Raw genomic sequence first — 113,108 nt, forward strand, 5'->3', positions numbered from 1 at the left:
GGGCCCACACAAGGACCCACACAGCCCAGGCCTGTGTGAGCAGCTCTGGCCAGGCCGGGCTGAGTCTCTGCACGTGGAGCGGAGAGAGGCAGCCGCTCAGACCACAGCGGGGCCTCCGGGGAGAGGGGGGCAGCGAGCAGCGGGGGCGGGGCCTCCGGGGAGGGGGGGGCAGCGGAGGAGGCGGGGCCTCCGGGGAGAGGGGGGCAGGGAGCGGAGGGGGCGGGGCCTCCGGGGAGGGGGGGGCAGCGAGCGGAGGGGGCGGGGCCTCCGGGGAGAGGGGGGCAGCGAGCGGAGGGGGCGGGGCCTCCGGGGAGCGGGGGGCAGCGAGCGGAGGGGGCGGGGCCTCCGGGGAGAGGGGGGCAGCGAGCGGAGGGGGCGGGGCCTCCGGGGAGAGGGGGGCAGCGAGCGGAGGGGGCGGGGCCTCCGGGGAGAGGGGGGCAGCGAGCAGCGGGGGCGGGGCCTCCGGGGAGAGGGGGGCAGGGAGCAGAGGGGGCGGGGCCTCCGGGGAGAGGGGGCAGCGAGCAGAGGGGGCGGGGGGCAAGGGGTGCTGGTGTTCCTGAGTTCTTCACCGTGAACTGACCACAACCCCGTGCTCCCTCTGGACGGTGCGTGTTCCGGGCACGTTCGTCTGTTCTCTGTTTTACTTAAACTTTTTTAAAGTTTTTTTTTACCAGCTGGTGGGGCTCAGTGGTTGATTATTGACCTAGGAACCCCGTCAGCGCATAGGCCCGGGGTCGCAGCTCAATCGCCTGTGCAGTGTGTGTGTGCAGGAAGCAGCCAGTGCATGATTTTCTCTCGTCGCTGATGTTTCTCTCTCTCTCCCTCTCCCTTCCGCTCTGAAATCAATAAAAAGCATATTTTTTTAAAAAGAGAATGCACGGTTGGCCGGGGGCGCTCCGGTCAGTTCCCGGACGTGGGGGTCAGAAGGCAGAGCGTGGGGCCCTGTTTCGTTGCCATGGAGCTGGTGGGCTTGGGCCCCAAACCCAGGCCCCACCCGCTGAGGACAGAGCGGCTGCAGGGGCGGAGCAGGTGCCTCCGGTGCCCACTCACAGGCAGGAGCGGCAGGAGCAGCGGGAGAACGGTTCTGGGTTCTGGGCGGGGACGCTGGGCCGGGGTTCCTCCTGGTCACCGGGGGGTGGAGGATGAGGAGAGCGACGGGGCAGACGCAGCTGCCGATACGCCGCTCCTGGTTCACAGTTCAACGCCAGGCTCCGCCCCTGAGCCATGCTGGCTGGCGGCTTGCTGGCTATTTTTTAAATTTATCTTTTTTTTTTTTTTTTTTTTTTAACAAACCTGTACTCTTCCACTAGGACTTTTCCCTCCAGCTGAGGTTTGGCCGTTTCTCCTAACGTTCCGACCGCGACGGCAGCAGGAATGCCGACCGCACACGGCGCTGGCGGCCCGGTGAAGGCCACGCGCCTCGCTCGCGGCCACGGAGGCGCCGCACCGACACCCACTCTGAGCTGGAGGCTCCCGCCCGGAGGGTCCAGGCTCCCGCCCGGAGGGTCCAGGCTCCCGCCGCTGGGGGCCCAGGGAGGCGCCGACACCCACTCTGAGCTGGAGGCTCCCACCTGGAGGGTCCAGGCTCCCGCCGCTGGGGGCCCACGGGCTGTCTGCTTCCGTCTGTCAGACCACATTGACGAGCGTCTTCAAAACGGCGCCCGCCTGGGCCAAACGGGCGCCACGGGCGCCGTCAACGCCAAAGGGCAGAGAGCGGCCGGCCGGCTCCTTCTTGTTTCTGGAGAACAGAGCGCTCCTCGGAGACAGGAGCACGGGCGCAGGGAGAGGACAGGGCACTCAGGCTGGGGAGCCGGAGCCCTCTGCCCGCCCAGCCCGGCCGGGTCCAGGCGAGGACCTGTTTCCATGTGAACCCCGTGCCACGGGCCAACCAACACCTCACCGCGGTGGGGGGATACTTTTTAACTCAAACTCTTATGGCTTCAGACAGAGGAGAAAAATGTACCTTTTTAATAACACGCTAGAGACCGGGTGCATGGATTGGTGCACTAGTGTTGTTCCCTCGGCCTGGCCTGGGGGATCGGGCCAAAACCGTTCTCCGACCTCCCCCGCGGTCCTGGGCTGTGAGAGGGACGGGCCAGGTAAAGAGACTCCACCGGTGCACGGTCAGGGCAGAGGGGACAGACGAGGGCTCCCGGGTGTGTCCGGCCCGTCCTGCTCAGTCCCAATTGGCCGGGCCTCTGCAGCAAGCTGTCCTACCAATTGAAGTGTCTGCTCCCTGGTGGTCAGTGTACATCATAGCAAGCGGTTGAGTGGCCTTAACATATCATTAGCATATTAAACTTTTATTACATAGGATTTGTTATTGTGAGAAATGTTTTTTAGAGAAATCAAACAATGTGTTGCCTTATATACAATCCCCCTCTCCCAGTCCAAACAATACATGATGTAGGATGCTCTTCACAGCTCCGCGTCTAAACCCAGTGGGGGCACAGTCTCACGGCTTTCCCGTTCATTATTTTTTAGTAGAAAAGGGGAATTAACGGGACAGTCCTTCAGTGGCCCAAGGAAAGGCAGAAAACCGTGCTTCCATCTCAGTGTAAGTAGGAAGGCATTAGAATAGGACAGAAAAGTGGTTCAGTCTCCATTTTGTTGAAGAGATGGGTACTACGTATGGATCCAAGTTTCAGCTCAAGTCAGATAGGAATCAGGATCTGTGTTTTTAAAAACAAAAAGAGGCTTTTATTGAATTTTTAGAGAGGGAGGGAGTGAGATAGATGGAAGCATCGATGAGAGAAAACCATGCATTGGCTGCCTCCTGCGTGCCCCCCATTGGGGACCGAGCCTGCAAACTGGGCCTGTACCCTGACCGGGAATCAAAGGGTGACCTCCTGGTTCATGGGTCAGCTCAGCCCCTGAGCCCCGCCCGCCGGGCAGGAAATGTGTCCTGACGACGGTCCGGGACAGGCACTCGGACCCCAGGAGGCTCTGTCTGTGCATCTGATGAACCCCTGTGGCTCCTTCCCCAAAACTAAGGCCCCTGCACTCCAGACCCAAACCAGAGAGACCGACCAGCAGAGGAACTCGGCACCTACTCAAGCGTGACCTCTGACCTCCGCACACCTACCATGCTAGCCCCGTGGCCGGCAAACCGTGGCTGGCGAGCCACATGCGGCTCTTTGGCCCCTTGAGTTTTTAGCAAAGGCCAGCTCAGGAGGACCCTACTTAAGTTAATAACAAGGTACCTACCTCTATGGTTTAAGTTTAAGAAATGTGGCTCTCAGAAGAAATGCCTATTGTTGTACTGGTGACACTTGGCTGTGGACTAATGAGTCTGTCGACCACGGCACTAGCCGGTCTCGGTCTCTGATACCAGTGCTCCTGTCGGTGCCTGGTCCCGTGGGGCCCGGCGTGCCTCAGCCAAGGCCGCGCCAGCCTGCCCTGCGAGCTGGAACACTCCCTGCGTGTGGCAACCGCGCAACAGAGCCCGAGGGACTCAGATCTGCAAAGAGCGAGGGCGAGTCCTGAACAAGTTTTCTCTTACAAACTCCAAATGCCACCACGCTGTCCTCTGCCCTGCCTCGGCTGGCTGAGGCCGAGCCTTCGCCTGCAGCCAGGGAGTCGGGTTACCTGGGGAGGGCGGCGAGGAAACGGGGTTTCAGCTCCCGGGACCTGAGCGAGGGGGGGACGTGGGGTCAGGGCAGGGTCCCCTCACTGGGCAGCGTCTGGGGCTGCTCCGAAGTGGACTCGGCAGAAAAAGGGTGCCAGGTACTCGGACCAAACAAGCCACCAGCGCACCGTCCCCCCCTCCCTGCTCCCTCCCCTCCCTCCGGCTGAGGTTTCTGGCCGGCTCTCCCTGAGATCTGATTCCTGTTATCTCCGCTTGCATAACTACAAGTGTTAGCGTTCCTGCTCCACTGATACGGCTCTGTTTTCCCAACACAAAGGAGGGCTGTGTGCACACTTGCCCTCTCCCCAGGGGCCGGGTTAAAGGAGGGAAAAGAGAGAAGAAAAGAGGGGGGCTGGGAACCCAGGGGCAGGCCCTGAATGAGCCTTTCAGAAAGAATTAGGGAGAGGGTGCGTGCGTGTGTGCGTGTGCTTGTGTGTGTTTGTGCATGTGTGTATGATGTGTGCACATGCATGTGCGCGCACACGTGTGTGGTATGTGCATGCATACATGTGTGTGCATGTGCATGTACGTGTGTGTGTGCCCACATGCTTGTTTCACAGGCTGCTGCCAAAGCCCAGGATTGAAACCCATTCGCTGGGCATCAGGTCAGAAGCTCGCTGATTACTTTGCTGGTCCTTTTTCAAGCCAGAGCTCCTCTTGTTCCCGCCATACACCCCCCCCCATACACCCCCCGCCCCACCCCGCCGACGAGTGCAGTCTGTTCAGGACACACAGGGCCTGGCCGGCCTGGGTACCAATAAGGCAGCGGCCTCCAGTGGCTCTGCCCGGACGGAAGGCATTCTCTCCGTCCAAAACGGCTGGCGGGGCCTCCAGCCAGTCTCCACCCCACCCGGCTCCATCCTCGCTGCCCGGCCGGTCCTCGAGGATGGGCTTTGCTCTCCGTGTTACCCCCTTGGACGCGGGCGGCCCCGTGAACCCCCCTCTGGTGGCACCGAGTTCCCAGGCCCTCAGGCCAGGCGGGCAGCGGGCGGAGGGGGACCTGGCCGGGGGTTCCCACCAAGTGTTTCCAGGACGGAGACCTCACGCCCCTCCCGGGGGCTTTGAGGTGCGTTTCTGGGCTTCAGTCTGATTGTCCGGCTCTGCCATCCCACCGCGATTTCACCGATTCCACCGCCTCCCGGACGCCGCTCACCGCGCTCGGAATCCATCCCAGGGTTCTGGTTCCTGAGAAGGTCCACGTCCAGGGAGCCTCAAGCTCCACACAAATTACCCCCCACCCCCGCCCAGGGTTCTGCCCAGAGCCCAGCCTGGGTGGGGGGTCACCTGCGAAGCCGACCCTAACCTGCCCGGTCCCAGGGCCCTATCACTTCATCTGTTTCCCTTTCCAACTCAAAAGGCAAGAATTCGCTTCTTTTGTTGTGAATGGCCTCCCTCCCTGAGGCCGGGAGAGGAGCCGGGAGAGGAAGCATCAAAGTGACAAAACGGAGCAACCCCCAGGCCTCAGGCTTCACACAGGAAGCCACACCTGGGGCTCGGAGCTCGGGGGAGCTCGGGGGATCTCGGGGTCACCCGCCGGGCACCCCGGAGGAGGGGGTGCCAGTGCAATGCCAGGTGACCCCGGGCAGGGACCCCCTGGGGAGCGGTGCTGCCTGTCTGAGCAGGAGGCGGGTTACACCCACCTTCTCCCAGGAGAGGCCCCCGCCTCCGGCCCCCGCACCTCCCTTCACCCCCAGGCCACCGGCGTCGCCAGCCCTTCCGGCTCTGGTCTCCTCCGGGGCTACGACTCTGAGTGGTTTTTATTTGATTTCATCGCATTAAAAACATCCACCCACAGACAGAGACCTGCCAGGGGGCCGAGCCGGGCACGGGCTCCGGGGAGAGCCGTGAGCCAGCGGACCTTTGACCTTCGACCTTCGTCCTGAAATCCCACCGTCAGGAATCTGCCTGCAGGTGACGCCTGGACAGGACGTGTCGCATCGAGGAATTGGCTGTGTGGTTGGTTTTAGTAAAGGATTGGGAGGAACCACGTACCGGACTGAAAAACGGCCAAATACACCCCGGAGCAGAATGCTAAGCAGACACGTGTGCGGGTGCGACAGAACGAGGCTGGGTCGTCACCTCACACTGTCTGCAAGAACGAAACCGACGGGTCCGAGAACGAAATTCAAGAGCAGCAGCAATGAATCTCTTTTTTTAAAATACGTTTCTGTTTATTTCAGAGAGGAAGGGAGAGGGGGAGAGAGAGACAGAAACATCCATGATGGGAGAGAATCATGGACCGGCTGCCTCCTGCACGCCCCACACCCCCACTGGGCACCGAGCCTGCAACCCGGACGTGTGCCCTGACCGGGAATGGAGCCCTGCCCTCCTGGCTCCTCGGTTGATGCTCAGCCCCTGAGCCGCACTGGCCGGGCCACAGTTAATCTCTAAAAAGAAAACACAGGGGCCCATTTTGTTTGCTTGGGTTTGGCAAGAGGCTCTTAGCTAGAGCACCAGAAGCACAGGCACCAAAGGAAAGAAAGTGGACTTCATCAACATCGAAAACTCCTGCATCTCAGTGGACATCCTCAGGAACCTGAGGAGGCACGCTGGGAGGAGGGAGAGAACGTCTCACACCCCGTGCACACGGACGGGAGTGCTGTGCTCAGGCATGTAAAGAACCCGCAAACCAGTTCAACACGCCAAGCAGCCGAACAGGCCTGTCCCAGGGAGACACGGAGAAACGCCCCTCAGCACCACTCGGCCCGCCCGCCCCCGGGGCGGCTCCAGCCGGGACGACACGGAGACGACGCGGCCGGTGGGACGGTGACACGCGTGGGGAGCGCCGTGTGACGTCCTGAGAAACAGACACGGAGCTCCCGTGTGGCCGGCCTCTGCTCGAGGGGCACATCCTGGCGCTTGTTCCGAACGAACCCTGTGGCCCTGGTCGGTCGGTCCCGTGGGTAGAGTGTCGGTTCTGGGTTCGATTCCCGGTCAGGGCACACGCCAGGGTCTGGGGCTCCATCCCCAGTCAGGGACGAGCAGGAGGCAGCTGAGCCCGGATTCTCTCTCATCGTGGAGGTTTCTATCTCTCCCTCTCCCTGCCTCTCTGAAACCCATGAAAACATATTAATTCTTTTTTAAAGACACGCCTGCGCCAGGTAGGAGAAGGGTGAGCTCAGCTAACGCCCGGCGAAGGCACCGCCAGCACCCAGACGGACGGGATCAGCAGAGATCCCCCCGGAGCCAGGGAGAGCTCCGGGCTTAGGGCCAGACGCCGACCGGCGAGCAGCGGGCGGGGCGGCTCCCGCAGAGGCAAACGCCGGGTCTGGTCCGCGGCTCTTCTGCTCCTTTAATGGTTAACCGAGCCCCCGCGCTGGAATCCGGGGAACTGAGCTCCATTGTGCACCTGGAGGCTCCCACCCTAATTACTCCTAATCTGGTTTCAGGGGCGGAGCCCTCCCCCTCCCCCCTTCCGCCCCCTCTGCACCCCCCCCCCACCCCCGCGGCTCCCAGATGCTCCCATCTTATCGGCCACGGAGCCTCTGGTTTATGATCAGAAAGCAAAGCCCCAGAAACGTCTCCAGCTTATCTCCAGCCCAAGTGGTGTCGCCTGCCAGCGAACATTCTCCTCTGATCCCTCCCTCTCCCTCCTCCCCCGGGGCCACCGCTGGGCCTGCCAGGCGGCCAGACTCCAGGGAGATAGCCTACAACTCATTTAGGTCAATGATTAAGTGGAAAGTTATACGATTACCAATTAAGTCTGAGCAGAGAGGGAGCACCACAAAGACGCTGCATTCCTCCGGAGGTCAGGGCCGGCCTGTCCCCACACGCAGCCCCAGCCGCCCCCCCCCCCCCAGGCCGAGTCCCAGGGAAGCCCCCCGAGAAACACCCCCGCCCCCCTCTGGGCTCCGCTTTCAGCTCCGAACAAGGGCGCCCTGTCTCCGGCCGCTGATCTGGGAGCCGCTGCCCACCGGGCTGTGCAGCCCTCGGAGTCCGAGCGTCCTGGGACCGAGCCGGGGCTGGGGAGGAGGCCGGGGCTGGGGAGGAGGCCGGGGCTGGGGAGGAGGCTGGGGCCGGGGAGGAGGCCGGGGGGACAGGGAGGAGGCCGGGGGGACAGGGAGGAGGCCGGGGGGACAGGGAGGAGGCCGGGGGGCTGGGGAGGAGGCTGAGGACAGGGAGGAGGCCGGGGGGACAGGGAGGAGGCCGGGGGGACAGGGAGGAGGCCGGGGGGCTGGGGAGGAGGCTGAGGACAGGGAGGAGGCCAGGGTCATGGAAGAGGTTGGGATGCTGGGGCGGGGGGGGGGGGAGGCTGGGGGACGTGGAGGAGGCCACACGCGTGCGGGTGCGACAGAACGAGGCTGGGTCGTCACCTCACACTGTCCGCAAGAACGAAACCGACGCGTCCGAGAACGAAATTCAAGAGCCACAGCAATGAATCTCTTTTTTTAAAATATGTTTCTGTTGATTTCAGAGAGGAAGGGAGAGGGGGAGAGAGACAGAGACATCCATGATGAGAGAGAATCATGGACCGGCTGCCTCCTGCACGCCCCACACCCCAACTGGGCACCGAGCCTGCAACCCGGACGTGTGCCCTGACCGGGAATGGAGCCCTGCCCTCCTGGCTCCCGGGCGCCTTTCCTCTGCCCTGCCCACCCTGGGCTCCCCTGGTCCCCAGCATCCAAGGACGGCAACCACAGCTCTGCCTCCCGCCTTGCTGTCTAAGAGCAGCTGGGGCCCGGCTGGAGTGGCTCAGTGGTGGAGCATCAGCCTGCCGGCCGAAGGTCCGGGTCCCGCGCCGGCCAAGGGCACGGCCTGGAACTCGGTTGCAGTCTCCTCCCTGCCCAGCCCTGGTCAGGGCATGTGCAGGAGGCAACCCATCAATGTGTCTCTCACATCATGTTTCTCTCCGTCTTTCCCCCTATCTTCCACTCTCTCTGAAAGTTCAATGGGCACACATCCTCGGGTGAGGAGGGGGGGAGGGAGGGAGGGGGAGAGGGAGGGAAGGCCCTTGCCGGCCGGTGTGGCTCAGGGTTGAGCATCGACCTGTGAGCCAGGACAGAGGTCAGGGTTTGATCCCCAGTCAGGGCACAGGCCCAGGTTGCGGGCTTGACCCCCAGTGTGGGGTGTGCAGGAGGCAGTGATCCATGACTCTCCTTCATCATTTATGTTTCTATCTCTCCCCCTCCCTTTCTCTCTGACATTAATAAAAAAGGAATCTAAGAGTAAATACTAAACAAAGAAGATGGGGGGGTGTCATTGCAAACCAGAGCTGCCCGCCCGAGTCGTGAGGGACTGACAGTAGGCACCCTGGGCCCCCTCCCACAGGCACAGCACCCCCTCTGGTCCAGAAAGCCCTCGGCCGGAGGGAGATGGCTCCCAGGACTTCCTGGCCCAGACGGAATTCTCCCTCCTTGTGCCAGGACAGCTAATGGAGGCCATTATCCCGTGAGGATGGGCGGGCGGTTCTCAAGTAATTAAACGCCAGGAGCCTCCCAACAGCCTCTAATGACTGGTCTCAGCCAGAATTACACCCTCCAGATCCTCTGGAAGCCACAGCAGACTCCAGCTGGGAGCGCAGACAATGGGAGAGGATCCAAGAGAAGGCCTGGGGCGGGGCCTGGGGCTGGGGGCGGGGCCTGGGCCTGGGGGCGGGGCCTGGGGCTGGGGCTGGGCAGGGACAGTTCCCAGGCTCCATTGATCATGGCGGTGCTTCAGGCGATTCCAGGGGTCATTCCAGCCCCCAGACCCTGAAGAGCCCAGCGGAGGCCCTGGCGGAGGCCCAGGCGGAGGGCGAGATGGTTTGCTCTGTTGGAGGAGCAGTTTTAGGTTACAAAACTGAGGGGAAAGTACAGACTTCCATGTAACCTCTCCCCTTCCCTTCACTAGTTCCCTCCTATCAACAAGGTTCATTAGTTACAACTGACTGACTGTGCTGATAGGATCCATTGTTATTTAATCCTCACCCCAGGGTATTTTCCCTGGATTTGTTTTTGCGGGAGGGGGAGGGAGGGAGGGAGAGAAGGGGAGCGGGAGAGAGAGAGAAACATCGATGGTGCCTTTTACACTCGCCCCAACAGGGGCCAGGGATGAACCTGCAGCTGAGGAATGTGCCCTTGGCTGGGAATCGAACCCACAACTGCAGGCGCGCAATCAAACTGCTGAGCCAACCTGACCAGGGCTGGGCACATTATTATTTGTTAAATATATATTCTGCATTGATTCAGGGAAGAACAGAGAGGGAGAGATAGAAACATCAGTGATGAGAGAGAATCCTGGACCGGCTGCCCCCTGCCAAACCCAGGCCTGTGCCCTGACCGGAGTGGAACCGTGACCTCCGGGTTCGGAGGTCACGCTGAGCCGCTGAGCCACGCGGCCCGGCTGGATACATCAATATTAACTAAAGTCACGTCCACGCTGTAATTCACTCTCGGCGGTGGACGGTCTGCGGGTCTTAGCAAATGCATAATGACACACGTGTCCACCATCATAGACTCATATGACCTTCTCACTGCCCTAAGCTTCCCCCGTGCCCCCCTCACCCCCTTCCCCACTCCCTCACCCCCGTCCCATGCCGTGCATTTGGATCCCCACTGCACAGGAGAAATGTGCATGTTTCTTCTGGTTTTTTTCCTCCTTGAAAATAAATGGTGATTCCTTCAGACCAGGGGGTCACCGGGAAGCTGAGCGTGGGCCAGAGCAGTCTCTCCGGTGCCCGCAGTGGGGACCACGGCAGCCTCGCCAGGAGCCGGCACAGAGCCGGCCTGCATGCCGCCCGCCCGCGGTCCAGCCCTCGCTCCCCGGGCGTGCAGGGGGCAGGATTCTCTCTCATCACTGCAGCCCTGCAGCCCGGCCTCGCCGGGAGCTCTAATGAGCGTATCGTCCTTTTATTCTTCCAGAGAGCAGTGGTTCTCAAAGTACGGCCCAGGCACCCCGGGTCCCGGAGACCTCTGCCGGGCCTGGCGGGTCCGAAGTGACTCTCGTAACAACACTAAGCAGTGTTTTACTTCTTCAGCGTACTCAGCGGAGGTCTCAGCCCGGGGGGCCTGGGGTGGCACACGTGGACGCACCCCGTCCGCAGGTCAGCAGGCCACCAGGAAGCGTTTTCGCAAAAGGCAAAACGCTCTTCCTGTTTTGGGAAACGGTTGGGTTTTATCTGGAACGGCCCACGTTTCACCCGCGATCGATGGCTTTTTTATTTGATGTGAAAGGAGTCCTTTATGTTTCCCTGGTTTTAATTTCTGACGTGACGGGGAAGGACAGATAGAGCCACGTGAACAGACGCCTTCTGGAACCTCCCTCCTAAGGACGTACAGGAGTCTGAGGCCGGAGATCGGAGAATCGGTGATTTACGGCCCAGATCAGAGTCAGACCGGGATGGGAACCTCATGCAGCCTTTGGGTGAGTTATTTACCGCCCCCCCTCCTCCCCTCCCCTTCCCCGCACACACAGAGCCTCCCGTTATCGGTGACACACGGTGACATGTTTGCTTTACGAGCTGGCTGCGGAGATTAACGAGCTGACGCAGGAGAACGCGCCCGCCTGTCCCCGTGGTTCCCCCTCCCACGGGTCCTGCTGGGGCAGAGCAGTGCCCGCCCGGCCAGGGGGAGGGGGCGTGTTTCCCCATCGGTTTTTTGTTTTATATTAGTTTATTTATTGTTAACCCTTCACCTGGGGATACTTTTCCATTGATTTTTAGAGAGAGAGGGAGAGAGAGGGAAAAACAGAGACACACACCCACTGCCTCCTGCACGCCCCAGACCAGCACCGGGCCGGGGAGGAGCCTGTACCAAGGAGGTGCTTGAGTGGGATGGAACCCGGGACCCTTGGGAATGCAGGCAGGCACTCTATCCACTGAGCAACACAGGCTGGAGCTCCCTATTGATTTTCAGAGAGAGAAAAGGAGGGGGAGAGAGTGCGAGACACACTGATTGACTGCTTCCCACAGGTGCTCTCACTGAGGCCAGGGACCGAGCTTACAACCCAGGTGCGTGCCCTCAACGGGCATTGAACCCAGGCCCTTTGGTGTGCGGGCCGACTCTCAAACCAGTGAGCCAACCGGCGAGGGCAGGACTATTTTCCACATGGACCGTATCCGGGGCCACGGAATCGAAACAGCCAGTGCCTGCTCGGAGTTCTGAGGCTCATCCAGAAACTCTCCTGTTCGTTTCCCAGATCCTCTGAGGGAGATCGACATCAGAATTCTGCCCATTTCACAGATCGGCACACCGAGGCTCAGGGGAGCTCAGTAGCCGGCCCCGGGGGAGAGCTGGGTTGGAACGTCAGGTTCAAACCGAAGTCCTGCCGTGGCTGCCCCACGCCGGCCTCATTCTGCCTCCACGAAGCACAGCTCCCACTTCCCGTGGTCCTGCGACCCCGAGTGGACGCACCCTTTCTGCACAGGTGCTGGTGAGCTGGCCTGGGAACCCGGGCCCACTGTCCCTACCGTGTGCAGGGGTCAGTGCCGGGGTCCCTCCTCTGTCCCTACTGTGTGCAGGGGTCAGTGCCGGGGTCCCTGCAGAGAGGACACGTCCCTCCTCTGTCCCTACTGTGTGCAGGGGTCAGTGCCGGGGTCCCTCCTCTGTCCCTACTGTGTGCAGGGGTCAGTGCCACCCCGACCCTCCACCCCCGCCGGCCCTGGGCAAAGCCTTGGGGAGACGGGAGACTGAGCTCCGTCCTGATGCACCCAGCTGTCACCGTGGCTGACCTGCCTCTCTGACCTCTTTCCTCGTCCCTAAAACAGGAGCAGGTGTGGGCCTGGGGGCCGGGGGGCCGGGGTGGGAAATGCATGGAGAGCCCCCCAGCCTGGGAGCCTGCAGGAGTGGGGGGGGTAAGGAGAGGGGTGAGGGGGCGGGGGTGTCAGTGGGGGGGTAAGGAGAGGGGTGAGGGGGCGGGGGTGTCAGTGGGGGGGTAAGGAGAGGGGTGAGGGGGCGGGGGTGTCAGTGGGGGGGTAAGGAGAGGGGTGAGGGGGCGGGGGGTGTCAGTGGGTGGGGTAAGGAGAGGGGTGAGGGGGCGGGGGTGTCAGTGGGGGGGGTAAGGAGAGGGGTGAGGGGGCGGGGGTGTCAGTGGGAGGGTAAGGGGAGGGGTGAGGGGGCGGGGGTGTCAGTGGGGGGGTAAGGAGAGGGGTGAGGGGGCGGGGCTGATTCTGTGTCTCCAGCGAGGACCTCCCTCCCCTCCTCACTCCATCCAGGCCGCACTGGAACTCTGGTGACTGAGATCACAGAGGTGCTGAGGTTTCGGTCACACAAACACTGGGCCCCTTTCGAAAAGGCGCTCCTCTCTCTGACTTGAAACCAGCAGCCGCTTGCCAAACCCAAACGGCATGTCAGCCTCAGAACCCACAGATCCGAGTGAAACCTAATCTTAGCCCTCGGCAGCGTGTGCCGATGAGTCAGAGATTCCGCCGAGGAGGGGGCGCCTAATATGGCCTCGGGGAGCCGCGAGACAGAGGCATGCCCGCTGCAGACGGAGCCAGGGCGCCGGCCGGCAACCAGCACCCCACCTGCCCCCACACACGGAGCGGGGACTTGGGGTGCAGCCAACACGGGGAGCCGGGTCCGATGGAAGGAGCCTGACCCGGACGTGAGGGCCAGCGCCCTCTCCCGCTGCCCGGGCCTCGGCCTCGGGGGACCCGCCTTCGCGGACCGAGCCTGGTCCCCTCCGACGAGTGGGAGCACGGCCGACACTGCGTCTGACACGGGACGTGCACAGGCCCACAGACTCAGACAGAGCACGTGCGCCCCCTCCCCCTCCCCCCTTCCCCTCCATCCCTTCATCACTTCCATCCCCTCCTCCCTCCTCTCCCCATCCCCTCATTCCCCATCCCTCCATCCCTCCATCCCCTCATCACCTCCTCCCCCTCCTCCCCTCCATCCCCTCATCACCTTCTCCCATCCCTCATCCCCCATCTCTCCATGCCTCCATCCCTCCATCCCCTCATCACCTCCTCCCCCTCCATCCCTCCATCCCCTCATCACCTCCTCCCCCTCCATCCCTCCATCCCCTCATCACCTCCTCCCCCTCCTCCCCTCCATCCCCTCATCACCTCCTTCCCTATCCCTCCTCCCCCATCCCTCCATGCCTCCATCCCTCCATCCTAGGGGTGTCGAACTCAATCAGAGAAGGGGCCAAAATCTAAAATCCAGCCTAAATCGCGGGCCGAATGGTTTACTGAACAGTCATAAACTGTCATTGTGATGGAAACGCAGCGGAGTGCAGTGATGACAGTGCGGTGCGGGCCACATTGCAAGGCCTGGCGGGACGGATTTGGCCCTCGGGCCTTGTGTTTGACACATGTGCTCCATCCCCTCATCACCTCCTCCCCCTCCATTCCTCCATCCCTCATCCCTCCATCCCGTCCTCCCCTCCATCCCTCCACCCCCCCATCCCTCATCCCTCCACCCCCTCCATCCCTCCATCCCCTCCATCCCCTCATCACCTCCTCCCCCTCCATTCCTCCATCCCTCATCCCTTCACCCCCTCCATCCCTCCATCCCTCCATCCCCTCATCACCTCCTCCCCCTCCATTCCTCCATCCCTCATCCCTCCATCCCGTCCTCCCCTCCATCCCTCCACCCCCTCCATCCCTCATCACCTCCTCCCCCTCCATCCCTCCATCCCTCCATCCCCTCCTCCCCTCCATCCCCTCATCACCTCCTCCCCCATCCCTCATCCCCCATCCCTCCATCCCTCCATCCCCTCATCACCTCCTCCCCCTCCATCCCTCATCTCTCCATCCCCTCCATCCCTCCACCCCCTCCATCCCTCATCCCCCATCCCTCCATCCCTCATCCCTTCACCCCCTCCATCCCTAATCCCTCCATCCCCAGAGAAGGACGGTGAGGGAGGGCCTGCCCGCCCAGGTGAGAGCGATCTCCCAGCTGGAAGCCTTTACCATTTAGGGAAACAGCCCGTTGATTGGTTGGTGATGGCGTGGCAGCAGCACCAGCTCTGGCTCCTCACTCGCTGTGGCTTCCGTCTGGTCACCTGGCTTCTTTTTTGTTTGTTTTTAATATATTTTGATTGATTTCAAAGAGAAAAGGTGAATAGAAACATCCATGAGGAGAGAGAACCATGGACCGCTGCCTCCTGCATGCCCCACACTGGGGATCGAGCCCACAAACCAGGCCTGTGCCCCGACCGGGAATCGAACCCTGACCTCCTGGTCCACAGGTCAACGCTCACCCCTGAGCCGCACTGGCCGGGTGAGTCGGGTATTTCCATCGGGACGTGGGTGGGGAGCGCTAACTGGATCCTGGAGGGGGAGGAGTCAGGCCATGAGGTCGAAGGCGTGGATGGAGCAGGTGGATGCCCGGGTGGCGTGAGTTAGAGCTGCCTTTTCTTAGGCCACCTGGTCGCCCCTAAAACACCAACCAGAGCCCTGGCCGGTGTGGCTCAGTGGATAGAGCGTCCGCCTGCGGACTGAAGGGTCCCTTTGCCATCGTGGATGTTTCTCTCTCCCCCTTCCTTCCTCCCTGAAATCAATAAAGATGTATTTTTGAATCGACTAGATCTTGACGAGAAGAACGTGGGTGAGTGATGCCGAGTGAACTTCCAATGTTTTCAAGGGTGAGCGCCTCGAGCCGACCACGACAGCCGTCAGGGTCACACACCGAGTCGTGGAGAATCATCCCGAATCATCGCTGCAGCGGCCGGCGAGGTCGGAAGGCGAGCAGCCTCCTCAGCCACAATTGAACCACATCCGTCCCTCCTTCCCCGAAGTCACACGCTCAGGGCCGCCCCGTGCGCAGCCTCTCCCCCCGAGGAGCCTCTCCCCCCCCGGAGGAGCCTCTCCCCCCCGAGGAGCCTCTCCCCCCCCCGGAGGAGCCCCTCCCCCGGAGGAGCTTCTCCCCCCAGGAGGAGCTTCTCCCCCCCGGAGGAGCCGCTCCCCCCGGAGGAGCCTCTCCCCCCGGAGGAGCCTCTCCCCCAGAGGAGCCTCTCCCCCCGGAGGAGCCTCTCCCCCCCCCGGAGGAGCCTCTCCCCCGGAGGAGCTTCTCCCCCCAGGAGGAGCCGCTCCCCCCGGAGGAGCCTCTCCCTCCAGAGGAGCCTCTCCCCCCCCCCGAGGAGCCTCTCCCCCCGGAGGAGCCTCTCCCCCCCCCCCGGAGGAGCCTCTCCCCCGGAGGAGCTTCTCCCCCCAGGAGGAGCTTCTCCCCCCAGGAGGAGCCGCTCCCCCCGGAGGAGCCTCTCCCCCCGGAGGAGCCTCTCCCCCCAGGAGGAGCCGCTCCCTCCGGAGGAGCCTCTCCCCCCAGGAGGAGCCGCTCCCTCCGGAGGAGCCTCTCCCTCCAGAGGAGCCTACCCCCCCCCCCGGAGGAGCCTACCCCCCCCCCGAGGAGCCTCTCCCCCCGGAGGAGCCTCTCCCCCGGAGGAGCCTCTCCCCCGGAGGAGCCTCTCCCTCCAGAGGAGCCTCTCCCCCCCCCCGAGGAGCCTCTCCCCCCGTGCGCAGCCTCTCCCCCGGAGGAGCCTCTCCCCCGGAGGAGCCTCTCCCCCCGGAGGAGCCGCTCCCCCCGGAGGAGCCTCTCCCCCCCCGGAGGAGCCTCTCACCCCCCGGAGGAGCCGCTCCCCCCAGAGTAGCCTCTCCCTCCCGGAGTAGCCTCTCCCTCCCGGAGGAGCCTCTCCCCCCCCGGAGGAGCCTCTCCCCCCGGAGGAGCCTCTCCCCGCCTGAGGAGCCTCTCCCCCCGGAGGAGCCTCTCCCCCCCCCGGAGGAGCCTCTCCCCCCCGAGGAGCCTCTCCCTCCAGAGGAGCCTCCCCCCCCCCTGAAGGAGCCTCTCCCCCCGAAGGAGCCTCTCCCCCCGAAGGAGCCTCTCCCCCGGAGGAGCCTCTCCCCCCCCGAGGAGCCTCTCCCCCCCCCCCGGAGGAGCCTCTCCCCACTGGAGGAGCCTCTCCCCCCGGAGGAGCCTCTCCCCCCCGGAGGAGCCTCTCCCCCCGGAGGAGCGAGTGCCGCTGGCGTGGCAATGAAGGGGGAGGCGGGTCACACTGTGAGCTCAGGTCACAGGGCGAGGTCAGGTCACAGGGCGAGGAGGAGCAGGAGGCGCCTGGGAAACGGAGGCTGGTCCCCCCTAGGGAAGGCCCCTCCAGGCCATGAGGCCCCATGGCCATGACCAGGTCTCTTCCCACCACCCCCAGGGTTCCCTCCGCCTCCTCCTCTGCCTCCTCCTCCTCCTCCTCTGGCTCTGCCCGGCGTCCCAACGAACCCCAGGGCAGCTTCTAAAAGACCTTCTCAGCCACTCGGCCTCCCACACCCCACTCAGAACCCCACACACCCCACACCCCACTCAGAACCCCACACCCCACTCAGAACCCCACACCCCACACCCCACTCAGAACCCCACACCCCACACCCCACTCAGAACCCCACACACCACACCCCACTCAGAACCCCACACACCACACATCACTCAGAACCCCACACCCCACACCCCACTCAGAACCCCACACCCCACACCCCAACACCCCCCCCTCAGAACCCACCGGATGCCTCACCTGGAGACTGCTTCTCCCTCCCCTGCGAGGAGGAGGAGGAGGAGGAGGAGGAGGAGGAGGGCGAGGAGGGCGAGGAGGGCGAGGAGGGCGAGGAGGGCGAGGAGGGCGAGGAGGGCGAGGAGGGCGAGGAGGGCGAGTTCCTCTGGAGCCGAGGTGGGAAGGGGAGCTGGCAGTGCTGCTGGCCCCGTGGGCGACTGGCCGGCCAGGATGTGGCCCCGGTGCTGGCGGCTCAGCCAGGGCTCTGGGTTGGGGCAGAGGCCGCTGTTCCGTGGCCCAGGCGGGCGGCCTGTTCCCGCTCGGCACTCGGGACCCGCACACCTGTGCCCGGGTCCCTCCTCCCCGGCTTCCCAGCTGGTGGGCTGGCTGGCGAACGGCTCCTGGAGTCCGCGGGGCGGCCGCCCGGCCACGCCGGGGCCCAGGCCTCACCGGAGGGCTGTGCGCCCACGGGAGGCAGCCGGAGGCCCCTCAGCGGCCCGCGGGCCTGGGGGACCCGGGCGGTAGGGCCAGCCCCCGGGGTGGTCCCGGGAGACCCAGTCCTGGGACCCGTCGGTCGGGCAGCGTGGTGGACACACGGCCAGGACAAGGGCTGGGGAGGAAGGGCCGCCAGGACACGCCGTGAGCCTCTGGACTCGGTGGCAGTGCTCCCTGCGGGTCCGCCGGAGACGGGGCCGTGGGGAGGCAGGTCCGGGTCAGCCGGCACCGGGGAGGCCCTGGCCCACAGCACGCGGCCCGGAGAGAGGAGGGCTGGCGGCGTGGCTCAGGGACCGGCACTGACCGGGAGCCGGCGCTCAGGCTCCGGGCCGGTCGGCACAGGCCCGGGGGCGGCGGGAGGGCTGGGGATCTGCTGACCAGGGCCCAGCCACGGAACTGCCCAGGCTCCGTGGGACCCGGCCGTGGGGGCCGTGGGGGCCGTGGGGGTGCGCACGCTCCGGTGCAGCCACGACAGCGAGACGTCCTGCGCAGACGCCGCAGGCCCGTCCCCCTCCCCACGCCCGCCGGGCCCCTCCCCCTCCCCACGCCCGCCAGGCCCCTCCCCCTCCCCACGCCCGCCAGGCCCGTCCCCCTCCCCACGCCCGCCCCCGCCCCCTCCCCCTCCCCACGCCCGCCAGGCCCCTCCCCCTCCCCACGCCCGCCAGGCCCCTCCCCCTCCCCACGCCCGCCCCCGCCCCCTCCCCCTCCCCACGCCCGCCGGGCCCCTCCCCCTCCCCACGCCCGCCCCCGCCCCCTCCCCCTCCCCACGCCCGCCGGGCCCCTCCCCCTCCCCACGCCCGCCCCCGCCCCCTCCCCCTCCCCACGCCCGCCAGGCCCGTCCCCCTCCCCACGCCCGCCAGGCCCGTCCCCCTCCCCACGCCCGCCGGGCCCCTCCCCCTCCCCACGCCCGCCCCCGCCCCCTCCCCCTCCCCACGCCCGCCGGGCCCCTCCCCCTCCCCACGCCCGCCCCCGCCCCCTCCCCCTCCCCACGCCCGCCAGGCCCGTCCCCCTCCCCACGCCCGCCAGGCCCGTCCCCCTCCCCACGCCCGCCAGGCCCCTCCCCTCCCCACGCCCGCCAGGCCCCTCCCCCTCCCCACGCCCGCCAGGCCCCTCCCCCTCCCCACGCCCGCCAGGCCCGTCCCCCTCTCCACGCCCGCCAGGCCCCGTCCCCCTCCCCACGCCCGCCAGGCCCCTCCCCCTCCCCACGCCCGCCAGGCCCCTCCCCCTCCCCACGCCCGCCCCCGCCCCCTCCCCCTCCCCACGCCCGCCAGGCCCGTCCCCTCCCCACGCCCGCCAGGCCCCTCCCCCTCCCCCCGCCCGCCCCCGCCCCCCCCCCCCCCCCCCGCCCGCCAGGCCCGCCCCCTCCCCACGCCCGCCAGGCCCCTCCCCCTCCCCACGCTCGCCAGGCCCCTCCCCCTCCCCGCTGCCGGCTGGGCTCCGCGTCCGCCCCCTCTCCCGCCTCCCTCAGACGGAGCTCACCTGCTTCCCGGTGGGAGTCAGGGCTTCGTGGTGGATGGGCCCGGAGCCCCGCCGGGGAGACGCGGGAGGCGCTGAAACCAGGCCCAGCGTGTTCCGGGCGCCACCCCCTGCGTCACTGCACACGGACTTCCCCCGTCTGCGTGCTGACCTGTCCCTGCGGCCGACCTCCCGGGCGACCCCACCGCAGTCATCGTTGTTACTCCTCCAGGATGTCTCCGGGGAGTTAGAGAGCGGGAGGGAGGGAGAGGAGAGACACACCGACAGGCCACCTCCTGCCGGCGCCCAACCAGGGCCCAGGCCAGTGAGGAGCCTGCAACCGAAGTCCGTGCCCTGGACCGGAATCGAACCCGGGACTCTGCGGTCCGCAGGCTGACGACGCTCCATCCGCGGAGCCACCGGCCGGGGCTGGCTGCAGTCAGGACTTAACCCTGTCACACTGAGCCCCGTGTCCAGACGGCGGCTCCCTCATGACCTGTCCCAGACCACACACCTCGTCCCTCCGGCACCTCTGGCTTGCAAGACCCTGAGCAACGGGAAATGAAACCCGGCCCTCTGCCTTGAGCCGGGCGCCTGCCCACCGGTCCCCAGCTCAGGGTGCCCCACCCGCCCTGACCCTGGGTGCCCGCCTGGCCCCATCTCAGGTGCCCCACCCGCCCTGACCCTGAGTGCCCGCCTGACCCCAGCTCGGGTGCCCCACCCGCCCTGACCCCGGGTGCCCGACTGCCCCCCAGCTCAGGTGCCCCACCCGCCCTGACCCTGGGTGCTCGCCTGGCCCCAGCTCGGGGTGCCCCACCCGCCCTGACCCTGGGTGCCCGCCTGCCCCCAGCTTGGGGTGCCCCACCCGTCCTGACCCCGGGTGCTCGCCAGCCCCCCAGTTCAAGGTGCCCCACCCACCTTGACTCCGGGTGCCTGCCGGCCAGGCGCAGGGGGTGGCAGTGCAAGGCACCCGCCCCGCCCACCGCTGGGAGGTCAGGTTCACTCGGCTCCGACCCCGCCTCGCCCTCCCGGAGAGGAGAGCAGCGTTTGTGGAGCCCTGGCTGGCTGACCTCCATGGCAACCTGGTCCGGAAGCGCCGGGCATGTCGCAGCACGGCGTCCGGCGTCCTGAGGGGAGACGGGCGCCAGGAGGGCCTGTGCAGACACGTCACCCGAGCATTTCCAGAGCATCCACCCCGGGGCCGGCACCCTTCAGTGCCGGGCGGGCACCCTTGCTGACGGCGCCCCTCCCCCTTCAGACCTGTGTCTGCGCCTGGCACGCACCACCCCACCCCACCCCACCCACCGGGGCCCGATCCCCCCAGCACAGGGCCTGACCCCGCGACCTCAGCCGGGGTCGCCGCACGCTGGTGAAGGCACTCGAGTGTGACGTTCTCAGTCGTCGTGGGCCGGGCGGTCTCTGTCGCAGCCACTCAGCACCGTCCCTGGCACACGCCACACGCGTGCACGGCCCCGGCCGGTCCTCGGGGAGCCTGAGGACCCCACCTCCTCCGGCTCCCCTGGGCCCGCCCCCCACCCAGCCTACAGGTCCGTTTGTAACAAACCCAGACCCCACGCCGCCTCCTGCCGCCCCAGCACCCAGCACCGGCCACCCCCACGGCCCCGAAACCACCGGGCGAGACACAGTGTTAAAAAAATAAGCTGCGTGACATTTATTCGTCTTGTTAACATTAATATCCGTAGAAACATTTTTATTGTCAGTATAAAAATTAACAGTTTCATTAAATACTTTCTCCCATGTCCTAGCACGTACAATCAGTGTATTCCGCATTCGTGGTGCGTGGCGGCCGGGCGTGAGCAGACACAATCCTTACCCCCGGGGCCCTGGGCGGGGAAACGCCCTCTGCCGCCGGCACCAGCCGGACCCACCACCAGGCCAGCGAGGCCCGCCCGCCAGGCGCCGGCGGGAGGGGCCCCACTGTCAGCAGAGGCACCGGCATCTCCGTGCCTGAGGGCTGCTCTCACAAACCTGGAAGCCGCTACCCCATCCCGCGAGAACAGGCGGGTCTGAGGGCGCGCAGGGGCGGGGCCGCCCTGGAGAAGCTGGTCCGGCGGCCACGGGGTGGGGCTCAGACCCCGAACCTCGCCTCCCCCGCCCGTCAGCTCTGTCATCAGGGCGCCCCCCTAACTCCCGGACCCAGCGCCGCTCACTCGCCCGCATGGAAATGCCACTTAAATTAAAAACAAAAACTATAAATGATTAATTGTTTTGTATATTACCAATCCATTAATAAATTAATGTTTTATACCATTTTCCCTGAAAGCAAAAGTACCTCCCGCCGCGGCTGGGTGGCGATTAGGAAACTCTGGGTAAGAACAGCATTTAGCAAATAGCCATTAAAAAAAAAAGAGGCCCACTTCCTAGGTGCACTGCGACATCCATTTAAAATCAATACAAAAAATAGTTCCTCGTAAATATATAATATATATTTATACATAATTTGGTCTATGTACACACACCCAGCACCTGCGCCCTCCGTGCCTGTCCGCGCTGCCTCCACCCGTCCCTTCCTCCAGCATCGCGAGGCCAGAGCGTCCCCTGAGCCCACTGGCCCCCAGCCGCCCGGTCCGTTGCCCAGGAAACGCCCCTCTTCCCCCCGCGAAGCCGCAGGTTCCGGACGGTCCCACACGCCCGGAGGACTCTCCAGGGAACCCCTCGGGTCCATATGTACATGGGACGGGGCTCGGAGGCAGCCCTGCGTCAGCCGGTCCGCCCTCGGGGGATGACGCGCCCGCTCAGGTGTTCACGCTGCCGGTGACGTGCGGGAACGGCGGGAGGCACGGCTCGAAGGGCATGGGGTCCGGGGAGAAGACGGAGTCATCCCCCGACGAACAGGAGCTGCGTGTGTCGGGGTAGCTGGGCGAGTACTGCTCGAGGGGCTGGCTGAGGTCCAGGTACTCCTGAGAGGAGAGAGGTCTTTGGTTATTGTTGTTGGTTTTTTAAACGTGTTTTTATCGATGTCGGAGAGGGAGGGTTAGGGAGAGAGAGGGACATCCGTGATGAGAATCATGGATCAGCTGCCTCCTGCACGCCCCCCACTGGGGATCCAGCCTGCAGCCCAGGCCTGTGTCCTGACCGGGAATCGAACCCAGGACCTTTTAGTCCGCAGGCCAATGCTCTGTCCACTGAGCCACACCAGCTGGGACAAGAGACATCGTCTCTCCTCTCGGGCCGGGTGCTCGGTGAGTACTGCTCGAGGGCTGCTGAGGCCCCGGGTTCCTCAGAGAAGAGACAGGCGTTTTATTCCAAACACAGGCTCTGGGGCCGCTGGCCTGGGAGCTGGGACGGGATGGGGCAGCCCTGAAGGGTCAGACCCAGCCGCCAGCCACCCCCCTGGCTGCACAGCGACCTCGTGGGCCACAGCCCCGTTCCTCTGGCTCCCTGCACAACCGTTACAAGCACACGACCGGCCGTGGGGGCGGGAGCCTGGCTGGGCTGGAGGCGCCGGCCCAAGGACGCTCCCCCTCCTCTGCCCCCTCTCGGGCTCACATTCCAGCCCAGCCCAGCCGCGGGCGCTCAGGGGCTGAGCATCGACCTCTGAACCAGGAGGTCAGGGTTCAATTCCCGATCGGGCACAGACCCGGGTTGTGGGCTGGATTCCCAGTGCGGGGCGTGCCGGAGGCAGCGGGTTCATGAGGCTCTCTCGTCACTGACGTTTCTCTCTCTCTCCCTCTCCCTTCCTCTTGGACATAAAGAATTCGAGCCAGCGCAGTGACCAGGCACAGATGTGGGTCCCTCTACGTGGTCTAGGCCATGCATTTCCACTTTACCAATTCTGTTTGCTCTGCCGTTTCTAGGATAATTGAGGGGGACCCAAACTCACAGACGCCGTTCACGCGCGGCGGCCCGGGGCCTGACAGTGGTTTCACCGTTGTTTATATGGTTAGGGGAAAAGTAAACAAAAAGCTCATGGCGTCCTGACCCATTTGGCTCAGCGGAGAGAGCTTGAGCTGCGGTGCTGAAGGGTCCTGGGTTTGATTCTGGTCAAGGACACGTGCCCTGGCTGCAGACTTCTCCCCAGCGTGGGCCCTGGCAGCGTGCCTGCAGGAGGCGACCAATGGATGTGTTTCTCTCACCTCCATGTCTCTCTGCCTCTCCTGCTCCCTCCCACTCTAATAATCCATGGAAAATATCCTCGGGTGAAGATGAACCAGAAAAAGGTTTTTAAAAGTGTCTCGTGGCATTTAAAATTATATAAAACGCGAGGCTCCATCCAGTTTCCCTAGAACGTGGACACGCGTGTTGGTTGACGCAGCGTCTGTGGCCGCCTCCCGGGTCCCAGGCAGAGCGACAGAGACCACGTGGCCCCAGGTGGCATCCTTTCTGCCTGGCCCTTCAGAAAAGGCTTGCCCTCTCCCCTCTCTGCCCCGAAACTAGGGAGAGACTCCTAGACAGGGAGCCCCGGGCCTCCCCGCCTCCCACCGGTGCCCGCTTCCACCCCGGGAGCCAGGGCCCTCGTCCCCGCCCCCACCCCCGTCCTGTGCTGAGCCGCGGGGGGAAGTGCAGACACAGCACGAGCAGCCTCGTCGGCTGTCAGAACGGAGCCCACAGAATGCTGGCGGCTGAGCACTGAAAACCCACCCACCGCAGGGCTGGCGAGAGCGAGGCCCTCGGACGGGCTGCGGCCGCCCAGCAGCTCCGGGAACCACGCGCTGGAAGCGAGCTCGCCGCCCGCCACGTCCAGCCCGCGCTCTGCTGACGACGATGAAATGAAACTCGGGCCTAAATGGAGCCGTTTTCCCGGCGCATCTGGCAATGATTTTCAGCCGGGAAGAGACAGGGGGTTCTGTAGCCGCAGGACGACGTGGCATTCCGGGCTGCACTCGGGGCCTGGGGTGGCCTCGCTCGCACAGCCCCCGTGAAACGTAAGCAGAACCACAGCCGGAGCGGGCCGCCCCTCGCTGAGCCGAGCCTCCCAGAGGAGCCGCAGCGTCCGGGCCTGGCGGGGAGGCGGCCCCCGGCCGCACGTCCAGTTAAGGCGCGGACACTGGAGACGGCGTTCGGGGAGAAGGCGGTCCCACCCGGACGGCTCCCGCTCTCAGCCAGCCTGACTCGCCGATAGGCTGCCTGCTTGTTTTTTAATCACTGTGAAGCGTATCATTCATCAATTTAAGTGCATTCTTTTCTCAGTTCGGACACTGAGGGACTGTGGGCACCAGTTCTACACCTTTTCTAGAAAATAAATATCGTAGCAAAAGGTGCCAGTTTCCTTAAACATCCTACTAGTCGCTCGTTGTAAGACACTGTGTGGACATGGACACGCACACGGATGGAGGCCACGAGCCACACGCCTTGACGGGCAGGGTCTGGGAGAGACTGGCGGGCTCTGGTCTGGAAGCGGGAGGGGCGGGGCCTCCACACATCACGCCAGCAGGACCTGAGCATCAGCAGCTCACACCCCGGTTACCAGAATCCACCAGCTCCTTCCCACCAAACCCAGCAAACACCACAGCTGGACGTTTCTCCCTGCCTCCCTGCACACCTACACACACACACGCACACGTGCGCAATACATACATGTGTGCAAGCACACACACATACATGTGTGCGCACATGCACACAGGCCCCGCACCAGAGCGCCACGGTGGGGCGGCTTGCACAGGGCCCGCAGGCTCTGGTTGCGTGAGTCAGATGCTCACCAGGCAGCTCTGAGAAAAACAGGACCTGGGGGCGCACGGGTCCACCTGCTGACCCCTGGCCTGGCCCCGTGGCCTCATGGTGGACAGCACTGTGGACTCCAACAGGGCAGGCGTGTGCACCACGCGGAGCACCAGGCCAGGAGCCGGCCGCGAGGCGCCCTCACCTCGTTGGTGGTGAGCGTGAGCACCCGGTCCAGGTCCTCCACCAGCTGCTTGAAGGTCGGCCGCTGCGAGGGCACCGCGTGCCAGCAGTCCCTCATCATCATGTACCTGCGGGGACGGCCGCGGGTGAGCCGTGGGCACCAGCCGGGCGCACGGCTTCGCCAGTTTCACAGACGGTGGAATCTGTCTCCCTCTGAGGGGAGCCCGGATGGAGGGGGAGCCCAGACGGAGGGGGAGTCGGGACAGAAGGGGAGCCGGGACGGAGGGGGGAGGAGGAAGCCGGGACGGAGGGGGAGCCGGGACAGAAGGGGAGCCGGGACAGAGGGGGGAGGAGGGAGCCGGGACGGAGGGGGAGCCGGGACGGAGGGGGGAGCCGGGACAGAGGGGGGAGCCGGGACGGAGTGGGGAGCCGGGACAGAGGGGGAGCCGGGACAGAGGGGGGAGCCGGGACGGAGTGGGGAGCCGGGACAGAGGGGAAGCCGGGACAGAGGGGGGAGGAGGGAGCCGGGACAGAAGGGGAGCCGGGACGGAGGGGGAGCCGGGACGGAGGGGGAGCCGGGACAGAGGGGGGAGGAGGGAGCCGGGACAGAAGGGGAGCCGGGACGGAGGGGGAGCCGGGACGGAGGGGGGAGCCGGGACGGAGGGGGGAGCCGGGACAGAGGGGGGAGGAGGGAGCCGGGACAGAGGGGGGAGCCGGGACGGAGGGGAGAGCCAGCTCGGACGGGGGAGCCGGAACAGAGGGGGAGCCGGGACAGAGGGGGGAGCCGGAACAGAGGGGGAGCCGGGACGGAGGGGGGAGCCGGGACGGAGGGGGGAGCCAGCTCAGACGGGGGAGCCGGAACAGAGGGGGAGCCGGGACGGAGGGGGGAGCCGGGACGGAGGGGGGAGCCAGCTCGGACGGGGGAGCCGGAACAGAGGGGGAGCCGGGACGGAGGGGGGAGCCGGGACGGAGGGGGGAGCCAGCTCAGACGGGGGAGCCAGAACAGAGGGGGAGCCGGGACGGAGGGGGGAGCCAGCTCGGACGGGGGAGCCGGAACAGAGGGAGAGCCGGGACGGAGCGGGGAGCCTGGCACAGATGCCCTCTTACAGCTCATTGGTGCAGTTGGCCGGCTTGTCCATCCTGTGCCCCTCCTTCAGCAGTTTGAACAGCTCCTCGACAGGAATCCCTGGGTAGGGCGAGCCCCCGAGGGTGAAGATCTCCCACATCAGCACCCCGAAGGACCAGCTGCAGACACGGAGAGAGCAGAGGTTACTGTCCGCCGGGCCCAGGCTGTCGGCATCAATGCCAGGCGACGGGTTCCATCCAGGCCAATGCCTGTGCCTCCTGCAGCCCCCATGCGCCCTCCGGCCCCGAGCGGCTCCAGACGAGGATGGACCCGCAGACGACAGAAGGGGGACGGCCGAGCGTCCCTTCTCTCTGGGGGGATGGGGACTGCGGGGACTTCCCTGGTCGCTCTGGGCCTTATTCACCTTCAGTGCAGTGTTTGCACACAAAGACCTCGCTCCTGAGCCCGCCCGCCCCTCTGCCGCCACCTGACCGACTGGGGCTGCGGCTGCCAGGCGGGCCCGGCACCAGCAGCGAGCTGCCTCCCAGGCTCAGGGCCGGGCGGCCGTGGAGCACCACAGGCCACAGGCTCCCGGCTCCGCACAAAGGGGCTGCCTTTGTGTGGGGCGGATCTCACAGCAGGATCCCGACGTCTCCCAAGTCACACCTTGGCGAGGGAGCCGGACCAGCCCGCAGCCTGGCCAGTGCGACAGCGGCTCTGAGCTGCCCGTCGTGAATGAAGTCAGGCGGTTGCGGGGGGAGCGGTTTCTGCTCTGACAGGAGGAGGGGGTGGCACTCGGAAGCAGGCCGATCAGCAGCAGCCATTGCTCACTGGCCTGCTGTGTGCGGCCAGCTCCGGCAGCTGCCATGCACACGTGACACGCAGCAGGCACCAGGGGAGGTGTGACGCGTACGCTGGGTTTGCAACTGAACGTGGGGAGCAGCGGGGGAGGGCACCACTCACACGTCACTCTGATGGGTGTACACGCGGTCGAAAAGGGCCTCCGGAGCCATCCACTTGACGGGAAGCCGGCCCTGTGCGTGGGGGAGGGAGGAAGACGCACACGTTGGAACCTGTTTGTGGGAGCACCAGCCATCTCCACGGGCCCCGCGATAGAGCAGAAACAAGCTCCTACAGGACTACACGCAACGGGGACTACACGCAAGAAGAGCTACACGCAATGGGGACCACACGCAACAAGGACCACATGCAACAAGGACCACACGCAAAAAGAGGATGCAGATTCGGAAATGTCATTTGCTGGACCCTCGGGGCTGCCGTCTCCCTGACCAGCTCCCGGAGGGAAGCTGACCAGAGGCTCCGTGCCCTGCCGGCCCCAGGAAAGGGGTGGACCGAGCGCAGGAGGCCCCCGAAGTGCTGACTGCTCCGCACACGGAGCCCTGGCGCACGGACCCTCTGACATGTCACTGTGGCCACGTGTGAGGAGCCAGGCGCAGGCCAGGCATCATCCAGGCCTCGCTGAGCCACCCACCGTTCCTTCTGGAACATTCCGTGCCACGCCCCTTCCCCCAGTCGCTGCCGGACTCACGTTGGTGGTCTTCTTGTAGTAGTCGATGTTGTTGATGTCTCTGGCCAGCCCGAAGTCGGCGATCTTCATCACGTTGTTCTCCGTGACCAGGACGTTTCTGGCGGCCAAGTCCCGGTGGATGCACTGAAACGAGAAACACTTCTGTCAGGCTCCGGCCGAGCAGCGTCCGAAGCCGACACTGCCTCCTGCCCGCCCGCCCTCCCTCCCTCCCGCCCGGTGAAGAGGGAACGGAAAGCCCTTCCCGCGCCCAGGCCCACGGCGGGCGCGCTCTCTCCCGGCAGCCGACCACGTGGCCCTCACTCAGGCTGCGCCGGGTCCCCATCTCCCCGCCCGCACCCTCTCTGCCGCGGCCGCCAGGTCCAGAGCACCGGCAAGGCCAGCGCCAGCGTCTGGGCCTCCACCTCCCGGCCACGCCTCCAGCACCGATCGGTCCCGCCCGCCCCGCCCAATGGTCCTGACCAGCAGCCCCTTAAGAAGAAGCAAGGCGAACTCTGGGATGACTGAATCAGACATTTCTTTCTGCCTCCCCCTCCCTCCTCCCTCCCTCCCCATCTGCTTGCTTCCGTGGCCTGGGATGGGCTCAGCTCAGACCAGGGAGAGCAAGGAGCCCCACACGCCAGGGCCGGCCACAGCGTGTCCTGGGGTTAGGAGGCCTGTCCACGGCGAACGACAAGGCCGGGGCCAGCTCCCTGGGCGGCAAGCTCCCGCCACGCCAGCTCGGAGCGTTGGGCAGGCCTGTGGTCAGTGGGACCTGCTCCCCACGCACTGGACTCTGGCCACACATCAGGGCTTGGAACAGAGACACCAGGACACAACCTCCGGCCTCTGACCTCCACCCTCTGCTCCGAGAGTCAATCCAGAGCCCCCACAACCCCCCACAGTCACTGACCGGGGCTGTCAGAGGCCCTCTGCTTTGGGGGCCGGGGAGCCCCAAGGTGACACCAGGCTCCAGGCAGGTCAGACTCACCTGTGCTCTGGGAGGTCACCGTGCAGGCCCCCCCCCCCCCCCGCCCCCGCTCAGGTGCAGGCTCAATGGCCCAGGACCCCAGGCACCTGGCTGGCTGCTCCCGGAATAACTCGGATGCTTGGAGTTCCACTGCAGGCGGCATTCCTGGAATGCAGGCTCCGGGGGGGCCTGCCTGCTCCCCCCCCGTGGAGGCCCTCTTGCTAGTAAGTCCAAGGAATCACCCCGAGGAAACCCGGGGCTGTGACTGAGCACCCGCCCCACGACCTCCACGTTCAGGCCCTAAACCGTCAACAGGGCACGGAGAGCCACGTCCAAACCTCCCTGCCTCGAAACGAACAAGGCCCCGACCATCGGCTCCGCAGGCGGCGTGTCCGTTCCCGGGCCGGGCTCAGGGGCAGGCGGCTCTGGGCTACCTCTCCTGTCACTAAGGTCAGGGTAGGGGCTGCGCTGGCCGTTGGCCCCAATGTGACGGACGCCCCGGGACTCCCGGCAGCACCGGACAGCCAGGGCCTGCGCCTGCTGCTGCTCCGTGGACCCCCCCACACACACGCACACACACACTGGCACTCACCTTCTGGGAGGCCAGGTACTCCATGCCGCGGGCCAGCTGGTAGGTGCAGGACACCAGGTCCTTGAAGGTCATCTGCTCCTCGGGCACGTGGTTGATGTCGTAGGAGTACTCCATTCCGGGCGGCCGCCGTGCGCGCAGGTACTCCCGCAGGTTGCCCTTGGCGGCGTACTCCACGATGACGTACAGCGGCCCTGCGGGCGGAGGGAGGAGCACCTCAGACCCGCCTCCCGCCCCGGCCCGGTGGCCCAGCAACTGCGCGTCCGCCCTCCCCGGTGCGATGCTGGTCAAGGGCTCGATCCCTGCAGCCGAGGTCGCAGGTCGGGGCGCACGCAGGAGGCAAACCATCACTGTGTCTCTCTCGTCCACGTTTCTCTGTCTCTCCTCCCCGCTTCCACTCTCTCTAGAAATCTCTGGGGAAATATCTTTGGGCAAGGGAAAGAAAACATTTTAAAAAACAAAACCCCCCGCCTCCTCAATCGCCACCTTAACAGGACGTGTCAGCCGAAACAGAGGGCCTGGTTCTGAGACCTTTATCTCGGCACTCACATCCCAAAAGCCCAAGGAGGCAGCCGAGCCCAGGCTCCCTGGGGGGGGGGAAGTCCACACGCCAGGCCCTGCAGGCCCCTCATCCGCGGTGCCCAGCACCCACCTCCCCCCAGGCCCGGCCCCAGGGACCACAGGAGGTGCCCTGTGTGTCCAGGGCGGGGACACCACCCTCAGGGGACTGTAAACAGCCTCATACACACACGTGAGATGCCCCGGAAGCAAATCCACAGTCTCCCCACTCCCCACCCCCGATCGAGGCCGCCACAGCCCACCCACCGTCCTGCGTGCAGGCGCCCAGCAGGTTGATGATGTTCTTGTGTTTGCCGATCATCTTCATCATCTCCATCTCCGACACCAGGTCAGAAAGGTCCTTCTCCGTGGCGTCATCTGCAAACGTCAGGGCGTTACCACCAGCTCCACGTGCCCCGGAGGGCGGAGCCCAGGTCTGCCCAGGCCCCAGGTATGTAAGAACATTGTCGCTTAACACACGTTTCCGTGGCTCTGTCCCAGCCGGCGTGGCTCAGTGGTTGAGCATCCTATGGACCAGGAGGTCGATCAGGGCACATGCCTGGGGTGCAGGCTAGATCCCTGGTATGGGGCAGGGATCTCTCATCATTGATGCCCCTCTCTCTCTGTCTTTCTCTCTCCTTTTCCTGTCTTCTCTGAAATAAATAGATTTTTGTAAAGAAGCTATGAAAAAAAGCCCCTAGATTCATTGCATTTGGGGCCCCGCCTGTGACTGCCTTGGCAGGGCCAGACCCAATGGGGCCGAGGTTCCTCACTCTGCACTCCTCGGCTGCTGCGGGGAGCTGCCCGCACTGGGTTCAAGGTTCAAACAGCATGAAATTGAGTGTTAGCACCAGAGGAGGCTTTCCCAACCATCTCTGCCCTCTGTTGGTTGGGGGCAAAGGCCCAGCGTGAACTGCCTGCCCGTGTCCAAGGGCTAATTTGGGGTCAAAGGGTGAGAAGTCAGAACTGGCATTCAGGCTTCTCAGGCCCAGGCTGATGCTCTGCCAGGCCAGCTCACAGCTCTGCAGCTGCCCGCTGACAAACTGGCTTTCCGCTTTCATTATTATGTTTAAATCCTCACCAGATTTTTACTTTAATACTTTTTTCTGTTGATTTCTAGAAAATGGGATGGGGGGTGCTCGAAGAGAGAGAAACGTCTATGTGAGAGACACATCAATGGGCTGCTTGCAGCAGAGGTACCTGCCCTTGACTGGGAATTGAACCCGGGACCCTTGGGTCTACAGGTTGACGCTCTGACCACTTCGCAACCAGCCAGGGTGAACTGAGCCAAACTGGCTTTTTTTTTTTTTTTTTTTAAGTGCACACAGCTCAAGGTAAGTCATCTGTCCGAGATGCTGATTTACACTGAAAACCCTCAACCCCGAGATCAGCAATGTGCCCTCTGACCCCTGCCAGGTCAGAGTTCACGAGCCACAAAAGGAACTTTCTCATAAGGTGTCCCTCGCCCCCCTTCTTCCCTCCACCCCCGCTTCTTCAGCCCATTCCCCCCTCCTGCCCCTCCCCCTCCTGCCCCGCCCCCTCCTGCCCCTCCCTCTTTTCCCCACCCCCTCCTGCCCCTCCTCTTCCCCATCCCCCTCCTGCCCCGCCCCCTCCTGCCCTGCCCCCACGCCCGCACTCACCCTTCAGCATCTTCACGGCCACGGTGACGGCCTCTGTGGGCTTGTCCTTGTCCACGCCCACGGCCTCGGCCATGACCACTTGCCCGAAGCAGCCTTCCCCCAGGGGCTTGCCCAGCGTCAGCCTGTGTGGGGACGGGAATCAGTGCCGGCACCGGGCGGTGGGCACGGCGCAGGGAAAGCCAGGACCCGACAGAACGAGCTCCCAGCGGCCCGAGTGCTGGTCACACGGAACTAACGTGTCTGCTGAGTGACGCCGAGAGGACGGCGTGGCGGCCGCTATGACGGCTCACATTTGGGCTCTGGGTCTGCTTTCCGGGCGGGAGGGACCCGGCCGAGGGGTGGCCGGCGGCCCTAAGAGCCAGCGAAGGGCTTGTGACCGAGCGTCCGTCTCTCAGGACATCCCCAGAATGCTCCTTCTTGCCCCTGTGAAGTGGTGTCTAAAGCTGCCGTTACTCCAATACCAATGGAGTTCACAGCGCATGCTGGGGCCAGGATACAGGTCCTGAATCTTAAATGCATTTCAAGGAATCTCTCTAATTTTTCACTAAAATGAAAAATGTCTAAAAATTGGGGGGAGGGAGGACTTTTTTTTTTTTTTTACATAATAGCCTGGAAATTCGTGTGACTACTCAAAAGTAATCGTGAAGAAAACCCAGAGACTATGTCTAAGTCTGGAAGTGCTACACCATCCTGTGAACGCCCACATCTGTCCCTGGGCACGGAGCAGCTGCAGGACGAAGCCGCCTCGGAACCAGCGTGTGAACGCGTTGCTCACGCAGGCCAAGTGCGGACTGAGCATGGAGAGCAGTGCTCACAGCGGCACAGCCTGGCCCAGGGCCGCGCATGCTGGGCTGAGGTCACTCTGCTTCTACGCTGAACTGGAATTAAATTTAACGTCTTGGCAGAAAATAAACATTTGCATTGGAAAAAGGGCTAATTTATGTCCCCGTGCCCGGCCACCCCGGGTGTGACAATCCTTCCTTTGTGCAGCCCCGGCCCCCGGCCCAGCAGCGCTCTCAATGCCTTCATTCACGGAACACGCTCCGCCCACGCTCGGCTAAGTCCTGTTTTGAAAGGTTTAGCGCTCAGACTTTCCACACGGGCCCCGGGCGGGAGCTCGCCCCACAGGGACCGGCTCGCACTATCGGCCACGGCGTCACAGGCGGCAAAGCCACGGCTGAGCCCGAGCTGCGGTTCCTTACAGCCTGGTCGCCGCTCCTCAGCTGCCCTTTAAGGTACAGAAAGGTGTGCACAGACCCCCTAACCTACGGGCATCCCCAAACCAGGGAGCAGGGCTCAAGAGGAACCCCCTCCACAACGTTCTCAGGAGACACCATCCTCGTGGTGCCTCACCTGCAACTCGAATGAACAAATGGATGGATGGGTGGGTGGGTGGATGGATGGGTGGATGGATGGCTGGCTGGATAGGTGGATGGGTGGGTGGGTGGGTGGGTGGGTGGATGGATGGGTAAGTGGGTGGATGGCTGGATGGGTGAGTGGGTGGATGGGTGGGTGGGTGGGTGGGTGGATGGATGTATGGTCCTATCACTGCAGGATGCCCATAAACTGGACATCACTTCCATTAACACTAATGGGTCCAGCCGGCATGGCTCGGTGCTTGAGCATTGACATAGGAACCAGAAGGGCATGGTTTGATTCCAGGTCAGGGCACATTCCTGGACTGTGAGCTCGATCCCCATTGTGGGGCATGCAGGAGGCAGCCGATCAGTGATCTCTCTCATCACTGATGTTTCTACCTCTCTCTCTCCTCCCCTTCTGAAGTCAACAATCAATGCCCTGCATGCTCCCCAACCAGGACCCAGGCTGGAATCAAACCCGGGACCCTTCAGTCTGCCAGCTGATGCTCTGTCCATTGAGCCACACTGGCCACGGCTGGGTAACGATTTTTAAGACGACATATTCTACACCCAATTTCTCCAAAGAATGGACCATGGAGTAGCATGGTCTGGTAACCAGGGCAGGACAGAGATCTTTTTCCTAAATGGGAAACTCCCGCCTCTTGCATTTGACTGTGACTGAATTGTCCAGCGAGTTAATAATAATAATAATAATAAGCTCACAAGGAGCATCTTGTCTGGGGACCAGCCGTGGCTTAGTGGTTCCTTAGAAATACAAGCTCACAAGACCCTGCATGGGAGGGTCACATGGAGCACAGGTCCCCCACATCCCACGGACGTGCTCCCAGAGACTCACTTGACTCTGGGGAACTCCCATTTGGGGTCTTCGGGCAGCTCGTACTCCGAGACGCCCGCCAGCATCGGGGTGTCCGCCGCGGACGACAGGCGTGTGGTGATCCGCACCAGGGGCGTGTTGGAGTTCATGGAGGAGCTGGACTCGGCTGACACCTGGATACACAACCCGAAGACACAGGTGTAACCCTGGCCCCCGCAGCCAGAGCCCGGCCAGACGGTCAGCTCTCGGAAGGAAGGCAGGGGGGGGCTGGACACAGTCATTCATCCGAGACCCAAACCACCAACTCAGTGCCCCTGGCCTCCGGCCTACCCGGGACTAAACCTCATCCAAACCACGTGTCCCGAAGGGCAGGGTTCCAAACACTGATACGCATGCCGCTCGAAACATGTCTTGCTTCTGCCCTAACCCCAGGACAGCCACGAGGACAAGAGGCAGCCCCACAGACACTGCTGCTCGGGGTCCTCCTGCCCCGGGACCCAGGACCCCGCTCCCCGCAGACCAGCCAGATCAGGGGTCAACGTGGTGCTTCGGACACGCCACAAAAGCTTTTGGACAATCAGCTCTTTGATGTTTTTTGTGTCTTTGACGTATCATGCCGTGCCCTGGCCAGTGTAGCTCAGTGGCTAGAGCACTGGCCTGCAGACAGAAGGGTCCTGGGCTTGATTCTGGTCAGGGATGTGCCTCAGTTGCAGGCTCTGCCCTGGCCCGGGCCCTGGTCAGGGTGCCTGCGGGAGGCAATTTATCAATGTGTTTCTCTCACATCCATGTTCTCTCCGTCCTTCCCGCTCTTCCGCTCTCTCTAAAACTCAATGGGAAAATATCCTCGGATGAGGATTGAAAAAAAAAAGAAGAAAGAAATGTCAAGTGAACATTCCAGGAACTAGCTCGCGGGAGGATCTGAACCCGGAAGGATTCCCAGCAGCTCCAGGCGCCTCTACTCAAGGTCACCTTGGGCCGGGAGCACCCAGGCCGTCCGGTGAACTCCAGGGCCTCCGTCAGCTTCTGCCTCAGAAACGAGAGCCTTGAAGGCGTGGGACGAAGAGTCCGGAGGAAGAGAAACACACCTTTACCCAGTCACCTGGGACCCGCCCGCCCTTCCCGGAGGCGGCTCGCTGACCCTCCCCCACGTCAGCCGGGGCTGGCAGCTCCCGTGCTGGTCTCCAGGAAAGGCCACCTCTGGGGATCACACACACCTGGCCCCATCAGGGGCTGCCTGGTTTGACCCTGCCGACCGCCAGACACGGCCAAGACTTTGGCCAAGACAGTGGGCATGTGGGGATCAACATGACCCGGCAGAGCGACTCCCCTGCCCACCTGGGCAGGGGCAGGTGAGGGAACTGATGACCAAGTGGCACAGACGGGCCTGGCCCCGCCCACAGGGCCTGGCCCCTCCCACAAGAGGCTGGCCTTCCCTGGAGCTTTAGGGAAGTTGCAGGAGGTCCTGGCCCGCACGGCTCCTTGGACAAAGAGCCAGACTGAGGGCTGCAGAGTCCCGGGTTCAATTCCCATCAAGGGCACACTTGGCTGCAGGTTCCATCCTGGTCGGAGTGCATGCAGGGGCAACCAATCCCTGTGTCTCTCTCACATTGATGTTTCTCTCCCCCCTCCCTTCCTTCCACGCTCTAAAAACCAGTGGGAAAACATCCTCCGAAGACGCTCAAAGACTTTTTAAAAAGCTTAGCCGTGTTGGAGAAGAATTAGGAGTGGAGGGAGGGGCAGAACGTCTCCTGCAGAACTTTCTAGACCGCTGACCTGCCACAGCCAGGCCTGCATCTCCCGAGAAAGCCCCGCACCCTGGGACGGATCTGGCCCCATCGATCATTCCTTTCTTCCTTCTCGGTCCCAAAGCACCTCTTCCCGTCAGACCCCCTTCGCCAAGGCCCGGCTTCCTGTTTACCTAACTTAAAAATGCGCCACGGACGGCGGCAATTAAGTCATTTATAAACAATGAGGCTAACACGCTAACACACGCCTTCCCTCCGTGGACCCCGCAGACGCACGCGGTCGTGGAGAGCTGCGCTTCCCGGGCCCCCTTCCAGAGTCCCTTCCTGGTGGTGTAAGCCAAGCTTTTCACGAAATGCGCTCTGAGGGTTTTTCCACAGTTCAAGTGGCAGGCGAAGCAAAGAAGCGGGTGTTTTTTTCCTCCTCTTTCCTCTCTAAAGGGCCATCAAGAAACTTATCTCCTCCTTCAGGCGTCCTCAAACTTTTTAAAGTGGGGGCCAGATCACGGTCCCTCAGAGAGCTGGAGGGCCGGACTATATGAACTACTAATTCCTACTGTAACACCTCGGCTGCGCTCACTGCCCAAAAAACCTGGCGGGCCAGATCAGACTCCTCTGCGGGCCGCATGTGGCCCGCGGGCCGTAGTTTGAAGACGCCTGCTAGGGGATGAGGAGCAGGGCACAGGGCAGAGGTGTGGGGGATGAGGGGAGGGGGGAGGGGGGGCTGTTTATCCCTGAGGACACAGCACCCCAGCCACACCCACTGGCCTCCCAGGCCCTGACTCCGGCTGAGAAGCTCCATTCGGAAGCCAGAGCACAGCCTGTGCGAGGTGGATCCTTCGGGCCGGCGGGCGAGAATGGCGTTGTTTAGATCCCCAGGCCCTCGCAGGAGAGAGGACCCGCCCCTGCATGCGCCCCTGGGGCGGACCCAGGATGGAATCGCCCTGAGGTCATGGTTCCAGCTGCGTGGCAGGCGGTGAGCCAGGAGCCCCGGCCCGCCTGGCTCTGTGGACAGCGTGTCGGCCTGCGGCCTGAAGGGCCCATCGGGTGTCTCAGAGCCTCCTGGGAAACAACGGCTCGCCAGCATTTCCTCCTGGCATCGGAGGAAAGGCTTTTGTGGAGGGAGGGGGGGGAGGCTGACATGCCTGACCTATGTCAGTGCGTCCAGAACAGGCTGGTGAATGTCAAGCATGAAACTCAACAGGATCAAGGAAAAGACGGCTTGTTCTAACAACAGTCATTGATGAGCTGAGGGGCGCTGTCAGCGTGTGTGTGGGGGGGACGGAGGGAGGGGCCAAGCAGGTAAATTCAGGCTCCACCTGTGGGGAGGAGGGAGAGGAGGAGGAGGAAGGGAGGAGAGGGAGGAAAGGGAGGAGGGGGAGGAGGAGAGAGGGAGGGAGGAGGGGGAGGAAGGAGGAGGAGGGAGGGGGGAGGAGGGAGGAGGAGGGAGGAGAGGGAGGAGGGGGAGAGGGAGGGGGAGAAAGAAGAGACGGACGGGGGAGGAGGGAGAAGGGGAAGAGAGGGAGGAGGAGGGGGGGAGGAGGATAAAAGAAAAGGGAGGGAGGAGGAGGAGGGAGAGGGGGAGGGGGAGAAAGAAAGAGAGAGAGAGGGAGGAGGGGGGAGGAGGGAGGAGGAGGGAGGGGGGAGGAGGGAGGAGGAGGGAGGAGAGGGAGGAGGGGGAGGAGGAGGGGGGGAGGGGGAGAAAGAAGAGACGGACGGGGGAGGAGGGAGAAGGGGGAAGAGAGGGAGGAGGAGGGGGGGGAGGAGGATAAAAGAAAGGGAGGGGAGGAGGAGGAGGGAGAAGGGGGAGGAGGAGGGAGGGGGGAGGAGGAGAAGGGGGAAGAGGGGGAGGAGGAGGGGGAGGGGAGGGGGAGAAAGAAGAGAGGGAGGAGGGGGAGGAGGGAGGAGGAGGGAGGAGGAGGGAGGGGGGAGGAGGGAGGAGGAGGGAGGGGGAGGGGGAGAAAGAAGAGAGGAAGGAGGGGGAGGAGAGAGGAGGGAGGGGGGAGGAGGGGGAGGAGGGGGGAGGAGGGGGAGGAGGGAGGAGGAGCGGGCAACACCCCCCCAAACAAATGAGTCCCCCGACACTTCTCTCTCCGGGGACTGGCCTGCGCCCACCTTCTCTGCTTTCTCACCCCAACTCCCCGCATTTCAAACGAACCCTCCTCTTCCGGTTGCTTCGGAGCCACTGGGGAAGGTGACAGGCCTTGTTCTACCGTCCTACCCGGAGGGAAATCCAGGAGGCAAAGGGGAAGGAGGAAGGGAGGGAGCGGGAGGGGCCCTGGAGCCATGGGGCGGAGGTGTAGGTGAGACAGAACGAAGGCAGGCCTGCAGCCAGCAGGAGGAGTGCAGACGTGACAACCAGTGTCCAGTCGGGAGGTTTAAGAGAATCCGCCCCTTCACAGGAAGCAGAGAGAAGAGCATTGCAACAGTTGCAGGGGAAAAGGTGATGAAATAATCACAGACGCAGGTGGAGCCCATTAGAAAAGGTCACAGTCCGACTGCCGGTCGGGGCACAGGCCTGGGTTGTGGGCTCAATGCCCAGTGGGGGGCGTGCAGGAGGCAGCCGGTCGTGATTCTCTCTCATCGTTGATGCTTCTATCTCTCCCTCTCCCTTCCTCTCTGACATCAATAAACATATTAATTTTTTAAGAGTAAAGAAAAGCAGCAGCAAGGTGGGAGCACCTCAGTCAGCCGCCTGAGCCCAGCCTCTTGTGCAGACGGTGCAGGAACAGCGCAGGGGCCTGGGAGGGGGGCGAGAGGGGCCCCTGAGGGCACTGGCCCCGAGTGCCGGGGGGCTGCAGTCTCCCAGCGGCAGTGCTCCCGTGGCCGTGGCCGGGGAAGGGCTGTGGCGTCACAGAGCAATGCCTCTCGGCTTCCACGGAGAAGGGCCTGCTGGCTACGTGGCTTCAGAGCCGTGGGCAAGGCCCCCTTCGGCCCGGAGCCCGGAGCGCAGCGCTGGGAGGGGAACAGCCAGGCCCCTGCCAGACTCCTGCGGCCATCTGGTCCCTAATCCTCGGCCAGAACATGTCACGGCACCTTCGGTCCCGGGAGGCGCCGGGCTGGACTGACCACTTCGGAGCCGGAGGCCTCGCCGGACGCAGACGCCTGGCTCCACTCGAGGCCCCGGGAGGGACCTCTGCCAAAGCTCACGGACCCCGAGCCAGGGCGCTGGCTGTCCCTCGTTTCAAACAGAACTGCCTTTACGGGAACCAAGTCCCAAAGACTCGGGAAACTGCAGCCACGTGTCCCCTCCGCCGCTCGGACCCGGGGTCGGAGCGGAGGGCTCCCTGTGCCCGCTCTGCAGGGCGGCCGCACCTCCCGCCCTCCCCAGAGCAGCACCAAGCCCCCCGGGGCTCGCACCAGCACACGGGCCCTGCGCCCCCGCACAAGGCGACTGACAACCTGGTGCCTGTTCAGCCTGAAACCGCTGGAGCCAAATCCACGGCCACAGCCCTGACCGAATCCAGTAACACACACACCCCCACACACACACACACACACACACACACACGGTTCTATTTTAAGCATCAGAGCAGCGGAGCCAAAACTCCGTCTGGAAAGACATCACGGGCCGGTTTACAGCAAGCAGTAGCTCAACAGCACCTCAGGGACCCGGTTTCTGACCTCACTTTAGAAGAGTAAGTCCAGCCGCGGCCAGTTTGGCTCAGTGGATAGAGCGTCGGCCTGCGGACCCAAGGGTCCCGTCCAGGGCACCCACTTCACTTGCAGGTTCCCCCTGGCCTGGGCCCTGGTCGGGCTGCGTGCAGGAGGCAGCCATTGACGTGTCTCTCTCACATCGATGTTTCTCTCTGTCTCTCCCTCTCTCTCTCCCACTGTCTCTATAAATCAATAGAAGAATATCCTCGGGTGAAGGATTAGAAAATAAAAAGTTGCAGGGAGCGAGTGTCCCTCCCTTTCCAACCAGTGGCCTAAGCCTGCCCCCCACCCCGGCCTCCCGCCACGGCCTAGCCCACAAAAAACAAGAGCATCCGACCACGGGGGACGAAGGGGGGACAGAGGGGCCTGTGCCTCAGAGACAGCCGCCGCATGTCATCCAACTCGCAGCACTGCCCTCCCCCTGCCTCCCCCTCCCCCGTGCCCCTCGTCCTGCTGATTGGCTCTGCCAGCCTCGCCCTCTCCTGCCCTGGGAGCTCGACGCCATGGACCCCTTGGGACGCTCAGGGCCTGCCTCGCGCGCTCTGGGGGGCGGACTGGACGGCGAGGGGAGCCCCAGGAGCTGGGGTGTCGGGCGGGGGCAGGGGGACCGAGGAGCCGGCGGGGCCGGAGTAGGGTCTGCAAACTCTCCATCTACTTTCTGTTACCTGTCTGCGCAGGGGGATGCGCTTGGAGAGCTTGTGCACGGCGGGCGGGCTGCTGAAGTCGGGCTTCTTGGCCGAGGCCTTCATGCGGCACAGGACGACCGTGACCACCATGCAGGCGATGAGGAACACGCCGATGCAGTAGATGGCGATCTCCAGGTAGTCGGGGGCCGCCGGCAGCTCCTTCTCCCGCACGGGAGCTGCGCGGGCGCGGCAGGGAGACAAGCGGGCTGCCGTTAGGGGCTGGGCGGGTGCGTCCGGGCACAGCCGGAGGCGGCGGGCATGCACAGGGGCGGGCCTCCCGATGGGGCACTCTGCATGGCCCAGCGCCTGGGCCCAGCACCTGCCACGCCCCTCGCTCTGCCACCAGGGCCCGGGCGCCACTCCCTACGGCCTCAGTGGTTGCTGAACCCAGCGGCCGAGGGCCCGGCTGCCACCGCAGCACGGAGGGCAGACTAGACTCTGAGGCCTGGCCCTGCACCCACAGGAGGGCTGTGCTCCGTCCTGCCCCCCCCTCCCCTCCCCTGTGCAGACCGAGGCCTCAGAGACGGACAGGCCCGCTGTGTCTGAGGGGACCGGGCCCGTGTGAGCTGGGCGAGCTCCCGGAGGAAGAGGGGACGGGCTCAGATGCGCCCAGGCCCACTGAGGTGGAGGAGGGAGGCACCGAGCAGGCTGCCGGCCCAAAAGGGGTCCAGTTCCTGAGCGCAGCCCCCCGAGGTTCTACAGAGGAGCAGACGCGCTTGGCACGCAGGCGGACCTGCTGCTGACGGAGAAGCTGTCTGTGCGGCCACAGTGGTGTCCGGGACAGTCCTTAATCAATCGCCAACGTAATGTTTTGCCCGAGGCAGCTGGCTCATTGGCAGAGCGCTGGCCTGTGGACCAAAGGGTCCCGGGTTCGACTCTGGTCAAGGGCATGAACCTCGGTTGCAGGCTCCTCCCCAGCCTGGGCCCTAGTTGGGGTCCACGCAAGAGGCAACCCATCAATGTGACATCGATGTTTCTCCCTGTCTTTCTCTCTCTCTTCCACTCTCTCTAAAATCCCAATGGGGAAACATCCTCGGGTGAGGATTAGCACGTAAAAACAGCAGTAACAGTAGCGATAACCATTACCGTTTTTTGTGTAGCTGGTTACAGTGACACATCACTCCAGCTTTTAAAGAAAAACAGAAGCGGCACTGCGTGTGCGTCCACGTATAATGACGCCGGGGAGCACGTTCTCACAGCAGGCCCAATGGCGGGTGCTCCCTCCTCGGGCCTCGATGGCTGACCCACGGGCAGTGGTTTGCACAGCCGTCCTGGGCCGCGTTCTCGGTTAGTGCGCGGGCCGTGGGCAGGCTGGGTAAGGCAGGCCCGCCGGGCGCCCGAGGCGCGCAGGGCGGCGAGGAAGAGCAAGCTCGCTGCTCCCAGCGAATGAATGCTGAGCGGCTCCCCAATCCGGGGACACGGGTGCAGTGGCATTACTTGGAGCTCACACGTTTTCACAGAAAAATGCTCGCAAGACGGTCGGGACGCTCAGCCGCTCAGCGCAGCGTGGAGCGGCCCCGTCCTTCTGCTGGAGAGAAGGTGCGCATGCAGTGGCACCCTACGACAAGGAGGCGTTGGTAATGTCGTGGGGCGTAAGCAGCAGAGCAGTCACCACGGAAACGAGAGGAGCAGGACCCGACAGACACCTGGGTGACAGAGTCAGAGGGCAGCGTGGAGGCAGCGGATGTTGATTTCCCCGCACGGGACAGAAATAACATCGAGCGAGAGGCAAGCGCATGCTCGTGGGGAAGGCGGACGGACAGACAGCCCCTCCCAGGACCACATGCAGGGAGCCACCGAGCCCAGGGCGGGCACCGCACCGCTTCTGTGCACCCACACGCAGGCGCCTCGCCCGGGCACCGCGACACCCACTGTCCGTTTACTCCCGTTACTGAACGGAATGTGGCGTCCACACACAGAGCGCCATGGAGTTTTAAATGAGAAAAAAAAATCGCTTTGTTGCTACAAATAAGTCCCATGTCTCAGGAGACGCGGGGACTGGCGGGCGAGTTTCCGCATCGACTCCGTGACACACGGAGAACGTGGGGTCCCCGGGGCTCGGGGGGACACGTCACGTGACCGTGCACGTGCGTGGGGACCTCGCCGTACACGACTTCCCCGGCAGCGGCTCTTCCCGGGGGGACGGTGGCCGTGGCCGGGTCTTTCTGCGGGAGGAGGGGGCCGTTTCCGAGGACAGAAGCGTGTTGGCTCCAGAGCACCCAACCAGGAAGAGGGGGACGAGGCCCGGGACACCCAGCCGAGGCGGGAGCACGAGGTATGTACCTGGCAGGACTGTCAACCATGCAGAGTGAAAGGAGATCCCGATAGAGTTACCCGCCAAGCACGTATACTCCCCAGCATCCTCAAAAGTTACATTCCGAATATAGAGCACCTCAATCTCCTTGTCCGTGGTATTAACACCGGCGGCCTAGAAGACAGGGAGCAAGAGAACAGGTAGACACACAGGAACGAGGTGGAGGGGCCGGGGCCTGGGCCCGGCCACACGGGATCCGGCCGCGGCCCGTCCACGAAGCCCACAACCAGAGACAGCGAAGGAGCGGCTCACCGCGCGGCCCGCCACCACACCAGCGCCACCACCGCGGCGCCCGCAGACCCATGGAAACAGCGGCCACGGGGCCGCGCTCGGCTTGGCAGCGCTCTGGAGGGGGGCTTTCCACACGTGTGCGCCCTCTCCCCGTGGGGCTCCGGTCCTGTGGGGGTCTGTCGCGATGGCTGGGGTGCAGAGCGGAACCCCGCAGGCACCTCCAAGCGGGCGCCTTGCACGTCCTTCCGGCCCCTGGGGACCAGCCGGGAGGTCGCCCGGCTGCCAGGCTTGGTCACATGAACCTCCACAGCGTGGAGATGAAGTGGAAGAAACAGCTCGATCTCGGCAGCGAAGGAACTGGCTTTTTTCTCCCCTTTTAACTAAGCATGTGAGTCTGAGTCAGGGCAGGCTGAGGAGACCACCTGCTGCCTTCAGTCGCTCCCATAGGACAGTTGCTCCATGGGCTGCCCCCAATCGCAGACAGCCATGTCCAGGGCACCAAGGTCAGGACAATAAAGTCCAGGACACCAAGGTCAAGAACACCAAGGTCCAGGACACCAAGGCCAGGACTCCAAAGTCAAGGACTCCAAAGTCAAGAACACCAAGGTCCAGGGCACCAAGGTCAGGACAATAAGGTCCAGGACTCCAAAGTCAAGGACTCCAAGGTCCAGGACATCAAGGTCAAAACAATAAGTTCCAGGAATTCAAGGTCAAGATAATAAGGTCCAGGACACCAAGGTCAAGGGCAGCATCTCACAAGATCAGTTATGCAACCAAGGAAACTATGCCCATGGACAAACGACGTTGTGCCCATATTTCCCTAGAAACAGGGGCCGGAGGAGGTGTGACGTCTGCGGAGCCGTGGGCACGCAGGTTCCATGTGCCGTGAGGATGGGGTCTGTGCAGCCCAGACAGACGCCCCAGAAGGAGCGAACGCTCTAAAGCCTGGGGTGGGGGCCCCTCCAGAAGGAGCCAGAGCGGGCACCGAGAGCGCTTTTCCATGGCTGCTGGCACCCACCAGCCGCATCACCCAGGAAAGATGGTGACGACATCCCGAGGCCACCGAGGATCCTATAAGCTGCCTGCCGTCGCCCAAAGCACTACGTCTCTCCAGCGTCTACACCAGCCTTCTTAGAAACACAACAAGGACAGAGGACGAGAAGCCGGAGGCCGTTACCTTGCTGCTTGGGCAGGACCGTGAGCCAGGCGGACTGGTTGGCCTGCCCTATGTAATTGGAGACCTTACATATATACTCCCCTGCGTCCGCCGGCGTCACGTTCAACAGAGCCAGCACTTCCGCATTGGAACTATTTATCCCCGAGTGCTGGAACAGACAGAGAACAACATCGACTCGGCGCCGGGCGGTCCCGCCACCACACGCAGGGCACGGCCTCCGGGGGGCACACGCGGCCGGGGCCCGGCCTCGGGGGGACAGCATACGCCCTCGCCGGGAGAGGGACCTGCTGGCGCGGGGGCTCCCAGCTCTCTGGCCCTTCGCCTCTCAGCTGGACAGGGTGCGGGTCTCAGGGGAGCCCTTGGTGGCTTCATGGGCCGTGGCTCCTTTAAGAGCCTTGTCTGCGAGCAGCTCCGTGTGGGGGAGAACGGCCCGCGTGTCTGCAGCAGTGAGAGGCTGGTGCTGTCCCAGCGGGAGCTGCGGGGAGCGGGCCAGCGGCACGGGGAGGGAGGGTCCCGGCCCCACGTTTCACGGGCGCAGAACCAGCTTCCCTGTCTGTTGGTGTGGCTCAGTGGATGGAGCATCGGCCTGTGGACTGAAGGGTCCTGGGTTCGATCCCAGTCCAGGGCACATGCCTGGGGGGCTTGATCCCCAGTATGGGACGTGCAGGAGGCAGCCGATCCACAATTCTCTCTCACGATTGATGTTTCTCTCTCCTGCTCCCTTCCTCTCTGAAATCAATAAAAATATATATATCTTAAAAAATAAAACATACAGTCTGCTGCTGCTGAAACCGCATGTGAATGCATTTCCACGGCAAAGGGGTCTCTTTGAAAAGGAGAATCTAAAGGGCCGCCCAAAGGTGAGGTCCGATACACACATCTGCGTTACAGCAACAGCGGCCCCACCCCTGGAGGGGAAAAGCTCTTTCTGGCGACCGCCCCCCACGTGCTCCCTGCAGCTGCCCTGCTCGGGGACGATCCCGGGGTCCCCACCCTCACAGACGGCAGCGGAGCCCTCAGGCCGACAAACGGCTCCACTTCTCGGACGCCAGCTCTGGCAGTCCCTCCCCCCACCCCCTCCCCAGGTCCCTGTGGGTTTTGACTGATTCCCCAGCACGCTCTGTCCTGGCCCCTCGGCAGACTGGTCTCTGCGATCCAAGAGGAAGTCGGAGCGCCGTGGCTGGGCCCTGCCAGGGCCCCCCCACCCCGGGGTGCCATCGGCCCCCCCACCCCGGGGTGCCGTCGGGCCCCCCCACCCCGGGTGCCGTCGGGCCCCCCCACCCCCGGGTGCCGTCGGGCCCCCCCACCCCGGGGTGCTGTCGGGCCCCCCCATCCCGGGGTGCCGTCGGGCCCCCCCACCCCCGGGTGCCGTCGGGCCCGGGCAGCCTCACCTTCAGGACCTTGAGGTAGGGCAGCCCGTCCGGCCCATACTTGCTGCCGTTCTTCTCCACGTGCTTGATCCACTGGATGTGGGGCTGGGCGTCGCTGTACACTTTGCAGACAAACTCCACGTCGCCCCCGACCACCGTGGAGGCGTTGGCGGGCAGCCCGGCCTGGAGGATGGGCCGGTGCGGGGACCGCTCTGGGGAGGGGGGAGAGGGGAGGGGACGGGAGGGGAGAGGCGGGTGAGCGGGCTGTGCTGCCCAGAAGGCGGCCTGTGAACTGGGGCCCAAAGGGTCTCGGTCGCTGGCGGTGATGCGGCCGTGGGCCCTGAACAAAGGGGCTCAGGGCTCAGACGGCGCTGGGCCCGGAGCGGAGGCAGCGTGGGCGGAGCTGCGGGCGACCCTGCCACCGGGGGACCCAGGGAGAGTGTTTCCCAGGACGACGAGCAGGGGGACGGCCAGGGCACAGGGACCGTCCTGCATCCACGGGGGCGACGCTGGACGCTCACGTCGAGGGTGAGCTTCACCTCACAGGCAGGGCCGTCACCCCGACGCCGAAACGGCCCCCACACACGGCCCCCAACCCGTGTCTGAGCCGCTTGTTTTTAAAGAAAACAAACCCAGAGCGAGAGCCCCGAGTGACAGGCAGGCGGGAGGCACCAACGCTCTCCCCCGGCATTTCCTCGGGGCGAGCACCTTTCTGTCCTCTGTCTCCTCCTCCGTAAGCAGTGTGTTCGTGCCAAAGGCTGATGCCCAGCCCCTGTTACCCCTGGTTTACTCAGACGTAAACCAGGAAGGGCACCAGCGCCAGGTCCCGGCAGGGCTGACACTGTCTTTTTATTTATTTTCTTGTAAAAACATTTTTTATTGGTTTCAGAGAGAGGAAGGGAGAGGGGGAGAGAGAGAGACATCCATGAGAGAGAGCCATGGACTGGCTGCCTCCCGCACGCTCCATACTGGGGATCGAGCCTGCAACCTGGGCCTGTGCCCTGACCAGGAGCCAAACCCTGACCTCCTGGTTCCCAGGTCGGCGCTCACCACCGAGCCACACCAGCTGGGCTCGACTGTCTTGAGAGAGACGCCGTGCAGGGTGGGCAGGTGACGGGACGGCAGCGCCTCCGCCCTCGCCTGACGTCTCTCGGGAAAAGGGTGTCAACAGAGGACACCCCTCCAGTCTCGGGCCCGCCCCTCTCCCACTCAGAGGTGCGCGAGCATCTCAGCACCAGGGTCCCCGAGGAGCCGGGACAGAGACCTGCTGGTGCCTTGTCCGCAGGCCCTGGGAGGACAAGCTCACTGGACCTCCGTCCACAGCAGCACACACCTCGTTCCCGCTTTTCTCAGGCGCTGCCGTCCCGTCACCTGCCCGCCGGGACCAGCCCTCCCTGCCTCCCCCAGCAGGGCACCGCTGTCTCTAACGCCACTCAAACAGGAGTCCCCCCAGCCGGCCCCGGGGCTGGGAGCACACGTTAGAACAAGAGCTATCGGAGCCTGGCTCCCTCTGGTTAAATGTCACTGCGTGCAGGCTGCTGGACATGAGCAAATCAGTTTTCCTGCAGAAGCCTATTGAGAGTCTTGAAAAACTTTTCAAAAAGCCAGGCCAGTGTGGCTCAGTGGTTGAGCGTCAACCCAGAAACCAAGAGGTCGCCGGTTCAATTCCCCGGGTTGCGGAATCGATGCCCAGGGTGGGGCGTGCGAGAGGCAGTCCATCATGTTTCTCTCTCACAGGTGTTTCTATCTCTCTATCCCTCTCCCTTCCTCTCTCTAAAAAAGCCAGTGAAAACACGTGTAAAAACAAACAGATAAAAACCTTAAGAAAACGAACGCGCGAGGTTCCTCTTAGCACACCGAGTGCCAGGACCTGCCAGCACGTCAGACACCTGCCCGCGTTTCCACGTGAGAAACAGGATAGCTGGCCCCACAGAGCCACTCATCTGCCCCAACAGCATCCCCAGTCAGGCTGCACCAAGGACCCCGAAGAGGAGGCTCCCAGGTTTGGGGGCAGCAGGCTGCAAAGCTGGGAGCCCTGCAGCGCCCGCAGCACCCTCCGCTTCGGCTAACGGCACCGTGGCCGGTGGAGGGGGTGAGCCTCCTGGGCAGGCCTGGCAGCAGCTGGTGCCCGAGACCCGCTCACGGCTGGCAGGGTGGAGTCTGGGTAACCCTGGCCAGCCCCGGCCCCACAGCTACGTCCATGCACACCTGCCCCTGGGCTGGAGACCGCCAGCCGGCTTGTCAGCCAGCCCCCTCGCACCGGGCACCTCCGCGAGGCGTCCCCGTGGGGCCCGTCCACTCTGGGGCTCGGTTTCCCGCCTCTGCACCCGTGTTTGGTGTTCAGAGGTCAGTGTTTACCGTGGCCCCACACCCTGACGGTTGGACACAAAGGAACTCTAAAACCCTACACGCCCCAGCAGCCCGGCCAGCGGACGCCCAGCCGCCTCGTCTCCCTTACGCATGCTTGTCCCTCATAAATCTTTTCACAAGCAAACATTGTGCGGCGCCCGGCCCCGGTGCCCGGAACAATGGGCGCTTTCATGGCCGGCACCCCGGCCGCGCCAGGCCGCGGCGGGCGCTGACTCACCGGGCTGCCGGCAGGGCCGCGCCAGGGCCGGCCGCGCGGGAAGGGACGGCTCCCCCCGCTGTGTCTGTAGAAAACGCCCGCCCGGTGCGTGCTGCTGCTCTCGCACAGGACGGAGGCCAACACCGCACACCGGCCCGATCCAGCCTGCCCGCCCCCTCGCCTTCCACAGACACCCCACTCCGGCCGGGATGGGAGCGGCCCGTCAGGGAGACCGCCCCCTCCGAGCTCCTGACAGCTGCCTTCCTTCGTCGCGAGAATGTTTTCAAACAGCCGGAGGCCTCCCCTCCCTCCCTCCGCTCCCCCACATCAGGCTTTGATTTCCGTCCCAACCGCCCTCTCTGCCCCAAACGTCCTGGACAAGGACCCGGGTGCCAGCATCTGCATGGGGCGCCCCCCCTCCCCCCTTCCCCCTCCCCTCCCCTCTCTCCCCCCCTCTTCTCTTCCCCCTCCCCTCTCCTCCCCCTCCCCCCCCTCCTCCCCCTCCTCCCCCTCCTCCTCCCCCACCCCCGCCCCCAGTGGGCACCATAAGACCCTCCACCAGTGATCACTCCCAGGGATGACAGCAACAGGGCTCCTGTTCTAACTTCTGAAAAACCGGGGTGAATGCTGGGAGCAGCGGCAGCTGGGGAGGGGCCCCCACAGCCGGGCCGGGGGGCACAGGGCAGGGCCGGGGGCACGGAGGCCCTCCAGCAGCTCAGGCGCCCCCCCCCCCCCCCCGGGACTCCACACAGCACTGGAGAACGGACCCTCCGTCTGCCATGCTGTGGGGCAGCCAATAGGAAGACTGTCAGTGGCTCTGGCCGATGTGGTTCAGTGGCTACAGCAGCAGCCCTCGAACTGAAGGGTCCCGGGTTCTATTTCGGTCAAGGGCGTGTACCTCCGCTGCAGGTTTCCCCGGCCCTGGCCGGAGTGCATGCAGGAGGCAACCAATCCACGTGTCTCTGCCACATCCGTGTTTCCCTCTCTGCCCCTCTCCCTCCCGCCCCCTAAAAATCCATGGAAAAATAACCTCGGAGGAAGGTTAACAAAACAGAGAAGAAAGGCTGCTCAGTGAGTCTCTGGAAGAGAGGACGAGCCACAGTGCGCTCACCTCTCCTCCTCTCCGAGGGAGGTACGGGCGAGGTGAGGCCCTGCCCCGTCCGACTCTGGGACATCAGGGGGAAACGAGGCCTGCTTACGGGGCAGGCGTGTGGCAGGCAGGGGAGCCGCCCAGCCCCTCACCTGCGTCTCTGCTGTGGCTGTTACACAGGAAGAGGCTCGGTGCGGGCCAGGGCCCGCGGGGGATGGGAGCAGAGGCCCGAGGCCCCGAGGCCCCGCGAGGATTCCAGATGGAGGCGGAGGGAAGGCAGCCCGGAGGGCGCGGCCACCACGGGACAGTTGGCTGCACGGCTGGAATGAGGTTCCACCAACTACACGCAGAGCAAACAGGCTGCAGGCTGGGGGACGGCCCCCTCCCCTCCCCCGCGCCCCCTCCCCTGGCGCCCCTCCCTCCACATCTCCCCCCCCCCCCGGCGCCTCCTCTCCCCCCCCCCCCCGCGCCCCCCTCTCCCCTCCCCGCGCCTCCCTCTCCCCCCCCCAGCCTCCCTCTCCCCCCCCCCCCGCGCCCCCCTCCCCGGCGGCCCTCCCTCCACATCTCCCCCCCCCACGCCTCCCTCCCCCCCCCGCCCCCCCGCACCTCCCTCTTCTCCTCCCCCCCCCCGCACCTCCCTATTCCCCCCCCCCCTCGCCTCCCCCCCCGCACCTCCCTCTCACCCCCCCTCCCTCTCCCCACACCCTCAGCCCCTGGTCAAGGGCTCCAGTGAAGCCTTTTCTAAAGCAGGAGGCCGAGCGGCCAGGAGTCTAAACATCGAGGCTGATCCACTCTCAAGTCCTGCAGAGAGAGCCCGAGTGACGGAATGGATCCTGGCTAACTGGCCACCAGAACTCGGTAGCGCTGCCCTCCTCCGGACGTCGGAACAGGTTTGAATACAATGATCTGAGCTTCGGCTCGGACGCGGCCCCGAGCAGAGCCTGGTGTGGCCGCCGGAGGCCACGGGAAGAGCCAGGCTCCGAGTGACCCTGTGACTTCAGGCCCCAGGCGGCTGGTTCCCTCAGCATCGGTCTCTAACGCCTTCTCCCCGACACCCACGGCCGTGCAGCACCGTCTCCCGACGGGAGCCCCCGGGACCCCGCCCGAGCGCCCCTCGTGGGCCCGCACCAGCCCGCCTCCGCTCTCGGGCCCCGTGCACCTACGGAGGAGGCGCAGCCGCCAGCCTGTCCGCACACCACCGTCCGCTTCACCCGTCCCCTAGCCCGGCCGCTCAGCAACTCCGCGGGCTGAGGAGGCGGCGCGGGCGGCTGGAGGACGAGGGAGGACCGCAACTCACCGCCCAGCCCGGCCTGTCCTCTCCCCGAGCAGGCGGCGGGGGCCCTCGTCACGTGAACCAAACGGGCTCCAGGCACACGCAAGACACACGCAGCCTGGCTCAGACAGAAGGAACAGGGCCCCGTCCCACGGCAGGAGGCCGTCCCGGTGCCCGCCTGCGCCGGAGAGCGAGGACGGCGCCCTCCGGGGGGTGACAGCGTGTGCCCGGAGCGCGGACGGCGGCCTCCGGGGGGTGACAGCGTGTGCTCGGAGCGCGGACGGCGCCCTCCGGGGGGTGACAGCGTGTGCCCGGAGCGAGGACGGCGCCCTCCGTCCCGGTGCCCGCGGGCGCCGGAGAGCGAGGACGGCGGCCCTCAGGGGGGTGACAGCGTGTGCCCGGAGCGAGGACGGCGCCCTCAGGGGGGTGCCCGCGGTGTGCCCGGAGCGCGGACGGCGGCCCGCAGGGGTTGACAGAGCAGTTGCCCGGAGCGCGGACAGGCGGCCCTCAGGGGGTGCAGCGTGGTGCCCGGGCGCGACAGGTTGCCCTCAGGGGGGTGAAGCGCTGCGCCGGAGAGCGCGGACGGCGGCCTCCGGGGGTTGAACAGCGTCGCCGGAGAGCGGGACGGCGCGCCTCGGGGGGTGACAGCGTGTGCCCGGAGCGAGGACGGCGGCCCTCGGGGGGTGACCAGCGGTGCCCGGGAGCGGAGGACAGCACCCTCCGGGGGGTGCCAGCGTGTGCCCGGAGCGCGGACGGCACCCTCCGGAGGGTGCACGTGGGCCCAAGCGAGGAGCGGCGCCCTCCGGGGGTGCCAGCGTGTTCCCAGAGCGAGGGACGGCACCCGCCGGGGGGTGCCACGTGTGCTCGGAGCGCGGACGCGCGCCCTCCGTGGGGTGACAGCGTGTGCCCGGAGCGCAGACGGCGGCCCTCAGGGGGGTGACAGCGTGTGCCCGGAGCGAGGGACGGCGCCCTCCGGGGGGGTGCCAGCGTTGTGCCCAGAGCGAGGAAGGCACCATCCGGGGGGTGCCAGCGTGTGCCCGGAGCGAGGACGCACCCTCCGGGGGGTTGCCAGCGTGTGCCCGGAGCGCGGACGGCGCCATCCGGGGGGTTGCCAGCGTGTGCCCGGAGCGAGGACGGCGCCCTCCGGGGGTTGACAGCATGTGGCCCGGAGCGAGGACGGCGGCACTCAGGGGGGGTGACAGCGTGTGCCCGGAGCGAGGGACAGCACCCTCCGGGGGGTGCCAGCGTGTGCCCGGAGCGCGGACGGCACCCTCCGGGGGGTGCCAGCGTGTGCCCAGAGCGAGGACGGCGCCCTCCGGGGGGTGCCAGCGTGTGCCCAGAGCGAGGACGGCACCCTCCGGGGGGTGCAGCGTGTGCTCGGAGCGCGGACGGCGCCCTCCGGGGGGTGACAGCGTGTGCCCGGAGCGAGGACGGCGGCCCTCAGGGGGGTGACAGCGTGTGCCCGGAGCGAGGACGGCGCCCTCCGGGGGGTGCCAGCGTGTGCCCAGAGCGAGGACGGCACCCTCCGGGGGGTGCCAGCGTGTGCCCGGAGCGAGGACGGCACCCTCCGGGGGGTGCCAGCGTGTGCCCGGAGCGCGGACGGCGCCCTCCGGGGGGTGCCAGCGTGTGCCCGGAGCGAGGACGGCGCCCTCCGGGGGTTGACAGCATGTGCCTGGAGTGCAGACGGTGCCCTCTGGGGGAGGAGGGGACTCACCCACGACGTCCAGGTGGTAGGTGTGGTTGATGGAGCCGCACTCGTTCTCCACCACGCAGGTGTAGTTGCCCTTGTCGGACGGCACCACGCTCTCCATGATCAGGCTCCAGTGCTGGTTGCGGACCTGCAGGGCGGGGGCAGAGGCGGTCAGTCCGCGGCCCCCTGCTCGGGCCCGGGCTGCTGTCTGGGTTAAACAGTCGGGGGCGATGAGGAAGGTCGGGGTCTCCTGAAGCTGCCCGGCCTACGAGCCAGGAGGTCAGGGTTCGGTTCCCGGTCAGGGCACAGGCCCGGGCTGTGGGCTCCATCCCCAGTGGAGGGCGTACAGAAGGCAGCTAGTCCATGATTCTCTCTCATCACTGATGTTTCTCTCCCTCTCCCTTCCTCTTGAAATCAGTAAAAACATATTTCAAAAAAGAAACAGCATTCTGAGGAAACTCCATGCTGTCTTCCGGAACGGCTGACCCGGCTGCATTCCCACCAGCAGCGCACGAGGGTCCCCTTTTCCCCACATCCGTGCCCAAGGCTGGGCTCTTCTCAACCAAACAGCCAGCGATGCCCACAGACCGGGTCCGAGCAGCCCCTGCCTGGCCGAGGACACTGCCGGTCCGACCTCACGGGGCTGATGGCGGACAGCAGGCTCACCCGCAGGCGAAATGAAACAGATCCCGGGCCTCGGACGGACAGCCGAGCGGGTCTGTGCTCCAGGCTCGCAGAGACCTCTCTTGGTCCCGGCTGGGCCACAGCCTGGCAGCCGGACCACGAGAGGCGAGGTCCCCTCACAGGCAGCCGAGCACCTTCTGCAGAAAACTCAGGGGCTGTCCTGAAGGAGAGGGGCGGGCACTGACTTTCCTGGGGCGACTAAAATTCCACCCAGCCCGGCCGGTGGGACTCAGCTGCTGAGCATCAACCTAGGAACCGGGAGGTCAGGGTTCGGTGCCCGGTCAGGGCACAGGCCTGGGTGGCAGGCTCCCTCCCCAGTGGGGGCATGAAGGAGGCAGCCGGTCCACAATTCTCTATCATCATTGATGATTTTCCCCCGATTCCTCTCCCCCACTCTCTGAAACCAATAAAAATGTGTGTGTGTGTGTGTGTGTGTGTTTTAATAAGTAAATAAAGCTCAGCCCACATTCCAGCCCTGGCCGCTGACCTGGAGCCGCCAGCCTGGAGCATGAAGCAGCTTAGGTAAGCTCCCCGGCTCAGCTCTGGCGAATGGGCCTCGACAAGACACCCCCCTCCCCCCCAAGCGCTCAGGGTGCCAGGGAGGGGATGCCCCGTCTCTGAGCAGCCAGACCTGGGGCGGCCACGTGGGGTGAAGCCACAGGCCGGCCTCCCCGAGCCCGTAATCCCGCCCGCAGCCCGCGGTAAATACCAGCCTCTGAGCCGCTGCTCAGATGTCACGCCGGGAGCCCATTATCGTGGCCACGGCCGAGCCTGGACTCCTTCCAGCCCGCCGCGTCTTCCCAGAGCCGGGACCCAGACTTGGCACAGGGCGTGTTCCAAATGGAGCCGAACCCCAACGGGCAGGGGCACCGCCTGCCTCTGCCCAGGGTGGGAGCCCCGGCCTGGCGATCCCTGGACGCTGGAGATCACTGCCCCAGCCTGAACGCGGACGTCGTGGGGACGCCCAGGGATGCTGTAAAAGTGTACGTTCACATGGACCCGTGGTCGGCAAACTGAGGCTCTCAGGCCACATGTGGCTCTTTGGCCCCTTGAGTGTGGCTCTTCCACAAAACACCACGGCCCGGGCAAGTCTATTTTGAAGAAGTGGCGTTCGAAGAAGTTTAAGTTTAAAAGATGTGGCTCTCCAAAGAAATGCCAATTGTCGTCCTGTTGATATTTGGCTCTGGGGACGAATGAGTTTGCCGACCACGGGCTTAGAACATGCTTTCAGGACAAGCACACGGACCCCGGGCTCTGCCTTACAGATATGCTGCTCCGAGGGCGGTGTCTGTCCTCCCCCAGCGGCTCCCGCCTCGCGTCACCAATGCCAACCAGATCTACACGCCGTGGTGATCCCCACGGGGGGGCCCTGGAAGCCACCAACGGGGGGGCTGTGTGTTCGAGCTGGATGGGCCCCCAACAGTCGTGGCTTCAGGGGAAGCTACAAGCAGTAACTCCCTGAAGGTGGGGAGCAGAGGCACGGGCTGTGGGGCGTGTTCTGAGGGGCTTGGGGGTTTATTCATTGTTGTGAATCTCACTCAAGGATCTTCTTCACCGCTCTTTAGAGAAAGCCCTCGGAGACGGGAGACAGAACCGGTTGGCTGCCTCCCGCACACACCCAGATCCAGGCCAGGGACAGAGCCTCACCCAACGTACTTGCCCGGAATCCAACCCGGGACCCTTCCGTCTGCAGGCCGACACTATCCACTGGGCAACACCGGCCAGAGTGGTGCTGTTTTTAACATTCTGTTTTCCACACCACAATTCCGTGCGAGCCACCACTCCCACAAAAGGGTATGCTCCTCACCCCGCTCTCTGGCTTCCCTGCCGTCGGCGCAAAGGCAGGCACACCGGCCCCGAGCAGGGAGGAAAGGATGCAGACCGAGGAGCTGTGAAAAGCCGCTGAGCTCATTAACACGCGGGGCATGCAAATGAGAGCAATAACGAGGCTGTTTTTCACCGCTGATGAGCCAGGATTAGACAGATCAGCGCACGAAGCAATCATGGAGAGAAAGAGCCGCAAACAAGAATGGGGACGAGCTTCAGAGCCTGGCCAGTCCCAGGCTTTCCCGACCAACACTTCGAGGCCGAGCACCGCGGACAGGAGCGCCTGGCCCGAACCCTCGCCCTGTGGGACAAAAGCCTGGTTCTGCCCGCACCCCACACCCGTCACCACGGAGACAAAAGGCGGCTCAGACAGGTTTCCCCGGATGCTCGTCACCTGGATCCCCCCGGGGTGCCCGTCACCCCCTCCCCAGCTACCTCCAGGGGACAGCTGGGAATGTGGGCTTAGCTGAGGAGGAAGACGCCAAAACACAAAGGCGAAAGGTCAAAGTGTGGCTTCCCCGTGGCAAAGCGGCCCAGACGTTTCCAAACAGCCAGGTGTGCGATAAGCAGCAGTAAACACGCAGGAGCCGGGAGGCACGCGGGCTCCGCGCCCAGCCGCTGTGCCAGCAACACGCCCGCCTTCCTCCCATCGGCGAGGCACGGGGGACAGCCCCAACCTCACCATCACAAGGCGCTCCACACACTGAGCTCAACACAGACCAAGCGTAGTCAGGCACACGACACCTCACGGCCTGAGCCACGCCTGGGGGCCCAGGCCCCCTCCTGGACCTGCGTGCGTGAGCGGGCGACACGTGTCACGGGCGGGGCGCTTCGGGCTGCAGATGGGAGCCAACGCCTGTTTAACCGTGATCACCAAGACGTTTGCTTTGCAGGAGGTGCCCCCGGAGCAGGGCTGGGCGAGTCCGGCCCCCCAGACGCAGGAGCTTCCCGCCTCTCGGCGCCCGCCCTGCTCTCCAGGGCCTGGGCGTGGGCGCGAAGGCCGTGCCCTGCAGACGCTCAGCGAGGAGCCTGGGCAGAGAGCCAGCAGGGCGCCCGCTGCCTTTTGGATTTAACTTTGAAAATCCCCACGCCTGCCCAGTGGGTGTGGCTCAGTGGCCGATGCCTAGTTAGGGCTCAGGCCCAGGCCGCGGGCGCGGGCCTGCTGGAGAGTGTGTGGGAGCGGCCGATGGATGTTTCTCTCTGCCCCTCTGCCTTCCTCTCGCTCTGAAAAGCCGTGAAAAAATCTTAAGAAGAACAAGATGGTGTTTACATGGCCTTTTCCCCGGAGGCACGCCCGTGGCCTCTCCGCTCCCCGCGGCGAGTGTGTGGCCTGAGCCACGGCTTCTGAGGACCCGGGACCCCGTGAGCAGGGCCTGGGCTTCCCCTGGCGCCCGGGACTTGCTCAGGCCTCATGGGCTGGACAGAGGGACCGAGGCCTGGCGGGCTCCACAGGCACCTCCAGGGATGGCTGTCCACCGCACCCGGGGGAGCGAGGGGCAGACTCGGGGCACAGGCGGGGGCGCGGCTCAGAGCCCTCGCGGATGGAGGACGAAGGGCGGGCAGACTCCTCTCCCGAGGGACAGTCCTCCGGGCTCTGCTCAGCCCGGCAGCTGCCTCAGGCGCTGAGGTGGGTGCCGTCTCGGTTTATAGACCATAAAGTGCATAGAGAACAGACTCCGCCTCCAGCCCGTCTGCTCTTAAACCGCATCCCGTGCAGCACCGGGCCGGGGGGCTGCGCTTCAGCATGCACGCGTGGCCAGGCTCACCCGCGTGTGCTTCCACAGAAGACACGGAAACCACCGATGACGGTCACGGCCAGGCCGGTCCGGGAGCTCCCGGCGCCTCGGAAATGAACGGACAGACCCGTGCGGTGTACCTTATACCCCGATGAGGACAGACCACGCGGCCGGCGTACCTTATACCCCGGTGAGGACAGACCGCGCGGCCGGCGTACCTTATACCCCCCCCCCCCCCCCCCAGGTGAGGACAGACCGCGCGGCCGGCGTACCTTATGCCCCGGTGAGGACAGACTGCGCGGCCGGCGTACCTTATACCCCGATGAGGACAGACCGCGCGGCCGGCGTACCTTATGCCCCGGTGAGGACAGACTGCGCGGCCGGCGTACCTTATACCCCGATGAGGACAGACCGCGCGGCCGGCGTACCTTATACCCCGATGAGGACAGACCCGGCCAGCGTACCTTATGCCCCGGTGAGGGACACGGCCAGGCGGGTCCCGGGCGCTCCCGGCGCCTCGGAAATGAACGCGTACCTTGTAGCCGCCGATGCGGTGCTCCTGGCGGAACTCCTTCCCGTTCTTCAGCCAGCGCATCGTGGGCGTGGGGTTCCCGCCGGCCGGGCAGCGGAACTTGACCGTGTTGGCGGCGGGCACCGCGTGCAGCCGCTTCTCCATCTTCTCGGTGCTGGTCCAGTAGGGCGCTCCTGTGCGGGACAACGGACAGCGTGGGCGGGCGCACGCCCGAGGCCAGCAGAGCCGGGGTGAGGCCGGCCTTAGCCTGACCCCTGACCCGGCTGAGTCCCGGGGGTGGCCTGCTGGGTGTTGGTCTTTTACTGCTTTGGTTAGCCCTCCCCGGGATGCTTTCCCGTGGATGTTAGAGAGAGCGGAGGGAGAGGGGGACAGAGAGAAACATCGATGAGAGAGACACAGTTCTCCCTCCACGTCGAGCAGGTAGCTAAACCGGAGGCGACGGCGCCAACGTCCTGGGAAGCTGCCCCTCCGAGTCCCTCCCGCTTGACCTCCCCCCCTGGGACCTCCCTCGCAGCAGACACTGACTCCGTCCGCAAGCGGGAGGATCAGAGGACTGACTGACCCTGAGGTTTAAGTGTAACAAGAAGACGGGGGCTGCTGCGCCTGCCTACCAACCGCACGAGTCCCAAGGCCGACGTCTACGGTTTACGGTCTCCTCCCGAGACCAGGGAGAGGCTCAGCCCGAGCTCGCAGGGAGCATGGCGTGTTACCAGCGGCCCAGCAGCGGCCGGGACCACGTCACCCGGCAGTTAAGTGATTTGATCAAGGTCACCGGGCGAGAGGCCGGCGGGGCTGCCCGAGGCCCCAGCAGCGCCCTCTCCTCCCCAGCTGCCCTCTGACCTCTGCCATGGTAACTAAGTCAAAAGTTCACCGTTTACGTGAGCTGTGGACACTGAGGGCTGCCAACTGTGTGTTTATTGATGCAAAACTAAAAAAGAAAAAAACACAGCCTGTTTCAGCTCCTAGATTAAGTCTCCCAGCTCCCTAAAGCTCCACTAAGGCCCGTGCCTAAGTCTGTAATCAGACCTTTAAAAAACCACTAATCGGGGCATCTGAACGCTCTGGGCCCGGGAGGGAGGCCTGCCCAGGGGCCCTGCCCCTCCATCTTCTGTTCTCCGTCTTTCACGAACGAAGAGAAATAATCTACAAAACGTGGAGACGGGCGTGAGGGTGTATGTATGGGGGAGGGGGGCTTCAGCTGAGAAATCTCATTAAAACAATGAACTTGCTGACCAGTGAGACCGTCAATAAGAAAAACATTAGGCAAGTTACCTCCACGTGAACACCAGAGTCGAACGAGGAGGTCGACCAGCTGCCCCGTGGGAGCTCCCAGGATCTGCCTTCAGAAGCCCCGTGCCCACTGAGCATTAACCCATGAACCAGGAGGTCAGGGCACAGGCCCGGGTTGAGGGCTCCATCCCCAGTGCAGGGCGTGCAGGAGGCAGCTGATTCACGATTCTCTCTCACCATTGATGTTTCTATGTCTCTCTCCTTCTCCCTTCCTCTCTGACGTCAGTAAAAATATATTTTTTAAAAAGAAGAAAACCCTGCAGTTGCTGGCGAGGCTGTGTGCCTAGAGGGGCCTGAGGAGGCAGCAGGACTGGTCCTGGGAGAACGGGGGGGGCGTTCATTCCACAGGAGAATTCCGAGGCGATCAGGGCGCCTGTGGAACGCGGTTTTGTTTTGTTGTTTTGTTGTTTCAATTCTTAGAAACGCACACAGAAGGAAGAAGCCAGCGTTTGCCGAGAAATGACCGTGACCACACGGCAGTCCGACTGGAGCGGCGGGGCTGCACGCCACATCAGCAGACTCATCACCGGAGGATGGCGATCTCGGCCAAGCCCCTCCCGACAGCACGGCCTCGCTCCCGCCACCGGCTCGGCGCCGGCCACGGTCCCGCAGGCACGGAACCAGACAGAACCAGCTGGTCTCTCTCCGTACGACGGAGGCGCCGCTGCGGGCAGGGATCTGGGTGCAGCCGCCTCGCGATCGCCCCGGGGACAGAGCCTCCAGCTCTTTAGAAACACACTCGGAGGCGATGAAACTCCCCCCGGACACGCACATACATGTCTACTTAGCCCCGAACAGGACCCGGTCATGCCTTCCCGCGCTAACGTGCACGGGAGCCTCTAAGCCCTCCGCCTGGACGCCCTTTGAAACGGCCTTTCCGTCCCGGAGGTCGGCCTGGCGGCGGGCGCGTGAGCGGCGGCATTTCCTGCCGGCGGGCGGTGACGGTCACAGGCGGCTCTGCTCGCGGAGCGCCCAGCGCGGGGGGGACCTGCGTCACCAGCGAGTCTGTGCTCAAACACGGCCCTTCCCACCTGTGGGGGGGACCCCGGCCCAGAGGGCGGGGAAGTCAGACCAACCATCAGCCCCTAGGGCTCTGCAGCCTGGGGTTTCCACGGCGACAGAGGCTGGTGTGAACGCGGGTGGGTGGTCAAAGCCCTGGGACCCCTGAGGAAGGACGCGGGCTTTGCCGGTCTCCAGGGAAGGTCCCGCCCACGTGTGGCAGGAAGGCCCGTGGACCTGCCTCTCCCCGATGGGGACGTCTGTGTCGAGAGATCCCTGAGAGGCGTGGGCGAAGCCTGGGACCCCACACGCACTCACTCCGCGCCCAGGCGGGCGCTCGGCCCCCCTCCGGAGGCGGCTGCGGGGACAGGCAGGCCCGAGACACGCGATAACACGCGTGAAGTAAGAACGGAGCCCGATCCGGAAAGCCTGGTGGCTCGGTGGGCGTGGGGGAAACCAGACCAGCCTGGCTCCGGCGCACGAGGGAGAAGGGAGCACGGACGGAGATGTTGGCATCACGCCTACAGAGGTCCATCAGCTGGACCGACACCCCACGGGCCAGGGCCCACGTTCGACCTTCCTCCCTTCGTTTCTGACCGTTCGTTTTGCCACTGCACTCCACTTTCCAGATCTAAGAAGAACTACCACGCCGATAAGCCTGCCTTTTTTATAGTTAACCGTCAGAATCAATTAGACAGCCTTCGCGCAAACTGGAGGAGGGAAATTGATAGGCTGTCCCCCCCACAAACATGCAGACGTGTACATTGTAATAGCTCTACTGGTGTTTCTTCCTCTTCAGACTTAACCCCCCCGGAGCTGACAATTACTCAGACTGTGTACACATTCTGGGGGGACACCCTGCATTTTCAGGCCACAAGACACAGACCTGACACCCACCTGCCGGGAAAGAGAAGACTCTTCAGGAAGCTGGGCCCGTCCCCCTCAGCACGGGGTCAGGGGGCCCCGTTCTCAAACTTCCCGGGAGAGGAACCCTCAGACACGCGCGCACACACACGCGCACGCACACACACGCACACGCGCGCACACGTGCGCACACACACATGCACACGTGCGCGCACACGCACACCCCGGCATTTCCCGACGACCAGGAGCTGCTCGGGGATCGCACTGGACACGCGTGGGCTCCCGGGCTGAAAAGGGGAGACCTCGGTGCTTCTACCGTTTTCCTGTCGCCAGCAGGTTTGGCACCGGAGGGGGCAGAGGCGTTGCAGCGGCGGCCGCCCCGCCCCCGCCCCCGCCCCCGCCCCCGCCCCGGCCCCGCTCTGCCCACAGCCCGGCCCCGGCCCACAGCCCCGCCCCTGCCCCGCCCCGCCCCGCCCACAGCCCCGCCCCGCCCCCGCCCCGCCCCCGCCCCGCCCGCAGCCCCGCCCCGGCCCCCGGTCCCCGCCCCCGGCCCCCGCCCCGCCCCGCCCCCGCCCCTGCCCCGCCCCGCCCCGCCCACAGCCCCGCCCCGCCCCCGCCCCGCCCCCGCCCCGCCCACAGCCCCGCCCCGGCCCCCGGTCCCCGCCCCCGGCCCCCGCCCCGCCCCGCCCACAGCCCCGCCCCGGCCCCGGCCCCGCTGGTCCCCAGGCCACAGCTGGGCCGCCCGCCGCCCTCCGCACTGGAATCAGAGCGGCCTAATCACACGGACAGATGGCGGGCCGGCCGCGGGAGCCCTATCGCGTTCAATCGCCTCTCACGTTTCACAGCGTCTCTCCGGGACGGCTAACACCGCCCCTAATCGCCAGGCCCCGCGTCGGGGCAGGCTGGTGTCATTCGAGAGCTAATTACACAGAGACGCGGCCGGGCCAAGGCGCGCTGGCGTTCTCGCGAGGGAGCTCCCACTCCGGCCGCCACTCCGGCCCGTCCATGCTAACGGCGCTGGGCGCTGGGCACTGAGCGCTGGGCGCTGGGTACTGAGCACTGAGCACTGAGTACTGAGCACTGGGCGCTGGGCGCTGGGTGCTGGGTGCTGGGCGCTGGGCACTGAGCGCTGGGCGCTGGGTACTGAGCACTGAGCACTGAGTACTGAGCACTGGGCGCTGGGCGCTGGGTGGGGGATGGGCACTGGGCACTGAGCACTGAGTACTGAGCACTGGGCACTGGGCGCTGGGTGCTGGGTGCTGGGTGCTGGGCGCTGGGCGCTGGGCACTGAGAACTGAGAAATGGACACTGGGTGGGGGATGGGCACTGGGTACTGAGCACTGAGCACTGAGTACTGAGCACTGGGCGCTGGGTGGGGGATGGGCACTGGGTACTGAGCACTGAGAGTACTGGGCGCTGGGCACTGAGTGCTGGGCGCTGGGCACTGAGAGCTGAGCGCTGGACACTGGGTGGGGGATGGGCACTGGGCACTGGGCACTGAGCACTGAGTACTGAGCACTGGGCGCTGGGCGCTGGGTGGGGGATGGGCACTGGGCACTGAGCACTGGGCACTGGGCAAGCACTGGGCAGCGGGGCTGGCTCAGGATCAAAACCTGGAGGTCTGCCCTGACAGGTATGGCTCAGTAGATAGAGCGTTGGCCCGCAGACCAAAAGGTCCCTGTTTGATTCCGGTCAAGGGCTCGCACCTCAGTTGCAGGCTCCTCCCCAGCCCAGACCCTGGTCGGGGTATAGGTGGGAGACAACCATTGATGTGCTTCTCACACATCGATGTTTCTCTGTTTCCCTCTCCCTTCCACTCTCTCTAAAAATCAATGGGAAATATCCTCAGGTGAGGATCTTCTTTAAAGAAGAAGAGAACCCAGAGGCGTGTGGCCGGCAGTCCTTCTGAATCAGAGACAGAGATTCCGTCCGCCCGGCCCACTTGTTACGTAATCTCCACCTCGCTGTTACACGGTGTTATTTCCCCAGGCTGGGATCAGCACGCCGATCGAAGAGCAGGCCCGGTGCTGATCGCCAGGGCAACGCCACCACAGCCGAGCTGGTGCAGCCAGCTGTCCCCCAACCAGTGGCCATGACACCCCATGCGGGCACTGCCTCGGAGCCGGGAACAGCAGGGCCACCCGGGCGCAGGCTGCAGAGCTGGGACCGGACAGGCCGCAGGCCCACAGCAGAATCCCAGCTTCCTGGTCGGAGCTTTTCTGTTCAGTGAAACGGGACAAGCTCTCCTCTCCGCCCCATCAGGCCGTGGGGGGCCCCGACGGAGCCGGCAGCGGGCACGGAGCCCGCCCGGACAGACCTCACTGCGGCCGCAGCGTCTCTCGCCGTCTCCCCCGTGGAGCCAGAGCGCCGACGAGGAGCAAGCGATGTCCTCCGAGGTGCAGGCTTTACTAGTGACCACGACAGCCTCGTCAGCAGCTGCTGCGGAACGCCCCTGCCGATCGCCGGGGACGCGCTCACGCACCCGCCACCCGCGCATGAGCAGCTCCCGAGCTCGGGCGCCACTGCCTTCGGCAGAAACGGTGCTCACAGCCTTTCCCTCGCAGCGCGAGGCTCACCTTCTGAGGCTGCAGAGCACCTGGTGGGCTGAAACGCCGTTAAGATGCCTCAGTGCCGCCCAGACCCGCGGTAGGCAAACTGCAGCTCTCGAGTCACGCTTTCCCGCTCTGTGGACGAATGAGTTTGGCGGCCACTGACCTAGACTCTCGACTCCAATCATCACAGGCTGCTGCTGTTCCTTGTGATGAAGCCCCTATCCCACGGTGGGCAAACTCATTCGTCCACGCAGCGGCAAGCACGGCTCCCGAGCTGCCTGTGGCTCCAGAGCCGCAGTTTGCCGACCACTGGCCCAGATCACCCCTTTTCTTTTCTTTTATTGATGTGAGAGAGGAAGGGAAAGGGAGGGAGAGAGAAACACCCTGCAGGCTCCCTCCTGGGGATGAGCCTGCCACCCGGGCCTGTGCCCCGACCGGGAATGGAACTGAGGCCTCCCCGTTCATGGCTTGATGCTCAACCCCTGAGACACCCTGGCCAGGCCCAGGCCACCCTCCTCCTCGCAGGGTGTTTTCACAGCACCCGTGGCCTCTACCCACAAATGCCACGGCCCCTCCCTCCCCTGTGCGACCACCCAGCGTGGCCGCGTGGCCCCGGGGAGGCACAGACCCGCGGGGCCCGCCAAGCGCCCCCACCGTGAAGGAGAGCCGGGCTGCGGCGCGGAGTGGCTCGGCTCCGGCTCCAGAGTGAGAGGCCCCAGGACAGAGGAGGCGGGAGACAGGCTCAGGCGGAAAGAAGAGGCGGACAGTGAGAGGTGCAGACACAGGTTTATTCTCAGCCGGAAGCGGGAGAGCGGGCACAGCGAGAGGGCGGGGGCGTCGCGGAGCGGCGGTGGAGGCGGTGGGAGCGGCGGCTCCGGGCGGCGTTACTTACGCTTGTTGCTGTTCTCACTGACAAAGTCCTCGGAGCCGTCCCCATCGTCCTCGTCGTCCCCGGAGGAGATGGCGTCTGCGAGAGAACACACCTATGTCTGTGCCGAGCCTGGGGCGCCGCCTGACGGGTCCCCGGGGCCGGGACGCTGACCGCCCGGGCCCGGCCGGGACCTGAGCCGCGCCCGGCTCTGCTCGCCCGCGGCCCTCGGTCTGGCTCCCGATCCTGTGTTTCCTGCACCAGCTGCCCACGGGACAGGACCGGCCCGGGACACCGGGGTCTGAGCCTCCGATGGCGCCCCAATTCTCCGATTCACTCACCCCAGCTGCCTCCGGCCAGACCCATGGGTGCTCAGGGTCCCTCCGGGAAGGCATTGGGCCCAGAAGCTCGCAGCCTCCCTGAGGCTCTGCCCGCTCCCCAACGTTCTGAACACAAAGCTCTGAGCGCGGCCACGGAGCCGGAGGCGGGCAGCCCCCTGGCTGCGGTAAACACCCGGAGAGATGCTCCACGTCCGACCGAATGAATCCGAGAACACTAGCATCCAGATCTCAATTCCGTTCAAAGCGCCAAGCATGCAAGACGGGGCGGGGGGAGGGAGGGGGAGGGGGAGGGGGCCTGGAAGGAGGCTTCCCTGTGAAGACAAGCATCACGCTGCCGGTGAGAGCCAGCCATTTCGTTGTTGGTAATCCTCCCCCGAGGGGATTTCCCTTGTGTTTTTTTTTAAATATATTTTATTGAGTTTTTACAAAGAGGAGAAGAGAGGGATAGAGAGTTAGAAACATCGATGAGAGAGAAACATCCATCAGCTGCCTCCTGCACACCCCTACTGGGGATGTGCCTGCAACCAAGGTACATGCCCCTGACCGGAATTGAACCTGGGACCTTTCAGTCCGCAGGCCGACACTCTATCCGCTGAGCCAAACTGGTTTTGGCTGAACATTGGTTTTTAGAGATGAGGAGGGGGAGAGACAGAGAGAGAGAAACATCGTCGGGAGAGAGACACATCGATGGGTCGCCTCCCGCACACGCCCAGACCAAGGCATAAGATCAAACCCAGGACCCTTCAGTCCACAGGCCCACACTCTAGGGGTGTCGAACTCAATCAGAGAAGGGGCCAAAATCTAAAATCCAGCCTAAATCTCGGGCCGAATGGTTTACTGAACAGTCATAAATTGTCATTGTGATGGAAACGCAGCGGAGTGCAGTGATGACAGCGCGGTGCGGGCCACATTGCAAGGCCTGGCGGGACGGATTTGGCCCGCGGGCCTTGTGTTTGACACATGTGCTCTAACCACACGCCGGACAGGGTGAGAATCCCGTCATTTCTAATGGCCAGCCTCCCTGGTCCCCAGAAAGAATTTCAAAAGCGGGCCAATGGCCCACGGAAGCTCTGTGCCCGGATCCCCAGCAGGTCCCACCTCCGAGTCTCGGGCCCAATAAAACACTCCCCAGGGCCCTGGCCGCCTGGCTCCGCGGAGAGCGGCGACCTGTGAACCAGGGGGTCAGGGTTCCATTCCCGGTCGGGGCACAGGCCCGGGCTGCGGCTCCAGCCCCAGGAGGCGGCCGATCCGTGGCTCTCTCATCGTGGATGTCCCTCTCTCCCTCTCCCTTCCTCTCTGACATCGACAGAAACGTACAAACTTTTAAATGTCACCCAGGAAACGCCTCGAAGCAGAGACGGCGGGGCCGAGGCCACTCACCTGTGACATTGACCATGAAGTAGGCGGTCTCGCTGTCCTGCGTCCTGGCCGCCGTGCAGGCATAGAGGCCAGAGTCCCGGGGCGTGGCGCCCCGTATCTGCAAGTACTCCCCAATGAGCACCGTCCGATTGCTGGGCCCCACGTGCACCCCGTCCTTCGTCCAGCTGATCCGGGCGGCGCCGCCCACCCGGCAGCGCAGCTCCAGCGCCTCCCCCGGCGCGGCCACGTACACGTCGGGCTGGGAGATGTGGTATTTGGTGGGCGGCTCTGCAGGGGGGAGAGGAGCAGAGAGCAGCGGAGAGGAGGCGGAGAGAACGTCCGACAAGGTCAGTGGAGGCCCCTTGTCCCAGGAGAGCAGGTCTCCTTGGCAAAGGGCCCCTCGGGCTGGTCTCTCCAGCCATCCCAGGAGCCAGCACCCCAGGAGCCAGCACCTCCCAGAGAGCCAGCACCCCAGGAGCCAGCCCCCAGAGAGCCAGCACCCCAGGAGCCAGCACCTCCCAGAGAGCCAGCACCTCCCAGAGAGCCAGCACCTCCCAGAGAGCCAGCACCCCAAGAGCCAGCACCTCCCAGAGAGCCAGCACCCTCAGGAGCCAGCACCCCAAGAGCCAGCACCCCAGGAGCCAGCACCTCCCAGAGAGCCAGCACCCCCAGGAGCCAGCACCCCAAGAGCCAGCACCTCTCAGAGAGCCAGCACCCCAAGAGCCAGCACCTCCCAGAGAGCCAGCACCCCCAGAGCCCGCACCCCCATGAGCCAGCACCCCCAAGAGCCAGCCCCCAGAGAGCCAGCACCCCAGGAGCAGCACCTCCCAGAGAGCCAGCACCCCAGAGAGCCAGCACCCCCAGGAGCCAGCCCCCAGAGAGGCAGCACCCCAGAGAGCCAGAACCTCCCAGAGAGCCAGCACCCCAGAGAGCCAGGACTCCCCAGAGAGCCAGGACCACCCAGGAGCCAGCACCCCAGAGAGCCAGGACTCCCCAGAGAGCCAGCACCCCCAGGAGCCAGCACCCCAGAGAAGCCAGTACACCCCTTAGAGAGCCAGCACCCCCAGGAGCCAGCACCCCTAGAGAGGCCAGCACCCCTAGAGAGCCAGGACCTCCCAGGAGCCAGCACCCCAGGAGTCAGCACAAGCCTCGGGCAGGGACCCAAAGGAGCACCTGCAGAAGCTGCCCCCACAGTGACCACACGCAGGCTCAACCCGAACCCGAGGCCCAGACGGACGGACCCTGGACAAGGACACGGACAGGACCTGCCGCCCAGCTGCCTGCAGTGCCGCCCGGAGACTCCACTCTGGTGGCACTTCTCACGTGAGAACGTGTTTAACCAACATTTCACTCAACGTGACTGCATGGCTGTGTCCACGCGCGCGCACACGCATCCACACACACACACACACACACACACACACACACGCATTCTCACACACACACACATTCTCTCTCACACACACACACACACACATCCACAGACACACACACGCATTCTCACACACACATTCTCACACACACGCATTCACATCCACACAGACACACACACTCATTCTCACACACACACGCATTCTCTCTCACACACACACACACACACACACACACACACACATTCTCTCTCTCTCTCTCTCTCTCTCACACACACACCCACACACACACACACACACATTCTCACACACACACACATTCTCTCTCTCACACACACACACACGCATCCACAGACACACACACACACATTCTCACACACACATTCTCACACACACACACACGCATTCACACACACATTCACACACACGCATTCTCACACACACACACACACGCATCCACACACTCATTCTCACACACACACGCATTCTCTCTCACACACACACACATTCTCTCTCTCACACACACACACACACACACACACTCTCTCTCTCTCTCTCTCACACACACACACACACACACACACACACACACTCTCTCTCTCTCTCTCTCTCTCTCTCTCTCTCTCACACACACACACACACACACACACACACACGCTGGGCCAGGCTTCCTCGTTCCCGCGGAGCCCAGCCTCCTCACACTCAGACCCGGACACTAAGGGTCCGTCCGTGAGGCCCCGCCGGCGTCCGGAGCTCCTGGCTCCCGGGGACAGGCTTGCGGGCAGGGAGTCTGTGCTCAGAGCGGCCGGGTGTCTCTACGAGTAAAAGCCTGGAGCCCGAAGGCCACACCTCACAGCAAAGGCCCGGACAGCGAGGCCTCTCCTGGTCTTTGCCGACCCGCCCCGAAGCCGGACCTTGGACCCGACCCCGATCGGAAGCCGGACCCCGCCCCGAAGCCATATCCCGACCCCAAGCCAGACCCTAGACCCGACCCCAAGCCAGACCCTGGACCCGACCCCGATCGGAAGCGGACCCCGCCCCGAAGCCATATCCCGACCCCAAGCCGGACCCTAGACCCGCCCCCGCCCCGAAGCCGGACCCCGCCCCCAGCTGCTGACAGGCCACGCTGGAAGCTGTCCCTCCCGCCACCTCCCTCCGCACAGGCCGGGCCGTCCTGGGCCTGTTCCCCTCCCGCTATCCGCCCCCCCGCCCCCCACGAGGCTGGCCCCAACAGGAAGTGAAGGGGATGCGGCCCTCCTGCCTCTCTCTCCTCAGGGATGTTTCCATCTCTCCTTCCCTCTCCCACCCTCTCTATAAATATATAGAGAAATCAATAAAAGTATATTGAAAAGTAAATAAGATAAAAACAGCAGGATGAGAAGGCGCCCTGACAGCCGGTCAGAAAATGAGTGGGGTGTCCTGCGTGGACCGTGGATGCCCGCCTGAGGGGGGGCCGCCCCCCAAACCCTCCGCAGGCCGCCCCCCCGGAGGCAGAGTCATGACCTCAGCCAGGGGTGACATCACGCTGATGTCACCAGCCATGAGCTGAATGCGGCCACCTCTCAGGAAACAGATTCCCGCTGTGGGAGGGACTCTCCTGAGGTCCCGAGGATCTGTGGCTCAGGGGCTCCGTCACATGTTCCCTCCAGCACCCATGTCACTCCGTCACCCCCCATGTCACCCCCCTGTCACCCCCGTCACCCCCTGTCACCCCCATGCCACCCCCGTCACCATGTCCCCCTCACCCCTCACCCCCCTGTCCACACCCCGTTCACCCTCCCTGTCACCCCTTCACCCTCGTCACCCCATGTCACCCCGTCACCCCCGTCACCCAAGTCACTCCATCCACCCTCGTCACCCCCAGGTCACCCCTGTCACCCCCGTCACCCCGTCACCCCCCATGCCCCCATCACCCCCCTGTCACCCCCTGTCACTCCCTGTCACTTCCCTGTCACCCCAATGTCACTCCCTGTCACCCCCGTCACCCCATGTCACCACATCACCCCCATGTCACTCGTCACCCCAATGTCACTCCCTGTCACCCCCATGTCACCCCCCTGTCACCCCAATGTCACCCCCGGCACACCCCCCTGTCACCCCCTCACCCCCCTGTCACCCCCCTTGTCACTCCCTGTCACCCCGTCACCGCAATGTCACTCCGTCACCCTCGTCACCCCCCTGTCACCCCGTCACCCCCTGTCACCCCATGTCACTCCCTGTCACCCCCCTGTCACCCCATGTCACTCCCTGTCACTTCCCTGTCACCCCAATGTCACTCCGTCACCCTCATCACCCCATCGTCACCCCCGTCACTCCCCATGTCACTCCCTGTCACCCCAATGTCACTCCCTGTCACCCCCATGTCACCCCCTGTCACCCCCGTCACCCCCCTGTCACCCCCTCACCCCCATGTCACTCCGTCACCCCAATGTCACTCCCTGTCACCCCCATGTCACCCCCTGTCACCCCCGTTGTCACTCCCCATCACCCCCTGTCACCCCCAGGTCACCCCTGTCACCCCCGTCACCCCGTCACCCCCCAGGTCACCCCATCACCCCCCAGTGTTCACCCGCTGTCACCCCCCTGTCACCCCGTCACCCCCCATGTCACTCCCCATCACCCTGTCACCCCCAGGTCACCCGCTGTCACCCCCCTGTCACCCCGTCACCCCCCATGTCACTCCCCATCACCCCGTCACCCCCAGGTCACCCGCTGTCACCCCCATCACCCTCGTCACCCCCATGTCACCCCATCACTCCCGTCACCCCGTCACCCCCCTGTCACCCCCATGTCACTCCCCATCACCCCGTCACCCCCAGGTCACCCGCTGTCACCCCCATCACCCCGTCACCCCCCATGTCACTCCCCATCACCCTGTCACCCCCAGGTCACCCCTGTCACCCCCCTGTCACCCCGTCACCCCCCATGTCACTCCCCATCACCCTGTCACCCCCAGGGCACCCGCTGTCACCCCCCTGTCACCCCGTCACCCCCCATGTCACTCCCCATCACCCCGTCACCCCCATGTCACTCCCCTCTTCCACCGTCCACCACCCCCAGGGCACCCGCTGTCCCCCCATCACCCCGGACGAGGGCTAAGGGAGCTGCCCGGTGGCCCCGTGGCCGCCCCGCCCGCAGCGCCGCCCCCTTTATGATGTTTGCCGCAGCGGCTGCCGGTGGCATGTGCACGGCGCCCGAAGGCAAACAGAGGCAGATGGGGAGCCTTGACCCGCTGGCGGGTGCTCCTGGGCGCGGACGACAGGTTTGAGCCGTGAGGGAGGAGGAGGCTGCTGGGCCAGGGGGGCACCTCACCGGGCCGACTCCATAAACGGAGCCGTTCTGTTCAATGTCAGGATCCCTCGCAGCCGAAACCGGAGTGGCTCAGTGGGCAGAGCGTCGGTCTGCGGACTGAAGGGTCCCGGGTTCGATTCCAGCCAAGGGCATGTGCCTCGGTTGCGGGCACATCCCCAGTGGGGGGTGTGCAGGAGGCAGCTGGTCGATGTTTCTCTCTTATCGATGTTTCTAACTCTCTGTCCCTCTCTCTATCTCTGTAAAAAAATCAATAAAATGTATTAAAAAAAAAAAAAAAGATCCATCGTAGCTGAGAAACAGGAACTCTGGCTTCAGTGATGAAGTGGGGCCCTGGCTGGTCTGGCTCGGTGGACAGAGTGTCGGCCTGCAGACCGAAGGGTCCCAGGTCCGATGCCAGTCAAGGGCACATATCTTGGTTGCAGGCTCCTCCCCAGCCCAGGCCCTGGTCAGGGTGCATGCAGGAGGCAACACATCGATATGTCTCTCACATCGGAATTTCCCTCTCTCTTCCAGTCTCTCTAAAAACGTTTGTTTATTTATTTATTTATTTATTTTTAAATGTGAACTGCAGTTTATTTTTATTTTCATTTTTCTATATTTTATTGGTTTTTACAGAGAGGAAGAGAGAGGGATAGAGAGTTAGAAACGTCGATGAGAGAGAAACATCGATCAGCTGCCTCCACCGGGGATGTGACTGCAACCAAGGTACACGCCCTTGACCGGAATCGGACCCGGGACCCTTCAGTCCGCAGGCCAGCGCTCTATCCACTGAGCCACACTGGTTTCAGCTAAAAAAAAACACACGTTTTTTTAAAAAAGAGATACAGCCCGGACGTCCCGCCATCCTGCCGGGCGTGCCTGCCGGGCGTGCCGGCTCCGCGGAGGCCCGGAGGAGTGGCGCTCCCGCTCAGACGCCAGCCTCGCCGGACAAGAACAGACACGCAGGAGAACAAACCCAGCCCACGGCTTCGGCAGACAGCACGCCTGTTCTCGGTGTGGGAGGGAGACACATAAAACATGAAAGCCCACCACGAGGCTGGCGGCAGGGACGGACAGACGGGCGTCCGGCGCCCCCACCTGCGAGGCTGCGGGTTCGAGCCAGGTCAGGGCGGCCTGGGTCAGTGGGCACCCCACGGTCCTCGGCCCCCGGGCCTCCTCACCCGGCCCAGGCAGCGCCCTGTGAAGCTGACTCCTTCCGGGACATTCCAACCCCACCCTGCAGCTCCCCTCCTCCCCCAGCGCCACTCAAGTCCCAGCTTGCGTGCTCCATCACTGCTGCCCGCGGGGACGCGCCTCCCCCTCCCAGCCCCTCCGCTGGCGTCAGCTTGGAATCAACAGGCTCCGTCCCCCGAGTCCCCCCCCCCCCCCCCGCTTCGCACCCCACCGGCCCCACGGCCCCTCCCCCGCAGACCCGCCTCTGAGGCGCCTCAAGACAGCGGGCAAGGCCACCACTCTGCAAATGCCCTCTGCCCGCCCTCACCACCACAGCCCCCTGCCCCCCATCATCCACTGCCCCCACCCTCCACCATCACCCACGGCCCCCTGCCCCCCATCATCCACTGCCCCCACCCCTCCACCATCACCCACGACCCCCTGCCCCCCATCATCCACTGCCCCCACCCCTCCACCATCATCCATGGCCTCCTGCCCCCCCCCTCCACCATCATCCACGGCCTCTGCCCGCCCTCACCACCACGGCCCCCTGCCCCCCCATCATCCACTGCCCCCACCCCTCCACCATCATCCATGGCCCCCTGCCCCCCCCTCCACCATCATCCATGGCCCCCTGCCCACCCCTCCACCATCACCCACGGCCTCTGCCCGCCCTCACCACCACGGCCCCCTGCCCCCCCATCATCCACTGCCCCCACCCCTCCACCATCACCCACGGCCCCCTGCCCCTCATCATCCACTGCCCCCACCCTCCACCATCATCCATGGCCCCCTGCCCACCCCTCCACCATCATCCTCGGCCTCTGCCCCCCCATCATCCACTGCCCCCCCCCCACCATCATCCACGGCCTCTGCCCGCCCTCACCACCACGGCCCCCTGCCCCCCCATCATCCACTGCCCCCACCCCTCCACCATCACCCACGGCCCCCTGCCCCCCATCATCCACTGCCCCCACCCCTCCACCATCATCCACGGCCTCTGCCCGCCCTCACCACCCACGGCCCTGCCCCCCCATCATCCACGGCCCCCTGCCCCCCCATCATCCACGGCCCCCTGCCCCACCATCATCCACGGCCTCTGCCCGCCCTCACCATCACCCACAGTGCACCACGGGCCACCCAAGTGATCTGAAAAGCAAATCTAACCTCCGCTTTAGAAGGAGGAGGAGGAGGAGGAGGAGGAAGAGGAGGAGGAGGAGGAGAAAAGGAGAAAAGGAGAAAAGGAGAAGGAGAAGCCAGCCCGGCCGCGTGGCTCAGTGGTTGAGTGTTGACCTAGGAACCAGGAGGTCACAGGTTCGATTGCCAGCCTGGGCACAGGCCTGGGTTACGAGCTTGATTCCCAGTGTGGGGTGCACAGGAGGTCAAAATCCTCTCTCCTCATTGATGTTTCTCCCTCTCTCCCTCCTCTCCCTTCCTCTCTGGCATCAATAAAGATATTGAAGAAGAAGAAGAAGAAGAGAGAAAAGGGGACAGGCCCGCCATGCCCCGCACCAGGCCCAGACCCTGCCCGCCCTCCGGCTCACGCCCGGGCTGCCTGTCCTTACAGCGCCGTGCCCTCGGCGGGCACTCTGCGCCGTGCTCGCCAGTGGGCTCCCCTCACACCACTGGCTCCGCGGAGAGCTGAGGGGCCAGGGCAGCGCTGGGCCATGGCAGTCAGGGACACACAGCTCGCACAGTCTCTGCGTCCGGCCGGGTGGGTGGGAGAGGTGGGAGGGCCGGGTGGGTGCCCGGGTGGGTGGGAGAGGGCGGGGGGGGGGGCTCTGGAAACCCTCCAGCGGGGGCACCCCGAGAGAAAGCCCCTCGCTCAGCGGGGTCCCTGCCTCCTGGGTCCTAGACTGATGCCCGATCAGCAGCTGCCGAAGGGGGGCCTTCTGGGATGTCCCCGAGAACCCGTGAGCACCCGTGAGCACCGTCTCTGTCCACGCTCGCCCACCTCGCACTCCTGCTCCATCGCTGCAGCGGACGAGGCCCGATCACCCACCAGGTGCCCTGGACAACAGGCGGCACAACAACGGGGTGACTGCCCCACGGCATGCTGGGATAACCACGAGCCCCAAACCCGAAGGGGAGGGGCCTCACACGGCTCAGGTGCTCCGGGCCTGGGTCGCGGCCTGCTTTCCGGAGAGGGAGCCCCAAGCCGGCATCCTCCCGGAGGCACCCCTCCCCGAGGCCCGTCTCAGGGTCACTGGCTCCCCACACCCCGCCACCTGCGGCTCCGGAGCCGCCTGGCCCTGCCCCCGCCCCCCTAAAGGACGCTCGCCCTGTGGGTACATCTGCCCGTGAACCCTTTCGTGGTCCCACCCATCCCCAATCCCATCGGACCTTCCCCGGCCCCCAGGGCAGGCCCTGGCTCCTCAGTCAGAGCTTCCAGAACAAACGAGGCTTTTAAAGTCGCTCCGGGATACAGCAAAGGGATAGTCAGGAGGCGGGGCCCGGTCAGGGTGGGGGGGGGGGGGCACTGCAGCTCCAGAGCTGGAACTCAGGGCGGGCGCAGTGTTCACAAGTTTACTTAGCAGGACCCCGTCCCAGCCCTGCTCATCCCAGCCCGGCCCAGCCCAGAGGTGCCCCCTGCCCCGTGCCCCCTGCCCCCTGCCCCTGCCCCCGCCCCGCCTGCCCGCCCGCAGCGCCCCAGCCCTGCTCATCCCAGCCCGGCCCAGCCCAGAGGTGCCCCCTGCCCCCGCCTGCCCGCCCGCAGCGCCCCAGCCCTGCTCATCCCAGCCCGGCCCAGCCCAGAGGTGCCCCCTGCCCCTGCCCCCGCCCCGCCTGCCCGCCCGCAGCGCCCCAGCTCTGCACACGCAGGGACAGCAGCTGGGGCTGAGCAGCAGATGGTGCCGCTCATGTGAATGGGGTTTGGCCCCGGCCGGGCCCCGCTTGGCCTCTCGGGAGGCGTCCCTTTCACGCGGGCGGAGGGGAGGGCCGGCCGGGCGGGAGGCCACGGACCGCTCCTCCCCTCTCCTCCTGCGACTCGCAGAGAAAAGAGAAATGGCCCCCAGGGGATCCTCGCCGGGACTGAAACCGCATTAATTCAGGAAATTCCAAATTAAGATAGGCGCCACCCGGTTAACCTTTCTCCCGAGGATTTGCATAGAGGTAAACGCTTCACACACTCACTTCCGAGCTTCCAGCTCCCGGCGAGTCCCTCCCCACCCGCCGGGGACCGAGGATCCAGGCCGGCAGGGCTGTGCAGGCTCCCGGTGGCTCCCGGCGGCTCCCGGGGCCAGCCCTTCCGACATCAAGACTGCACCCCTCTCCCCGAGAGGCCTCCCTCCGAGACGAGAGCTAAATCACCGCCCAGGCCCCGGCTCCCGGCCGGCCAGAAACTGCAGCCAGTGTGGCTCAGTGGTGTGGCTCCGTGTGAGCATCGGCCTAGGAACCAGGAGGTCAGGGTTCATTTCCTGGCCACGGCACAGGCCCAGGTGTGGGGCTCCACCCCATGGGGGCATGCGGGAGGCAGCCAATGCCGAGGGGAAGGAGTCCACGGGGAGGGCCGATGCGGGAGGGGAGCGGGCGGACACGGGGAGGGGAGCGGGCGGACACGGGGAGGGGAGCGGGCGGACACGTGGGGAGGGCCGATGCCGGAGGGCATTCACGGGGCCGTCTGTCTCACCAGCACATTCAGCCCAAGGCCGGGCCCACGCAGGTTCGGGTTAACCTGTGGGCACGGCAGGTAAACCCCGAAAGGCTGGCTTTCAGTCCGGCATCCGTGCTGTCCCGGGAAGTGGGCGGCACAAAGCGGAATTAGCACTTACACAGAATTATGGTTTACATGTAATCTCCATGTTCCCCCGGAGGGACAGAGAGCATCCGCCTGCTTCGGATAAAGAGAGGGAGGCGGACAGGGTCTCTAACTCTCCCGAGGTCAGGCTGCCAGTAGGCGGCCCAGACTCCAGCCCCATTTGCCAGCTCAAAGGGCAAGTTCCCTCCTCGAGTTCATGTTCCAGAATCACACCGCACGCCCGCCATTCAGAGTGGCTGCACCCATTTTTGTGGGGGTTTTTAAATGTCAGATACAGCCCTACCCAGTGTGGCTCAGTGGATAGAGCGTCGGCCTGCGGACTGAAGGGTCCCAGGTTTGATTCCGGGCAAGGGCATGTACCTTGGTTGCGGGCACATCCCCAGTAGGAGGTGTGCAGGAGGCAGCTGATGGATGTTTCTCTCTCATCGATGTTTCTAACTCTCTATCCCTCTCCCTCTCTGTAAAAAAAAAATCAGTAAAATAATTTTATTTTAAAAAATAAATAAATAAAGTGAGATGCGGAGTTTAATTGTAGAGGGACTCTCGGTCTTTGAAGAGCTGGGTAAGTTTAAGTCTGCAGTATGTGTACGTTTAGGGTACACAGGCGTCCCCCCAGGAACGAAAGCGCAGTTCAGCAGCCGGCAGCTCGATGCTGAAAACAAACGTGTTTCCATGAGCTCCGCCTTTGTGATCATCCCGTGCGGGTGTGCTGGGGGGGGGGGGGGCACCCCGCATGTCCTCCAGGCGACGCTCCATCCGCCTCGCCAGCAGGAACACCCACCGCCCTGCCTCCCGGGCCCCGGGGGCTTTCCCGGGACGCTGTCTTCTGACCCCGAAACCCCCGCTCCCCCAGACCCGACACCCCAGAAGGACCGGACCGAGCGCCTCCAGCAGAGGAGGGTGCGAGGAGCGTGGGCCCAGCGCGGCGCCGGGACTGGAGAGGAGCCCGAGCGCGGGATGGGCGTGGTCACCGCGGGGTGGGCGTGGTCACGGTGTTGGATGGGCGTGGTCAGTATTGAATGAACATGGTCACGTGCGGAACGGACGTGGTCACAGTGCGGGATGGGCGTGGTCAGCGTGGAATGGGGCGTGGTCGTGGTGTGGTGTGGGCGTGGTCACTGTGTCGTGGGCGTGGTCACAGTGGCCTCCAGGTGGACAGAGTGAAGCCCATCGTGGTGCGCGCTCCCCGGGCCCCGTGGCTGAGACCACCGGCTCCCGGCAGGCCCGGAGGCGGGTCCGCCGGGGGAGGCTCCTTCCGGGACCTGCGGAGGGTGAACTCGGACGCCACATCCCCGGAGGCCCGTGGAACCGCCCACCTGAGCGGCGGAGACTCGGGTTCTCCATGGCGCCAGAAGGGGTGGCCATGGGTCAGAGTGGAGAATGGGGGCTGAGACATCCGCCTGGGAAAGGGGCCTGGGGCTCAGGAGGAGGCGGCCAAGGCGTGCTGGGCTCTGAGAAGCGCCAGCAGCTCGCCAGCTCGGCCTGGGCTGCCTCTGCCTCCTCCGAGACCCCCAGCCCAGCGAGGCCGGGGCTGCCTCTGCCTCCTCCGAGACCCCCAGCCCAGCGAGGCCTGGGCTCCCCTCCCGCCTCCTCCGAGACCCCCAGCCCAGCGAGGCCAGGGCTGCTGGGCTCCCTTCCCGCCTCCTCCGAGACCCCCAGCCCAGCGAGGCCAGGGCTGCCTCTGCCTCCTCCGAGACCCCCAGCCCAGCGAGGCCAGGGCTGCCCTCCCTAGGCTCCCCTCCCGCCTCCTCCGAGACCCCCAGCCCAGCGAGGCCGGGGCTGCCCTCCCGCCTCCTCCGAGACCCCCAGCCCAGCGAGGCCGGGGCTGCCCTCCCGCCTCCTCCGAGACCCCCAGCCCAGCGAGGCCGGGGCTGCCTCTGCCTCCTCCGAGACCCCCAGCCCAGCAAGGCCGGGGCTGCCCGTGCTGGCCCCCCGGCTTCCGCAGGAGGAATGGCCACTTGGGGAGACCCCACAGCAGCCAGAAGTCACGTCTTCCCCGACATGGACAGGAGGGTGCACAGCTGTAACGTCGGCCAAGGGCCCTGTCCGGGTCCGAGCAGAGTCCTGAGGGCCCGTCCTTCTTGGATGGAAGGATCAGAGACCCCAAAGGCCAGCCCTTATGTAGCAGACGGGGTGTCCAGCCCCGACAGCCTCCAGCGCCGGCCCCGACGGGTAAAAGGACAAGAAGGCGCAAGCACAGGGGAAGGGGGTGGGCTGGTGGGGCCTGGAGAGCCACACGGAGCCGCTCAGCATCGGCACATCCCACCGGCATACGGCAGAAGGATTGTTAAAATGCTAACCCTGAGGCGAAAGCCATCCTCGCAGAGGACATGGTCACAGCACAGACCACGGACTCGTGTGCACAGCCACAAACACACACCAGCTCCGAGGCTTCCAAAAAACAACGTCTGGCCCAGCCGGGTGGCTCAGTGGTCGAGCGGCGACCTAGGAGCCAGGAGGTGAAGGCTCGATTCCCGGGCAGGGCACAGGCCCGGGCTGCGGGCTAGATCCCCAGGAGGGGGGCGTGCAGGAGGCAGCTGATCAATGATTCCCTCTCATCACTGATGCCTCTCCCCCCCCCCCAATCAATATAAAATAATAATAATTTCTGAGTTGCCTCCCAAGACAGGTGACCTTCCTAAGAATCCACCTATAAGCACCCCCGCTGTGTCTCCTGCTTAGACAGACACGCGGGCACCAATAAACCAGGTCCCCACCTTTCTCTTCCACGGCTGACAGCCGGAGCCGGGCTGTGCCATAAAGCCTGGCTCGGAGGAGAGGGTGGCGGGCAGGCCCTGGGCCGTGACCCTGGGGGTGCGGGCACCCACACAGGCCGTGATCGGGAGGGCTCCTGGGTGCGTTTTCCGGGGAATGTGAACACAGGACAGAACGGCTCCTGTTCAAACACCTCAGCGGTTTCACAGCCGAGTCATTCCCCATCGGGTCCGACGCCGGAAACGCCAGGACGGCCGCTCGGTGGCTGGGATTCTCGCCCGCGGCCGATCGGGACCCGCGGAGACACGGGGAGCCCTCTGCGCGGCCGCCCGGGCGGGGGGCGGGCGGGGGCAGGGCCGGCGGCGCTCGGGGTTAAAAATAGGTGGGCAGAGCACACGCCGGGATCTGGGTCAGAGGGGGCGGGATCGGAGCGAGCGCACAAATACCGGTTCCTCCGGGGCTGCCAGCGTTTTGCTCCAGAAGTCACGCTAAACACGGCCCTTTGTCTGCGAATTGTGAAATACTTTATGCACTAATAAAGAATGTGAGCCTCATTGTGTGCCTAACTGCACAAGCCTGCATTCGGCTTAATTGACCAAGAATAAGTCCTTGTTCCCCAGCGAGCGATCGGGTTACAGTCAACTCTTAAATATTAGCACTCGGACGGGGAGCCGAGATGCAGATAATGCAAAACAGAGATTATTTTAACCGGCCCCTCCTGGTATGCGGACATGTTCCCTTTCCCCTTCTCTTTTAACTCCCAATTAAACGCGTATGGCTGACGCTACGGCATTTGTGATAGTCGGAGGACGCCAGCCGGCGGGAAGAGTCTGGGGGGTGGGGGGGGGGGGCATGGGTCCCTCCCTCAACCTCTCTGCTGCTGAACTGGGGACCAGCTCCCCCGGGCCCAGAACAGCATCAACTCTTAGATGGTTGCCCCAAAAACTGGTTACACACACACACACACACACACACACACACACCAGACACACACACATACACAAACACACACACAACACACACACACAAACACACACACAACACACATACACACATACCAGACACACACATACACACACAACACACACCAGACACACACATACACATACACACACAACACATACACATACGCACATAACATACACACACATATATACACACACATACACACACCAGACACCCACACAACACACACACGTATACACACACATACACATACACACACCAGACACACACACAACACACACACCAGACACACACACACACACATGAGCGCGAGTGCACACATACACACACCACACACACCAGACACACACACAACACACACACACATACCAGACACACACACCAGACACACACATACATACATACACACACACAACACACATGCACATACAACACACACACCATACACACACACACCCCACACACATACACACACAACACACACACCAGACACACACATGCGGCTCTCTTCCTGGGCCTCTGCCTTCCAGTCACACTTGTGGAGGGTGGGAAAGTAATTAAAGGTTTGGGGCTGGAAAAGCCCTTTACCTCCTCCCACTGGGCTGGTGTAAACAGTGATGGCATTAATGTCAACAGCGACTTAATTACCCCGAGGAGGCAAGGAGGCGGCAGCCGCAGGAGGAACTTGAAAGTAAGAGCTGCCTCCTCCCCCGGTCATCGGCCTGACTGTCCTTCGGATACTTAGATTATTCATCAGCGGGACAGCCGGCATGGAGGACCATCCTCCGCCCACCGCCGTGGGCCGACGGCCCAGGACCGACGGACAATCTGCCCTCCGAGCCCCCGGGCCGTCCTTCCCGGAGGCCCCTTCCGCCCGGCCGGCCCGGCTCCTGCCGGGAACCTCGTCACGTTCGTCCCTGGACGCCGTTTGCTCTGGCCGAGGCCACAGCGTTATCGGAACCGAGCTCCAATGACCAACCACAGGCTCCGAGATAAGCCTCCTTGTGCAACAGAGGCCACAGCCACAGCCCAGCACCGGGGGTGACGAACACGCGGACGGGGTCCGTGTCTAATAAACACGTGCACTCATGCACACGCACACGCGCACGCACACACAGCGAGCAGACTGGGGCGGCCTCCTGGCCACAGCTACTGTCTGCCCTGATCCCAATGCATTGTATCCACCTTGGCCACAGGGAGGGGGGGCGATGACGGGAGGGGGGTATATGCCAGCCCCCCTCTCCCCTGCCCCCCCCGTCAGACTCTTCCCGTGAGGTTGGCATCCTTCAACTCCAAAATACCGTAACTGCTCTTTATGCTCCAACCACCTTTTCTGCCCCATTGGTGACATTTTTAGAGGGAATAGGAGGGAGGGAGGGACAAAGAAGGGGAGAGGTGAGGGGAGAATGGTTGCTGCCTACAAGCACACCAACCAGGGCTGGGGATGGAACCTGCAGCCACAGTGCGAGCCCTTGACCGGGAATCGAACCCACAACCCCTTGGTGTTCCGGCCGACGCTCTAACCGCTGAGCACGCCAGCCAGGACCCTAGCACCTTTCGAAGCAAGCCACCCGAAGGCTTCTGAGGCTGCTGCCCTCCGACCTTCACGAACGGCCCCCAAGGTCATCGGATGGAGCCCTCGGACACAGAGAAGGAACCTGAGACCCAGGGGTCCTGTGGGGGTCACCCCTCCCACTACAATCTTCCTCTTTTAACCCCTCGTCACCCCGGGCACAGCTCACAGACACTGTGAGCCCCGAGCGCACAGGGACATTGGCGCCCGGGACCCCAGTTTGAGGGCATTCCCAGACCTCCCCTCCCTCTCGGGTTCCAGGTGGGGAAAGCTGGCTCCCAACAGCACATGTTGGATACAAACTGGTGCACCAAGACCCACAGGGGCCAGGCCCTGCCCAGGCCTCCCCTCCGCCCCCCTCCTCCTCCCGGCGAGTACACACACACACTCCCGGCGAGTACAAACACACACACACACACACACACACACACACACAGCGAGTACACACACACACACACACGCACACACACTCACACTCTCCCGGCGAGTATATACACACACACACACCCCCTCTCTCTCTCTCCCTCTCTCTCTCTCTCTCTAAACTTCCTTCAATAATTCAATGCGATACAAGGAGTCCTCCAGGGCCCTTTCACGTTTTATGTTGGAATAAACTCCCGGTGACGCTGCTGGAGGGTCTAAATGAAGAAGGACAGTTTTCCCCGCCACGGGGTGCACCGGCCAGCAGCCCCGGCTCCGCGGCCTGTGTGTGCGCTGAGCCCCGCACTGCGGGGACCCCGGCAATTAGGGAGACATCCGATTTAATTATTGGCAGAATTAAAGGCGTGCAGGCCTGGCGTTCAGCAGCGCAGCCTCTCGGGCCCTCTCAAAACACATCAGTGCGGCCCGGCTGGATGGCTGGCTCAGCCAGTTAGAGCATCATCTCAACACAGCAAGGTTCCGGGTTCGAGCGCAGGCTGGGCACATGCAAGAAGCAAACAGTGAATGCCTGAGCCAATGGAACAACAAATGCACATTTCCCCCTCTTTTTCCCAAGTCAACTTTTACTTACTTATTTTCAAATATGTTTTTATTGATTTCAGGGGGGAAGGTAGAGGGAGAGAGAAGCATCAATGGCAAGAGAGAATCATCGATCAGCTGCCTCCTGCAAGCCCCCTGCTAGGGATCGAACCCAGAAATCAGGCCTTTTCCCTGACCAGGAATCGAACCCTGACCTTCTGGTTCATAGGTCGATGCTCAACCCCTGAGCCACGCCGGCCGGGCTCTAAAATCAATTTTTTTTAAAAGCATCACCATTGCGAATTGCATTCCTGCTGGTGTTGTGAGGAGGCGGTCCCATGGGTGTCCTGGCTACAACCTGGGACACCAACTTTTTTAAAATATATTTTTATTGATTTCAGAGAGGAAGGGAGGGGAGAGAGAGAGAGAGTGAGAGAGAGAGAGAGAGGGAGAGAGAGCCATCAATGATGAGAGAGAAATCATTGATTGGCTGCCTCCTGCAGGCCCCCTTCTGGAGATGGAGCTCCGCATGTGCCCTTGATAGGAATCGAACCCGGGACCCTTCAGTCCGCAGGCCAACGCTCTATCCCCTGAGCCACACCAGCCAGGGCTGGGACACCAACTCTTACCAGAGTCACTTCCCCCAGCCTGGAGGCCGCAGTCCCCACACCTGTTCACTCGGGTCACCCGGTGCCTCCAGGCTAGAGAGGGGTGCGCCCTCTCTCTGCCACCTCATGTGGGGGCTGGTGGGGGGCCTCACTCAGCACCCCACCTCGGACAGGAGCCCGGCCTCCCCTGCCCTGTCCTGACGGCTGTCCTGTCCCGTCCCGGGCCAGCCTGGCGCTCAGGGCTTTCCCAGAGCCTGGCTGGCCCCGCCCCCCGGCCGCCCTGGCCCCGCCCCCCGGCCCCCGGCCCCCGGCCCCGGACTGAGGGCAGCAGATGGGCTCCCACACGCAGGTTCATCGGGCGGCGATGAGAGCCGGGATCTGCCGCTCTGTTCTCAGATTTCCCCCGAAAACGGCTGGGCGGCCGATATTCCCGGCCGACGACAGATTTCCACGCTGCACTGAGCAGAGGCGAGGCGGCCGCCGAAGAGGGTCCGTCCTGCCCGGCCGAGCAGCCGCCTCCGCCTGTGCTCACCGGCCTTCCAGTGCACACAGCCCCCGACGCAGCCCGGCCCCGCGGCCCTGGAGGTCTCCCCGGGGCGGGTGCCAGGGGCCTCAGCTCAGACCCACCGACACGGGGCGCTGTGCCAGGAGCGTCAGCGGCTAAGGAAACCCACCAGGGCCAGCCCCGCGGCTGCGCTCGGAGCGGCTTCTGCTCTCAGACAATGAAAACAAAGTGTCAGCGTTTCAGACGCTGGCACCGTCCACCAACCGCAGCTCCACCAGCAGCCACTCCGCATGTCGGGAGCGAGGCTCCCGGCGAGAGGGCCCGGCCGGGAGCTCTGGGTGCGGCAGGCAGGAGGCCCCGGCCCGGCCCGGCTCTCCTGGGAGCTGGGGGCAGGCGAGCACCCGCCGCTCCCACCGCACAAAGAAACACCCCAGTGCTCCCCCCGAACCAGAGCCCGCACCTCTGCGCCTGCAGCCCGGCCGGTGCCCTCTCCCCTGACCTCTGACCCGGGGAGAGGAGACGGCTCCCTCGCCCTCAGATTCCTCTCCAGCCTCGTCTTTAACCTCTCGTAACCCCAGACGCCAACGGCACAGACGCTCCGGCCTCAGACGCAGGCACCGACGGGGGTTCTGGGTCCGCCTCGGCCCCGGGGCCCCTTCCCCGGACAAACCCCTACCGCCCGGCGCCCGGAATGACGACACTCACCTTCCGGCTCCAGCGTGGTGTCCTGGACCAGACTGGAGGGCCGGGCCAGCGCCAGGGTCGCCATGGTGACCGCCAGCAGGCAGCCGAGGCAGCCCCAGCGGGCCAGGGCCGTGGAGCCGGGGCCCCGTCCTCGTCCGCATCCCCGCGCGGACGGCAGTCCCATCTGCTCACCGGCCCTGCAGCATGGGCCGGCGGCGCTGGGCCTGGGCTCAGGAGACACGGCCCCGGGGGTCCCGCCGCGGGGACTGCAGCCCCTGGAGGAGAGAGAGGGGGTCAGTGCGTCTCCCTGCGCCCCTCCGGCACCTGCACAGGCCTCCCCTCCGCGCCCCGGGCCCCAGGGCTCCCCGGCAGGTGCACGCCCCGGGGGGTGGTCTGGGGGAACCCGTACTCTGCGGGGACGGCCCCTCTCCTGTCTGGCATCGCCTCCCGCCCGGGACAGCAAGCAGGAGCCACGTGACCTCGGCGTCCAGGGCAACGGGGCACCCTGGTGAATCGCCATGAACCTGGCCGGCCCCCGAGCTCTCCTGGCAGGGCGGGCGGGCGTGAGAAAACGGGATCCTGCCCGGCCGCACCGCTCGGACTGGGCGTCCACCTGGGAACCAGGAGGTCACGGTTCAATTCCCGGTCCGAGCACAGGCCCGGGCTGCGGGCTGGATCCCCAGTGCAGGGGGTGCAGGAGGCAGCTGGTCCGTGATTCTCTCTCATCAGGGATGCTTCTGTCTCTCTCTCCCCCTCTCCCTTTCCCTCTGACATCAATAAACATATTTAAGGGGGAAAAGAGCTGAACCCGGAGTGGTTGTGGGGAGTTATTTCCTCGGCGCCAGCTCCGAGGGGTGCTCGCCGCAGAAAGAATCTGGGGAAGCTCCAAAGCCCCCGCCCGTCCGCCATGTCAGGGTTCGTGTTCAGACGCGGCAGCGGGCCCCGGCCTGTCGCCACGGCCGCAACCGCGATGCAGCACACTCAACGCCGAGGATCTACAACGTGGCACGGCACGGCCAGATCCCACCTCCGGGATCGGGCAGCCCGGCCCGGCAAACGCGTCCCTCCCCGGCGGGTGACACGGCCGAGCCCGGACGCATGGCGCAGGGGTTACCGATGACGATGACGGTAAGTAAGCGGCTGTCACGGTCGTGGCCGGGCCGAGAGCGTGCAGGAGGCTCCCTGCCAGCTGCCATTTCGGAGCAGAGTCTGTGCCGGGGCACTCAGCTCCCACTGGGCTCTCCCAGCTGACCCCGGGCGGAGGGAGTGTTCCGAGCTTAACTTCCCCCACGGCCAGACCCCCCGGCGCAGAGCCGATCGCACAGAGCTCAGCAAATCTGATCACAACAACCAGGCTCTGTGCGCCACGAATGAGCCACGCTTTATAAGCCTGGGGCGGCAGGGCCTGGGGTTTAGTATAAAACCCCCGAGACCCATGCTCTCTGCACGCCCACGTGAGGGCTCACATTCTGACTGGGCTTCCACACGCGGCCGCCCCAGCGCGGCCGCGGCCGGAGGCTAACACGTGAGGAAGAGGCACTCCACCCGGGAGGAGAACACCCGCTCCAGGTACAGCCCTGAGGCGTGCGGTTCCCAGCACGTGTGAGCGTGTGTGTGTGAGAGTGTGTGCATGTGTATGTGTGAGTGTGAGTGTGTGTGTATGAGAGCGTGTGTGACATAAGATTGTGTGTGAGAGTGTGTATGTGTATGTGTGAGAGCTTGTATAAGTGTGAGAGTGTATGTGTGTGCATGTGTATGAATGTGAGTGTGTACATGTGTGTGAGCATGTATGTGTGTCTCTGTGTGTGCATGTGTCTGAGTGTGTGTACGTGTGTGACTGTGTGTGTGAGTGTGTCTGCATGTGTGCATGTGTGTATGCACATGTGAGTGTGAGTGTGAGTGTAAGTGTGTGTGTGTGTGTGTGTGTTTGCAAATAGCTTGCAGGATTTCCCCCAACCTTTTCCTTCCTCTTAACGTTAATCGCCTCAAACCATGATTCGTCTCTGTGTGTACACACACGTGGGCGGTAAGGCACATAGTCCTCACCGATCGCTCAGAGAAGCATGGGAATGCTCTGCCCCACAACTCCCCACAGCCTCTGATCCGGGCAGACGGCCCGGCGGCTCCCGGCCTCACCTGGCAGCCCTCACCTGCCACCAGCCCGGAGGGCTCCTCGCTCTGAGCAGGGAAGGAGCCGTGACCACGGCTCCGTCCGGCCACTCGTCCACCCACTGAGCCTGAACCAGAAACCGATCCAGCCCAGGTCCCCACCTGGCAGCCCCCACCCACCCTGGTCCCCTCACTGGGCACAGCCCGGCGGCGGAGGACCAGGCGGCAGGTCTGCCCAGCTCCTCGGGGGCCGGAGGGGACGCGGGGGTCCCGCCCGGTGTGGGAACACAGGCCCAGCAGCCGCGGCAGCCACAACCGGCCTCCTGCCTCCAGCACCATAATCCTCCTGGAGTCCAGGCCGCAGTGAAAGCGTGTTTATCTCCCTTGAAAGGGACCCCTCTCGGGGGCGGGAGTGTCATCGTGATGGATGGCTCCGGTGACCACCCGCCTCTGGTCCTCGCCCACCTCGGCACAGCCTGCCCTCGGTGGTCCCTATGGGTCTATATGGGCCCCTCCAGAACCAGGACATCCCCCAACCCCAGAACCTCAGGAAGGCGAGGGTGTGGGGGGCCCGGGGAGCGGTGTGGGGACACCCTCAGGACCTCCCACCCACGGAGCTCTGTCCATCCGCCTGGCGCTGAGCCCCAGGGCGCTTTGTTCTGGGGTTTCTATCAGGAGAGGGAGCCGTGCCCGGGGGAGGGGTGCCCGGGGGAGGGGTGCCCGGGGGAGCCGTGCCCGGGGGAGGGGCGCCCTGGGGGAGGGGTGCCCGGGGAAGGGGTGCCCTGGGGGAGGGTGCCCGGGGGAGGGGTGCCTGGGGGAGGGGTGCCCGGGGGAGGGGTGCCCGGGGGAGCGGTGACCGGGGGAGGGGGTGCCCCGAGGAGCCGTGCCCCGGGGAGGGGTGCCCGGGGGAGGGGTGCCCTGGGGGAACTGTGCTGGGGGGAGGGGTGCCCAGAGGAGGGGTGCCCGGGGGAGGGGGTGCCCCGAGGAGCCGTGCCCGGGGAAGGGGTGCCTGGGGGAGGGGTGCCAGGCCCCCTGGGGGCAGTGTTTCCAGGCCCAGCCTCCCTAGCACTGCCCTTCGCCCAGCCCTGAGCAGGGGAGGTCGCTATCCAGGGGTCACATGGGATGGGGCAGTGGGATGATTCCTCAAAAAACCCGAAAACTTAAAAAATACTAAACAAGGGCTGGCCGGGCCCCCACCCGCTCCCTAACGCCTGTGGGCGGTCCGGGACGCAGAGCCCCGGGACCGCGGGCACCGGGGTCCGGGCAGCGTCTCTGGCCCCCGCGGGCCTGGAGGTCCTGTTCTACGGGCTCCGCGCCGCTCAGAAATGTGCATTTTAATGGGCATTCCTGGAGGAGAGGCACTGATTGCGCTCCTTTCACACTAACCGGGCTTTTCACATGAAAATGAGCCGCCGGAGAGTGAGGGATTTGGGGCCCCGACACAATGGGGTTAGAGATGCTGAGGTTTCCCCAGCAGAGCGGGGCCCGGGTAAACGGCGGTCAGCTCCGAGGGCAGGTGGACGGACTCCGGGGAGGACGGCGCGGGCGCGGGGCGCAGGGCGCCGGGAGGGTGCGAGGGGCGCGGGGCGCGGGGAGGGGGTGCGAGGGACGCGGGGAGAGGGCGCGGGGAGGGGGTGCGAGGGGCGCGGGGAGAGGGCGCGGGGAGGGTGCGCAGGGCGCGGGGAGGGGGTGCGAGGGGCGCGGGGAGGGTGCGCAGGGCGCGGGGAGAGGGCGCGGGGAGGGGTGCGCGGGGCGCGGGGAGAGGGCGCGGGGAGGGGGGAGCCTGTGGTCGGGCCGGACCCCGCAGGAGGTGGTGCGGGGCCGGGGGAGCGCAGTGGGGACCCCGCGCTGTGGGCGCCGTCGGGACGCGGGGCGGAGGCGCAGTCGCCCCCCGGCACCGGGCGGCGGCTCCGAAGTCGCAGAACCGAAGCGCCGGGCCCAGAGGGTCCCCCCCTCCCCACCGCTCCAGCCGCTCCTCCCGGGTTCCCGGGTTCCCCACACACACACCGCCGGGCCCGGAGGGACGGGGCAGGCGCCCCCGGCCTTGGAACCAGGGACCCGGAGATGCCCTCAGAGAGCGGACCTGCGGCTGAGTCCCGCGGGCGGCCCGGCCTCCCCGCCGGCTTCGGGTCCGAGGGTCGCGCCCGCGGGGTGACAGGGGCGGCGGCGGCAGCGCCCCCCGAACCCCAGCGCCCGTGCCCCCGGCCCCGCGCCCACCTCCCCTGGCGCGGCGCCGGCGCCCGCGCGGCGATTACCTTGAATGGCAGCGCTCCGCCCGGTCCGGTGCCCGGGCCCCGTGGGCGGGACGGAGGCGGGACGGGGTCCGGGGAAGTCCAGCAGGAGCGCGGGCCCCGGTCCTCCAGGCTCCGGCTTCACGCGCGCCCGGGGCGGCGGGGGGCGGGCATGCCGCGGCGCCCGGAGCGGGGCGCGGGGCGCGGGGCGCGGGCGGGGGAAAGGGCGGGCGGCCCCCAACTCCGCTCGCAGCGCGGCCCGGGGAGCGGGGAGCGGCCGGGAGCACGGACCCCGCCGGCCGGGAGCGGACGCAGCGCCGGCGCCCTCGCCGCGCAGACCCCTCGGCGCCCGGCTCCGCGCTCCGCACCCGCCGCTCGAGGACCCGCACCGCCGCCTTCGCCCGCCGATCGGCTCTGCGCTGCCCGCGCCCGCTCCCCGCCGCCCGCCCGCCCGCCCGGCCCGCCCGCCGCCCGTCCCGCCCGCCCGCCCGGCCCCGCCCCTGAAACCCGAGCCGCTTCCCGGACGGGGCGCCGCTCCGCCAATCAGCGCCGCCCGCGCCGCGGCCCGGGCCCCAGCGGCCGGAGGGGGGCGCCCGCGGGGGGACAGGGCCCCGCGGTCCCGTCCACCCGGGCCGGCCTGACCGGAGCTGGGCCGGCGATGCGGTTCGTGGTCGCCTTTCGAGCCAGAGAACCCGGACGGGACCCGCCCCCCCAGACCGGGGGGCCGCGCGGGCGGGAGGGGCTCCCCGCGGGGAGCCCGGGGCGCACGGCCACGCGGGGCGGGAGGGGCCCGGACGGGTCTGCGGGACGCGGCGTGTCCGTCCGCGAACAGCAGCCGCGGAGGCAGCGGCGGGTTCACAGAGGCCCCGCGGGGGTCCCTCCCTGACCCCCGCCCGGGAGTCAGGTCCCGGTTCTGATGGCGAAAGTGGGGGGCACACAGCTGGTCCTGGCAGAGCCTGTGAGTCCGAAAGCCTGCAGCCACGGGGTGGTGTTCTGTCCTTTATTTCTGAATTAATGCAGAAATTCCAGATATTGGACTCGATCCGCCTCACACCGCCCTGTCACCCGCAGCGAGTCCGCTCCCCTCTGTCCGAGACTCTTCGGCCGCGAGATCCGGTTCCTCCGCGGACGGCCGAGCTGTCACTGGTCACATTTCCCCGTTCATCGGATGGGGTGATTTTTTTCAAGAGTTTTAATCGATTTTGAGAGAGAGGGGGGAGGCGAGAGAGAGGAGCATTGACGTGCTGCGGACACACGGTGGGCCGCCTCCTGCACGCCCCTGCTGGGAGCCCGCCGTCAGCCGTGCCGTGCGCCTGGGCCGCCCTGTCACTGATTTCAGTCCGCTGTCCTCCCTCCCCTCCTCGCTCACCCGCACCGTGCAGCCATGCTGCGTCCAGGCTGAAGTGGAGCTACAATCCTTTCAGGCTTTTCCTCCAAAAGCCTCATGGGACCCAGAAGTGTTTCGGCAGCTTTTGAGGCCTAAAGGGGCAGGGGGTCGAGGGGAGTGAGTCCCAACTGGACTGGAAACGGACCTTCCCCGCAATCAGAGACGCAGGTGACGTGGGTCCCCAACATCCCCCGTCCAGAACGCGTTCAAGGTGCCTCATGGCCCAAAACCTCTCTTCTCTTCTTTTCTTTCTTTCTTTCTTTCTTTCTTTCTTTCTTTCTTTCTTCTTCTTCCTTCCTTCTTCCTTCCTTCCTTCCTTCTTCCTTCCTTCTTCTTTCTTTCTTTCTAATATTTTTATTGATTTTCTTACAGAGAGGGAGAGAGGGATAGAGTTTGAAATATCGACCAGCTGCCTCTTGCACACCCCCTACTGGGGATGTGCCCACAACCAAGGTGCATGCCCTTCACCGGAATCGAACCCGGGACCCCTCAGTCCACAGGCCGACGCTCTATCCACTGAGCCACACCAGTTAAGGCCCGAAACCTCTCTTCCTCACAGGACACCACAGACAACTGCTCACGCAAATGACTGAAAAGCCAGGCGTCTCAGACCCACTGCCGTGCTTCACGCAAACTGGCAGGACGTTACATTTTGGAAATGTGACAGCACCCCTGCCAGGGACAGCCTGATTCTCCAGCAAAATGGCCGGCCTGCCTGTTTGGGGGAGGGATGGATGTGGGGCCACGTCTTCTCACCGGAGTCAGTCCCGGACCTTTAAACTGACGACACCCAGACACCCACTCCCACCGGCTTGGACTCAGGCGCCAATGCTTCCCCTGCACTCAGCCTTGAGGTCACAGAGAGAGGTGCGTGTCTGCCCGGCGGGTCCGCGGGCACCGGACAGACCCGCTCCGTCCCGGCCGGCACATCCATCAGCCGCTGAGGACGCCACGAGCACGTTCCCACATGAATTACCGGGAGGAAGCTCGTCCCCGGCCCAGCCTCCCGGAATGGGAGGCGGCCTTGGCCTGGACGTGACAAACAGCGAGGTCCTCCGGGCAGGCTCATTCCTCACGGGGACGCACGGGTCCGGGCGCGGGGCGCGAGCCCCACCGCAGGCAGAGAGGGCTTCGGCCCTGAGAAAAGGAGAAGCGTGTTTGGAATTTGGAGAGAGAGAAAAAAAACCCACAACAACACAGAACTAATTCTGTTTTCGCATTTCGGTGTGGAGGACCTCCGAGCACTCCCAGGCCGGCTCCTGAATGAGGACATAATCTCTTTACAGCTTCTTCTCTCCCCTCCTCCGCGGCTGGGACCCTGTGTCAATGGCCCGGGTGAATGGTGGTGCTAATAAGCCTATTAATGAGCGCCTCCGCCGTGTGAATAGGTAAATAGCGCCAATCGGCAAGGGCAGAAACGCCCGGCAAGAATGGGAGGTGACAGTTGGAGCTGAGCCGGCCCAGGGCCGCCAGACAAGGCGGCATTCAGGAGCCTCCACCCCCCGCCGGGACCCTTTTCTTCCCGATCATCCCCTTTACAAAATGCCCTGCTTATCACCTTTTTTTTAATTCCCCCAAAAGGCCCCAGACCAGTTCTCGTTTTTCACTCTAGGGAGGATGGCACGTCCGTGGCCGGAGAAAAGTGAGGGTCCCGAGGGGGGGACTCTGTTAAAAGGGCCCAATAAAAGTTTTTAAAAATTTTTTGCCAAGCAGTGTCACCCCCAAAATTTCAATAAAAAAGTAATAATAAAAACAGTGAGACAGCAGAACTCCGTGGCCCAGCCCCCCGCCCCCCCAATACACATTGCACCCCCAGCCCATGGCTCTGGGGAGGGCGGGAGGGAGGGGTGGTCGCTGCCTCTCCCCTCCGGACTGGAACTTCTCCTTTAAGAACTGTTTCCAGCGCTGGCTGGTCCTCGGCCTGCAGAGAAGTTGGAGGAATAAAAGCTAATTAAGTGCTAATGAGCCCTGCAATGTGGCCTGAGCCTGGCAGCCGGGCTGTTCGGGCTGAAAGCGAGGTCTCAGCGATGTGCAGGGGGAGGAGCAGCCTCTGAGAGAGGGCGCGGGACAGTCCCAGGGTCCTGGGCGCCCGTGAGGGGCGGGCTGGGCCCCCCACAGCTCTGTCCCCCCTTCAGGGAGCGGATGGCGCTTCACTGAAGCAAAGTCACAGGGCCTAGCCTCATCCTGAACACACACACCCGAGGAGCCGGTCCGTGCGGAGAGCGCCCCCCACGGCGTCCCCCCCCCCCCCTCCCAGGCCCGGGGCGGGTGCGGGCGGGACCCGAGGGCCTGGCTGTGGGTTTACGACGTCCGCGCCCGGGCATGGCTCTGGCTCCTCCAGGGCTCTCTGAGCCTTCCCTGCGCTCCAGGTGCCCGTCCGGACCTCAGAGGGTCACAGAGAGGATAGAGGTCTGCAGCCTTTCCTGCTGGACGCCCCTCTCAGCACAGGGGCATGAAACAGGGAGAAGGTGCTTCCTGTGAGTCTGAGTCCTTCCTATCCCTCCTCCAGGACCGCTGGGAGGTCTGAGGGGTTCGGGGAAGCTCCTAGAACACCCTGATGCTATCACAGACCCGGTTTTAACCGAGTCTCGGCCATTCGCTGCTGAGCCCCGCCGCCCCCTCTCCGCCCCAGCTGACAGGCCCGGAGTGCCCACGGGAGACCCCGCTGATCTGAGCCTGGGCCTGGGCCTGGGCAGGGGGCCTGAGTCATGCCCCAGCCACACTCTACCCACCGAGCCGCATCCGCCCTGGGCTCCTTCTCGTCGAAGGAGAGGTGACTGTGCCACCCCTGGCCCCTGCCCGCTCCCCGCCACGGCGTCCGCTGGCAGCTGGACAGAAAGCACAGTGGGTGCAGGCCCGGTCTCCGTGGGAGTTCCTTGGCCCCAGGTTCCAACCCCTTGGGAGAAGGGAAGGCCTGGGCACAGGCGGCCGTGCCCGTGGGCAGCCATCCGGGCGAAGGGTTCAGGGGGAGCCCCTGCCCTGTAAGGCCCAGGAAGCCGACCTGTCTGCCTGTCTGCACGCGGGCCTGGCCGCCCGGCTGGTCCATCCGGGCGGTGCCCTGAGCTGCCTCCTGCCGGACAGACACCTGCTGGTGGACGGAGGCGGCCACTGGGCCTCCTGGGGGTCCTGATCGGGTGTCCTGATGGGGTGTCCTGGTCGGGGTGTCCTGATAAGACCTCGGGGGTTTGCACGGGAGGGGTGTGGGGTGGGGGCTGCAGAGGAGGGTGCGCTGGAGTCGGAGGTTGGAGGCCAGGAGCCCCCGGGCTGGGCTGACGGGTGTCCGCGGGCCGGACCCCACGGGGTGCGCCTCCCCTGGTGTCCGTGTCACTGTCCCAGGGTGTGTGTGTGTGTGGGGGGGCGGGGGCTCTTCGTCCAAACGGGAAGCGAAGCTCCGGTTCATAAGCCGGAGGCGAGGCGGACGCCTCTGCGGACCTGGGGGGCTGGGCGCGGACGTCGTAAACCCACAACCAGGCCCTCGGGTCCCCGCCCGCACCCGCCCCGGGCCGAGGCGGGGGGACGCCGTGGGGGGCGCTCCCCGCACGGACCCGGCTCCTCCGGCCGGTGCCTGGGAGGCCCCAGCAGGTGCTCAGGCCCGTCCCGCTCCCTTTGTCCTCGCTCCGCGCGGGGCGGCGGGCACCAGCGCCCCCGTGTGGCCGCCGGCGGCGGCGTGAGCACAGGAGCCCGGGAGCCGGCGGAGGCCCCTGGAGTGCCGGGTGGGCCTGGGGGACCCGCTGCTGGGGGACCCCCGCCCGGGCTGAGCAGGGATGAGCCTCATTCCACCGCGTCCGCCCTCAGGACCCAGGACCCGGCGCTCGCTGAGCTCGGCTGCTCGGAGCATCAGCCTGCGGACTGAAAGGTCCCGGGTTCGATTCCGGTCAAGGGCATGTACCTTGGCTGCGGGCACAACCCCAGTAGGGGTGTACAGGAGGCAGCTGATGGATATTTCTCTCTCATCGATGTTTCTAACTCTCTATCCCTCTCCCTTCCTCCCTGTAAAAAAAATTAATAATATATATATTTTTTAATTATCCAGGTTTACCTGGAGTTCAGACGGCACCACGTGGTCCATGTTCCGTCGGGCAGGCCTCCGCTGGTGGGAACCGGCCCGCAGGCAGGTGGCTGGGGCAAGTCCCAGGCAGGCGGACTGCGATGCCTCTAAACCTGAGCACCCCGCAAGCCAGGATGGGGACAAGGTGCAAGGAGATGGGGGCTGGGACAACGGGCCTCAGGGGAGGGTAAAGACCACAGGCCCGGCCGCCTGCCCGGTGCCTGAGACACGAGCGCCCGGCATGGGACACGCAGCTCATGCTCCTGTGACGTCCCACACCCGCTGTTGGGGTAAACTTCCCGGCCCCGCTGACTGCACCTGAGGCTCCCGCCCCCTCCTCTGCTCACCCAGCTCCGCCTCGAGCCTCCCATGCTCTTCGCACGGAGAGACCTTGCGCGGCCGGCGGGGCTCAGGGTTGAACTTCGGCCTGTGAACCAGGAGACCTCGGCGCGATTCCCGGTCAGGGCACTGGCCGGGCTGCCGGCTCGGTCCCCAGGGGGAGGCGCGCAGGCGGCAGCCGATCTGGGTGCTCTCTCATCACTGGTGTCTCTCTCTCTCCCTCTCCCTTCCTCTCTGAAGCCAATAAAGATACATATTTTTTAAAACAGCGACACTCGACTATCCTGACCTCGCTGCTTTCCGGAAGCAGTCCTCGCCAGTGGCGGGCAGAGGAGAGCAGTGCCCAGAGGGGCACCGGGAGCGGAAGAGGCGGCAGTCACTGGGGTGGAATGATGCCCCAGAGGGAGCTCCTCTCCCCCCCCTCCCCCCGGCGGTGCCCAGGCTCCGACCTCGGCCGGCGAGGGCCCCCCGGGGCCGGCCAGCCCGTTTTTTGTCGCCAGCGTCCAGCGTGGTCTGGGACAGACCGGTGCGGTCTGTTCAATGAAGACATTGAAGTGACCTTAAAGAGGCACCAGCCAGGGCTCTGGACACGGCCCCTCCTGCGATGGATGGAGACCTGGTCCCGGTCCGGCGTGCAGCCCCTTCCAAGGGCATCGGTCGCCTGAGGCCTCGGCGAGGGCAGAGCTGGGGGGGGGGGGGGCAGCACCGAGAGCCGAGGCCGCCCGGGGAGGCGCCCCAGCTGTTTATGCGATGGGCATCTGTGGATAAATAAACCTCGTCCTCCAGGGCTGCCATCTCTGCACAAGCAGAAACACACACTCGCTCAGAAACGTTAGAAAAATAAACAGCCGCGGTGATGTTTGAGTCTTCATCCAGGCCGAGCTGAGCTGCTGGCCTCTCAGCTGCTTCGTAACCCGGTTTACGGCCCCCGAGGCTCCACTCGGAGGAAACACTCCTGGCGGGGCGGGGAGGGGGTCCCCCGGCAGAGCCTCCGGTCCACACCACCCGCTCCCCCTCCCTGCCTCCCTCCTCCCCACCGCCCACCGCCTCCAGCCCAGACCACCAGGCCTCCCCCACGCCCACCGTCCGGGCCACCAGTGTCTGGGGCGCTGGCCCTGCTCAGCCGACAGCGGGAGAGGTCAAGAAGGGCACGGGAAAAGACAGAGACTGCACTGGGGTCCCCCTGGGGTCCCCTTTTTCCCCCGATCGGAGGCACCTCAGCCGGGCGTCTGCCCACCGCCCTGCTCCGGCCTCAGTGCCAGAGCGAGGACAGGGCCCGGGGCCCGGGGCCGCATGGCCTGGGGCGTGAACGTGAGTGACGAAGCAGAGCCGGTGGCTAGGGGAAGCGTTCTCGCCGGGCGCCGTTGCTTTCTTTGTGAATCCTCCCCTGAGGATGTCTTTCCATTGGTTTTTAGGGAGAATGGAAGGGGGAAAGGGAGTCCGGGGGATGAGGGACACACACACAGAGAAACATGGGTGAGACACACACGCATGGTTGGTTGCCTCCCACATGCAGCCCACCCACAGCTGGGGATGAGCCTGCAACCCAGGTGCATGCCCTCGACCAGAATCGAACCTGAGACTGAGGGCTGACGCTAACCAGTGAGCTCACCGGGCAGGCTGCAGCCATGTTTCACCCGCCCCAGGGGCCACGGGTGGGGCTGGAGAAGACACTCCACCTTGGGCGGGTTCTGAAGGTGCCCCCGACCCCGGTGTGCGCGCTGTGGGCCCGCAGCAGCCGTGGGGCGGGGTGTGTGTGTGTGTGAATCACACACAGCCGGGGTGATGTCCGACTGGCAGGGGGACCAGTGGCTGGGGCGCCAGGTCAGGACACAGGGCAGCACCATCTTCCCTTCAGGGCTGGGGGCTGGGCGGAGGCCTGACACCCACCGTCCGGCTGGCCACGTCCTTCCTCCTCCTGACTTTGGGGGTGCCCCATGCCAACAGACGCCCCGCTGAGGCGAACCCCTGCTCCCGTCCCCTGGGGGTGGGGGGGTCAGAGGGCAAACCCTCTTCCTGCCGCACCTTCCAGCCCAGCCCCAGGCACGTCGCCAACACGCGTGCCATGTCCGTGACCGCGGCCTCGGTGACGTGAGCGGTCAGGGTGCGGTTCTGCTGCAGATCCAGGTCCACGCGGTGGGCACGGAGCCGGGGGGGGGGGGGGGGGGGCTCAGTCATCCTCGCATCCGCCTGACTCCCCCCTCCCCCACGGCTGCAGAGGTCACCCAGCAGCCCCTGAGCTGGCCCAGGCCCCCGGCCCCCAGACTGCAGGTGAGCAGTTCCCGGAAGAGCAGGGGACGGGTGGAGGGGCCGGAAACAGCTTTTTAAAAGTATTATTTTTCCTCGTTTCAGGGAAGGGAGAGGGCAAGCCAGGTTCTTCCCCTTGATCTCCAGGTCCCACCCCCCCACCCCGGCCCCTGCCCCATGGGGAGCATCGGCCACACCTGGAAGGGTGCTGTCTCTTTAAGGCAGGAGGAGGGCGCCTGGCTTCCTCTGGGAACCTGACCCATCGGGAGGATAAGAGCCCTCAGTCCTCAAGCTGGGACCTGCCCGCCCAGCACACCCAGCTCACTGGCGCCTGGCTGAGTCCTGTTCCCTCACTGGGCTCCTTCCCCGCGGGCTCCGGTCTGGGCGCGCCCGCGTGTGTGCCCGCGTGTGTGCCCGCGTGTGCCTGCGTGTGTGCCCGTGTGTGCCTGCGTGTGCCCGCGTGTGTGCCCCCGTGTGTGCCCGAGTGTGCCTGCATGTGCCCGCGTGTGTGCCCGTGTGTGTGCCCGTGTGTGCCCGAGTGTGCTCCTGTGTGCCCATGTGCCTGCATGTGCCCCCGTGTGCCTGCATGTGCCCGTGTGCCCCCATGTGACCGTGTGTGCCCCGTGTGCCCCCCGTGTGCCCCAGGTGCCTGCATGTGCCCATGTGCCCCGTGTGCCCCCCATGTGCCCCCGTGTGCCTGCATGTGCCCATGTGCCATGTGCCCCGTGTGCCCCCGTGTGCCCCCCGTGTGCCCCCATGTGCCTGCATGTGCCCCGTGTGCCCCCGTGTGCCTGCATGTGCCCCGTGTGCCCCCGTGTGCCCCCTGTGTGCCTGCATGTGCCCCGTGTGCCCCCCATGTGCCCCCCGTGTGCCTGTATGTGCCCGTGTGCCCCCGTGTGCCTGCATGTGCCCGTGTGCCCCCGTGTGCCCCCCGTGTGCCTGCATGTGCCCCGTGTGCCCCCGTGTGCCTGCATGTGCCCCATGTGCCTGCATGTGCCCGTGTGCCCCGTGTGCCTGCATGTGCCCGTGTGTGACCCCCGTGTGCCCCCCGTGTGCCTGCATGTGCCCCGTGTGCCCCCGTGTGCCTGCATGTGCCCCGTGTGCCTGCATGTGCCCGTGTGTGACCCCCGTGTGCCCGCATGCACCCGGGGTGCCAGGCCTCCCCGCGCGGCGCTGGGCGAACTGTCGATGCTTCACGCGGGGCCGTGAGCGTGTCCCTGGAGCCTCGTGGAGCCGCAGGCCGAGGGCAGAGCGGTGCCCCCGGTGGACACCCTGGTGACGGCCCAGCGCCGGAGGCTGGAGGCTGAGACGGCGCCCTGGGTCCCGGCCACATCCCGGGCCTGGGCCTGGGCCTCCGTCCGTCCGTCACCGCCTGGTCCGTGGCGCCCGTGGAGGCACAGCCCCTCTGAGAGGGCCCCAGAGGGCAAGGGGCCGTCCCCTGAGCGGCCCTTTAAAACAGACGCTCGCCCGGCCGGTGGGCTCAGGGGCTGAGCATCGACCTAGGACCAGAGGTCAGGGTTCGATTCCCGGTCAGGGCACAGGCTCCATCCCCAGTGCGGGGCGTGCGGGAGGCAGCCGATCCAGGATTCTCTCTCATCATTAATCTCTCTCTCTCTCTCTCCTCTCTCCCTCTCTCTCTCTCTCTCTCTCTCTCTCTCTCTCTCTCTCTCTCTCTCTCTCTCTTCCTCTCTGACATCAATAAAAAAATCTTTAAAACAAACAAACAAAATCATATAAAACGCAGAAGCTCCAGAAAACCTGAGCCACAGCCTTGCAAGAACTAGCTTGTCAGACAGCTGGTCACCCCAGGAGCATGGGGGGGAGGGGGGGAGGGGTAAGAAGCTGGTGCACACGGGAGGGGGGGAGCAAGGTCACGTCCATCCTGGCCTTGGGCTCAAGGAGGCAGGACTCCGGCGGGGGCGGGGGGGGCGGCGAGGGCTCCGCCTGGGGGGAGCTGGGCAGCCCCTCAGCCACGGGACATCCCCCTCCTCCCCGAAGCCCGGGTCAGGGCGAGGAGAGCCTGCAGTGCCCAGAGGGCAGGAGAGGGATGTGAGGTCAGCTGCCCAGGGTACACGGCCCCGAGGAGAAGGGTCAGCCAGAAAACGGGGTTCAGGGAACAAGCCCTTGGCCAAGCCGCCCACCTGCCAGCAGGGACAGGAGCGGCTGGGGCTCAGAAACCCGTAGGTTTGAGGAGGGGAGGGGAGCAGGAACAGACCAGGCAAGGACTGATCTGAAGACCGGGCTGCAGGGTGCAGGGTGGGGTACCAGCCAGAGAGGAGCTAGGCTGAGGGCTCAGGGCTCTGGGAGAGGAGGGGGCACATGACAGGGTGACAGGGGAGAGAAGAGGAAGGGGCAGAGGTGGGAGGAGGGGAAGGAGGGGGAGGAGGGGAGGGGGGAAGGGAAGAGGGAGGAGGGGAAGGGGGATGGGCCTGGGGCCCAGAGAAGCAGGGGCAGCGGTGCCAGCCCAGCCCGGCCCCCGCCTCCCCAGGCGGCCACGGCCCTCAATGCCTCCTCTGTGCCCGGGACAAGCCTGCCCGCCCCGCCCCCCAGGAGCCGAGGCCGGGGTCATGTGGGCCCAGGCAGGCCCCGGACAGCGCGCTCCGGCACCGGGCTCCGGGCTCCGGGTCCGGGCAAGCCGCTCCGGGCACCGGGCACCGGGCTCCGGGTCCGGGCAGCCGCTCTGGGCACCGGGCTCCGGGTCCGGGCAGCCGCCCCGGGCACCGGGCACCGGGCTCCGGGTCCGGGTCTGGGCAGCCGCTCCGGGCACCGGCTCCGGGCACCGGCCTCCAGGCTCCGGGTCCGGGCAGCCGCTCCGGGCACCGGGCACCGGGCTCCGGGTCCGGGCAGCCGCTCCGGGCACCGGGCACCGGGCTCCGGGTCCGGGCAGCCGCTCCGGGCACCGGGCTCCGGGTCCGGGCAGCCGTTCCGGGCACCGGGCACTGGGCTCCGGGTCCGGTCCGGGCAGCCGCTCCGGGCACCGGGCTCCGGGCACCGGCCTCCAGGCTCCGGGTCCGGGCAGCCGCTCCGGGCACCGGGCTCCGGGTCCGGGTCCGGGCAGCCGCTCCGGGCACCGGCGCAGACAGCACGGCTCTGCCCTCTGTGCGGGGAGAGTCTCAGGGCAGGACCCGCCCGCGGCCCGTCTGCGAGGAGAAGGGGCGCCGAGGCCACGGCTCCCCATGGCTCCCAGTGGCTCCCAGTCACTCCCAGTGGCTCCCCGCGGCCCCCAGCCCCCGCCTGCAGCCATCCTCCCCCCTGACCCCGTCTCCGTGACCCCTGGTCCCCGAGACCCTGCTCCGTCCCTCCCAGCAGGCACCGCGGCCCCCCGGCTTTCCCTCCCAGCAGGCACCGCGGCCCCCCGGCTTTCCCTCCCGGCGGCCACCGCGGCCCCCCGGCTTTCCCTCCCGGCGGGCACCGCGGCCTCCCGGCGGGCACCGCGGCCCCCCGGCTTTCCCTCCCGGCGGGCACCGCGGCCTCCCGGCGGGCACCGCGGCCCCCCGGCTTTCCCTCCCGGCGGGCACCGCGGCCCCCCCGGCTTTCCCTCCCGGCGGGCACCGCGGCCCCCCCCCCCCCCCGGCTTTCCCTCCCGGCGGGCACCGCGGCCCCCCCCGGCTTTCCCTCCCGGCGGGCACCGCGGCCCCCCCCCCCCGGCTTTCCCTCCCGGCGGGCACCGCGGCCCCCCGGCTTTCCCTCCCGACGGGCACCGCGGCCCTCCGGTTTCCCTGTGCACCTGGCCCCACCCTGGCAGCCAGCACGCTCTTTCTGTTTAAATGTGTGTTATTGACGTCAGGGAGGAAGGAGAGGGAGCGAGAGAGAAACATCAACGAGAGAGACACCCATCGGCTGCCCCCTGCACGCCCCGCACTGGGGATGGAGCCCGCGACCCGGGCCTGTGCCCCGACGGGAACTGAACCCTGACCTCCTGGTCAGCCCCTGAGCCACGCTGACTGGGCCCTCGTTGATTCTCCATCAAATAATCATTGAGCTGAAACCGGTGTGACTTAGAGGATAGAGCGTCAGCCTGCGGACTGAAGGGTCCCAGGTTCGATTCCCGTCAAGGGCATGTACCTTGGTTGCGGGCGCATCCCCAGTGGGGGGTGTTCAGGAGGCAGCTGATCGATGTTTCTCATGGATCTTTCTAACTCTCTATCCCTCTCCCTTCCTCTCTGAGGAAAATCGACAAAATATATTTTTTAAAAAGTAATCATTGAGCACTTACAACAGAGTGTCCCCCGCCCCCATACCCTGTCCCCTAACCCCACCCGAGCCTGGGACTGCAGGGAGTCCGTGAACGAAAATGGCACAGTGACACCTTGAATCTTATGCACCTCAGGCCAGCGTCCTGCATCCCCTCCGTGACACCGCGGCAGGCCCGGACCGGGACCCCTGTGGCAGGAACCGGGTCTGCAGCGTCCCCCCCTGTGCGGATCTGTAAAACGGCACTCGCTCCCCGCTGCCAGGACAAACGGCCGCCACAGCAGTTACTGCTCCCTATTGAGTTTCATTGCTCAGCGTGTTAATGCAGGAGCGCGCGCATTATTACCCCACGTTTTAAATACATCGATAACTGTTCAATTACAGTTCACTGTACGCGGCTTCCTCCAGAACCTGGTACGCTCCGGTTTATGCACCGAGAGCGTTACTCTGAGGCGGCTGCCAGATGGCGAGGAGGCCCTGAGGCCCCGAGGCCTCCAGTCGGCCTCCCACGGGCCGGCCTCTGACAAGGAACGAGACCAGAGGCGTCGGCCTCACAGAGCGCCCCCCGGGGGCGAGGCGGGGAGCACAGGCACCGACCGCGGAGTGACAGCTCTGCACCCGGACACCACCTCTGGGAAAGCAGGCCAGGGGCAGGGCACAGAATGCCGTGTGTGTGTGTGTGTGTGTGTGTGTGTGTGTGTGTGTGTGTGTGTCTGTGGAGAGTGCAGCTGAGGAGGCCCATGAGAGAGCAGGGGGTTTGAACAGAGACCTAAATGACAGACGTGAGCAGGAGAAACCATGTGGGGAGGAGGTTACAGCAAACGCAGAGGCCCTGAGGTGGGCCTGAGGGGGGAGTGGCTGTGTGACCATGGGCAGGACTGAGATGGGGAAGAAGATGGAGGTGGAGGTGGGGATGGAGAAGGGGGCGAAGGTGGAGAAGGGGATGAGGATGGAGATGGAGATGGAGAAGGAGGAGATGGAGAAGGAGGAGATGGAGATGAAGAATGGGGTGCTGGTGGAGGTGGAGGTGGAGATAGAGAAGAGGATGGAGGTAGAGAAAGGGGTGTGGATGGAGAAGGTGGTGGGGATGGAGAAGGAGACAGAGATGGAGAAGGAGTTGGTGAAGATAGAGAAGGAGGAGATGAAGATGGAGAATTGGGTGCTGGTGGAGGTGGGGGCGGAGAAGGGGGTGGAGGCAGAGAAGGGGTGGGGATGGAGGAGGACAGGGAGAAGGTTGGTGGCCAGGCCAGCCCTGCAGGCCTCAACCAGCCAGGGAGGGAGCTGGGATTGGTCCCAGTGTGGGGCTGAGCAGACAGGACAGTGGGCCAGTGATGCTCCATCTCATTTACAGTTGAAAGGAGCCTGTGGCCCCGTGGGGAGAGGAAGCCGGGCTGGTGAAGAAGCCATTGTGCTCAGCTGCCAGGACACAATGGAGGGGCTGGAGCCACAGGGAGCAGGAGGGGATGAGCGGCTGTGGACGGGCCTGGAGAGCAGATGACAGGACTGATCTGAGGAGCTGCAGGGGGCGGGCAAGGAGGGGCAGTGAGAGCAGATTGATGCAGCTCCCGCTGGGCCTTGGCCACTGGGTGGACAGCGTGGAGAGAGAGAGAGACAGAGAGAGAGAGAGAGAGAGAGAGAGAGAGAGAGAGAGAGAGAGAGAGAGAGAGGGAGCGCGCGCAGGCCCGGCCCTGGAGCTCTGCTACCCAGTGCCCCCAGGGCAATAGCCCCAATCCTGCCCCCTGGATTTAACCACCACCACCTGGCCCATCCTCCTGCCCATCTGGTCCTGCTCCGCCCCTTCCGGCAAAGCCGCCCCAGCAGAGTCTGCCCGCCCGCCTAGCCCCTCTCTGCCTGTCTGCCTAGCCCGGTGAGGCCCAGCCTCCCACGCCCTCTCCCCTGTCCACCCCAATCCTCCTACTCCCACACGGGCCCGGGGAAAGCCCCCTCCCGCATGCAGGCCGCCCCCGGCGCTGCCAGCTCCTCCCGGTGTCCAGCCTGCTCTTCATGGTGACTTCTCTTCTCTCCCCCCTGATAGGTCCTCCCTTCCTCCAGTTGATGGACAGACGTAAACTCCACCTGCGGCCAGACATTCCTGAGCTCCGAACCACCCATCAGCACCTGCCAAATACCCTAACCCCCCTTCCTAAGTCCCTAGGCCCCTCATCATAGGCCTTACAGGAAACCACCGACCAGCGTGTGCCGAGTGCCCTAGGCCCCACCCCCTGTCCTTAAAGGCCCTTGTACCGGCCCTCTCCGAGGAAGCAGCTGGCAGGGGTACTCTTCCCTCCAATAAAGCCTGCGTGTGTCCTGCCATCCCGGTCTCCGGCAACCTTCTCTATTTCATCTGTCACCCTCCAGTGGGGTCCCCTCAGGGCGGAGCAGCCGCTGGGGTCTCCATGGCAGGTGAACTCTGAGCAGGTCCTGATGCCTCTGGATTTACCCACCATCCTCGGGTTTGTGTCCTCGTTTCTACACTTGTGCTTTGTGGCCCCCCAACGTGAGCAGTTCGTTAGGGACGACCAGTGGAGTTACTATGAAACGTGACATTTAAAAGTATCTGTGGCCGAAACTGCTTTGGCTCAGCGGTAGAGCGTCGGCCTGCGGACTGAAAGGTCCCGGGTTCGATTCCGGTCAAGGGCACGCACCTTGGTTGCGGGCACATCCCCGGTAGGGGGTGTGCAAGAGGCAGCTGGTCGATGTTTCTCTCTCATTGACATTCCTAGCTCTCTATCCCTCTCCCTTCCTCTCTGTAAAAAATCAATAAAAATATATTAAAAAATAAACAAATGAAAGTATCTGTGGCCGGCTGGCCTGGCTCAGGGCTGAGCGTCGACCTAGGAACCAGGAGGTCAGGGTTCGATTCCCGTCAGGGCACAGGCCCGGGTTGTGGGCTTGATCCCCAGGGAGGGGCCTGCAGGAGGCAGCGGATCCATGATTCTGTCTCATCATGGATGTTTCTCTCTCTCTCCCTTCCTCTCTGAAACCAATAAAAACAATTTTTAATTCTCTGCTTCAGTAAAATGAAATCAGCTCCAGCTTCCGGAGAAGGCGGAGTGGACTCTGAACCCCAGCGGAGGCCCGCCAGCCCCTTTCATGGCCGCCCTGCCCTCAGGGTGCTCGTCGGGGACAGAGGGAGACACTCTCAGGCTGAGGCTCCGACGGGCTCCTTCCTCCCCCCCCATCTCCCTTCCAAGGAGCTGGACATCTCCACCTGCTTTCACTAACCAGCATCTGGCATCTGCCCACACGGCCCCCCTCGGCACGGCCCTGGCATGCCCGTGAGGAGTGGCTACCTAAGCTAGACACGGAGGTCCCTGCCTCAGTTTCCCCCTTTGCAACAACCCCGCTGTTTGGAGCACACGGATGCGGCCACCTCCACGTCGGCTCTGGGTTCCGGAGAAGATGCTGGGCTCCGGCTGAGGCCTGTGCTTCCTTATCACATGTGCCACCTCGGAGGCGGGACAGAGCGACGAGAATGAGAAAAGTTAGGGGCCCTGGCTGGTGTGGCTCAGTGGATAGAGCGTCAGCCTGTGGACTAAAGGGTCCCAGGTTTGATTCTGGCCAAGGGCACAGGCCTGGGTTGTGGGATCGATCCCCAATAGGGGATGCGCAGGAGGCAGGCGATCAGTGATTTTTTTCTCATCATGGATGTTTCTATTCCTCCATTCCTCTCCCTTCCTCTCTGAAATCAATAAGGAAATATGTAAATATATATTTTAAAAACGCTGGGGTGCGATGAGGAGAGTGATGCCAACGGATGTGTGTCCAGCCCGCAGCTCGGAACGTGTAGAGGGCGGGAGCTAGGACAACTGACGCCCACGGCCTTTCAAACACCCTAGTTTGAAGCCAGCACGACATCAAACCGCCCTGAAGACACCCACAGGGAGAGGCACACGGCCCCTGAGGGGGGCACCCACAGGGAGAGGCACTCAGCTCCTCGGGGAGACACCCACAGGGAGAGGCACACGGCCCCTCGGGGGGGGCACCCACAGGGAGAGGCACTCAGCTCCTCGGGGAGACACCCACAGGGAGAGGCACACGGCCCCTCGGGGGGGGGCACCCACAGGGAGAGGCACACGGCCCCTGGGGGGGGGCACCCACAGGGAGAGGCACTCAGCCCCTCCGGGACACGGGGACACACGCTGAGAAAACCAGCGGGAAGTAGACCGGTCCCCACACGCAGAGCAGATGCATACAGTGTTGCAGGCTCCAGGCAGTCAGATACTTGGTAGCGAGAAGCAGCGGAAATCTGTCTCGTTTATCAGAAGGATCAGCAGCACCTGAAATAGCTCCGTCCCGGGAGGGATGCGGCCTAACCTTTCCAGAAAGCTGTCACAGGACGAAGGGCCCGCCTCGGGGGATGCACTGGGCGAGGCCCCGCCCGCCGCCTGCAGGTCCTGACGGGCCGGCTCTCCTGCCGCCACCTGCTCGCCCCCCCGCCTGGCGGTGACAGCTCCGAGCCGCTGGGCCGGTCTGAACCGGTTTGGAACGCACGTGTGGCCTCCTTGCAGGAACGGACAGGCTCCTGGATCCCCTGGCGGATAACGGGGGTGGGGGGAGGGAGGGGAGGGGGAGGCGGTGGGGCGTGGAGGGGGTTGTTGGTATAACTAAATGCTCGGCTCTCGTCGGGGCAAACCCACGCCCGGGCCTCAGCAAAGTCCCGAGGGACCTTCCTCGAGGGTGTCCGGGGCCCGAGCCTCAGCACCCTGCCTGGCCTGGCCCAGGGCCTTCCTCATACACACCGGTGGCCGGTGATTATGATCTCTGAACGCACAGCCATCTGCCACTCAGGGTGTTAACACGTCTTTATTGACGTCCGAGAGGGAGGGAGCAGGAGAGAGAGATTCACTGAGGAGAGAGAATCACGGGCCGGCTGCCTCCTGCACACCCCACCTGGGGACGGAGCCCGCACCCGGGCCTGTGCCCCGCCCGGAGCCAACCCTGACCTCCTGGTTCCCAGGCTGACGCTCAGCACTGAGCCCGGCCGGCCTGGCGGACGTTATTATTATCTAAAAGCTGTGAGGCCCCCCATCCAGAAAGCAGAGAGAAATCCTTTCCTTTGTCTTCGTGCCCGAGTTCAGACAAACCCAGCTCAGGGCCCGCCAAGAGGACCCTTCGCAGACGCCCCATCTGAGGCGGGAGGAGCAGCGGGCGGGCAGGCCCTCAGCTCTGCCTCCCCCGCCTGCTGGTGCCGAGCTGGGGGCCGGTTACTCCCCCCACACACACACACCCACCCCACCCCCCACCCACCCCCACCCCACCCCCACCCCACCCCCACCCCCACCCCACCCACCCCCACCCCACCCCACCCCCCCCCCACCCCCACCCCCACCCCCACCCCCACCCCCACCCCTACCCACCCCCACCCCACCCCCACCCCCCACCCCCCCCCCCCCCCCCCACCCCACCCCCACCCCCCCCCCCCCACCCACCCCCACCCCTACCCCCACCCCACCCCCACCCCACCCCCACCCCCACTCCCTACCCACCCCCACCCCGCCCCCACCCCCACCCCCACCCCCTACCCACCCCCACCCCCGGCCGGCGCCCCGGGGCCCACATTCTCGGCAGCTCGGGACTGGCGGGAAGGCGTGCCTGGACGGAGCGGCTGAGGGAGAAAGGCTGCCCGCCGGGCATTCAGGTCCCAGCAAGACACGCAATCACGGAGCCGAGACCTGGCCCCCGCCCGGGGCAGGCCAGGCGGAGGGCGCCGGCCTCACGAGGAGCTGGTTCCCGGCCGCCAGGGGGCCATGTTCCCAGTCACCGCGGTGGAGCGAACCCCGTGCCGCAGACACAGCCGGGCCAGGGCTGGGCCCCCTGAGCCTTAAAGCACCAGCAGGGGGAGGGGGAAGCAGCCACTGCCCTGTCTGCCCCCCCCCCCCAGCACTGGCCCAGGCACAGCCTTTGGACACGCCCAGACACGGCCTCGGCCCCCCTTTTCCCCCACCCCGTCCCCCAAAAGGCACACACCCCTGGGGCCCCTCATGCTGATTCCTGAGGAAGTTTCCGTTTCTATTGGCAACAACGTGACCCCGCCCACCCGCCCTCTGGGGCTCACGCACGCCTGCCGCCCTCACCCACGGACGCCGGCTTCTCCGAGTGACCCGGAGACACGCACACATGAACGACACACAAAGAACACGCAGCACACAGCCATCCACACGCGTGGCCGGACGCTGGGAGCCGACTCCTCGGAGAAGCACACAATGGCTCCGAGTGCGTGTGGAGATCTCCCCCTCCTTTACATGCTCAAGCATGTGTGTATGTGCACGCATGTCTTGTGTGCCTTCCTCGTGTGCATGTGCCTGTCTCCTGTGCATGTGTGTGCAATTATGCGTGTCCTGTGTGCGTGTGTGGTGCTGTCTTTGCTGGTTGCTTGGTGAGGCTTTAAAACACAGCGTTCTGGGGTCCCCCTTGGGCTGGAGGTTCTGCCCCCACGTGGCCACCCGGAGAGGGCAGGCGGAGGGCCTGTCAGCCTCTGGGGGGGGAGGGAGACCAGCTGGTCAAGGGCAGGAAAGAGGTGGCAGGTGCGGACCCAGCTGGACCAGGAGGCAGAGCGGGAGGCTCGGCACAGCCCGTGTCCGGGTCCTCACGGCCCGCTCGCCCCTCACCTGTGGCGAGGGCACAGGACAGGCCCGGAGCGGCCGAGGGACCAGCTGACAGCGGCCGTCGGCACCGGGCGGCTGGGTCACTGGGCACAGGCCTCACGGGCTCCTCACGTCTGACAGAGGGAGGAGGCCTGCCCAGCCCCGGGGCCTCAGGGCTGAGCATCGCCCAGGGAGCCAGGAGGTGGAGGTTCGATTCTGGTCAGGGCACAGGCCGGGGCTGTGGGCTCCACCCCCAGCAGGAGGCAGACGATCCGTGATTCCCTCTCCTCACTGATGCTTCTCTCTCTCCCTCTCCCTTCCTCTCTGACATCAATAAAAAAGTATTTTAAAGAGCCGAGGCCTGCCGAAAGTGGTGTGGCTCAGTGGATACAGCATCGGCCTGTCGACTGGAGGGTCCCCGGTTCAATTCCCGTCAAGGGCATGTACCTTGGTTGCAGGCCCATCCCCGGTGGGGGTGGGCAGGAGGCAGCTGGTCGATGTTTCTCTCTCATTGATGTTTCTAGCTCTCTGACCCTCTCCCTTCCTCTCTGTGGGAAATCAATAAAATATATTTTAAAAATAAAAGAATAAAGAGCTGAGGCCTCTTCCTGGGCCTGAAGGAGGGTGTGCGAGGAAGCCCCTCTTCGGTATGAACATGGGAACCAGCTCACCACCCAGCCCAGGGCCCCGCCCTGCGCCTCCGGGGGGGGGGGCGGTCGGCAGCAGGGGGTGTGGCCGCTGCCCAGTGGGCAGGGAGCAGTGTCTCTGATCTGCGGAGCCCCAGGGTTCGCACCTGGCCCCAGGGTGCCGTCCAGTGTGACAGCGCGCTGGCCCGTCTGAAAACACTGCTTTTGACCAAAAACAAACACTGTTTTGTAAACTCCAGCAAAATGCTCTGTGAGCCCTGGCCAGTTTGGCTCAGTGGCTAGAACGCTGGCCGCCAAGTGAAGGGTCCGGGGGTTCAGTTCCGGTCGAGGGCACGGACCTCGCTGGCAGGCTCCGCCCCGGGCCGGGCCCTGGACGGGGAGCAGGCGAGAGGCAGCCCGTCGGTGTTTCCCTCACTCGCAGTGATGTCTCACTGTCTCCTCTCCCGTCCACTCTCCCTACAAAGCAGTGGAAAACATCGTTGGGGGAGGGTGAACAACAAAAGTGCTCTGTTAGGCTCTGACCGGTGTGGCTCAGTGGATGGAGCATCAGCCTGTGGACTGGAGGGTCCCAGGTTCGATTCCAATCAAAGGCAAGTACCTTAGTTTCGGGCACATCCCCAGTGGGGAGTGTGCAGGAGGCAGCTGATGGATGTTTCTCTCTCATGGATGTTTCTGGCTCTCTATCCCTCTCCCTTCCTCTCCGTAAAAAAAGTCAATAAAATATATATAAAAGTTCTCTGTTAGGGAGAAGCATCCGTTTATCCCTGTGTCCTTCTGAAACAAGGCTGCTTGGAAAATGTCCATAAAGGCCTGTGACCGAGAGGCTGGGGGCGGCTCCCAGGCCTGTCCCCAGGGTCCAGGCACAGACAGGGGCCGGTGTGCAGGCTCCGGGAACATGGCCAAAGCCTGGCGGTGAGGAGCCTGACGGTCCAGCATGGAGCCGCCTGTGCAGCCACCGGGCCCGGCTCCCGCTCACGGCCCCGGTCCAGACGCCCGGCGTGAAGAGGTGACAGCGGATACATTAAAGAAAGAAAGGGAAGGCGATTAAAATGTGTCAACTCCCCACTCCAGTTTACGGAGATTGTATGTCATCCCCACATCTGATAAGAAAGACATGGCCCCATTTTACAGATGTGTAAGCTGAGGCTCCCGCAGCTGGTACTGGCTCCGGGGGCACAGAAGCAGAACCTGCACTTCACGTGTGAGCAGCTCAGAGGTCCCCTCATTCCCACTGCCCAGGCAGAGTTTCTGGCGTCCCCAGCTGGATCTCGGGGACCAGGCAGGTTCTGCTTTTGAAACCCTTGTCTGTTGCTCTCCCACGAAAGCAAATACATTTGATATTAAACATTCAGAAGACGGGAAGCAGGAAGGAAACACACCCATGACCCCATCCCAGAACCGCCGCTGTGAAACGCACTTTTGCGTGTTTGTTGCTCACCACACACTTGATTTCTCCTACACGTACGCACTCACTCCCTTTCCCATGGGTGGTAAGCAGTTCAGGGCGGGAGCGCGACAGGGGAGGGAAGGTGAGAGGAAGGTGTGGGTGTGGGGTGTGGGGTGCAGCACCCCCAGGCCCTGGGCCCCTGGGCTCCTGTAAGGCCGGCCCCTCTTCAGAGAGGCTCTCAGCAATGCAGTCAGCCTGGGGCTGGGCGCAGGGAGGGCCGTGTCAGCGCACCATCCTCGCACACAGCTCCTGCCGCCTTAGAGACGGGGCGCGGGGAGCCAGGAACCCCCCCGTCACGGCCCCCCTGGCCCCCCCACACCAGCCAGCTGGTGGGAAAGCGGCCTGCGCGGGGGACCCTCCAGCAGCGCTGAGCCCGCGCCCGTCGCTAAGAGACGCCTCCACCCTGTCATCCATTCTCCACGCTGGAGGGCAGGTGTCCGTCCCCGCCGCCCCTCTCTGGCCTCCGGGCCCCGGGGAAAGCGGGCCGGGCTGACAGGCCATCACAGACCTGTGAACTCAGGGCTCACAGCAAACCCGGCCCAGCACGGCTCGGTTTAACCCCTGAGCCCGCGGCGGCGAGAAGACAGCAGAAGGGCGGCCGGCGGACAAAAGCTTTCCCACAGCCTCTGGCCCCTGATCCCACGGATGCCGCTCCCGCCCGCCAGGCCTGGCCCGGGGCTGGGCGCCTGCCGGCCCCTCGCAGGGACCAGGGCTGCGTGGAGGCCGGCTGCCTGTTGCCGTGGCAACACAGGGCACCCAACCCGGGCTCCTTTAAACCAAACCACATGCTCGTGAGAAGAAAGGAGCGAGTTTCCATTAAAATATCCGGCTGATTACATGTGGAAACTTAATAACACGCCGTGGCTCAAACGGCTCCCGCGGCGCGGGGCCCGGCAGGGCGTCCCGGGTTCGAGGGGAACAAACGTCCTGGTGAGACTTGGCATCGTCACCCCGGCTAACGTTGTAATTAAGGAGGGGACGGCGGTGTCACCCGCTTTCTCCCGTCTCCAGGCCCGCGGGGGATCCGACCGAAGAAACACGCTGGCTCTGTCTCCTCCCCCGGCCCACGCCCCCCTCCCCTCCTCCTGTCGGGAGCTGGACCAGAGGCACGGACGCTCAGGTGCCCCCCAGCACGGCAGCCGCGCCCCGATGGCCCCCTCCCCGCTGCCGCCCAGAGGACTCCCCGGCCGAGGCCACGAAAGCAAAGTTGCCAGACCTGCCCGCCCGCCTGCCCCCAGGTAGAGGCACATCTGGATCACGAAAAGGAACTAAAAATAACTGCGACCTAAAGATCCAAACGCAAGTCTGAACGCATCCCGAAGCACGTCCCCCTTTAGGATCCGATGGTAACGCGGGGCCTCGCGCTCCCTGTGCGGAGTCCTCCGTTTCCTCGGTGGTGGAATGGGGGTGAGCACCCTAAACCGCCCCCACTGCTCGCAGAGCACACGCTCCCCGGGGCTCCCCTCGCTCCCCCCCCTCCTCAGGACCCGGCCTGCCCATCAGCGGAGGGGGGTGTGGGGGTGTGCCTCTGGAGGGAGATCAGGCCCCTGCACCCAGAGCTGCATGTCAAGCAGAAAAGGCCAGTTGCTGGGCACAAACGGAGACACCTAAACCTCAAATCCCACGTGGGGGCGGGAGAGGCTCCGGGTGCGGGAGGCAGGGGGCAGGAGACCCAGACAGTCGGCCGCCTCAGGGCCGAGGCTCAGGGCCTCCGTGGAGAGGTGGGGGCAGCGTGGGAGAGGGAGGGGCGGCCCACCAGGCCAGGAGGCGAGGAAGGGCGGGATGCACACTTCCACTTTGATTAATGGCACTTAGAAGATAGCGCACTTAAAGGGCCTTGAAGTGCTTAGATTTCTCCAGGAAATAAAACCCCTATTTACACTGGCACACAGTATAATTATTCACACTTTCCCAAGTGTTTGGAGATAATTGGATGGAGTCCACGGGTCTAGATACTTATAATGCCAAGAAAACTGTGTGCTACTGTGATTTGTTTTCTACTTAGAAAATAACTCATTTTTATATCATTTTCTGGAAATCCTAATACTCAGACTTTCTGGTCCGCAGGGAAATCTGGTCCGCAGATTCCAAACAAAAGCGAATGCACATGAAGCTCTTGGGGCCAAGAGGCTTCTAGCTCCACTGTGCATGCTGGCACAGGCCAGGGTATGTATTTATTTATTTTTTAAAATATATTTTCATTGATTTCAGAGCAGAAGGGAGAGGGAGAGAGAGAGAAAAACATCCATGGAGAGAGAGAACCTTGATCAGCTGCCTCCTGCATGTCCTCTCCCCTCCCCCACTGGGGATGGAGCCCACAACCCAGCATGTGCCCTGACCGGGAATCGAACCCTGACCTCCTGGCCCAGAAGTCAACACTCAACCACGGAGCCACACGGGCCGGACACCTTGCTGGGTATTTACTATCGATACAAACAAGCAACATACTCCACGTACATGCACCCAAACAGCAGCCGCAGCCGCAGTGGAAGGTCAAGGCGGCGCCTGCTGCCCTGAAAGCAGACAGTCCCTCCTCTGGGGTCGGCTGACCCTCGAGCTGCGGCACTTAAATGTGGTCCAAGGACCGAGACCACCCGCTTCACTGGGGGGCTTGAGGGAAATGCAAAACGTCCACACCCCAGCCAGCTGAGTTAGAGTCATTTTAACAAGATCCCCAGGTGACACAGGTGAACTGATGGTCTACTGAGTGAGAAGGCACGCCGTCACCTCCTTAAGGACTACATTCCCCAGACTTCCTTGCAGCTAGGTGTGGTCATGTGACTAGGTTCTGACCATTGGTAAGTGGTCAAAGTGACAGGTACAACTTCCAGGCCCTGACCTTCTTTATCTCTGCAGTGGCCATGACACCCCCTTCTGGTCGCAATCTGTCCGTGCTTCTCCTTAAAGTCCGGGAGCTTCTTGCAGACAAAAGACAGCGACCACATCTCGTTCTGCGTCTGGCCTACAACCGCCTCACCAAGCGCCCAATTAAAGGAATGAGCAGATGAATGAATGGATCACGAGGCGCCTCCCACTGGCCAAAGATGATATCTGAGGAGCTGCAGGAAGATGTAACTGCAATGGACTAAACTCACCAACTACGTCTAAACACGTTAAGTACATTTACCTCACAACACACACACACACACACACACACACACACACACACCCCTAATCCATCACCTTCAAAGTGTAAGGAGCAAACTTAATATCATGAGAACGGGTAAATGAAAGAAAGGCTCAGACACATCTCCTTCGCTGCCTGTGTGACCACTTTCTCTGTTCCAATCCGCAAGTTCCTATGAAACTCGAGAAGAAACTCACTGCCCACTTTTGAAATACGCGGAGACCAACTCCTTATTTGGAAAACTGCTAACCAAGAGTGAGAAGAGAACGGATCCGGCTTCTCTACATGCACTGTACTTTGGGGGCAAATAGCTGATGAAGGCAAGTTCCCTTTGTAACAAATCAAGATGGAATAAAATTAGCCCTGACCGATGCTCAGTGGAGAGAGCATCGGACTGAAGGGTCCCAGGTGCGATTCCAGTCAGGGGCATGTACCTTGGTTTCGGGCACAGGCCCAGTAGGGAGTGTGCAGGAGGCAGCTGATCGATGTTTCTAACTCTATCCCTCTTCCTCTCCCAAAATCAATAAAAATATATTTAAAAATAAAAATACAAAATTTTAAGATGAGGAGGAATGGGAAACCCAGGCCCCACTGGCCCGGAACCCGCTGCCCAGGCGATTCCCACGAGCAGCCTCACAGCCCAGGAGGAAGTGACTGCTGAGGGGCGTCCGCAAGCAGTCGCATCAGAAGTGAGGCCGCCCTCTCTCGGGCCCGACGCCCGAGGATCTCACTGGCGGCACAAAACACCAGTCACAGGACAAAACAAACACGCCGCGGCTCAGTCTGTTTTTACAGGGTGTGGCAGGAGCCGGGAGGTCTGGATCGGGGCCTTTGGGGGAACTTGGTCTTGATTGAAATGGTCTGTGCACCGGCTCGTATTATTCTCTCGCTTTGAAACGGGGACGGAAAGTCTGGCAAAGGCAGGAGCACAGCCCCGACCTGTGTCACTCCCGACCCTCGTGCCCTTTGTACCCCAGAAGCCAAAGTGTTCCCCAGCCCTCACAACTTACTGCTCTGATGCCAGGGTCCCAGCACCCACCGGGCCACGCGGAACACGGGCCCCGGCCTGGCCCGCAGCCACGGCTCCGCTGGGAAGCTGCCTACCAGCACCTGAGACCGCAGACTCATTCACAGACCGCATCACCCCTCCTGGGGGAGTGGGGTCTGGCCCTGAGAACTGACACCTGGTTCCCTGCAGCTTCCCGGAGCTGGGCGCTCGCTTCTTCCAAAGATGCGGCAGCCTCGGCCGGCCAGGCCGTCAGTCCCAGTGCAGCTCGGACCCAGCACCCGGGACCCCGCGGAGAGCCAGCAGGAAGTCTTCGCCATTGGCATGGCCTCCCTGGAGCAGCCATCCAGCGCCTGGTCCGACCTCGCGGACACGAACCTGTGGAGGGGAAGGGGCAGGCAGACGGGGACACCCCGCGGAGGCCGGGAGCCAGGAGGAAAAGCTGAGGTGGTCTCAGGAGGGGAGATGGAGGGGGAAGGGGAAGAAGTGGGGCCAGCCGGGCAGGGCTCGTTCCTTCAGCCGGGAGGGGTCGCTGTGATGTGGGACCAGGAGAGGGACAGATGAGAAGGGTGACCTCAGGGAGGTTAAACCGCCAGGGGCAGGGGTGGGGGTGCGAGTGGGGGGACAGGACGCTGCTGAAGGCTTTCCCAACAAGCAGATCCGAGGTGCTACGGGCCCGCAGCAGCCCAGCCAGGCTGGACACGGGAAACAATGCGGAGGGGGATGCTGTGGGGCCCGGGACCCAACCCCAAAGCCATTCTATAGGACACGACTTAGCTGTCATCTCCTCTCACCACCGTCTTAGATGCAGAGGGAGAATTAACTCAGAGACAACCCAAACCTGAAAAAGCAATCAGACACGCCAGGTAGGAGATGGACTCCGCATCACACACGCTGGCCGAGATGGGCCAGAAGCAAGCTCCAACTCCCCATGGCCCGTCAGAGGTGTGAGCACTGGGTGAGGTCTCCTTCTGCCCCCTGGTGGCTCCGGGGAAAACCAATGGAAGGGGCAGAACGGGGACCTCAAAGCATCTCCACTCTGCACTCGGCCCCGAGCACCTCGCTCTCCACCCTAAAGATGGCCCAGATGCTCCTGGCACAGCTCCGTCTGCCCAGGTCGCCAGGGGTGCCTGGCGAGCAGGGGGCTCCAGGTACGTGCTCGTGACGGACATCGAACCCCGCCCCCTTCAGTCTGCAGGCCGACGCTCTCCACTGAGCCACACCGGCTAGGGCATCACCAAGGATTACAGAGAACTGACAAAACCTGTTAGCACCAGTCAATTACAGCCCTGCTGCCCACAAGGGAGAGTCACAGCAGAACAGCATGTGGCCACTCACTCATTTGCATATTCACGATATATTAAGACATTCGCATACATCAAATAAGGAATCACAAAATAGCATCCATGGCAAGATTCCATTTTTATTTAAAGCCACAGGCTACACGCGTGCAGGTGTCCCTGTGAAGGCCAGGGCTTAGGGTGGGGCGGTCAGCGCCTCGCGGACTCCGGCGCACCTTTCTGTCACTGCAGAGGTCAGCACTAAAGCTGCTTCTGTTCTGGGGAAACGCCGTGGGAATTGTAACTGATACTTGAATAACGTGGAAAACTGGGTTCGTTTTACCATCAGCTCACCAGGAAAGACAAACACTTGCCAATGTGTTCCACAGACACACTGCAGACTGTCACCGAGTGGAAGCAGACTGCTTTATCGCTACTTAGGAAAACGTCTCTGTAAACCGCATTTTTAAAGAGAAATTATATTCGAGTTGGTAACAAATCTTTTACTTCAAGTCCCTTTGGGGAACAGGATGTCTGTCCCCAGTGTGCCCTGCGGGAACCCAGGTCCTCGCTGGATGAGACACTTCCTCTGGCGTTTCCTGAGGAAGGAACCCGGCTCCTCCGGCTGAAGTGACCAGTGACCGGGAGCTGACGACGCCCCAGCCGAGGCTTCGCTCTGCTCTCCCACGTTCC

General features: G+C 64.5%; 1 protein-coding gene and 2 long non-coding RNA genes across 11 annotated transcripts; 1 reads left to right on the plus strand and 2 right to left on the minus strand.

The window, feature by feature from the left end:
• Positions 1-10,603: 10,603 nt before the first annotated feature.
• Positions 10,604-86,569, minus strand: FGFR2 (fibroblast growth factor receptor 2). 9 transcript variants are annotated; one of them, XM_045576129.1, is made up of 19 exons: positions 86,131-86,525; positions 81,788-82,041; positions 64,186-64,452; positions 62,489-62,563; positions 55,895-56,064; positions 51,137-51,260; positions 44,515-44,705; positions 43,124-43,271; positions 39,375-39,577; positions 33,338-33,489; positions 31,124-31,245; positions 29,751-29,861; positions 28,929-29,119; positions 27,391-27,513; positions 26,805-26,875; positions 25,883-26,020; positions 24,798-24,903; positions 21,722-21,894; positions 10,604-10,614 (listed from the first exon to the last, which is right to left on the minus strand). In XM_045576129.1, the coding sequence occupies exons 2-18, from the start codon at positions 81,948-81,950 to the stop codon at positions 21,730-21,732; spliced, it is 2,520 nt and encodes an 839-aa protein (XP_045432085.1). In that variant the 5' UTR covers positions 81,951-82,041; positions 86,131-86,525; the 3' UTR covers positions 10,604-10,614; positions 21,722-21,729. The 9 variants fall into 9 exon arrangements, with proteins under 9 accessions (XP_045432085.1, XP_036278946.1, XP_036278944.1 ...); XM_036423053.2 differs by lacking the exons at positions 10,604-10,614; positions 43,124-43,271 and adding an exon at positions 41,685-41,829 and having other exon boundaries at positions 20,622-21,894; positions 39,381-39,577; XM_036423051.2 differs by lacking the exons at positions 10,604-10,614; positions 43,124-43,271 and adding an exon at positions 41,685-41,829 and having other exon boundaries at positions 20,622-21,894.
• LOC123651726 lies at positions 42,398-42,584 on the plus strand. The gene is made up of 2 exons (XR_006740600.1): positions 42,398-42,493; positions 42,553-42,584. It is a non-coding gene; the product is annotated as an uncharacterized LOC123651726 (long non-coding RNA).
• On the minus strand, positions 42,453-43,047 carry LOC123651725. The gene is made up of 2 exons (XR_006740599.1): positions 42,679-43,047; positions 42,453-42,515 (listed from the first exon to the last, which is right to left on the minus strand). It is a non-coding gene; the product is annotated as an uncharacterized LOC123651725 (long non-coding RNA).
• Positions 86,570-113,108: the final 26,539 nt, after the last annotated feature.

Source organism: Pipistrellus kuhlii, unplaced genomic scaffold (assembly GCF_014108245.1).
Source record: "Pipistrellus kuhlii isolate mPipKuh1 unplaced genomic scaffold, mPipKuh1.p scaffold_m20_p_75, whole genome shotgun sequence".
Classification (NCBI taxonomy): Eukaryota; Metazoa; Chordata; class Mammalia; order Chiroptera; family Vespertilionidae; genus Pipistrellus; species Pipistrellus kuhlii.

What these genes read in the sequence shown, in the direction of transcription:
- FGFR2 (XM_045576129.1), bottom strand. Translation starts at nt 81,950, where the DNA reads ATGGGACTGCCGTCCGCGCGGGGATGCGGACGAGGACGGGGCCCCGGC. An exon ending in CAGTGAGAACAGCAACAAGC is followed by an intron (nt 56,065 to 62,488) that starts GTAAGTAACGCC and finishes TGTCCCGCACAG; the next exon opens with GAGCGCCCTACTGGACCAGC. An exon ending in GCCAACTGCACCAATGAGCT is followed by an intron (nt 24,904 to 25,882) that starts GTAAGAGGGCAT and finishes CCGTCCCCGCAG; the next exon opens with GTACATGATGATGAGGGACT.